The following is a 144,179-nucleotide window of genomic DNA, read 5'->3' as shown; positions in this document are numbered from 1 at the left end:
CTAAGAAGCCAGAGGGCACTGGCAAGCGAACTAAGTATCTTTCTCCTACTCAACTTCAAACTTTCAGAGAGGAAGGAAGATGCTTCTACTGTGGCGAGAAAGGACATATAAAACCGGATTGCCCGCTAAAGCAGCAACGGCAAGAACAAGCCTCTACGAGGCAAGAGAAAGCAAGGAAGGAACCCTCACCGCCAAGCTCGAACTCAATTCCAGATGTTCACGTAAACACTTCTTGATAAACTCCCTCCGGTACGCCCGGAAGATCACCGCATAGATCTCATACCGGGTAGCTCGCCTCCCAATCAACCCCCTTATCGGGTAAGTCTTGCTCAGCAAGAGGAAATTTTGAAGCAAGCCAACGAGCTTCTAGAGAAAGGGTTAGTACGGCCCAGTGCTTCACCCTACTGCTCTCCAGTTCTACTGGTGCATAAGAAAGATGGCACGTTTCGAATGTGCATAGACTACAGGTCTTTAAACAAGATCACGATCAAGAATCGCTTTCCGATCCCTCGGATTGATGATATACTTGATAAGTTGCAGGGTGCAAGTGTCTTTAGCCGCATAGACTTAAAGAGTTGGTATCATCAGATACGGATCGCCCCTGAGGATGTCCATAAGACTGCTTTCCGCACAACCTTTGGACTATATGAATTTTTGGTAATGCCTTTCAGCTTGACCAATGCTCCTGCGACATTCAATCGCATGATGGACCGCATTTTCAGGCCGTATCGAGCTTTTACGGGAGTATTCTTTGACGACATACTCATCTTCTCTAAGTCAGAAGAGGAACATCGGAAGCACTTGGACTTAGTGTTTCAAGAATTGCGAAAGCATGAGTTGCATGTGAATGCAAAGAAGAGCGAGTTCTTTCTCTCAGAGATACACTATCTCGGCCATATAGTCTCTCACAATCGAGTGAGTATGGATCCTGCCAAGATCCGAGTGATCGAAGATTGGCCTATTCCCACTACGGTACATGATGTACGTAGCTTCCTGGGATTATGTTCGTATTATCAAAGGTTTGTCCGAGGATTTGCTCATGTAGCAGGACCACTTCATGATTTGACAAAGAAGAAGATTCCTTTCAGATGGGGATCGAGACAACAAGGAGCTTTTGATCGGCTCAAGTACTTGCTAAGCCATGGACCTATTTTGATAGTGCCTGACTTAAGGAAACCATTTGAGGTTCACTGCGATGCTTCAGGCGATTGCATCGGAGCAATGTTAAACCAAGAAGGCCATGCAGTGGCCTACGAAAGCAGACGGCTTAAGGATGCAGAGTTGCATGCATCAATCTACAAAAAGGAACTCACGGCTGTGATTCACACCTTATCCAAGTGGAAGCACTATCTTCTAGGAGCGGATTTTGTGATCATGACTGATCACCAAAGTTTGCGGTATTTTCTTACGCAAAGGAAACTATCTGAGAAGCAGATGAGATGGGCAAACTTTTTGTCTATGTTTCACTTCCAGTTCCTTCACACGGCTGGGAGTAAGAATGTGGTCGCAGACGCAGTGTCTAGGCGGCTGTCACGAGGACGTGGCAGTTATTAACCATGTCACAGAGATGTGGCAACTGCTAACCTTGGTTGTTGGTTTCTTTCCAATGGGGTTTATTTTATTTGTTTAAGACCCTCTTCTTGAAGTAGCAAACGGTCGGACATTGTATGGCCAATGTGAACGGTAGATTCACCCGCAGACGGGAAGTGGTCGGCACTGGAATTCGTATGGTAAGAGGATGTCTAGGCTCAGAGCAAGATCATATAGGTCCCCCCGTCGCACTTAGCAAGTTGGTGGATACTAGGAAGTGAACTCAATTAAGGCGTAAAGTCAAGGTGGGACTTCCAACAAAAAGTATCCGACAGTTGGGCCACATTGCATTTTTGGATGCGGTCCCAATGAGGATAGATGGTCAGAAGACCAGTGGGAGCCCAACGGAAGCATCTCCTAAAATTTAGGGAACTGCTATTTTGGGCCACGAAATGTGTTCGCGTCATTACCTTCGGTATGACTAGGGGAACACTTTACAACTCTGCCGCGAAGTCAACTGACGCACCAGTTGAGATACTTTTAGCAGGGAAAGCCCAAACTCGGAAACTGGGCGACGTGTCAGCTTGTGAGCGATTCTGCCACTCTGGGAGGCAAAAACAAGCTGCATATCATCAAAGGGGGCGCCATTTTCAGCCACAGGCGGATTGTAACAGGTACAGAAGCTATGGAATGCTTACCTTGCCCTCTATGCACAGTATGGTGACGGGAGTGATGCCCCGCACGCTACATACTGCTCTCTTTCTCCCCTACGTGCAGTTATGTGATGCCCCACAAGAGGGCTACTCATTTGACTGATGTACAGTTGTGTGGGTTCATGCTTTTGTGCTGAGGCAAGAGCCTCCTTGAACAGGAACAGGGGTAGCTAACTGCTGCTCCAAAGCAGGCACTGGTGAGGGTCATAACCTCACCGTACAGGTGCAAAATCAGCGCTGTGTATGCGCTGTAATTTGACTGTTTTTCAGCCATACGGACGCCAGGATCATTGGGAATCGTGCCCCACTGGCAAAGGACAGTTAGGGGACTGTTTGGGGCTGAAAACATGGCAAAAACCAGTAAATACAGCGTGCTGAATTTACTGTTTTTGGACAAGAATCAGAGGGTATACGACAGTGCAAGCGAGTTCCAGCAGGGGAATTGGTTTCGCGCAAGTTTTGGGGCTGTTATGCTGCCGAAATTTGGCCAAATCAAATGGTATCTAGGTGGATACATGTGAAGGATTCCCAGGACCTTACCTTGTAATTTACCCTCCTAAAGAATAAAGAAATACCGAAAGGGGCGCCAATTTTGGGGCCTACAGGTTGTCGGCGTCTGCTCGGAGCATTCTAGCTTCCGAGCCGTGTGTGTGATGAAGTGTTAATTCTCGTTACAGGTCTCCTTTGCAAAGTGCTCTGTGTGTGTGTTTAAGTAAAGATTTTCGGGTGAAAGCCAACGCCTACCGCCCTACGGGCCGGTTTCATGGTTCCATTGCCGGGATATCAATCACTTTTTCCTCAAAGAGTGAGCCTGGATTGTTCAGGGTAAAGACACACAGTGCAAGGACACGGGGATTACACTATGGCCGACAAGGGGAAGGGAATTATGGAAGAGGGTTCCTCTCCAAAGGACAGGCAGGAGATTCCTATGGTTTTTGAGATTGGCGAGAGCTCACAGCCACGTCAGTCTGTACCTCCTGTCAACGTGAATGTCCCTCCAGTAGTACAGGGCTTTATGACAGGTCAACTCGAGGATGATGCGTTTAAGACTCAGTTAGTTGCCGCGGTGAATGTCTTTTCGCAGCTGGTGCAGAATCCGAGGTTTATGGAATTCTTGCAAGCGCCACCAGTGCAACATCAAAATAGGCAACCTACGCCGCGTACGGAGCTTGTTGAAGCTCAAGCCCAGGTACTTCATGAGGCGCAGGAGGAAAGGGAACATGTTGCGGAGTCGGGGGCTCCAAAGCAGATTCCTCCCGTGCTTGAACAGGTGGCTAGAACGCCTATTCCACAGGTTATGCCAGTTCAGCCCGCCACCTTTCAGAGCCAGCATGCTGTCTTGAATGGACAGGGAGCTGGATACCAGGCTATGCACTCAGTTTTTCCACCACCCACGGTACATCCTGGGTATTTCGGGGGTGGATCAGTGTTCCAAAGTATGGCTGGTTATGCGTCTGGAAGTCAGCCGTACCTGCCAGGAACAGTGTTCGGGGGTATGCAAGGCATCATACCAAACCCCATGTATGGTAATATCGGCATGCAGCAAGGTTTCCTCGGCAACCAGGGCCAGTTTGGGGTGCCACAGGGTCATTTTGGCATGGCTGGTTTTTCTGGACAGCAGCCAGATATCGCACCTCTGACGCAAAATGTGAATGGCCAACACGTACCGATCATGCCTAGTACAGTGTCCATGTTGCAGACCATCCCGTATGACAACTTGGGGGCACTAGAGAAGCCGAAGGCTTACAAAGAGGGTGGTGCAGCAGTAAAGTTCAGTACCTTCAGTGGTTTCGAGGACAAGACAAAGGCACTCACTTTCCTCCAGCAGTTTGATACAGCTTATGTGGGAGGGAATTTTACAGAGGCCTCGAAGGTCAGGAAAGCTGCCACTTTCTTAAAGGACAATGCGCTTACATGGTGGACGACATTGTTAATGCAAGGACAGGCACCCGCCACTTGGGTTTACTTCAAGCAAATGTTTGCATCTGCTTGGCTATCAAATGAATTTGAAGCCGATGTCTTGACAGATTGGCACCAGCTTACAGCAGCTTCGTGCAAGAGCTTGCTGGAGTACAATAGGAGGTTTTGTAAAGCGTTACTCTCAGTGACCTCCTACAGATTTGTGCCACTGACAGAGCAGATAGAGAAGTATTGTTGTGGGTTGCCTAAAGGGCTTCGCGATTACTGTACAAAGAACAGAGTGGCTACCCTTACTCAGCTTATGGAAGTTGCGAACACTGGTCTTGCCCTGTTGAAAGGAGAGGACAGTGGATTTCCGAGCAGTGATAAAGGAGGGCAGCAAAAGAAAAATTCAGCGAAGAAGCCCTTTGTGAAGACGGCTCCTGATGCGTCACAGGGGTCAGAAAAGGCCACCAAGGACAAGGATTCAGCTGGAACTTCTGGAGCGCAGGCAAAGAAACAGAACAGGAAGCCTTTTGTGCGCAAGTCGCTCGAGGAAAAGAAGGTCCTAATGGCTGAGAACAAATGCTTTATATGCGAGCAGCCTGGTCATATTTCTATCCATTGTCCACAAAGGAAAAGGCCAGCTGACTCAGAGGATAAAGAAGACCAGAAAGGCAAGAAGCCTAAACCCACGGCAGGTTTAGTGCCAGACATGGTGGGTGACAGGCCCAGCACAGATGCCAGTGAGTTATGCAGGGCATGGGGTAAAGTTAGGGATCAGACGGCACTCATCTTCTTTGATCCAGGTGCCAAAGCCAACTTTATCTCACCAGAGTTAGCTATGAAGCTCGGCATCAAAGCTGAAGAGATGGGGTACACAGTAGAGGCAGGGTTGGCATGTCCTGGCCACTCAGAGTGTGTTACTCCTATCATTGGAAAACTGCGTCTGCATATTCAGTCGTATGTGGACACTGAAGAGTTTTACATCATGCTGCTGGAAGGTTGTGACGCCTTGTTGGGGATCCCGTGGATGTTCCGAGTGCATGGAGTCTTGGATGCCTACAACAAAAAGATCATCGTACAGCATAGGGGCAAAACTCACATCTTGGATGTAAAGCTTAAAGGAGAGTCAGTCCCTATTGTATCTACTTCTGCTATCACTTCTGTAATAAAGAATCATCTTTCTGTGTACTTGATTTTTGCACGTGATGTCTAAGATAGGGATCAGTCAAATTTATCTGTGTTAGATAAAGAAAGGTCAACATTTTTGCAAAAGTTTAGTGACTGTTTTTCTGATTCATTACCGTCGCAATTACCGCCAGAGAGACCTGAGGACCATCAGATAGATTTGGTGCCAGGGTGTAGCCCACCAAATAGACCTCCCTACAGGGTTAGTGCGGCACAGCAGAAAGAGATTATGGACCAGGTGGAGGAGTTATTAGAGAAGGGGCTGATTCAGCCTAGTTCTTCACCCTTTTGCTCCCCAGTGCTCCTAGTGTAGAAGAAGGATGGCTCATGGCGCATGTGTATTGATTACCGTGCGTTGAATAAGAATACCATCAAGAATAGGTTTCCTAATCCTCGCATTGATGATATTCTCGATCGTTTAGAGGGTGCTACAATTTTCAGCAGGATAGACCTGAAGAGTGGGTACCATCAGATTCGTATAAGCCCAGAGGATGTGCACAAGACTGCGTTTAGAACGACATTTGGTCTTTATGAGTTTCTAGTGATGCCGTTTGGGCTAACAAATGCTCCAGCCACGTTCAACAGAATGATGGACCGGATTTTCCGCTCGCATCAACAGTTTGTTGGAACATTCTTCGATGACATGATTGTGTATTCGAAGAATGAAGAGGAGCATAGGCGTCACTTGACCATTGTGTTCGAAGAGCTGCGCAGTCACAAGTTACTTGTCAATCCTAAGAAAAGTGAATTCTTCCTTGAAGAGATCCACTTTCTGGGCCACATAGTCTCAAAGGATGGTGTTAGAATGGATCCCGCAAAGGTCGAAGCTATCAAGACATGGCCAGACTTGAAGACTGTGCACGATGTCAGAAGCTTCTTGGGATTGTGTTCCTACTATAGAAGGTTTATCAGAAATTTTGCAGAGATAGCATCGCCTCTTCACGCATTGCAAAAGAAAGAGGTCACTTTCAGATGGACCCAAAAAGAGATTTCAGCTTTTAGTCTCTTAAAGGAAAAGTTGACTTCAGATCCAGTTATTGTTTTGCCAGATCTCAGGAAGTCATTTGTGGTCCAGTGTGACGCGTGTGGCAGTAGCATCGGAGCAGTGCTAATGCAAGATGAACGGGTAGTAGCCTATGAAAGCCGAATTTTGCAAGGGCCAGAGAGGACTATGCAAGTCTATGAGAAAGAGCTCTTGGCCGTTATTCATGCGCTTTCTAACTGGAAGCACTACCTTTTAGGTGCTGATTTTGTTGTCCAAACAGATCATCAGACCTTGCGATACTTCTTGACACAGTCAAAGTTATCCGAAAAGCATATGCGATGGGCAAACATTCTTTCCATGTTCCACTTCCAGATTATGCATGTGGAAGGCAAGAAGAATGTTGTGGCTGATGCGTTATCAAGAAAGCCACAAATTTCAGCTGTGTCAATTCCTTACCATCATGAGTTAGATGACATGAAGGAACAGTATACTGCTGATGAAGATTTTGCAAGGATCTTTGAACAGTTACAAGAGGGGCAACATCACGAGCACTACCTCCTCAGAGACGGTTTTATGATGATGCATGGCAGACTTTGTGTCACTAGGCCACTGCGACATAAGGTCATGGAAGAGAGTCATGTCCCACCGTATGCAGGGCATCGTGGCATTGATGCAACAGTTAAAGCGGTAGAGACGTTCTTCTATTGGCCTACCTTGAGGAGAGATGTGGATGCCTTTGTGCGAGCATGCATAGTTTGCCAAAAGGTCAAGTTTGACAGGCAAAAGGCACCAGGGTTGTTACAACCACTGCCGATTCCGGATAAGCCATGGGAAAGCATTGCTATGGACTTTATCTTTGATCTTCCAAGGACGCCAACAGGGAATGATGGTATATGGACCATTATCTGCAGATTCAGCAAGCAAGCCCATTTTATCCCTGTCAGGAAGAAGATAAAATCTGATCAGATGGCACGCTTGTTCATGTACAATGTGTTTAAGTACCATGGTATGCCACAATCGATTATCAGTGATCGTGATCCTCGCATGACCAGTTTGTTCTGGAGAGGATTGTTTGAGAACATGGGTACTACGCTCAAGTTCTCGTCTTCGTTTCATCCACAAACTGATGGACAGTCAGAAGAGGCCAATTCTACTGTCTTAGATCTGCTGAAATGCTATGTGTCAGATAATAAGGGCAAGTGGGAATAGTATTTGCCTATGCTTGAGTATGCGTACAATAATACAGTGCATTCGTCTACTGGCAAAGCACCTTTTGAAATTGTTGAAGGCGGCAAAAAGGTTCCTCCCATTTTGCATACAAAGGACAAGATCTTTGAGGCAGATCGATATGTTGAGAACTTGGATGAGATGTATAAGAAGATTAAAGTTGCCTTGGAGAAGACTCAGGCAAAACAGAAAAAGGCTGCTGATCGTCACCGTCGTGAATTGCTACTATCACCTGGTGATTGGGTTCTTTTAAGGTTCGAAAAGGCAAGGTTAAAGAAGATGAAGGGTAAGGAACGACTGTTTCCTAAGCTCAGCATGCGTTACTATGGGCCTTTTCAAGTGCTTGACAAGATCAGCGATGTGGCTTACAGGCTGAAATTGCCTGATGCGTGGAAGATTCATAATGCATTTCACGTGAGTCTTCTAAGACCCTTCGTGGGTGATGTGCCAGAAGATATGCCAGTTGAGGATCAGCCAGAAGTTGAGGAACTTGATGAGATTGTGGTACCTGAGCAAGTTTTGGCACATAAGGACAGAAAAGTTAAAGGACAAGTTGCAAGACGCTATTTGGTGAAGTTCAAGAACTATCCGCCTATGGATGCAAAGTGGATGGAAGAGCATGAACTGTCAGAGTCACCAAATGTATTGCAGCTTTACCTTGAAGCCTTTGGGTTACAGCCTACTTATGCCCCAACCCAACGTGTGCAAAGGAGGGGTAATGATAGAGCTAGTACATCAAATGTACATATGAATTCAGTGCCATAGATGGAAATGGCAAAAGTATGAAGGCCTCATTAAGTCATTTGTATCTATGTATGTTACGACCTTTCTTGCGGATACATGCAATGATAAAAGAGTGTTAATAGCACAAGATCATCAGTGGCGTGTATTTATGGTATGCAATCGAGGACGTTTGCGATTTCAAGAGGGGGGTATGTCACGAGGACGTGGCAGTTATTAACCATGTCACAGAGATGTGGCAACTGCTAACCTTGGTTGTTGGTTTCTTTCCAATGGGGTTTATTTTATTTGTTTAAGACCCTCTTCTTGAAGTAGCAAACGGTCGGACATTGTATGGCCAATGTGAACGGTAGATTCACCCGCAGACGGGAAGTGGTCGGCACTGGAATTCGTATGGTAAGAGGATGTCTAGGCTCAGAGCAAGATCATATAGGTCCCCCCGTCGCACTTAGCAAGTTGGTGGATACTAGGAAGTGAACTCAATTAAGGCGTAAAGTCAAGGTGGGACTTCCAACAAAAAGTATCCGACAGTTGGGCCACATTGCATTTTTGGATGCGGTCCCAATGAGGATAGATGGTCAGAAGACCAGTGGGAGCCCAACGGAAGCATCTCCTAAAATTTAGGGAACTACTATTTTGGGCCACGAAATGTGTTCGCGTCATTACCTTCGGTATGACTAGGGGAACACTTTACAACTCTGCCGCGAAGTCAACTGACGCACCAGTTGAGATATTTTTAGCAGGGAAAGCCCAAACTCGGAAATTGGGCGACGTGTCAGCTTGTGAGCGATTCTGCCACTCTGGGAGGCAAAAACGAGCTGCATATCATCAAAGGGGGCGCCATTTTCAGCCACAGGCGGATTGTAACAGGTACAGAAGCTATGGAATGCTTACCTTGCCCTCTATGCACAGTATGGTGACGGGAGTGATGCCCCGCACGCTACATACTGCTCTCTTTCTCCCCTACGTGCAGTTATGTGATGCCCCACAAGAGGGCTACTCATTTGACTGATGTACAGTTGTGTGGGTTCATGCTTTTGTGCTGAGGCAAGAGCCTCCTTGAACAGGAACAGGGGTAGCTAACTGCTGCTCCAAAGCAGGCACTGGTGAGGGTCATAACCTCACCGTACAGGTGCAAAATCAGCGCTGTGTATGCGCTGTAATTTGACTGTTTTTCAGCCATACGGACGCCAGGATCATTGGGAATCGTGCCCCACTGGCAAAGGACAGTTAGGGGACTGTTTGGGGCTGAAAACAGGGCAAAAACCAGTAAATACAGCGTGCTGAATTTACTGTTTTTGGACAAGAATCAGAGGGTATACGACAGTGCAAGCGAGTTCCAGCAGGGGAATTGGTTTCGCGCAAGTTTTGGGGCTGTTATGCTGCCGAAATTTGGCCAAATCAAATGGTATCTAGGTGGATACACGTGAAGGATTCCCAGGACCTTACCTTGTAATTTACCCTCCTAAAGAATAAAGAAATACCGAAAGGGGCGCCAATTTTGGGGCCTACAGGTTGTCGGCGTCTGCTCAGAGCATTCTAGCTTCCGAGCCGTGTGTGTGATGAAGTGTTAATTCTCGTTATAGGTCTCCTTTGCAAAGTGCTCTGTGTGTGTGTTTAAGTAAAGATTTTCGGGTGAAAGCCAACGCCTACCGCCCTACGGGCCGGTTTCAGCGGCCAAGGGTGAACGCTATCACTTCGGTGTATCACCAAGAATTAGAAGCACTACCGGATTTGTATCCGAATGATACAGACTTCTCCACCATTTGGGGAAAGCTACATCGTGGAGAGAATGAATTTCCCTATTCCATTCGGGACGGTTATCTCTACCACCATCAGGCCATATGTGTGGCGGAACCATTAAGAAAGAAGATCATGGATGAAGCACACGCTTCGCCTTATGCGGGTCATCGGGGTATTCTCTCTACCACCTTAGCAATGGAAAGATATTTCTTTTGGCCTAGCCTTAAAGCAGACATTGATAAGTATGTCAGGGAATGCTTGGTTTGCCAAAAAGTGAAGTATGATCGGCATAAGACGCCTGGGTTGCTATTACCATTGCCTGTGCCTAATGAACCCGAGGAAAGTATTGCCATGGACTTCATCATGGACCTCCCTAGAACTCAGACTGGAAATGACGCGATCTGGACCATTGTGGACAGGTTTAGGAAGCAAGCACACTTCATACCAGCCAAGAAAACGATCAAAGCAGATCATATGGCTAGGGTCTTCCTGGCACAGATCTTTAAGCATCATGGAATGCCTAAGTCAATTGTGAGTGATCGAGATCCTTGCATGATAGGAAATTTTTGGCGTGCCTTGATGGATAATCTTGGTACAAAGCTGAATTTTTCATCTGCCTACCATCCTCAAACGGACGGGCAAAGTGAGATAGCCAATTCCACAGTATTGGATATGCTAAAAGCTTATGTGTCAGACCGGCAATCTGACTGGGAGAAATATTTGCCTCTTGTCAAGTATGCGTATAACAATACCATACACTCATCGACGGGGAAAGCACCTTTTGAGATTCTCTATGGTAAGCCTTTGCTTCCACCCATCCTTTTAACTAAGGATAAGATCTTTGCAGCAGATGAATTTGTCCGGGATTTGGACACCGCCTACGGGCAAGTTAGGAGAGCTATTCTACGCTCTCAGGAAAAGCATAAGAAAGTTGCAGACAAGCACAGAAGGAATCTCGACTTAACAGTCGGACAGTTAGTCTTACTCAAGTTTGAGAAGGCAAGACTTAAGAAACAAGCGTCTCATAAGGGGAAGGTGGTAAAACTTTCTACCCGTTATTATGAGCCGTTTAAGATCACTGAGCAAGTGAATGATGTTACATTCCGATTAGAGCTACCGCCTAATTGGAGGATCCACAATGCTTTCCATGTCAGTTTACTCCGGCCGTATGTGGGACCGCCTCCAAGTCAGCCAAGTGCTGAGGAACCTCCTGAGGTTGAGGAAACAAAAGAAATACTCCAACCGGAACAGATTGTAAGTCATCAAGAGCGGCCCCTTAAGTCCGGAAAGATAACACGGAAGTATTTGGTTAAGTTCAAGAATTATTCGAACTTAGATACTCAATGGATGACTCAAGAGGAATTAGCAGCTTATCCCGAGATATTGGAGGTATATGTCCAAGCACTACAGTTGAGGTCAACTGTTTAGAAGCGAGAGGGATGTTGCTAATTGGACTATTTCTTATTTTTAATGATTAATTTCTTTTTATGAAATTAGGATATTTTAATGTGTACACTAAGAACTGTTAAAAGATTGTAGCTACAGGAAATGCCATCAGGAACGGACAACTCTGATGTGTCATTTGATGGGTGACGGTAAACATCGCGAAGGAGTTTCCGTAAGTTCGGTGGAAAGGGCCGGGTTACGGGTGCCCCTGATGCGTCACATGATGGGTGACGGGTGCATCAGAAAGGGGGCATTCCGTAGGCTAAGGAGGAAATCCGAACTGAGTAAGAAAATACGCGTAAGAACACAAGCACAAGAATAAAGATGGGTTCAATGAAGCTTTTTACGAAAAGCAGGAACAATCGCGGAAAGGCAGACGCTTTCCCGCGAGGAATCTATGTTTGCATTGCATTCGTGCATGTGGTTGCATCCAGGGACGCCTGGGAAGTGTTGTGAAATGCATTGGTTTTGACTTATAAGGTTTTATTGAGTTTTTGGGCAGGTTCAGACCAATTTTAAAATATGCCGACCGCCCACTTAATAAGTGGGCAGCCACTTAGAAGATAAAGCAACAAAACCAGCCAGCGAATTCTCTCTCCCTATTTCGGGTAGAACAGCGGGAAATTATTATTATTATTATAAAAAATTAATATAAAAAAAAACGGCCGTGATCTCTACGCGAGCAATTATTCGTGCCGTGGGCCAGGAAGCTATAAAAGCACCACATGCCCTCACTCACGGGGAGTACCAACGTCAGCAAGAGAAGACTCTGCTGCCGCAAGAGATCGCGAGACTACGAAGCACGGAAGTCGCTTTTTCCCGCGCAAGAGCGACAGGTATCTATTGTGGATTCGCCATACGAATTGTTGTCACGTGTTTGTGTGGTTTGTTTTGCAGGAATCTCCCGTCTTACGGGAAGACCCTTAACGGGAAGTACGGCTTCACGCCTAAGTCCCTTACGGGAAAGTACAGCTTCACGCCTAAGTCCCTTACGGGAAGGTACAGCTTCGCGCCTAAGTCCCTTACGGGAAGGTACGGCTTCGCGCCTAAGTCCCTTGCTGGAAAGTACGGCTTCGCGCCTAAGTCCCTCACGGGAAGAAACGGCCTTGTGCCCAAGCCCTTTACGGGAAAGCACGACCTTCGGGTCTAAGACTACAGAACGGAGGGGTTTCCTCGGGTTCTCGTGCTTGTATAAGAATTCTCCCTGAATAAAAGAATACTCTTAACGGGAGGGGGGGACCAACCCATCTTCTGGTCCCAAATACTACTGTGTCGATCTTCTCCCTTCTCTCATGTTTTCAAAGAATTATAATTTTCAGATTTTCTAAGTGCTCGTGCACGCTCCCGTTTTGTGACACTCTAAGTTCTTTCACTTCTTCGTCCACATTGCCTTTGTCTTTAAGACCGCAAATTCTCACATGTAAAGCGCGCATTGGTCTCTTTTGTTCCTCCTCTAGTGTTTGATTAATGATAGTAGGTGTGGACGTGGGCGTTATCTCCTTGCCTTTTCCTTTCTTGGCCACCTTGATCCATTTCTCAGCTTCATCCACCTTCTGTTGAGTTTTGGTAAGAACGTCCACCCAGGAAGTCGTCATTTCTTTGTGTTGTTCTTCTCCCTCTTTGATGGCCCGTACTTGCTCCTTGATTGCGTTGATTTCTTCGATTACCGAGGGTTGCAGTTCGCCCTCTTCTAGTGTGTTTCTTGATCGGGCTTCGGCGAGATCTTTCTTGAGCGACGCAATCTTTGCCTCTTGAGTCGTCACTCGGTCTTCCAACGTACTTATCTTGCTCTCTTGGATCAACACACGTCCTTCGAGCATGTTTATTGTGCCCCGAGCTTGCGGTTCATCTTAGTAGTGACCTCCGTCATTTCCTCTTTGCACTTTTATATGGCATCCTCTAGGGGGTCGGCTTTATCTTTCAACTTCCTCATGCTTGTTCGCCGTCTGCCAAGGGGTCCCTAAGCGTACGTGTGCACCCACACTAGCAACAAGTGCGGTAGCTGGGCGAGTGGGGTAGCGTGGAGCTGCGAGAGAGTGCAGACGAGAGATAGAGAGAGGGGGGAGGGGGGGTATCAAAAAGAAATAAGATAAAATAAAATGATATGATATATTAGAGTGCAGACGAGAGATAGAGAGAGGGAGGGGGGGTATCAAAAATGAAATGAAATGATATATTAACGCCTTCAAAAGCCCAAATTGACCTATGAGAGCAAGCTTATACAACAATGGGAAACTGATACCGTATCCCCAAAAAAAAAAAACGACTTCCTACGCGTAGAAGAAGGGGGGAGACATGCTACGCATTAAAAAAAGGGGGGGGGGGGGGGGGGGGGGGGGGGGGTAACTTTACGCGGGGGGCGAGGGAGCAGGGGAGCAACGCATGGCGAGGCTGCAGGCGGAGCGGGGGGGGGGGGGGGCGGGGCTGCAAATGTAGCGCGAGGGGAGGTGCGGCAGAGGAAAGGGGGGCAGGGCGCGGCAGCGTGCAAAGGGCAGGACAGGGCAGACGGGGGGGGGGGCTGCAAATGTAGCACGAGGGGAGGCGAGGTAGAGGAAAGGGGGGCAGGGCGCGGCAACGTGCAGAGGGTAGGACAAGGCAGACGGGGGGGGGGGGGGGGGGGGGGCAGGTCGCGGGAGGGGAGCAAGGAGGGCAGGTCGCGGGAGAGGACAGGGCGCGGCAACGTGCAGAGGGCAGACGAGAGAGAGAGAGAGAGAGAGAGAGAGAGAGAGAGAGAGAGAGAGAGAGATGAAATGTTATATTAACGTCTTCAAAAGGCCAAAGTGACCTATGAGACCAGAAAGTTACAATGTGGTGGATCCGATACAAAGTCAAAGTAACAAAAAATGACACTATGGAATCCTAAATTGCTAGGTGTGAGCTAAGCAGCTAGGTGGGATAGCTCAATCACAAAAGATCCAGCATCGGTCGCTGGCGGATCTCATCAATCTCCTAGAGAGAGAGAAAGAGAAAGAGAGAGAGAGAGAGAGAGAGAGAGAGAGAGAGAGAGAGAGAGCGGGGGGGGGGGGAAAGGAGACATACAACAGATCATATACGTCATCATATCCCCCAGTCTACCTATAGGACGAATCATATACATCATCATCAATAAACTCCACTTAGGGATGCCATGAACAGCATAGAAATGAAATGAAATAAAATGTATATTAACGCCTGCAAAAGGTCTAAAAAAAAAATGAGACCATGAGAGGTTACATCATCATGATCATAAATTATCCATATCCCGGCATGAGAAATACTAAACAAAACAGCAAACAACCTACACAACAATGACATTGCATGAAGTCTCTCATAGGCCTATGCCTCATGGCCTCAAATCTCCTCCGCTGTGAAGAGCCGAGCCTAGTAGGAGCCACTTTATGCCTCTCAGCGATAGCGTGGATCTGAAAATATATAGTTGAGACTCGAGAGGCATAAAGCGGCTCCTACTAGGTTCTTCACAGAGAGAGAGAGAGAGAGAGAGAGAGAGAGAGAGAGAGAGAGAGAGAGAGTAATCAAGTTGATTTACTGCAACACATGGAACTAGGAGGTCACAACTCCTAAATATCATCTCTTAGATGAACAGAGCAGCTTACCCTAATGGTGTGGCCACTCACCTGAACTCCATATGAAGAGAGAAAGAGAGACTATATTAATGTCAACAAGCACAAGCATACTACCCATCTGTGTTGGTATCCTTAAACTCATCTTCCTTGCTGGAATCTTCAGATGGTTTTGTAGCATTATGTCTAGCTCCAAGCTTTGCATATGCTGCATCTAATGCTTTACGCACGGAAACTTTTGGCCTCTCAGAGACAGGTGAATTGAGGACCTGCTCAGCTCCTGACTGCTCTCCAGTGGCATGCTGCTGAGTATGCTGTCCATCAGAGCAGCTCTCATTGTCCTCTTTGCTTGATGACACCAACCCGAAGCTACTTCGCCGAGCTTGCTTCGAAGTTCTTCGGAATGGCTCATGAAAGGCGTCATATAGACGCTTAACCTGCTCAAAAAATCATGTAGTTTGTGTTTGCATGCAGTATTATCTCTAATGGCAATGAGTAAAATCTAGTATGTTTAAGAGAGAGAAAGTCTGACCTTTTCATAGTTATGAAAAAATATCATTTTTGTCTAGCAATTTTGAATTAAAAAAGTGGAAACCTTTCTTGTTCAGTATTGTACTCTAGTGTTCAGAAAGGAGAGTTAAAAAACAAAGGGGGATTAAGAGCTAAATGCCAGATCAAAGCAAGCAGCCTCAGCATTGCAACCCAAGATGTTCCACATACAGGGTCAGAACAAAATATTATTGAGCAAAACTTGGTTAAAAGCACACCTTCCTTTCGCCAATTCCAGGGCAACGGGCTAATTCCTCCATAGATGCTCCCATTGTGGCAGCTAACGTCTAGATACACAAATCATACGATCGATTGACAATAGAAGTGGCAACAAATCGAGAAACACTAAAATAATATATAATCTGACCCCAAATGTGGACCCGAGTGTGAGCACATCCGTTTTGTTTATATGCCGGACTGATGTCAATGCACTGGTTAACTACAGAAAAAGCAACTACAATGGTTACAGCTAGAACTATGAAGCACAAAACAAACTTTTAACCAACTGGGAAAAGCCTAAGCTTACCCTTGACAAATAATCATTATCCGTTCGTTCTTGAATTGCATCCGCAGGTTTATTCTCATAAATCTTGATTGTTTCTAGATAGCGAGCACACTCTTCCAGACTGCAAATGAATACAGGTCCCCTAAGATTTTGATCTGGAAGCTTCAACAACAAGATCGTAGGCAAAAAACTGACCTCCACGCACAAAGCAGAGTACAGTCATGTAGCAATGCTGTCTTTGTGACCTCATGTAGAGGTTTAACAACATCTTCCTGCACCCAGAAAGCCTCTAAATTATAATCATTTAAAAACTAACGATAAACCAGACAAGCGTCACACACAAAGTCCTATCTGAAATCGAATGACATCAAGAGATCGCAAAATTACACATTGCTTATGTTACAAGAGCCAGGATACGGCCAAAAGTGTATATATATATTTATTTATTTATTTATTTATTTATTTATTTATAAGATCCGAAAACTCTGAACTTGCGAACTAAAGAGGCTAAAACACTTGCACAAAACACAAATCAAGACACACAAATAACAAAGACGATGGACAAACACTAATTAGATAATCATCAATATCTTCATAAACAACTTGCACAAAACACAAATCGAGACACACAAATAACAAAGACAATGAACAAACACTAATTTGATAATCATCAATATCTTCATAAACAAAACAAATAGAAAAAAACGGAACAATCGTTGATTACAATGACTTAAGAGAAAAGAGCTGGGAAAAATAGACTAGAGAAGCTTACTACAATGAAACTTTAAACGTAAGCTCAACTTGTAAGACGTTTTATTAGAGCAACATGTTGCGTGGCCCCAAAGACCAAGCTTTACTAAACCGCCTTTGAAGTCAAATATCGTTGTTTAGCACTTCTGTACTGCAGAGTTGCTCTGTGTGCCGAAGTGCCTATAAATATGTGGCCTCGAGTGAGCCATAGCACTCTGAAGGGTACACGTGGCCTCACACCGGCAGTTGTAATCAGAAAACTTTGAGCTAATAAAAAGTACCACAATCGGTGCCTGGTCTAGGGGCCAATGCATCTGAGTGGGGAATCCGGCCCACTGTGTCTCCTCTCATTTGTTCTCTTTCCTTTAAGTTTGTTGTTTTCAGTCTGTTTTGGGGTGGTGTGTTTTATTTTATCACCTTGTCAAGTGACTTGGCCACCTTTGTGGAATGTCCATGAAGTGAGGAGCTTCTTGGGCTCATGTTCCTATTATCAAAATTTTATCAGACAATTTGCAAAGATTTCTTCATCGTTGCATGCTCTTACTTTGAAATGTGTACCACTCACTAGGGGATCTACTCAGATTACGGCATTTGAATTTTGAGCTACTTAAGCATAAGTTGACCAGGGGACCTGTTTTGATACTTGCAGACTTGCAAAAGCCTTTTGAGGTGTACATTTTGCGGGCGATGATGATCTCACAAAAGTGATGACATGGGACACAACCCATCTGCTGAACAAGTCAAACAAGGATCGCAAACTATGATGATGTGGCTGCCTGTACAATGCTGACATGGCATTTCCATAATTTGCGCAATGGTTATTTATTCATGGCTCACGCAAGAATACGAACGAGACGTAATTACTGACTGGAACCATATTCGGATGGTCAAGACAAAATCTTTGGATTCTTACTGTGAAAGATGTTGGGAAACTTTTCTACCAGCTTCATCCTTTGAGAAGATCAGTTTTAAGGAGCAGATTGAGCGGTTATGTTGTGGACTTCCCAAAGAAATTCGAGACTACTGTCTTGAAAGGAAGTCCGAGTCCATACAATAGTTGATGGGACATGCGAAGTGGGGATTTGCTATACATCCGGGTAACTCGACTTTCCCATCAGATGAATCTTCAACAACTCATAGCAAAAACAAACAACAAAGGGACAGACAACCTCCACTCACAGAAGACCAAAGAGATGAATATTTCAAAGCAAGGAAGTGTTTTGAATGCGGAGAACAAGGACATATCGCTACACGGTGCCCCAAAAAGGCACAAGAATCAGGACGCCTGACAGATTTAAAGGGCAGCAGGACGAGGCGATACTCGTTCCAGTACAAATTTTAAATAGAAAATTATGGATAATCAGCGATATTTTGCTTTATGAATTTACGAAATAAGACTTTTTGAAAGATGATTTTACATTTTGAATAAAACTAATGTTTTATGAAATCTGTTAATTCTGGACAGAGAGCAAAATTAAGAATGAGACGATGATTTTGGAGCAATGACAGCTCCCGAATGAACTTGATAATTGAATCACGACCGATTCAATGGAACTGTAGTGCACGCATCAAGAGTTCCTACGGGATGAGATGGCCACACAGTTGGAATTGAATGATTGGACCACTCTGTTCAGTAATGAACTTAGTGATGGATTGGGATCCCCGGAAATGATTACTCGCACACGACGGTGCTTGAGGCGAGCGACTACTTGCACTTGAGTCGAAAAATATCTATAGACATGATCGCAATATGGGATTAGTTAATCCAACATCAGTGAGGTCCGAGATGGATCTAGATGCGGTTACTAAATACGTTGCTGACAGTCATGGTATTGGAATGAATTTTTTTGTGATTGATTTGTCATGTGATGTCATGTGCAATGATGTGACTATCGTCTTTGTACAAGTGCTGGATTTGTGTCGTCTAGTGCGTCAGTACTTACAATCAGTATCTACTAAATTCAGTTATGGCCTTTGTCTATTTCGCAGGCGTAATCGAGGGCGATTACAATTCTTTCAAGATGGGGGGTATGTCAAGTGATGATGTGGCATGGGGGATAGCCTACTGACGTGGACAAGCGGTACGGATGATGACATAGCAGACACTACAGATTTTCGGAATCTGCGTTGACATGCTAACGTGGTAGACAGTACGGATTTCCGCGTTTTGCACTGACAGGTGCTTCCGTGGCAACCTGTACAGATTTTCATAAATTGCGTTGAATGATTTTTGAGCCAGATTTTGGTGCCAAAAGCTTTTGGGACTTAATTGCTTTTAAGTTTGAAGCTTTTGGGACTATTTGTTTTTGAGTTTACAAGCTTTTGGGGCTCTGCATTTGGCATCCCTTGTAAGAATAAAAGAGCCCTAAGGGCCTCACTTCTCAGAGCATCTGGACGCAGAGTCTTGAGAGCAGAGGACCCCTCGGGAGTTGTCTTTGCTCGATTGTTAATATGAAAGAAATACCGAAAGGGACGCCAGCTTTTGGGGCCAATACCTCTCGGCACGGAACTACGCCGGGCCGTGTCGACTATTTATTTAAAGTGTGATAAAGTTGTGAAGTATTTGAAGTAATTCTCCCTCGTGTCGGGATAGATTCTAGACTTGGGGTGCCCAAGCTTGTGACATTTCCTTAAATTGTCCAGCCAGGGCCTCTAAGCCCCGTCTGAATCCGGACCTCCGTAGATGGTCCTCTTGTTCCAACACCATGAAAACAAGCTCCTCCCATGTCAAATCATTGGTCCATCCCGAAGTAATCAAGGCTGAATAGAAAGCAGTGCACTCGAAATTCAAAAGCGTCATCAAGATTATAGCCATACCTTTTGAAGAGACCATCTTCCGTACCTAAAGAATCACCTGTTGCATTCCGTGCATCTTCTCAATGAGATCCTTTATGGCCTTCGAGTGCCGAAGGTCCATAGTACGCAATTGTACCTCCAGGTGAGCTCCCTTTATAGGCGTCAATCCTATTGTGAACGTGCTCCAAGTGGTTCGAGATAGCTCGATACTCCGAACAACCTGCAATGTACAATTGAGGAAGATAAAAGACCGGATCCTTGCATTAAGCCAATCCCAAGGCTGTTGAAGCTCCGCAAGATTCTCCAAGCTCCTTGGAAGAAAGAGACCCATCTATAGGGGCCTTCAGCCGCTCAATCTCATCGCACACTATCAAGATAAGGTCGTAGGTCTCCAATACCGCCTCCATAAGCACCTTCAATCCTGGTAGTTGGTGGCACTTGGCTTTTGATCCTGTGGAAACATCAGCAACACAAGAATCTTCCTCTCAAGTAGCTCATGCAACTCTTCGCTATAAATAGAATTTCACAAACGCTCCAACTCATCATCCACGGTCTTCCTCTTCTTTAAGATCACCATCATGGTTTCCTGTGATAGCTCCAGTATTCCATGTTTTCTATTCCTCTTGGTATGCATACCAAGAAAGTGACTTGCATCTCATAAATCCTTCAAAGCAAATTGTGTGCTACGTGACTTCTTCAAGATGAAAATTTCATCTTTAGGGTATTGGGCACAAACCGTCACACTCGAATCACCTCAAATCTTCAAAATGCAACCCAAATCTCATCCAACTTATGTTGAAAATCAGCAACACTCCTCGGTCAAAAACTGGTTGAAAAACTGAGCACACAAGGGTTCTTCGCGATTAAAACTCTACAAAAACAGAATAGCCCCCTCTTGATGTAAAAACTGTTGGTCCAAGGGTGCTCTCCACAACGAAGACGCAACCAAATCTCGCCCTCCTCCTTGCTAAAAACTAGTCTTGCTTGACGGGCCTTTGACGCACATAATCTGATAGATTTTGGAGCGCATGTGGTTAGTTGGTTAGCTGGTTGTGATTGTTGTCACCTTGGATTTTGTTGTGGTGACTCGCGAAAATGAGTAGAACCAATTGATAGGCACCAATAATAGCTCAGCTTGGGACTTGATGAGCATTGGAAAGAAGTAAGTTGTGTCGCATAGTGATTCATATAGGACATCGGGCTACTAAAGAGGGTAATTGAATAGAGCAAAAGGGTTGCAAGTTAACCTAGTTTGGTAGTTGTTTGCAGATTGCACCATTCAATCTAGTAATATCGACCATTTAGTCTCTAAATCATGGAACCATCTTTGGGACACCCATCTTATCTCAATCAACCGTAGTCAATTTTCCTTTATTTCAATCTATAGGTTGAATTGCCAAACTATGCGAAAAGAAATGTATGTCTATTTGGTATATAGATACGATGATCGAAATTGAGCATGCACTCGTGAGGAAAACATATGACTAAACTGAAGCTTTGACAAACTCAAAAAATAAAAAAACCATAAATAGAGGATAAAAATCATGTACGAATGCCATCCAATTGTGCAAGCTGGAGGACAATGTTTGATTCAAGCCACAAAGCAGTGTGAATAGTTAAACATATCCTCTTGCAATGAAACATCACAAACTGAAACTGCAAAGTATACAGTGCACGTCATGCAGAGGTGCCATACCGACCTGATAATCATGTACGAATGCCATCCAGTTGTGCAAGCCGGAGGACAATGTTTGATTCAAGCTACAAAGCAATGTGAATAGTTAAACATATCCTCTTGCAATGAAACATCACAAACTGAAACTGCAAAGTATACAGTGCACGTCATGCAGAGGTGCCATACAAAAGTATGGTGGAGAGTTGGCACTGTGGTCTCTCCAAAAATTATAAGAAACGGAAGTCGTACCCTGCCCCGTAGCGTTTATGTGTTGCGCCAAGCAAACACATAGTCATGTGATGTTGGATACAGATAGCGAACCTTGTAGGGTTGTCAAGATGAATCGTGCTTGTGCAATTGAAACGTCCAGTGTTGTGAATATATGTCCTCCCTGCCAAACATAAAACACGCATTAAGAGATAAATACACACCCTCTTTTTTACACTAAAAATCCATTTTTGCCCCGTCCCCTGTCCCCACTCCTCGGGACGCGTCACTTGTGACTATGACCAAAGCACCACCAAGCATGACACCTATCTCCAACAGACCGGCTAGCAATCTCACTGTGAATTCTCTTACCAATGTCAATGCCTTGTGTAAGGCCGTAGTTACATTTGGAGAGAAGCCTTTCCTTTGCATTAGGTGTGCTTCCTTGCCAGAGCCATGTTGAGCATTTCATGCAATCAAGGCGTTCGAAGTAATGAAATTTTAGAAAGGAAGTCCATCAAGTACTTCTTGTACTTTCATGAGGGTACCACATTTGGCATAAGAACTCACCAATGTACTCCTTAAATATGTGAATAGTGGGCTCAATGTGTATCTTGCTGATTTTGTAGGAATCCTTCTTTTTAGCATGGACGTTTAGTCCAATCAAAAAATTATTATGCTTGTGTTGTGCAGCAAATGTTGCTTCTTTCTTGGATTCGACAATGGATTTGCCGTTGTTCTATGCACACCAAGATGCAAGCATAGGTGATTATATATGGAGAAATGCACTCGCATTGCATCTGATAAAAACAGCCCATAGCTTCCTATCCCTACCCTTATTGGGAATATGGTGAAATGCCCTCACTTTGCATTTGATGAAAACAGCCCATAGCTTCCTGTCCTTGCCCTTGTTGGGAGTCTTCCAAATTGCCACATGCGTTCAAGATGCAAGCGTAGGTGATTACATCTAGATATGACCTTAACCCATACCGCTTGATCTGTTTTCACAACATTTTAACCGACCTAATTTATCCCAAGCATGCACCACACTATCGACACTCCGAGCTTGCAACCTGACCTGCAACCATAGGACCCTACAGGCTGAGGGTTGATTTACGTTGGGATGAGAGCTGACGGCTAACCTACTTGAGCGATAAAGGAAAATCAGGTGGCAATTTACGTAGACCATCAACGATCAATGCCAAAAATAAGATTTTCATGGCGTTGCTTTTCGTTTCGTTTCGGTATTGCAGCATCGCTGGTTTTTTTTTTAAAAAATTAATCGTGCCACGTGGTGGTGTGTGCTTGCGGATAGGGCAAAGAGAGCCTTGGGCTCACCAAGTAAACATGGGGCATCTAACCCATACAGCTATACTAGGTATAATTAGTTATAGCCGGCACTGTTCCAACAAGGGTAGGGATCAACCAAGCATCACCTGTATATAATCAGTTTGTTGATCATGACGGCTCAGGATGAACCATCATCTAGTGTCAGGGCAATCGGGGATTAGTTATGCTGCATGCACAAGGCTCGTTAGTTACCTGCAGAAGCATGCTTAGCATCAAGTGTGATTGCATGCTATTGCACCTAAAAGTACACATGAAAGTAAATCAAAACTGCATATCAAAATGCAATCATGATGTCGTTAATAAAATAAACTAAAGATTTTATAGTGGTATAGCTATCTCAGCAGTGAGTCACTCAATTTATCTATCTGGTTTCCTGGAATGAGTGTAGTTAGTTGTGCTTTCACTAGACGTTCTCCCCTCGTCATCAAACGTGACCCGCTGTGACGCTTCCTACTTGCGCCACCGTCGCCTTGCTGAACGCCCTTGCCATAGCCTCTGTGCCCCTTGCTGATATTGTTGCGTGTTGCAAGGCACCCCGTTGGTTGTTTGACGTCGCTACTACCGCCTACTGCTACAAGCACCCGCCACCAAACTACCGCTTGTTGGCACTACCTGCCGCCGGCCCCAGATTCCAGTTTAGCTCCCGTTGTCGCCCATAGTCGGTGGCTCCACCAGGGTAACCATGCCATTAGCATTGTTTCCTGATCTACACCTTCTCACCACTCATCACCTGCCCGAGCATACAGTCATCTGCAGGTCGACTTAGAGGCTTTTGTTAACGGCGATGCGAGCACAAAAAGCGGGCGCTGTACTATATTTACGCATGATTGATTTAAAGCACTCGCCCCTGCGGTCCGATTTTGGGAGAGTTTAATGGCCTAGATCGTGCCAAGTGGCACCTTCCAGGCTTCAGGAAACAAAAGAGGGCATTAGGCTCACCAAGTAAACACAACCTAGACCCCTCCCCATGCTCCAGATCCACTAGGCGTTGTAAAGCCTAGGCTTTGATACCATGTGAAAGTAGCAGAAGGCATGGTGACAAGGGAACTGTAACAAACTGCTGATGTGCTGACCTACTGAAGAACGGAGCTACCAGCCGAGGGGCCTAAACCCTAGTAGAAGCAAAAGCAACAAAAGAAGCAGCAACAGATTTCCGAAAATTCCGCTGACTGCTGACGTGACAGAACTGTACGGATTTCCGCTTTTCACGCTAACAGTGCTGACGTGGCACAACTATACGGATTTTCGCTTTTTATGTTGGCAGTGTTGACGTGGTAGGATTGTACGAATTTCCGTGATTTACGTTGGCAGCTTTTTGGCATTGCTTTTGGATCAAAAGCTTTTGAGTTTTAAAGGCTTTTCACTGTAACTGCTTTTCAGGCCAAGGGCCTTTAATATATGAGGTTAGGGCTCATTCTCTAGCATGCTTCCTAGAGAAGGTGCAGAGTCTTGAGTTCCGGCTTGTATTGTGTTGATGCAATATAAAGAAATACCGAAAGGGGCACCAAGGTTTGGGGCCAATACTCTCTGGGGTGGAATTCCACCACTCCGTGTCGCGTGTCCTCTTGTGTGTCGTCTCTTTCAATTCAGTTGTTATTGAAGTGCTTAAAGTCTGTTCGGTCTGTTCTTTTCTATTGGCACGTGGTGCCCGTCTTGTGCCAAGAACACGCGAGACTGCAGCAAGAGAGTGAAAGGAAGAGGAGAGAGAAAAACGCTTGAGAGATAAGATCGAGAGAGAGCAAACAAGAGAATACATTATACGAGGCTCTGTACAATATAATGCCAAAATGAAGCACCCCCCCCCCATGTAGGGAAGTAATAAAAATGTCCAATCCACATCTCAATAACCCATGTCAAAAATGAAGGTCAAATTGGCGCCCAACAAAAAGGCCACAAGTGGCACACCAAACAAAATCTAGGTAAAATTCCCCATGATGCCTAGACTCTAGAAAAGCCAAACAAGGCCGGCACAACCACAAGCCCTCACAAGATCTAATGGGAAAACCCAGGAGATGACCTCCAAAACTACAATTCAGCTGCGGAAACTTTTTTTTTACAAGAGACGACTTATAGAGCCTCACGAGAGACAAGCAGAGTTGGGAATAGGTTGCCAGAGGCTGAGACCACCAAAAGAGAGGAAAAGAAGAGAAGATAGAGGCGGAAGCGGAAGTGGGAGCGACAAAGGCAAGAAGAGATACCTTCGGTTAGGCAGGTAAACACACACGGATCCTCCATACAATCTACCTCTTGAGGTTTGTCCTTCGCTAGAGATACCATATGTTTCTCTTGAGCCCAAGGGGGCTCCTAGGGACATTGTTGTATCATGTAGTTCTGATAAAAATGATATTCTTCTTGTTGTGCTTATGACACAGTATGAGGAGAGTTTTCCACTTCTTGGACATGATGCAAATGTATATGTTAGAATATCTAAGAGATTGAGAACCAAGAATGAGTTTTGGTATGTTGGTTTACTCTTGAGGACATTTTGGGATCATACCTCTCTGATGATTGGCATTGTATATTTATCTTCAGGTTGTACCTTGAAATGTATATTATAGAAGATTTTCTCTTGGTTTTGGGAAAAAAAAACGAATCGCACTACCAAATTGCACTTTCCAAGCAACTTCCACAAACTGTTTTTGACTTTCTGAGGTGGTCACGTATGTGTTTTGGGAATGGGCTTTAGCGTATGATCCTAACCTTCTTGGTGAACCTTTCCTTGTATGAAATGATTACCCCCATGAGAGAATTGGTCATGAAATAATTTCCATGAAATGAATACCCCATCTACTATGTGCATGAACCACCCATGTGATGCCAACTTCACACTGGCAGTTCCAGCCTTCTCGTCCACACAAATAGAAGAAGAGTGGAAAAGCTGACAGAGAATTCAACGCGACCAATCAATCGAAGAGCTTGCAAGCTATATGCTGTAAAACCATTTAGCTGTGGGCACCACAGAGTGAAGGAGTAAGCCTTCGATTCTCAGGGGGGAAGATCGCCCGAGCGTGTGATGAGTCCAGAAAGGAAAGTACACAGCTGCAGCCAATCTGTTCTAGCCACGACATACGCACATCCTCACACACACTCTTAATCATGAATGGCTTATTGTTATTTCGTCCTTAATCCAACAATATTTCCCCTCCCCCCACATGTCTCCACTTGGCTTATGGCTTCATCCTCTTTTGCAATTAGACATGCGCTGTCCACACTCAATGTTTAGTATCTTCTCTCCTCTTTGATGTAACCAAAGTATATTCTTGATGGAGAAAAGAAAATCCGAACCAGAGGTGGGACCTGAGTATATTACTTACTTAAAACTACTACATTAAACGTACACAAAGAACATAGAACAAAGGCAAGAGTAAAACTTCAAAACGAGAAACAAGAGAATTTTTTTACCACATCAACATAGCACAAAACAATCCTTAATCGAAAACTTTTGAGAAGCTCGCGGATTCTGAAGTAAAGGTAGTCTGGATGAAGCAAGTGGTACCTCAAACTGCACATACAGATGCCCTGACAAGTATCAACCACAAAGGTTTCTGATTCTCAATCTAATTGCAGACATCCACAGCAGAAGAATCTCCTGCCAAACAGTATGGACCATACCTGAGATACAATGCACATGAATTTTGTCCAAGAAGATAGTCAGGAACGATGTCTGCATATATCCATCGGACATTCTTTATGTGCTTCAACATAGGGTTACCTTGCTACCAATAGGATGACAAAATGTAAGACAAGACTGTTCTAAGTCCTTTTGCACGGCCAAGAAGCAGTATGGTGACACAAGTACCTGTCTTCGGCTTACAAGAATTGCATTACGAGCTTGTCCCGTATGAGCAGCACTGTGACCAAAACTGAAGAGCTTAACTTTAAGTGGAATTCCATTGTCACTTTAAGTATTCCAGATTCCAACTTTCATAATCAGGTACCCACATGATTTTGTGAGCTTGAAGTGGGAGCATAGAGTACATCGTTATGTGAGCTTGAATCCAAATTCCCAAGAAACGCCAAAAGGGAGATGTGTGTGTGTGTGTGTGTGTGTGTGTGTGTGTGTGAGAGAGAGAGAGAGAGACATGAAATAGAATCACATACTCTATCCTGGGTCCAGTAGAAGCCTCGCTTGCTGGTGCCAAAGGTGCAGCGCTGGTTGAAGGGGGCGGGTCAGGCGGTGCAGGGGGAGGCGAGTAGAACTCTGTCTTCTTCACAAACGAGAAGGCCTCAGTAAAGGTCTCCGGCGGATAAGGGGTAGCAAAGCTATGAGAGGGTGCAGGAGTTGATGTTGAGGTGGATGAGGAGGCCAAGGAGGATGCAGACGACGAGGAAGGTCGAAAAAGCGAAGGGGGGGCTTGTGGGCGAGACTGCTGTAGCACCTCCGCATGCGAGGGAATAAAAATAGGTACTCGATTCTTTGCTGCAGGTTGTGCAGAGGATGGATCTAGGGAGACTTGCCCCGCTTCCATAATGCGCGACAACGTCTGGCCAGTGAATGAGAGAGCCGATGGTCACATTGGCTCGCATGACGGCAAAGAATCAGAATTGGCTTGGCGGTCGCCAGAGATTAAGGCTGGGTAAGGGGGAGGGAAAAAGAAAGAAATAGTCTTGCTTGCTATAGCAGTATGTGTCCTCGATTTTAAAAAATACCTTCATTAAGGAGAATCTAAGTGACATCCTCTCTGCCAGCGACGAAATAAAACCTGAAAGGAGTGGGTTTTCGTGAGATAACTGACAAGGGCACCTAGTTGTCTGCGAAGAAGGAGGCCTCATGAGCACTGCAACACGAAGATCACGAACGCGGGATTGTGCAGCAAGAAGGAGATGATTATTTTCTTATATCATAACTTAAGCACCGTCGACAAGCTGGACCTGCGGCTTGTTCGTTACGCAAGCAGTGATGAGAGTTGTTCTTACGCTTGGATGAGTTCGATCTTTGCTTGAGTCCAATCTTCTGATGTCCTTTTACATAGTAAGCTCCTCATTAAGGGGAGCAGTATGTGGGAATCCGTCGAAAATGCTGTCGCTTTTGATGGGGTGAAGAAGAAACACCTATCTGCGGTGTTCTGCCAAGGTGATTAGAAAAGAAAGTGGGGGTGTGGTTGTTCCAGACATCGTAAGAACTCTCTCTCTCTCTCTCTCTCTCTCTCGTGTCGTTTTTTGACTTAGTAAACAGCAATTCACTCTTTTGATCATAACTTCTTTATTCGAACTCCGATTTGGGTAATCTATAGCTTCAATCGAGAGCACGACGCCCTCTACGCATTGATGTAAAGATAGAAAATTTCAGAGTTATGAAATGTGAATCTGTAGCTGTATTTTCAAGGTGAACAAGATCAAGAAAGTTGACTCTCATCTCTTATTTTACATACAATGTCATCCGGCACTCACAAAAGTTCTTCTTCTTCAACAAGGTCCACAACCATTGTAGATCATGATACAAAATCTCCTAACGACATCCAAAACCATGATCATGGCATACTTGGTATCGTTGCAAGAACCATAAACATACAAGGTCAAGACTTACGGGCACTTGCAATGGAGAATGGCACGCTAAGGATTCTTGTGGTTGAGAATGAGAGTCTCAAGGTGCTTGTCGTGCTTGTTGACTAAGGTGCTTAAGGTGTTTGAGGGAACCTTGCCCAAGCTTGAGCTGCTTCTCATGCTTAAATGACTAAGGTGCTTGAAGTGTTCAATTCAAGCATGATCTCTCAAGAGGCATAAACGAGTTTCATGATTAAATGACTAAAGTGCTTGAAATGTTCAATTCAAACATGATCTCTTAAGAAACATAAAAGACACATGTCAAGATCCTCCCTATTGGGCCCTCATGATGTGCTTGAATCCTATTCGATAAGCTTTAAAGGGGTCCAATAAGAATTTAGATGCATAAATATAAATAATTAAGTTCTTTCTCTCAAAAAGAAAAAAGAGGACACATGTGCAAATGATATAATTAAATAATACAAAAGAGAGAAAGAAAGAGAGAGGTCGACCAAGCATGAGAGGGGATATACTCTCCCACACACATACACACTATCTCTCTCATTGTGTGAAGTGCAAAGTGCAAGAGCTCCATCTTCTTCTTCAAGCTTCTTGAGAAGTTGAGAGCCTACACCAACACTCTTGGTGTCATAAAATATAATATCTAACTTTACCAAATGATTTTCTCATATTAAATTGAACACTTAATATGAGAAGATAAAAGGGGAACAAAAGTTAGGATATCTATATATGTGCTTCTAAACCTATCTCGGCAGGGGACCAAAAGGAGAAATGGTTGCATCTCAATAGTGGTCCAAAAGGAGACGGTCTACCAAAAATCAATGTGCAATAAGTGCTTCTAGATTTACCTCAACAAGGGATCAAGAGGAGAAATGGTCACATCTCAAAAGGGGTCCAAACGGAGGTAGTCTATCAAAGAGAAACGTGCATCTAATGGAGCTTAAAAGACCTTAGGGTTAACTTTATTAAAGACCTCCAAAAGTTAGTGTTAAAAAGTCATTTGACTTAATGCAAGCTAGGGCTAACCTCGAGGTGGGAATCATACCCAAGCATAAGGTGCTAAGATACTTAAAGTGGTTGTGGGAACCTTGCCCAAAGCTTGAGGTGATTTTTATGCTTAAATGACTAAGGTTTTTGAAATGTTAAATTTAAAGATAAATTCTCAAGAGGAATGAGCATCCATGCTTGATTGACTAAGGCTTGAAGTATTCAATTCAAAATAAATGAGTTAAGAAACATAAAAGACACATGCTTGCTTGATTGACTAAGTACTTGAAATGTTCAATTCAACCAAATGACTTAATAAACATAAAAGACACATGTTCAAGAGATCCTCCACATGTGGCCCTCATGATGTGCTTGAATGCTATTGGTTAGGTTTTAAAGGAGTCCAATGAGAATTTAGATACATACAAATAAATAATTAAGTTCTTTCTCTCAAAGAAGAAAAATAGGACGCATGTCCAAATGAAATAATAAAATAATACGAGAGAGAGAGAGAGAGGTGTGGACCAAGCATGAGAGGGGGGTATACACACACATTCTCTCATTGTGTGGAGTGCAAAGTGCAAGAGCTCTATCTCCTTCTCCAAGCTTGTAGAGAAGTGGAGAGCCTACACTAACACTCTTGGCTATGGAATGCAAATCCGACTAAGAGCCATGCTTCAATGCTTAAGCTTATCATCTTCTTCATCTTCATTACTATGTTATTATGCTATGCTAAGCAAGAAGAGTGATGATAAGTGAGGAACTATTTCTTTCTCCTATGGAATGTTTCTTCTTCCTCTTCCCTACCCTCATTCCCCGCTAGCTCTCTCCACCTTCGAAGGTGTTTGAGGCCTTGGGACTGAGGCTTGGGATAGTTAATGCTTTTTGCAAAGTTTATGTTAAGCTCGTGATGCATGAAGCTTTCCATCTTCATAGCATCACCAAGGTCACAAGAAACACAAAGATTGTATTGTAGCAAAGTCTCTCTTGAAGGAAGAATCTATAATACAAACGTCTTTTGGAGGGGGGATCGGCTCCAAGTAAATCCGGTCTTCAACTATTGTCATGTTCTCTAATGCTCTCTCTCTTGCAAAAGTATTGTTCATGCCAAGCTACTTAAGTACTATGTTTATGTTGCTACCATCGATTAAGTTCACCCTCTATGTTCTCAAAGTGATCTCACAAAAATGCTCACCTTAATTCTCTTAATTATTCTCAAAGTTCATAGGCCATTTCCATTACATTGGTATCAGAGCATTTGGTTTCTGTTTTCTTGCTTAAGAAGAAGGTCCTTAAGTAGCCTATTAATAGTTGATTTTGTTAATTATATTAGGGTAAGTGGGACTGGGATCTATTATCGGTTTTGTTGAGCGCACTATGTGGGATATGGTGCACACCTCGAGAGCTTTAGTCTTAATAATGGGGTCTTTTTAGACTTGCCTATGGCTTTATCATTATTGAGCCATAAGAAGTCGAAAAGGAGCTATCCCTCGATAATTCTGCTATGTTCGACCCACCCCACTACTCTCTATAATTAACCAATTTGAGTCGTGGGTGTAGATACTTAAGTGCTTATTTTCAAAGGCTAAGAGGAGTAGCAACTAAGGTTTTGAATTGCCAAAGAATACACTAAGTAAACACATAAGTATAATTAGCATGGCTGACAATAACCAAGAGAGTAGAATGAACATTGATAACTTTGGTTTTGCACATGAAGGTGCTAATGATGCTGCCCCCATGTTTATCAATTATCTTGTTACTAAGTTGCATCAAGCTATGGGCAACCCTACTTTGCAAGCCGAAGTTACCCAACAACTTCGTGCTTATGGGATTTCCCTTCCTCTCCAAGAGGAGAGAGAGTTTAGGAGGTCTCTTCATGAGACTCCCAAAAGAAGACTCTCTCCCATAAGAGAGGATGAATCCAAAGAACGAGAAAGAAATGAATCCCTAAGTTCCTCTAAAGATGTGGCTCCATGAAGACAGCGGTTTAGACTATCGCCAACTCCTCCCAAGAGGAAGCGGTCAACCCATAGTTCTTCTCCCTGTCATTCCGTAAAAAAGATAGGAAACAAAGGAAGAAAAAGGCAAGAAAGAGGTCACCCTCTTCTCCTCCTTCTTCACCTTCCTCCTCTTCCGACGAAAGCAATAGTTATTCTCTTAGAAAATACAAGAGGAGAGGACATTGCAAAACTTACCCTGCATGGCGAAGGTCCCAAAAGCTTAAGAAATTCAAAGGGAGAGGAAAGAGTATCTCTTTTCTCACCTAAGATGGCACCTTTGGTGCCACCAACAAAGTATTGGCCTTCATCCAACAATTTGATGAGACCTTTGGAGACAAGGGCTTCACGGAGTCCTCCAAGTTACGCCATGTAGCTATGTACTCTCAGAAATCTACTCGTCAATGATGGGCTAGACATGGAAAACTCTACGAGTTTTCATCGTAAAGTAATTTCTTACAGGAGATGCAAAGGACAAAGTGCTCATCAAATGGAAAATTTTGAAGCTTCTCTCACACGAGTCTATTCACAAATATGTGGACAGTTTTGGGATTTACATCTCAAGGCTACTGTCTTCCAAAAAAGATAGACTTCGTCGAGCAAAAGCAACAATATTACGAAATGGTCGAGTATGTCAACTCCCAATAGTCTGGTTCTATCACCGAAGTAATCCACCACACCATGGTTGCTTCCCGCATCAATTTCCAACAAGGGGCTAGACGGAATGTCAAACCCATGGAAAACAAAGACAAAAATGATGCAAGGGAAAAAACAATGCCCAAAATTCTTCCCAACGCACTTCCTACAACAACAACAATAGGTCCAAGGAGAAGGGAGTTTACAAAGGTAAAAACAAACTCTCTCATGAAGAGCTCGAAGCTTTTCACAAGGACCATAAGTGTTTTAAGTGTGGGGAGCAAGGACATGGCTATCGTTCTTGCCCCAAGAAAAATACTCGCAATGAGGCTCCTAGGGCTTCCACCATTGAAGCTCCAAAAGAGGATGCTCATTGTTGCAAAGGATCATCTCTCTCCTATGCTTGGCTAAAAGTAAGGGAGCATGATGCCTTCATCTTGTTTGACCCTGGCTCTACTCACAACTTCATATCAACGGAGTTGGCCACCAAGTTGGGCATTCAAGCTTTTCAGATGGGGATATTGTAACTGCTGACACAACTTTCAAGGGATAGCAAGCCTCTGTTACTCCCTTGATTGGGAAGTTGAGGCTTCATGTCCAAAGCTATGTCGACAAAGAAGACTTTTTTTTAATCTCTCCTCTCCAACATGAGGATGTTATCCTAGGGGCACCATGGTTCAATTGCATGGATGCCAACATGAAGCTCCCTGAAAGGAGAATCTACTTCACCTACAGGAAAAAGAGCATGTACATAGATGCTAACGAGTCGGGGAAAACCATATCCCTGGTAAATACGCTTGCTTTTGATAAGTCAATGAAAAGCTCTAAATATATGATTTTTGTTAGAGAATTTGTAAATGATTCTAATGTTTTCACAAGTAACAATAAAGGGAATCAAGAGGAATTAGAGTTGTCTAGTTTCCTAAATGGATTCCAAGATGTTTTCAATGATGAGTTCCCTAGTAAGCTACCTCCAAAACGAGGGGATGATGAGACCATGCAATAGAGCTTCTACTAGAAAGCTCGCCTCATAATAAACCTCCTTATTGAGTTTCACAAGCTCAACAAAAGGAGACCATGAGGCAATTGCATAAATTGGTGGAAAAAGGACCTCTCTCTCTCTCTCTCTCTCTCTCACACACACACACACACACACACACACACACACACACACACACCTTGCTCTCTCTCAACCCTAGCCTCTTTTGGTAATCCTCTAAATCTGGCAGCCTCAATCTCTAATTGATGTGATGATGTGCGCATCTGTCCAATAACACATCGTAATCCATGGGATGGATGAGTGTTCATGTAGACAGGTTTGGTTACAAAACCATCCTCTGTAAGCTTAAGGAGATGCTCTCTGTAGAAAACCATCTTCGTTCCAAGCACAACCATAGGCTATATCCATGTCCTCCTAGTGTCTAACTGAATCAAATCCTCTCTGATGAGCTAAGTGATCTTGGTCCCTATGAGAGACAAGGAGGGTGCATTCAATGAATACTTAAAAGGGGTAATTTATCCATGTCACACACACACACACACACACACACACAGAAGATATGGAGGGAGGGAAAGAAGAAGAAGAAGAAGAAGAGGATTTTAACGTCATAGGAAACTATCCTAAGAGACCTATAATTCAAGAGGGAAATGGCATAACCAATCTACCACACTTGGGTGATAGAAAGGTTATACCGTTTTCCTCTTTTTATTAGCACACTCCCACACACATGCACCCGAGAAAAAGAGGATTTTAACGTCGTAGGAAACTATCCCAAGAGACCTTAAAGATATGGTAGTTGAACTCAAGACATGATATTCAAGAGGGAAATGGAATAACCAATCTACCACACTTGGGTGATAGAAAGGTTATACCGTTTTTCTCTTTTTATTAACCCACACACCCACACCCACACACACAACTGAGAGAGAGAGAGAGGGAGGGGGGGGGGGGGGGGGGGGGGGGGGGCAATAGAGGGGATGGGTTAGAGGGATCATGAGAGGGAGAGAGGGGGAGGGGGAGAGAGAGAAGGGAAGGGGCCAACAGATAGAGAGAGATAGAGATAGAGATAGAGAGAGAGAGAGGCGAGGAAGGGGAGAAAGAAGGGGGGGGAGAGGGTAGGGGCTCTCTCTCACACACACACACACACAAAACGAGGAGGAGGTTCTTGGCTACTTTACCGGAGGGAGGGGCGGCAATGGGCTATGTTTGTAGGATTAGGGTCGGCACATGGTGGTAGTAAGCTAGCACCACTAACCACCATTGGTGGGCCAAGCTGATGGTGGCAATGGGAGGTAGTGGTGGTGGGATAGAAAAAAAAAAGCTCGCTCCGTTGTGCTCGCTCCATAACTGTCCCCGCTTGAGGACATCAAGCTTAGAGTACCTATTGCAAGGAAGGGGATCAGGTTGTTTAAAAAGGAAGATGGAAAGTTGATCTTTAATGATAAAAGCTCAAAATAGTTTCTAGAGGATGATGATATGTATGCGTTAGAGGATGCTTTTGACGATGCCTTTGATGATGAAAATTAATAAAGATTGAAGACAGTTGGTAGATGCCAGAGGATGTTGCAAGTTCAAAGGGAGTCAACGTCATGTTGCTCCACTTCCATGATGGGAAAAAGCATAAAGAGATACAGTTTGTGTTTGCAGAGCTTGAAGTGTAGGTATTATTTGTATTGTGATGGGACACATATTATGTAGGCATGTATAGATAAGTATGTATGCCAAATGTGATTGTTGGGATCATAAAATGAGGTTTTAATGCTTTGTGAGTCAGTCTACTTAGAACTTTTCAAGTGCACGTTTATGGGCTAATTATATAGTGGTCAAAGTGCTTTCAAAGCTTGTCTTTACGGCTCGTTGATTGGAGTCCACACGGGAGAGTTACAAGCATGTAAAGGTTTTGCGAGAGCCAGACCTGCAATCTTTGCATCAACTTTGGAATGGTGCCTAGGTGCTTGGTTTTAGTTTGTGAGGGTTTTGGCGAATAGCCTCTGATATGATCTTCAAGATGTGCTCTACGGTGTGACTCCATTTGGCCAAGTTATGCTTGTTACAGTCACAATTGAATGGTATTGAGATTTTTGAGCTTCGTTGGACGTGGGAAATGCAAGGATGGGGAAATTTGATGATTTAATGATCAATTAGATGCTTGGATGTGGGCGACAAGGTCGAGGCTCGGTTGGCTTTTATAGGGTTCAATTTGAGATTAATTTGGCTGTGTTATGAGCATTTTATCATCTTTTTGGGCAAGTTGGTGGTTTATGTGTGGAGCTTTTAGGTTCTCGGGGGCGGAATGACCAAAGTGCCATGTGGCAAAAGATAATCACATAAGTGAAGTTGGAAACCCATATGGTGGGGTATATAGGTTGGAGAGTGTGCTTTCTTAAGGTATCATTTGGGAGAGAGGCTCCCCTTGGGGGAGCTCTCCCCTCCCAAGCCATGGTGTCCTTTTATGCATGGCATCTTGCATGTGTGCATGCGATGGTAGCACTGCTGGGCTGTCAGTCGGTGGTACTGGCGTTAGGTGGTGGCACCCTTTGGTGCCTTTCCCACACATGGGGACCAAAAGCCCTACCCCTTATGTAAGAGAGAGGGCATGCTGCTATAAGTAGGAATTGCATGGGGCTAAAGATTAAAAATCGTTTACTATTTTTGGGAAAATCAAGCCAAGGCACGGAAAACGATCAAGAAACTTACACAAATTTTTGTGATGCACATAGGTTTTGGAGATGAAGCATCAAGAAACAAAGAGCTTTTGGTGTAATTTTAGAGTACGGACAAGGGAAAAAGAGCTTCGAGAAAAGCAAGGAGGACAATAGAGAGGACTCTCTCTCTCTCTCTCTCTCTCTCTCTCTCTCTCTCTCTCTCTCTCTCTCTATGTGCAAGGCTTGACATACATACAAGAAGGATGAATTGAGGGGATTTCTCTCTTGCTCTCTCTCAATCTCTTTTTCTCTCTTGGCAAAGAAGAAGACGATGAAGACAAAGAAGATCAACTTCAAGGATTTTGTATCGACTTGCTCCTCCCCTCTCGTGTACTCCGCTTGTTGCAAGTTGTGTCGAGGGTGATTAAACTCTGGTGTTTGCCGCCCGTACCAAGTATACACAGGGCCCTGTTTGTGACAATTTCCTATAATCGATTTCAAAACTCAATTGGCAATTCAATGCTTGGTTTTAGTTTGCAACTTGTGTAGCGTCTCTTGTGTTTTGGTTCTCGCGAATCATTGTCTCATAGCTAGAGGCCCGATGCTTTCCCAATTCCTTTCTCCAGCCGCTTAATCCCTGATAACGTTCATGAAAGGGCAAGCACCAAGAGCGGATAACTTCAATGTATTGTTCTATGCATTCAACTTGTTGGGCAGGGACTTGTCTATGAGCTATTGCAAGTCATCGCAAGATCAAGTGGTGAGAGACCGCAATAACCTCAATCTACCTATGCACATAAGCATGAGCCCTAGCTGCGGTGAGGTAGGCAACAACATATATAGTGGGGGCATGGGCGAGGGGTGTGTTGCTATATTTTTTATATTGCAAATATCGAGGCCACTTATACCGATAGGTTGGCCATCTTTTGTTTGCTCATGTTGCAACCTGATGCCGCATTACTTGACTATATTCACTCATGGGACCTCTTCACTTGCATGCATACCGCTCTAGCCTAAAGTGACTCTCTCGCACTGTCTTTTGCTTCTATCGAAGTCATCGATGTTGTTTGCCCTTGGGCATCATTGGAAGCGGCCCTTTAGTGCCCTACCTCAAGCTGTCATTTCAAGTCACGTGTACAGGTATATGCTACATTATCTCACATGAATTCATGCTATATTTCAATAATGTCATGATACATACATGTCATTTCCTCTACAATCACATTTTTTGCTCCAAAAATTATAAATCCATATATTTTGGCCTGCCCCAAAGTGGTAAGGCCTTAGTGACGCCTCCTCTGAAAAAGCAGAGGTTATTTTTTTACAAAATGCAAAGTTTTTGATTGGTTGGAAGAGATAACAAAGAGATGAGAAAATTTTAGAAATATTTGATTGGTTGTAAGAGATAGTGAAGCATTTCGTGATAAGATATATCATGATGGGAATGGAAGGGTGAATGAAAATTATTGATATTCCCTGAAATCTAGGAACCTAGGAATTTAAAACACTATCACCATCATCCCCATCGTCTTTGTAGAGCGGCACTGAATCGCCATCACCATCCCTTGCTCCCCTTCCCTCATGAGATCTCGACATATCTACCAGTCCTCACCGTGCATAGACCTGATCTCCTTTCGCTTCAACAACATTTCTTCCCTCCCAATCCTGCACTCGTCTCTACAAGCTCACGAGCTGAACTGGCTACTCTTGACGTCTCTTCCTGCATGAGAAATAGGTTCCCATGTGCGTTGCACTTGCAACCCTCCCCGAGCAACGCTCCATGTAGCACCCACCTTCGCTTCACTCATACGTCGGCTAGGCGTAACTGAATGCAACAATGATATGGAGGACAACCAAAGAAACAAAGATCTCTTCCTCTATCCTACCTCATGTTTCCATCAAACCACCCCAAAATATCTAGGCCTCTGGTCGTCGTAGTCCTTGACGCATGGATCTCTCCCCTCCATGTGTGTGTGTGTGTGTGTTGCTCCTGGATTCGCCAGTAGCTGTGTATCACTCACGAGACTAAGGCCATCGCCCTCCAAACCCCCCCACCCCCTCTCAATCCCAGCATTCCATTGTTGTGTGCTGGATTCCCTCGTACATGTGTTGTTTTCTTTGTGCGAAGGAGAGCATAAAAAAACGATTGTCTCCCTCCCACCACACACTGCTCTATTGCAACGACGATACATGGTGAAAAAAATCTTCGTCTCTATCCCCTGCTGCTCCTACCTCATGGCCTCCCTCCTCTCTACTTCATGCGCAACTGGCATTTCTATGTGTGCCTCGCGTCAGCTTCTCTCTCTCTCTCTCTCTCTCTCTCTTTTCATCTCTGTCTCTCCTTCATGTGCCATTTACATCCCTTTTTCCCCTCAAAGCCATAGCATGATCTACACAGATTGATCCACTTAATGCATCCCCACAGAATATTAAACGAGACCTACTCATTCAACCTTAGGCATGTAATAATTCCCTTAAGTAAAACTCCAACCATGCACGAGTCTTTAATTTGCAAAGGCCCCTTCCATGGCTCTTCAAATTAAAGTCTCTCACAAGGACCCTTTGCCTTGCATTTCTTCATTTCCTAGCTAGCTGAGCGACTTCCATCCTTGCTAAAGTGCTATTTCTCATTGACATCTCTTGCCTTGAACCTCCTATCCTGTGCTAATCTATGCCAACTATGAACTACACACATTTTCGTAGGAAGTCCACGAACTACATGCTCATCAAGCTTGGTCTTAGTCCTAATTCTTCTCTTCGGTTGGAGCAAAAAGTAGCAACACATTTCAATGGCAACGGATTAGGGCTTTAAATTCTTGTTGTATGGTTGTGTTTCTCAAGGAAATTTTCCATGTCCTTCTACAACTTTAGGAAAAAACTCCATGGCCGACTTGATGATATTTTTGCGCTGGAGTGAAAGGGACACCTCCTAAATATATTTCAGCATCAAAATACACTCCATTTGTCTTTTGATAGTTCTCCTCCTCGAAGAATACAATGAGAACTCACGGTAGAATTTGATCGAGTGTGGGACAATTTGACACCGACACCACCCATGCCTTCACTTTCGTGCCTCCCCTTGCATGGGTGGTGCATCGAGCAAGGCCTTGAAGGGTCTGTCAAGGCATTTTGCGTACTCTCGTCAGTTGCCATTGACAAGCAATGCTTGTGAATGCCAAACGGAGGGCTTGGAATGGTAACATACTACATTTCACCAGCCTCAAGCTTGAATGTGATATAGCCGTGCAACAAGTAGAGGTGGTTATGGGGTAGACTAGAGCCTTGAAGATTATATTGCATCACAAATTCACAGAGAAGGGGTGTTGAAGGCATTCTAAAAGCAACATTCATATCGATGATCGTAGGATTAACGATGAAATTTAAGTAGTAGAATGACACTGATTCAAGCAGCCGCCATGACACCGTATGGAAGTAAGCTTGAGGGAGATTACTGCTGACAAACTTGACAAATGGGAGCAACGCCAAGAAGAGCATGATTGAATAGAGTGCCAAGGGTCAGATAATGGCGAGAGCTTTTGGTTGTAGATTATTTCTTCTTTGATTGATTACTTTCATAACAAGGGTAGACCTCCTGATTTCATCACTTGTTCATATTAAACCTACCAACTTAAAACTAACTCACTACTTTCTCATTATCTCTATCTACTGAGAATGATGCATAAGAAGAATTGGTCTAGCCCCCTTAACAAGATATGGACAAAACAATGGCCGGAGGAAAGGTGGGAGCAAGTAATGGAGAACATCTGAAAGCCAAAGGTTCCGCAGCACATGAAGGTATTTTTATGGAAGGTAATTTGGGGTGCAGCTCTATCGACGAGGGTGAAGACTCAGGAGAGAGGGATTGGATCAGATCGATGCTTGGGGTGCAGGGGTGGCTAGTGAAGATCTGGCCCATCTCTTCATGGATTGCCCAACTATCAAAGGCCTTGTAGGGAAAATATGCAGCTGGGTCCAAAGAACATGGAGAATTGGTTTTTTCAAGATTGATCTATTCTTCGGAGGGAAGAATTCAGATAGTCCTGCCCTCCTCATCAACACCCAAATCGTCAGGTACTTCTTCTTACATAATGTCTGGCAGACAAGGAACTGCCGCGTGTTTGAAGGAGGTTTTGAGGTGGCAAGCTTCACAGAAATTATACAAGAAAGCAAAGTGCTAATATGGACGCTCGAACGTAAGCAACACTCGGAGGATTGGTCTAGGACTACTTGTGACTTGTTGTCAGCAGATGGCATACCTAAGATGGGTGAAAATCTTGGCCATCGATAATTAAAAGATATCAGAAGAACATGATAATGGACCTTGTGTATCAAGAATAAGAGGGCGGGTTGGAAGGAGTGGTTGCCCTGATAGCTGATGTAATTTTGGTCCCTGGATGGTGTCATGGCTCAACACGAGCATGACAAGACCTTGTAATTTTTTCGGTTGATCAATATAATTCACTCACAATTGTGAGTTTTGCCAAGAAAAAAAAAAAAAAACTAACTCACTACTTTCACTCACGAACCCACCACCTCCACTCATAAACTTTTGTACTTTTGAACAAAAAAAAGAGAAAAACATTTCTATGGCCTTTGCCCTTTGGATAATTCAAATAAGCAAGTGAACTACTTAAATTTGATATAAGACTAGAGTTAACCGGATGACTCTGGTTTTACTTAGATGGATCCCTATGAGCTTGTGGATGCCTTGGCTAGGGTTGTGAGGAGGGCTTACCTTGTATAACTTCACTCACTTTGGCGAGTTGTTCTGATAAATAAATAAATTAATATAAGACAAAAATATAATCCCTTTTCTATTAGCACAAAAGTTAGTGACCTCTCAAGCCTTAGCCTTTTGGAAAGAGCAAAAAGGTTTGCCTTCATTAACTTGCCATCCATTGCCTTTATCCAATGGTCCACGATTGCTACCTGGAGCCTTATGTAGGCTGAAAAAGGTCACATTTGCTACCTTGGTTTCGGTTTCGTGGGGTCTCTAAACTGAGTCTAAAGCAAGCTTCTTCTTCTTCTCTTGGCGAGTGCAGTTTTGCAGCAGCACTTAAGTGTTCCGCGCGCTTCTCCTCACCTCGCTGTCAATCAGAATGCAGTTGACAAGTCTCACTTTCGACGTCTCTGCTAAACCCTAACCTCCAACTCGCGCAAAGAACATGGTGTCTGACGAGCAAATAGTGAAGAGAATTGCCGAAATTCTTGAAAGCGCCGATCTCACCACCACAACCACCTCTGCAATTCGCCGACAACTGGAGCAAGAGCTTGATATCGACCTCAGTGGCAGGAAAGCCTTCGTCCGAGAGCAGGTAGACATCTTTTTGCAATCTCATCCACAAAACCAGCCTGAGGAGGAGGAGGCACAAGAAGGAGAAGATGGGGAACCTGTACAAGAGAATAATGGGGAAGTAGATGACGGGGAGGAAGAAGATGAGGAGGAAGAAGAAGAGGTTAAGCAGAAGCCTGAGCAGGATACTAAGCGCTTACAGGCCAAGATTGACCGAGCAAAGAGAGAGAGGTTGGAAACGTCAAATATTTTCCTATACGTTTCCTGTTGTTTCTCTTAATGCAGCTCTTGCCATGAGTAATCCAAATAATACAAGAGTTTGTAACGAATGAGTGGGAGTGTTTGAGTGGCATTGATTAGAGAGAATGTCTTTGTGAGTGTTTATACGAGGGTTTTAATCAGAGTATGAAGGTAGGTACTAGACTTTTCTTAATGAAAAAATTGGGCCAAACACACAGCACAATCTAAAACTAACGTATTTTGAGAAAAACTTTATAATGTTAGTTTGCGCTTGATATGTATATTTTTGATTTTAAGTTAATAGGCTAAATATGTTGTGGTGCCTCCACTTTGCATCTCAAATTAATAGAATCGACTATTTAATGGCCATATTTCAAGTTTAGACTTTTTCCTTTTCAAGTCCAAAAGTCGCTTTGCCATACCGAAGTGGAAGAGAGGATGATGGCCACGCTAGAGCTGGATCTGAAGGAGGACAGTCTCTTATCTCGGTGACACGGGATTCCCGGCGGAATTCATCGTGTGATTCATGGGACTGCTAAAGTGGACGTACGGCCGCGTGTTGTCGTGACAATACAAACACAAGTCGATGAGGTTGTGTGGATGTGGGGATCGCTTTTCGGCCAATTATGAAAGCGTTGATTTTGTAGAGCTTTTGATAGCTGTTCCTTTTGGGGCCAAGTGCCTTTAAATTGAGTGCCTTGAAAGCACTTTGATTTTAGTGCATGGCTGGAGATTGCATTTCAGTGCATGATTGGAGATTGCTAAGTGACTCCTTGGCAATTGTACCTCTTCAAAGTTCAACAATAAAGAAGTATTGCAAGGGGCACTTACCCTTGGGGCCATCGTAGTTGAGTGGGGAATGCCGCCCCATTGTGTCTTGGTCATCGTCTTTCAATTTTCTTTCAGGTCAAGTACTTGTTGTTTGAGTTTAGTTTGTGGTGTGTTTGTTTGATTCACTGTCTCGTCAATGATTACCGGTTCAATGGCATCAAAGACCCAACGACTTTTCTACAGAGTCCGATTTCGTTTTCTATAACTGCCATGGAAGCAGCAATTCCTCATGATTCTTAGGAAGAGTAAGAGTATGTGGAAGAGGAAGTTGAAGTCAAGGAAAAAGAGGATGTTGAGGAAGAAGAATTGGCTAAAGAGGAACAAGTCACTAGTGAGTGAGGGTGTGTGTGTATCACAGTGATGATGTGGCATGACCCGATGGACCAAAAGAGAGGTAGAGTTGAACTTGATGTGGGCTTGACAAAGCCTACCAAAAGAGCTTGCAGCCTGCGCAATTTGCGGTGAAAAGCGCGGGTCGCATGGGTGTTGACATAGCAGCTGGGACGTTTGAGCTTTTCAACCAGCTACTAGCTACTGATAGTGTTGACTTTCAGAGCTTTTTGAAGCGGCACTTTGTTATGGCAATTGAATTTGTTACTTTTGCTTTTAAAAGCGTGTCATACTGTACGAATTGCTGAAATGACAATGCAATCTTTTTGGAGGTCAAATGCTTTTATAGTTAATGCTTTTCATGTATTGTTTTTAGGGAGGCCAAGGGCCTTTAAAAAGATGGGCTGGGCTCTGCCTATGGCATTCAACCAGGAAGGTGAAGCAGGGCAGAGGCCTAGAGTCTCGCAAAGTTGTACTAAGCTCAAGCAATATAAAGAAATACCAAAAGGGGCGCCAAGGTTTGGGGCAAGTACTCTCTTGGGGTGGAACTCTGCCACTCTCGGTTTCGTGTGTCGTGCACTCTCTTTTAGTTCAATTGTTTTGTAGTGTTTAAATTTGTCTCGTCTATTCTTTTCTGTCGCCACGTGGTGCCCAACCCTTACAGTGGTATCAAAGCTCTAGTTGTGTGCTTTTCTGAAAGCATACAGGTCCTACCAAAGAACAGATAGAGCATCATGACGTTCATGGATTCGGTGGAATACGTGCAGTTTCTCCTCGACAAGCTTCGCGATATTCTTTCACGGCATCCGCAATTGAATCTTCCGATGCTGCAAGGGTTTCAACAGTTTTTGAACTACATGTTACCCCCTCTAATGCGCGAGGTGGTACCTCCTCCGACACTAGAAAGTGCGAGAGCGTCCAATTGGCAACCTTCCCAGCCATTTGTTCCGGTCGGGGGAGTCTTCAGGAACATGGTGTTGTTGATGCACCTAGATCACTGTGCAACCACTCATGAGTCACAACAACATCTAGTCATCTAATCGAGATAGACATCTTGAGGCACTAGAATCTCATTTAGTTCACATTCACTAAGGCATCACATCTAGATCTCACCGATCTCTACAGATGTCTGTATGCACTAAGTTCAAATCACATTCCTTCTTCATTCACTTAGCTATCACATCCATCTTATTGGTCTCTGACGGATGTCTAAATGCACTAAGTTCGAATCATTCATCATGCAAAATGCTGTAGATATTTCATCTTTCTCTTCATGTTTCTAACAATACACATGAAAGAGCACATGTTTTCAACTGAATCAAGAAAATTTCCTATTCAATGCACATAGTTCATAAAATCATTCCGCAAAATAGTGTCAACCTGCCAACACCCTAGAATCTCATAGAGAATCTAGTGACTTTATTCAATCTAGGCAATTTGTGACAAAGGAGTGGAGTGGTTCCCCTCTTGTGCAATCCGCACCGCACAAGATTCAACTTGCTAGTTTATCGGTAACATTTGACATAGACACTGCTAATGACCCAAAAGCTTCAAGGTATAACTCTCTTTGAAGAGAATTTGCAAGGTTCTCTTCCTCCATCCACTTTGCATCGAGGGGCAAAAAGTACCCTTGACCAAATTATCCGGTGGACCTAGCTTACCTTGCTGTGCTTTTCTCGTGCTGTGGGACCTATTGGTAGCCCTGCTGCCCTCCCTATCCTTGACACATTCTATGATCTACTAGCTGATTCCCCTTTCCTTTCTTTCCTTGTGCTCTGGGACGTGGGTAGCCTCGCTAGCCTCCCCTGTCCATTGACATGTCAGTCTCAATCATTGGAACCCTGAGACACATTATCTGATTCCTGTTCTTCTTCAAAATCCTCTAATGAACTTGCATCTGGTTATGTCGCAGGTGCTTCTCTGCGTAACAACATAGTAGACCACCATGTCTGTGCATTTCCTTTCAAGTAAGATGTCGCCCTTCGCACCTTGGAGTGTTTCGTGAACCGACCTCCTGAGAAGGCGACATCAAACTGTTGTATAAACTTAAGGGCTCAACAGGTGTCCTCGTAGCTTGAAAATGTCTCAAACCTAATGGCCCTACCCCCTTCCGTGAACTCCTTGGTCTTCTTGCTCATCTGTTCACTGTCAGAGGTGTTCACTGTTAGAGGAGGACGAGCTCTCCTCCTCTGAACTGCTTGACGACCTCCCATACCTTCTAGAATTTTTCAAAAATCAGATTTTCTTGCTTTTGTTGCTTTTTCTCCGCTTCTTCCGCCTTTTCTCATCCTCGCTAGAACTAGAGGACGATGAACTGTCGGAACTCTCTAAAGACGAAGAAAAATCTAGGTCAATTTTGCAAATCAAGAGAATCCACTGATTTCCTCTTCTTTCGAGAGTGCTTCAAGCCTTTGATTATTTGGTTCATCTTCTTGTTAAGAGTTGTGTCTAGCTCTTTCTGTGAGTACACTTTTTGCTTTTCTGCACTCGTGTGTCCTTTCAGCTTTCTTCTTGACCCGAGAGGAGAATCAATGGCCTCTCGCCATCTTGCGTGAATCTCATCCATCAGATAAGTCTTCAGATGCTTCACATATCAATCTTTTCACATGTGTCAACCTGCAATTGACGTTTGTACAACTTCCCCGCCGAAAATTTACTCAATACTTCATTCTTTTCTTCAGTTCTTGCGCCGTATTTCAACTTTTCCTCGCCTCCCTACTCAGAGGTGTTCTCTATCAGATTTCTTCGGGAGAACTGATGTGTGCTCTTCCGCTCTTTATGGCATATGCTCCTTAAGATAGAGCGATGAAGACGGGAGCGCGCTCGATGCGCGATGGACTAAGGGTAGGAGTGGCTAATAAGTCTAGGACAAACAAAATCTTGACTGATTTGTGAGATTCTCCTCGAGAACCTTTGAGTGGTGCAGAAGGGATTGGATCCTCCGTGGAAGAAGAATCTTTTTGAACTCTGACACCACTGTTATAGGCTTGGACTCAAGCGAGAAATCAATAGCAACACATGAACAAAAACTGCAAAATCACTGAGCTTAGATAGAGAGAGAGAGAGAGAGAGAGAGAGAGAGAGAGAGAGAGAGAGAGAGTGCACGGCGGAGTTCCGTGCCTAGATGCACTGGCCCCAAAGGCCGGTGCCCCTTTCAATATTTCTTTATTATTGCTCACGACAAAGTAGAACTCCCGAGGATCCTGTGCTCTCAGACTCTGCGTCTAGATGCTCTGTAGAGTGAGACCCCAAGGGTCCTTTTAAACTTACAAGGGATGCCCAAAAGCAGAGCCCCAAAAGCATCAGATTCAAAAGCACTTAATTCCCAAAAGCATCTCCTGCCAAAAGCTGCCAGCAATGTGAATCGCGGAAATATGTACAGCCTGCCACGTCATCACAATAGTGCAAATCGCAGGATTCTGTACAACTGTCACGTCAGCATGACCAAGGCAAATCGTGGGATTCCGTACAACTGCTGTAAGGTGCAGCGGATGTGAATGTTGAACTTTGCTCAAGATGAGTGCTCCGAACTATGCTCAAGGTTCCTTTTACTTACGGAAGGCTCCTTCCGTTCCTTTAGTGAGAGAGTGCAAATGATCACAAACAAGCGGGAAACACTGTGAATGAAGGTGCTGAGACTGAGAGATAGAGAGAGAAGAATTCAACACTAGAATGTTGTCAAACGCTCCTCCGAAGGCCCCACTCTCTATGGCGAGAGCGGTCTACTATTGATTGCACTAATCTCTACAATGCTATGGACTTGCCGACGATGTCGGGCTGAAATCTGAAAACACTGTGAATGAAGGTGTTGAGACTGAGAGATAGAGAGAGAAGAATTCAACACTAGAATGTTGTCAAACGCTCCTCCGAAGGCCCCACTCTCTATGGCGAGAGCGGTCTACTATTGATTGCACTAATCTCTACAATGCTATGGACTTGCCGACGATGTCGGGCTGAAATCTGAAAACGCGAATGGCTGAAATCTGCAAATCTTTATCTGCTGAATTCTGACTCTATGTCGATGACGACGATGCGAAGACGATGGGTTGAAAACACAGATGCTGGAATCTGCGTTTTCGGGGCTGAATCTGCAAATGGTGGCTGATCTAACCGTGCGGCGAGGATCTGATGCGGGAAGGTGAGATTTGCGAGATTTGGGGCTTCTACTGCGGGATCTGACTGCTACAAACTGAAAATGCTGATGCTAATGATGGTCTTGTCGCGAAGAATCTGCAAAACGCTGTGAGGCTCTGCTTATTCAAAAACGCTAGAGGGTCTGTTGTCTTGCTGTCGCCAGGTTGGCCTGCAAATGCAAAACGGTAGGGCTGATCTGCAATGGAAGGAAAACGCTGGCTGATTCTTGTTGATGGCTGAAAACGCTGAGTCTTCTTGCCGAGCGGCCTTGCTGAGAAGGTGCACTGCCGGACGTCTGGTCCCTGCTGCCTCTTGCCCAAAAGTGCTAGCGCTAGGTTTTCTTATATACTTGCATGGCTAAATTGCCCTACCCAGTTCCCAATAAAAGTGACTTAAAAATAATAAGTGAAAATTGGCTAAAATAGGGAAAATAGGTCTATGCACTGTAAAAATGATCTTGATGGGTTGTGATGGAAATCTGATGATCATGCTGTGTGCAACCAAAGGATATGCAACTACTTTAAGTGCTTGGACATGCACGGTCTGCGAATAGATTCACAAAAGTGCCAGAACACTTCCTAATCTAACTGAACTGAACCCATGTCATGAAGTAGCTTGTCCACGTACACATAGGGTTAGATGTGCACGTGACAACTGCCACGTCAGCATTGCGAGCACCTTTAAAAAAAAATTGGCCCCATAGTTTAAGCTTTTTGTGTTTTAGGTTTTAGGCCCCTTGGTCGGTGCTCTGTAATTTCTTCAAGTTGGTCAGTTCAATTTCTCTTGTCCACTCGGCTAATTCTCTTCCAGGTGGTCATGCCACGTCGTCACTTTGTGACAACCAATGCGAGTGATACACCATTGGGCTGTCATCACGGTTACAAGAGTATTGTTTGTCCAAGCAAGCCTCAACCATGCAAGAGCTTATGGACATGCAGCAGTGGGCTATAAGCTTATGAGAGGAAAGCTTGACTTTACCACTGAACAAACTACTGCAACAAACCAAAATCCTCAATCACAACGAACCAAATTCTCATGAAAGTCAAATCTCAAAGGCGTCGTTTGACGCCTCAACATCGAGATACCTTCGTATAAGAATGATGCTTTGAATGCTTTCAAACAAGGCATAACTATTTTGCTTGTCCCCTTCGCACTGACAGACCCACTGAGCCGACGCCCGCGCCGACGTGCGACAGAACCCCGAGACTACCTCTAGCCAAACGAGCTAAATTTTCCATTGGCCTTTGCCATTGGCCTTGTACTTGACATTTATGGCATAAACCTTGAGAGTACTAATGAATTACATCAATATGCAAAAGTAAATGGCTTGAAAGTTGAAAGCCCTGATTTTCTTCGACCCACGAGCTACCGAAAACTTCATCCATCCAGAGTTCTTGAAGTAGACGGACTTTGATTATGATGCAGACAGTGGAGAACTTGAAGCTGGGCTAGCCACAAGGCAAACTCAGAAAGTGGTACCGCTCATTGGTGCTTTTACAGTGACTATCCAAGGATACCATGGAAAAGCCGATTTCCTCATTATGAAGTTTGGGCAATTGCGATGTTCTCTTGGGCATGCCTTGGCACGACAAGAATGATGCAACACTCTAGATTCAGAACTGTACCATTACCATTGCTAAATGGACTATTTTCTTATTTTTTAGAGTAATGTTTTTAATTGAAATTATGATATTTAAATGTGTGCACTTGAACTGTAAGGTTAGGAAGTGTAGATCTACGGGAATTATTAGATGTGTCATATGATGGGTGACATTAAGCATCGCGAAGGGGTTGTACCGTTAGCTTGGTAGGAGAGACCGAGAAATGGATATTCTTGATGCGTCACGTGATGGGTGACGGGAGCATCGAAAAGGGAATATTTTGTTGGTTTGGCAGGAAGCTCAAATCGGAAAAAGGTTTGTGTAAAGACGCAAGCACAATAATAAAGATGGGTTTTGAGAAGCTTTTTCTAAAAAGCGGAATATTTTTAAGCGTTTTTCGGGAATGGGAGATGCTCTCACGCGAGGAATCTGTGTTTGCATTACATCTGTGCCTGAGAACTGCATGTGGGGACGCCTAGAATGTGATTGCATAGCATCAATTTGCAGCTCACTGAGTTTTATGGAGTTTTGTCTAGGTTCACATTTTTTTTAATAAAATTGACGTTGCCCACTTAAATTAAAGCAAGGACTCTTAAAAAAATAGCGAGTGCATCCTCTTACGGCTGAATACAACCAGCGCAAATTCTCTCCTCAATCTACAGGCTACCGCAAGCTCTCTCTCTCTCTCTCTCTCTCTCCCCCCCCCCCCCCCCCCCGCTTTTGTGGCGCCCCTCCACTCACGGCTATTGTTGCTGGATAGCCACCGGCTATTCCTGCCGGTCCCCAGCACCAATATAAACAGCCAGCGATTTCTTCTCACACACGGATTGCTAGCGCAAGCAAGAGGAGGTTCTGCCGCCAAAGGATTGTAGGTGATTGCGTGACCTTGGAGTACGGACTTCGTTTTCCCGCACTCAGAGCAACAGGTACCGATTCTGAATGCGCGATACGAGTTGTTGTTTCGTGTTTATGCTTTTGTAGCTACTCCATCATGGAGAAGGAGCAACAAGGCCTCGGCGTATGCTTAGTGTCACGTGACACATCCAACCCTATGTGTCCGTGGACAAGCTACTGCATGATCAGGGTTCAGTCAGTCCAGTCAGTCTAGATTAGAAGTGATCTGGCACTTTTGTGATTCTATTCGTAGACCGTGCATGCCCGGTCACTTAGTATAGATGCATATCCTCTGGTTGCACACAGCATGATCATCAGTATTCCCATCAGAATCCATTAGAATCAGTTAGGGGATTTTTCTAGTGCATTTAGCCTATTTCCCTATTTTGACATTCTTTACTTATTAATTTAAGTGACTTCCCAACAAAAGTAGGTAGGGCAATTTTGCTAAGAAAATATATAAGCAAACCAAAGCTATCATTCTTTGGCAGATGAGCAAGGAGCACAATAGGCCCCCAGGCAGCAGGTACTCCCTCTCTCTCAGCAAGAACCTCTACACCCCTTGGCGTTTTTGGTCATACCTCATCGCCCACATTCAGCCTTGGCGTTTTGTCACCACCCACAGTCCCCTAGCCTGGCGTTTCCAGTCCCCCCTCATCGCCAACATCCTCTAGCCTAGCGTTTTCACTAATGCCAGCCAGGCTGCAATCCTCTAGCGTTTTCAGCCTTCAGTCACACCAGACAGAGCAGCGTTTTCAACACCGATTACTGCAGCCAATTCAGCACCATAAAATCATCAGCCTCAGCGTTTTTGTCAACGATTTCAGCCTCAAGAAATCGCAGCCAAGATCAGCGTTTTTCAGCCCTAAAGCTTGCGTTCAGCCCCAGATTCAACAGATTTTCAGCCTTTAGAAGGTCGCAGATTTCAGCCCTTATGTCGCCGTCGTCGTCACCGACATAGTTACAAGTTGCATCAGTTTTCCATGCATCATCATTGTACCACTTCGTGCAATCAATCGTAGACCACTCTCGCCAACGAGAGTGGGGTCTTCGGAGGAGGGTTTTACAACATCTCTGGTGTTGTATCTCTCTTCTCTCTTTCTCTCAGTCTCATACACTTGCACGCACAATATCCACTCACTTTGTTCGTGATCATAGCACTCTCCATAAAGAACGGAAGGCTCTCCCTTCCATAAGAACTAAAAGGAACCTTGAGCAAATATGGATCACTAATCTTGAGAAAATACAACATTCATTTCGCTGCACCTTACACTTAGAGATTTCGAGAACGGAATCGGGAACGGTCTGTAGAGCTTCACGCTCTGGGAACAGATGGAATTTGAATTGAGAGTCCGTCTCTCGAGAATTTCTCGCAAGGGAAGGAATTGACCATTGAGTTGGAAGAGTTAGAACGGAGGGGTCACTCCGGTTGTTGTGCTTGTAAAAAGATTCTCTCTAAGATCTCTTGAAGTGGGGGGGGACCAACCCATCTTCTGGTCCCAAATACTGTGTCGATCTTCTCTCTTGACTCTTTTAGTTAAAAGTCTATTTATTATCAGCTTGTTGATTATTCGTGTGCGCTCTTGTTTGTGACAGTGGTATCAAAGCTCGGATTCCTCTCATTCTCTGCAAAGGAGGACAATTCCGGGAAGGAACGGGAAGAACCATGATGAGCCACGGAAGAACTGCTAAAGATGAACTTTAGCAAGTGCGAGTTCCGTTGCGGAATGTCCAAAAGGTTTGGACGGAATCAAGAAGCCACAAGGAACAGATGTCGAAATCCTGCTGGTGAAAGCAACCCCAAGGAGGATGGTGCGGAAAGAGGTGGCGAAGCGCACAAGGGATTTCCGGATCAAGACAAACGGCCTTCCAAGAGCAAGGGCCAGGAAAAAGAACTTTCTCTGCTTAACGAAAGCAAGGATGTCTCTATCTCTTCTCCATCATACTCTCCTGACTAAACTACTACATCTACTTCTCATACAGTAACTAAATCTTCTCCAAAGAAGAAAATTCCTACTACTACTTTATGTAATACTAAAGAAAAGCCCTAGTTCAAGAAGGATAACCGTAGGTGTCACTGCAAGATGCGGGTTTTCAAATCCGATGACAAGGATGTGAAGTTTGACAACTACACAGGATGGAGAGAGATCTCCAAGGCACCGTCTTTCATCAGGTAGTTTGAAGTTGCTTTTGCCAACGAGAACTTCATCGAAAAATCCAAGTTGCGTCATGTTGGGATGCATCTCAAGGAGACAACAAGCAACTGGTGGGTAGCCAAAATTTTGGGAGGTACACAAGCGAGAACGTGGGCTCAATTCAAAGCTGAATTTTATGAATAATTTCTTCCGCCTAAGGACATTCGGAAGAAAAGGGACTGGCTCGCCTAGAAGGAACATGAGAAAGTCACGGTGTATGTTGACAAGTTTTGGTCGGTTTGAAACCGGCCCGTGGTGGGGCGGTAGGCGTTGGCTTTCACCCGAAATTCTTTACTTTAGACACACAAACAGAGCACTTTGCAAAGGGAACTTGCGACGGGAATTAACACTTAAGCGCACACACGGCTCGGAAGCTAGAATGCCCCGAGCAGACGCCGACAACTTGTAGGCCCCAAAATTAGCGCCCCTTTCGGTATTTCTTTATACTTTAGGAGGGTAAATTACAAAGAAGAGTCATGGGAATCCTTTATCTGTATCAAGCTAGATATCACTTGATTTGTCCAAATTTCGGTAGCATAACAGCCCCAAAACTTGCGGGAAACCAATTCCCCTACTGGAACTCTCTTCCATTGGCATAAACCCTCTGATTCCTGCCCAAAAACAGTAAATTCAGCACGCTGTATTTACTGGTTTTTGCACTGTTTTCAGCCCCAAACAGTCCCCTAACTGTCCTCTGCCAGTGGGACACTATTCCCAATGGTTCTGGCATTTGTATGGCTGAAAAACAGTCAATTTACAGCGCATACATAGCGCTGAAAACGGACCTGTACGGTGAGGTTATGACCCTCACCGGTGCCTGCTTTGGAGTAGCAGTAGCTACCCCTGTTCCTGCTCAAGGAGGCTCAAACCACACAGTTGTACATCAGTCAAATGAAGAGCCCTCTTGTGGGGCATCACATAACTGCACGTAGGGGAGAGAGAGAGCAGTGTGTAGTGTGCAGGGCATCACTCCTAGCACCACACTGTACATGGTAGGGTAAGAAAGCGCTCTATAGCTCTTAACCTGTGACAGGTTCTCAATGAAGCATCCCCCCAGTATAAATCGAGCGCCCCCTCTTCTTCCCTTAACCTGTAATGCATCTGTGAACAAATAGATGCAAAAAGGGGAAGATTTCCATGGCTGCCAAAACCTGCGTATCGCTGAAAACGTAGCAAAACAGCCATGCAAACACGCATCTGACGCCTTCCAATGCTGAAAATGAGCTTCTTGGTCCAAGGTAAAGTCATGGGAAGCTCAAAAATGGAGAGAAATGGTTGAAAGTCACAGTTAGCAGCCTCCAAAACTGCTCCAAATAGTCAATTTCGAGTTCTGTTCTCCCAAACTTGGTAAATTGACCAAAAAGTGCCACTTCGTACTCATACATGCAATTTTCCCGCATTGGGCTTCTTGCTTAAAAATCTCTCAACTGGTGCATCAGTTGACTTTGCAGCAGAGTGATAAAATGTTCCCTTGGTCATACCGAAGGTAATGACGCGAACACATTTCACGGCCCAAAATAGCAGTTCCCTAATTTTTAGGAGATGTTTCCGTTGGGCTCCCATTGGTCGTCTGACCATCTATCCTCATTGGGACCGCATCCAAAAGTGCAATGTGGCCCAACTGTCGGATACTTTCTGTTGGTGATCCCACCTTGGACTTTATGCCTTTATTGAGTTCACTTCCTAGTATCCACCAACTTGCTAAGTGCGACGGGGGATACCTACATGATCTTGAACTGAGCCTAGACATCCTTTTACTTTACGAGTTCCAGTGCCGACCAACTTCCCGTCTGCGGATGAAACTACCGTTCACATTGGCCATACAATGTCCGACCATTTGCAACTTCAAAAAGAGGGTCTCAAATATTAAACAAAAATCATTGGAAAGAAACCAACAACTAAGGTTAGCAGTTGCCACGTCCTCGTTACCCTCTGGCTTCTTAGGCTAAACCGGGTCCTCTTGGATTCGCTTTTTTCGCATCTTTTCCTCGTCGAAAATCTTCATGAAAGACGTAACTTTCAAGTATCTCACACCGAATTAAGTACGAATTAAGTACAGACCTTCAAAGAGCAAGGAAGGTGCTTCTACTGTGGTGAGAAAGGATACATGAAGCCCGACTGCCCTTTTCGGTAGTAATGACAGGAACAAGCATCTATGAAGAAGGAACAATCAAAGAAGAAACCCGCTTTACCGAGCTTGAATTCCATTCTTGATGTGCAAGGGAATTTAGAAACGGAAAAAGAAAAGCGTCAGCTCCTTAAAAGCTGGGGATCAATGAATAACCAGTGGGTGTTGACTTTTTACGACCCTGGATCGAGGGGCAACGTCATGTCACTAGAAACTGCACAACGCTCGGGCCTCGCACCGGCTCAGCTTGGAACTCCGGTCACTTCCGGATCGGCATTCGAGGGGTTGACCACCAATGCAACTCCCGTGTAAGGATAGCTCAATCTTCGGATTGGCGAGTACAAGGACTGTGAATCATTTTTGATGGCACCCATCGAGAGATGTGATATCATCTTGGGTATGCCATGGCACTACCATATGCAACCGGTTCCAGATTATGTAGAAAAGACCCTCGCTTATGAGCATGAGGGCAAGAACATTAAGATTTTTGCTGATGCAGGGGATAGGCTATTCCCTATTGTAAGCCATATCTCCATTAAAAAGGAAATAAAGAAGTGTGTTTTTACTTACTTGATTTTCACATGAGAAAGAGATAAAACTAATGAGGGTTCGCTATCTAGTTTGGAAGTTAAACGCTTTCAATTTCTTAAAAGGTATAAAGATTGTTTTACCGACACTCTGCCAGACAGGCTACCTCCGGAACGTCCACAAGATCATCGCATTGATTTCGTATTGGGTAGCTCTCCCCCAAACCAACCCTCCTTACCGGGTTAGTCTTGCTCAGCAAGAGGAAATTTTGAAGCAAGTCAACGAGCTTTTGGAAAAAGGTCTAGTACGACCAAGTACTTCGCCTTCCTGCTCTCGAGTTCTACTGGTGCAGAAGAAAGAACGTTTTGAATGTGCATAGATTATCGATCTCTAAACAAGATCACTATCAAGAATTGCTTTCTGATTCCTCGGATTGATGATATTCTTGATAAGTTGCAGAGTGCAAGCATCTTTAGTCCCATTGACTTAAGAGATTGGGTATCATCAGATACGCATAGCCCCTGAGGATGTCCATAAGAGTGCCTTTCGCACAACCTTTGGACTTTATGAATTTTTGGTAATGCCATTCGGCTTGACCAATGCTCCTGCCACATTCAATCGAATGATGGATCACCTTTTCAGCCCACACGGAGCTTTTACAGGAGTGTTCTTTGATGACATGTCTTTTTGACGACTGAGGAGGAACATCGGAAGCACTTTGGCAGAGTTTTTGAGGAATTGCGAAAGCATGAGTTGCATGTGAATGCAAAGAAGAGTGAGTTCTTTCTCACTAAGATACACTATCTCGGCCATATAGTCTCACACAACCAAGTGAGTATGGATCCCGCAAAGATCCAGGTCTTACAAGATTGGCCAACTCCCACTAACGTACATGATGTACGACGTACGTAGCTTTTGGGATTGTGTTCCTACTAACGGTGGTTTATCCGAGGCTTTGCTCAAGTAGCAGGACCACTCCATGACCTAACAAGGAAGAAGATCCCTTTCAAATGGGGATCAAGACAACAAGGTGCCTTTGATAGGCTAAAGTACCTATTAATCCATGGACCTATTTTGATAGTGCCATACTTAAAGAAACCATTCGAAGTTCACTGCGATGCTTCAGGTGATTGCATCGGTGTAGTGCTTAACCAAGAAGCCCACGCGGTGGCTTACGAAAGTAGATGGCTTAAGGATGTAGAATTGCATACCTCATTACGAGAAGGAGCTTATGGTTGTGATTCACGCCTTGTCTACCTGAAAGCACTACCTTTCAGGAGCGGAGTTTGTGATCAAAACAGATCATTAGAGTTTACGGTATTTCCTTACGCAACGGAAATTGTCAGAGAAGCAAATGAGATGGGCCAACTTTTTGTGCAGGTTTCACTTCCAGATCCTTCATACGGCTGGGAGTAAAAATGTGGCTGCAGACGCATTGTCTAGACGGCCTAGGGTGAATGCAGTTACTTCTGTGTATCATCAAGAATCGGAATCACTTTCAGAGTTGTATCCAAACGACCTGCACTTCTCCTCCATTTGGAGTGAGTTACAAAACGGAGAGAATGAATATCCCTATTCTATTCGGGATGGTTACCTCTCTCACCACTAAGCAATTTGCGTGGCGGAACCATTGAGAAAGGAAATCATACATGCGTCATTGGGGAATTCTCCCTACGACTTTAGCATTGGAAAGGTATTTCTTTTGGCCAAGCCTTAAAGCAGACATTGATGAATATGTCTGGGAATGCTTAGTCTGCCAAAAGGTAAAGTACGATCAGCATAAGACGCCTGGGTTACTCCAACCTTTGCTTGTGCCTCATCAACCTTGGGAGAGTATTGCCATGGATTTTATATGGACCTTCCAAAGACTCAGACTGGAAATGATGGGATCTGTGGACCATTGTTGAGAGATTTAGCAAACAAGCTTACTTTATTCCAATCAAGAAAACGATCAAAGCGGACCATATGGCTAGGATTTTTTTTAGCACAGATCTTTAAGCATCATGGAATGCCCAAGTCTATTGTAAGCGATCGAGATCCTGGCATGACATGAAACTTTTGGCGTGCCTTGTTTGTTAACCTTGGCACGAAGTTGAATTTTTTCTTCTGCATATCATCCTCAAACGGATAGGCTGAGTGAGATCATTAATTCCACAGTATTGGATATGCTGAAATCTTATGTGCCAGAAAGACAGTTTGATTGGGAGAAGTATTTGCCCCTTGCCGAGTACGCGTATACGAATAACGTACATTCGTCTATGGGGAAAGCACTTTTTGAGATTCTTTATGGTAAGCCTTTGCTTCCACCGATCCTTGTTACTAAGGATAAGATTTTTGCAGCAGATGAGTTTGTCTGCGTTTTGGACACGGCCTACGGGCAAGTTAAGAGAGCAATTTTGCGCTCTCAAGAAAAACATAAGAAAGCTGCGGACAAGGACATAAGGAATATGGACTTAACAGTCAGTCAATTAGTCTTTGTAACCGGCCTATTCAATCCAAAAAGGGCGGTAGACTTTACTTTAAACCTTGATTTAGCTTTCACCCATTATTAGTCGTCTATTTTACCTGTACTTTCAAGACACAACAAAGGGGAGAGGGATACAGGCTGCTAGATTGCACCTGTATGAGTAGACGGACACCAGATTGGCCCCTAACTTAGGCGCCCCTTTCGGTATTTCTTTATTGTTCAAAAGAGGGAATAAACGCTGTGGTTCCCTACAAGCTGCCCCGCACAAACTCGGCTGAATTTCCACTGTTCCAGCCTGATTTCGGCAGCATAACTGTACTAGAACCCTTCACAGTCAGTATTCCCACGCATTGGCTGACTTTCCCGACGCCTACGGGCACTTTGCAAAACCTGGCGAGAATCTGCAGCACGCTGAATTCTCTGTTTTCAGCCCTGAAAATGCGCCAGATCACCTGTACAGCGGTCCCCTTGCGTCCCCGAACCTCCTGGGGGTATTAGGGTCCGTTTAGGGCCAAAACCCTAAACCTGCAAAAATACACAGCAGGCTGTAATTCACTGTTTCGGGCTCCGTTCTGCGTGCCGGTCGCATCCCTAGCAAGTCCTCGAGCTCCCGCACCTGTAGGGCTACTTGCCCTTTGAATCGGACGAGATTTCTGGCGTGAAACCTCTCCGAATTCACCTGTACCTGCGGGGGGATTAGCCGCTAGCTAATCCAGTACCTGTGCAAGAGGCTCTTGCCTCGGCAATCGCGCATGAACCCACACAACTGTACATTGGTCAAATGAAAAGCCCACTAGAGGGGCATAACATACTGCCAAAGGGGAGAGAGAGGGCAGTGCGTAGCGTGCAGGGCATCACTCCTGGCACCGCACTGTGCATAAGAGGGAAAGCAAGCACTCCATAGCTCTTAACCTGTGACAGACACTTGCAAAATGAGCCTCCCAGCTATAAATCACGTTTTTGCCTTCTCTATAAGTAGTAAACTGGCCTCAGAGTGCCAAGTGTCACTCATTTGTGCATTTTCCCGCTTTAGACCCTCGGGTCTAAAAATATCTCACCTGCAGCCTCTGTTGACTTGGCCACAGAGTAACAAAATGATCCCCATGTCAAACTGCACGTAATGACGCGAAGACATTTTCAGGTCCCAAAATAGCAGTTCCCTAAATTTTAGGAGATGCTGCCATTATATCTTTCTAGGTCATCCGACCCTCTTTGTACACTGCGGCCACATCCAGAACTGAAATGTAGCCTCTGTAGCAAAGGATTCCACTTTGGCTAGTCAATGACCCCACTTGGCTAACCATAGTCCTTGTCCAACCTTAGTGCTCTCTTGCCCTCAGGCCCGGACTCCCTCTGGACAGTTCCACACTAGCTATGCAATGCAGGGCAGTTAGATTTCCCGAGGGGTGTTTCCAAAAAGTGAAAGTAAATAGATAATAAGAAAGAAATCAACAAAAAGGATAGATAGTAGTCACACGATGGTGACATACCCCCCTCTTGAAATCTCAAACGTCCTCGTTTGCATCTATGTCGTACATGCTTACTGTCAACACTGATGTATTCAACACCTGTCGACACATATACGACACATACATGCTCATTGTCAACCCTGGTGTATTCAACACCTCGTCGACTCATGTATTGCCTGCGTGTGAACCCTGTCCCAATGACATAGTGGTAGCTTCGCACTCTGCCATTGCTTTGAGTCACTAACTTTCCAATGACAAAATGGTAGCTGCACATTTTGCCACTGTCTTATAGTACACGTTGGATCCCGTAACACTTTCGAGCATACCCAAACCGACAGTTTAAGAATGCAGTTACACATGTACTCCTGAATAAAAGCAATCATTGTATCCTTGACAAACTGACAAGAAATACTCACTTCTATAGCACTAACCAAACTTTTGGACATTCCATAAGAGCAATTGCCAAACTGACAATCTGTACAGCTCTAACATTCATGTAACAGGTATTTGATTTGAGCTCACTTTAAATACCATGTACATCATTTGTTTCAGAAGCCATTGTCACACTGACAATCCATATAGCTTTGAAACTCAAGGGGTCAAGGTAGGTTGCAAATCGAAGGCTTCGAGGTAAAGTGATAACACAGTTGGTGACTCTGCAAGTTCACCTTCTTCCATCCACTTAGCATCCATTGGTGGATAGTTTCTGAACTTTACCAAGTAACGCCTAGCAACCTTGCCTTTCACTTTCCTTTCTTTGTGTGCCAAAATCTGTTCAGGGAGCAAGATCTCGTCAAGTTCCTCGACTTCCGGCTGATCTTCAGCTGACATATCTTCTGGCACATCACCCACATAGGGTCTGAGAAGACTCACATGAAACGCATTGTGAATCTTCCAACTGTCAGGCAATTTCAGCCTATATGCAACATCACTGATTATGTCGCACACTTGAAAAGGCCCATAGTAACGCATGCTGAGCTTTGGAAACAGTCTTTCCTTGCCCTTCATCTTCTTTAACCTTGCCTTTTCAAAGCGTAAAAGCACCCAATCACCAAGTGAATATACCACTTCACGACGGTGACGATCAGCTGCTTTCTTTTGCTTTGCCTGAGTCCTTTCTAAGGCCACTTTGACCTTCTTGTACATTTCATCCATGTCTTGAACATACTTATCTGCTTCAAATATCTTGTCCTTTGTATGCAGTATGGGAGGAACTTTCTTGCCACCTTCAACTATCTCAAAAGGTGCCTTGCCAGTTGATGAATGCACTGTATTATTGTATGCATACTCCACCAATGGCAAATACTGCTCCCACTTTCCTTTATGCTCTGACACATAGCACTTGAGCAGATCTAGGACAGTAGAATTTGCCTCTTCTGACTGCCCATCTGTTTGAGGATGAAATGACGAAGAGAATTTGAGCGTGGTGCCCATATTCTCAAACAAACCTCTCCAGAACAAACTTGTCATGCGTGGATCACGGTCGCTAACAATCGACTGTGGCATGCCATGATACTTGAAAATATTGCTCATAAACAAGCGTGCCATCTGATCTGGCTTTATCTTCTTCCTGACAGGAATAAAATGAGCCTGTTTGCTGAATCTGCAAATAATGGTCCAAATACCATCATTTCCTGTCTGCGTTCTTGGAAGATCAAAGATAAAATCCATAGCAATACTTTCCCATGGTTTATCTGGAATAGGTAGTGGTTGCAATAACCCTGGTGCCTTTTGCCTGTCAAACTTGACCTTTTGGCATATTAGGCATTCTCGCACAAAGGCATCCACATCCCTTCTCAATGTAGGCCAATAGAAGAATGTCTCAACCGCTTTAACTGTAGCATCAATACCACGATGCCCTGCATACGGTGGGACATGACTCTCTTCCATAACTTTGCGTCGCAATGGCTTTGTGACACACAATCTGCCATGCATCATCATGAACCCCTCTTTGAGAAGATAGTGTTCATGACGTTGTCCATCCATTAGCTGCTCGAAGACCTTTGCAAAATCTTCATCATTTGCATACTGTTCTCTCATATCATCAAGTTCATGATGATAAGGAATCGACACAGCTGAAATTTGTGGCTTCCTTGACAAGGCATCAGCCACAACGTTCTTCTTGCCTTCCACATGCACAATCTGAAAATGGAACATGGACAAGATATTTGCCCATCGCATATGCTTCTCAGATAACTTTGTCTGTGTCAAGAAGTATCGCAAGGTCTGATGGTCCGTTTGGACAACGAAATCTGCACCTAGCAGGTAGTGTTTCCAACTTAAGAGCGCATGAATCACAGCCAGTAACTCTTTCTCATAGACCTGCATGGTCATCTCTGGCCCTTGCAAAATTCTGCTCTCATAGGCTACTACCCTGCCATCTTGCATTAGCACAGCACCAATGCTACTACCGCAGGCATCACATTGGACCACAAATGACTTCCTAAGATCTGGCAACACAATGACCGGATCCGAAGTCATCTTTTCCTTTAAGAGATTAAAAGCTGAAATCTCTTTTTGTGTCCATCTAAAGGTGACTGCCTTCTTTTGAAGAGCATGTAAAGGTGAAGCAATCTCAGCGAAATTTCGGATAAACCTTCTGTAATAGGAGCATAGTCCCAAAAAGCTTCGGACATCATGCACCGTCTTCAAATTTGGCCATGACTTGATCGCTTCGACTTTTGCAGGATCCATTCTGACACCGTCCTTTGAGACAATGTGTCCCAGAAAGTGAATCTCTTCCAGAAAAAACTCACTTTTCTTTGCATTGATGAGCAACCTATGACTGCGTAGCTCTTTGAACACAATGGCCAAGTGATGCCTATGCTCCTCTTCATTCTTTGAGTAGACTATCATGTCATCAAAGAATGTACCAACAAACTGCTGGTGTGGACGGAAAATTCTGTCCATCATCCTATTGAACGTAGCAGGAGCATTTGTGAGACCAAAGGGCATCACTAAAAATTCGTAAAGGCCAAACGTTGTTCTAAAAGCAGTCTTGTGCACATCCTCTGATCTAATGCGGATCTGATGATACCCACTCTTTAGATCTATCCTGCTAAACATAGCTGCTCCTTCTAATTTGTCCATAATATCATCAATTCTAGGTATAGGGAACCTATTCTTGATGGTATTCTTGTTCAGTGCACGGTAGTCGATGCACATACGCCATGAGCCATCCTTTTTCTGCACCAACAACACTGGAGAACAGAATGGAGATGAACTGGGCTGAATCAGCCCTTTTTCTAACAACTCCTGTACTTGGCCCATTATCTCTTTCTGCTGAGCCGCACTAACCCTGTACGGAGGCTTATTTGGTGGGCTACTGCCTGGCACCAAATCTATCGCATGGTCCTCGGGTCTCTCTGGCGGTAATTGAGACGGTAATGAATCGGAAAAACAGTCACTATACTGTTGTAAAAACATTGACCTTTCTTTATCTAGCACAGATAAATTTGATTCATCACAATCTGACACTTCACGTGCAAAAACCAAGTACGCAGAAAGATGCTTTTTCATTACAGAAGTAATAGCAGAAGCTGATACAGTAGGAATAGACTCCCCTTTAAGCTTTACATCCAGAATGTGAGTCTTTCCCCTGCTCTGTACAGTGATCTTTTTGTTGTAGGCATCCATGATTCCCTGTACACGAAATAACCAAGGAATACCTAACAACACATCACATCCGTCCAGTGGCATGATGTAAAATTCTTCAGCATCTACATAGGACTGGATATGTAGACGCAACTTTCCGATGATGGGTGTCACAGCCTCTGTATGGCCAGGACATGCCAAACCTGCCTCTGCTGTATACCCCATCTCTTCAGGTCTGATTCCCAACTTTGAAGCCAATTCTGGGGAAATAAAGTTGGCTTTGGCACCTGGATCAAAGAAGATAAGCACTGTTTGATCCCTAACCTTTCCCCATGCTCTGCAAAGCTCACTTGCATCTGAATTTGGCTTGTCGCCCACCATATCTGGCACTAGACCAGCCATGGGCTTCTTTCCTTTCTTGTCTTCCTTGTCTTCAGAATCAGCTGGCCTTTTCTTTGTAGGACAGTTGTAAGCGATGTGGCCAGGCTGCTCACATATAAAACATTTGTTCTCTGTCCTCAGGACCTTCTTTTGCTCTTCTGACTTGCGAGGAAAACGTCTTTTCCATTTCTTTGCTGGTCCTTTTTCTGATTCAGCCGTAGCTTTGTCTTTCCCTGCGTTGGCTGACTCCTGAGTCCCTTTAGGAGCCTCATTGGGAACGTGCTTCTTGGCTGAATTTTTCTTGCCTGATCCTGCCTTGACGCCAGTGTTAAATTCACAATCTTCTCCCTTGAGCAAACCATTGCCAGTGTTTGCTACCTCGATGAGCTGCGTCAAAGTAGTGACTTTTGTCTTCGTGCAGTATTTTCTCAATCCTTTGGGTAGGCCACAACAGTATTTTTCTATCTGTTCTGTCAATGGCACAAACCTATAGGAAGTTACTGGAAGTAGAGCTTTCCAAAACTTCCGATTGTAATCATCCAGATTTCTGCAAGTGGCAGCATTAAGCTGGTGCCATTCTGTCATGACATCTGCTTCGAAATCATCAGATAACCATGCTGCTGCAAAAATCTGCTTGAAGTAAATCCATGTGGACGGAGCTTGCCCTTGAAGCAATAAAGTTGTCCACCATTGTCCCGCATTCCCTGTCAAGAAAGTGGCTGCCTTGCGGACCTTTGAAGCCTCTGTAAAGTTTCCCCCTGCATAGGCCTTGTCAAACTGCTGGAGGAATGAAAGAGCCTTCTTCCTGTCATCAAACCCTGTAAAGGTCGTGAATGACACACCTTTGCCACCTTCTTTGTACGGAGTTGGCCTCTCCAGCGGCGTTAAATTGTCATATGGAAGTGACTGAAACATGGGAACACTATTAGGGTTCATCTGTGTTCCTTGGCCGCTATTAACTTGACCTGGAAATGCCATATTTGGCTGCTGATTTGTAATTCCAGCCATGCCAAAATTTGCTTGTGGCATCCCAAATTGTCCCTGAGTGCTTTGAAACCCTGGTTGCATACCCATGACACTGTACATGGGGTTAGGCATCATCGTTTGAGCACCCGCAAACACTGTTCCTGGCGTATAAAACTGATTTCCAGGTGCATGACCAGCCATGCTCTGAAATACCGATCCACCTCCAAAATAGCCAGGGTGTACTGAAGGTGGTGGGAAGACTTGTTGCATAGCCTGTAAGTTGCTTCCCTGCCCATTAGAACCAGCTATAGGCTGCTGAAAGGTGGCGGGCTGAATTGGTACAGCTTGAAAAACTGGCATCTCAGCCACCTGTTCTTGCACCTTAGGCATACGTTGTGGAGACTGCATGTTCTCCGTCAAGTGTACAGGTGTTTCCATTGACTGTGCGGTATGAATCACCTGTGCTCGAGCCTTAACAGGCTTTTGAATATGATCCAGTGACCCAACTTGCTGAGACGGAACAGGAGGTTGCAGAAAGGCTAAAAACCTTGGGTTCTGCATTACTTGTGTGAACATAGCCACAGCAGTAGCCAACTGGGTCCTGAATATATCATCATCAGTCTGTGGTGGTCTTGAGGACTCACCCACTTCATGTGTCTGTTGACCCTGTGAAGAGGAAACCTCTTCAGTCACATCATCTGGTCTGTCAGCCATAATTACAATTCCCTGTGTCTCGTCTATGATCCCCTGTGTCTTCAAGCCGAAAACTGCCCAAGGCTCACTTCTATGGGAAAAAGTGATTTAATCCCGTCGATGGAACCATGTAACCGGCCTATTCAATCCAAAAAGGGCGGTAGACTTTACTTTAAACCTTGATTTAGCTTTCACCCATTATTAGTCGTCTATTTTACCTGTACTTTCAAGACACAACAAAGGGGAGAGGGATACAGGCTGCTAGATTGCACCTGTATGAGTAGACGGACACCAGATTGGCCCCTAACTTAGGCGCCCCTTTCGGTATTTCTTTATTGTTCAAAAGAGGGAATAAACGCTGTGGTTCCCTACAAGCTGCCCCGCACAAACTCGGCTGAATTTCCACTGTTCCAGCCTGATTTCGGCAGCATAACTGTACTAGAACCCTTCACAGTCAGTATTCCCACGCATTGGCTGACTTTCCCGACGCCTACGGGCACTTTGCAAAACCTGGCGAGAATCTGCAGCACGCTGAATTCTCTGTTTTCAGCCCTGAAAATGCGCCAGATCACCTGTACAGCGGTCCCCTTGCGTCCCCGAACCTCCTGGGGGTATTAGGGTCCGTTTAGGGCCAAAACCCTAAACCTGCAAAAATACACAGCAGGCTGTAATTCACTGTTTCGGGCTCCGTTCTGCGTGCCGGTCGCATCCCTAGCAAGTCCTCGAGCTCCCGCACCTGTAGGGCTACTTGCCCTTTGAATCGGACGAGATTTCTGGCGTGAAACCTCTCCGAATTCACCTGTACCTGCGGGGGGATTAGCCGCTAGCTAATCCAGTACCTGTGCAAGAGGCTCTTGCCTCGGCAATCGCGCATGAACCCACACAACTGTACATTGGTCAAATGAAAAGCCCACTAGAGGGGCATAACATACTGCCAAAGGGGAGAGAGAGGGCAGTGCGTAGCGTGCAGGGCATCACTCCTGGCACCGCACTGTGCATAAGAGGGAAAGCAAGCACTCCATAGCTCTTAACCTGTGACAGACACTTGCAAAATGAGCCTCCCAGCTATAAATCACGTTTTTGCCTTCTCTATAAGTAGTAAACTGGCCTCAGAGTGCCAAGTGTCACTCATTTGTGCATTTTCCCGCTTTAGACCCTCGGGTCTAAAAATATCTCACCTGCAGCCTCTGTTGACTTGGCCACAGAGTAACAAAATGATCCCCATGTCAAACTGCACGTAATGACGCGAAGACATTTTCAGGTCCCAAAATAGCAGTTCCCTAAATTTTAGGAGATGCTGCCATTATATCTTTCTAGGTCATCCGACCCTCTTTGTACACTGCGGCCACATCCAGAACTGAAATGTAGCCTCTGTAGCAAAGGATTCCACTTTGGCTAGTCAATGACCCCACTTGGCTAACCATAGTCCTTGTCCAACCTTAGTGCTCTCTTGCCCTCAGGCCCGGACTCCCTCTGGACAGTTCCACACTAGCTATGCAATGCAGGGCAGTTAGATTTCCCGAGGGGTGTTTCCAAAAAGTGAAAGTAAATAGATAATAAGAAAGAAATCAACAAAAAGGATAGATAGTAGTCACACGATGGTGACAGTCTTACTCAAGTTTGAGAAGGCAAGACTAAAGAAACAAGCTACTCATAAAGGGAAAGTGGTAAAACTTTTCAATCGTTATTATGGGCCGTTTAAGATAATTGACCAAGTGAAGGATGTCACGTTTCGATTAGGTTTACCATCTAATGGAAGATCCACAATGCTTTCCATGTTAGTTTACTCTGGCCATATGTGGGGCCGCCTCCAAGTCAGCCTATTGTCGAGGAACCTCCTGAGGCTCAAGAAATGGAAGAAATACTCCAAGGCTCGTCGTCAGTTTTGCAGATCCAAGTCAATTGTGGCAAGCATTTCAGGATGCCCCACTCTGCCGAAATTTGCACTCACAAGGAAGATGTCAAATGCCATGTAACTTTGGGTAAAAATTTTCTTGAAAGCTTGCCAAGTCCTTGGAGTGTGCGGCTTGGTAGCTCATGACATCCACCACTGCATGACACTGCCTCTGAGAAAATTGGTGACTTGAGAGATCCCGAGTAGTTCCTCATGGCAAAGGTGTCGTCAAATTGTTGCAGAAACTATAAATCTTTCCTTGGATCTTTCTTTCCCAAAAAGGGATTTTATTTTCTTTGAAATCTAGAAACGCCATTTTGCTCTGTCTACTCTATGAAGGACTGGTATGCTTTCAGAAAAACACACGATTGGACTCTGGTACCATTGTAACGGGAGGGCACCACGTGTAATAGAAAAGAACAGACTGAACAGACTTTAGACGCTTCAAAAGAACATAATTGAAAGAGAAACACGACACACAATACACGGAGTGGTGGAGTCCCACCCCAAGCGAGCACTGGCCCCAAACCTTGGCGCCGCTTTTGGTATTTCATTATATTGCTTCAACTGAGTACAACACATGTGGCTCTGCTCTGCACTCGCACGTAGTAGAATGAGAGAGAGAGAGAGAGAGAGAGAGAGAGAGAGAGAGAGAGGGCCCACAATTTATATTTAGAGGGCCCAGGTAATCTAAAAGCAGCATACATGAAAAGCATCTGGTCCAAAAGCTTGCGCCCAAAAGCTGCCAGCGCAATTCGTGGAAGTAAGCCTACCACGTCATTAGCCAGCGCAAAACGCGGACGTCCGTAAATTTTTAGGCCCCATCGGATGGGGTCCCATAAGTTAACTTGGTGTCAGGTGCAACGGAAGTGTTTAAGGATTTAGCTCAGATCTAGTATTCCGCACAAACACAAGGGTTACTGCACTTCACTTGAAACTAGAAATTGAACTCTGGACTGAACACAATGAAGGAGAGAGACGCATAGAGAGAGAGAAGAGAGTCGATACGGGATGCCTGGTCCCAACCACCCCCTTGCTCTGTTGCCAGAGCAAGTACTTGCTTTATTACTTGCACAAATGCTGATACGGTGGCTAAATGCTGGAATGCTGAGATGCTAATGGGTACTTGATGCAGATGCTTGGTACTGCTAGGATGCTGAGGGTACTGCGGTAGGTGCTTGGTACTTGAGAGGCTAAGTGCTGGGTACTGCAGGTATTTGGGTGTTGAGGACACGGAGGTCCTGATGATTCCTACATTGAGCTAGGCAGGAGCCACGCCAAAACGCAAGGGGTGCTAGATGTTGGGGTATTGCGTTGACGACGACGGCGCCGAGGGGTACTTGTACTGCGGTGCTGCTGAGGTACTGTTGGAGATACTTGGTATTGCAATGAGGATGACGACGACGACGACGATGACAACGACAACGAGGCTGTGGGCTGATCTCTATCGCCGGAGACGGCAATAAGCTGAAAACTGAAATCGCTGAAGAGGCTATGGGCTAAAAACCTGATAACGCTGAGTTTACTGCGACGAGGACTGCAATCGCGATGAGGTTATGGGCTGGATACTGAAAACGCTGATGGCTGATGGGAAAAACGGTGGCCTTGTTGGTGCCAAAACGCTGGTCCTGCTGGTGCTTTTGGAGAGGCTCTGTCACTGTGCCTTTGCCTTCTACTGGTGCCCAAGGGCATGCTCTTATAGGTGCAAAAAGCTGGGCCAGGCAGCCCTCTGGCTGAACCCCACGATTTGGAATATGAAAGGTCATTTATTAATAATGCAATGCGAAGAGGCGGTTCACACGCTGTAAATGCCTATATGCTGAAATGTTGTACTGTGTAAGAGAGGGTATGCAACTATGACCGGCTTGGACATGCACGTCTTGCTAGAGGCTCACAAAGGTGTTAGGCTAAGCCCTAGCTAAGACCGACACTAGATTGTAGCAGAAGCTTGTCCACGTGGCACAAGTGCAGTGCGCACGCGACACTTGGATTATTCATCCTAACCCAACTTGTTATATAGGCCACTCGGTGAGGATCTGTAAGTTTGTAAAGACTTCTTCTTCTGCTTCTGCTAGGGTTTAGGCCCCTTGGTCGGGATCTGCAGGTTGGCTAGGGTTAGGCTCGGGGAGCCCTAACCCATTAGGTCTTCAGTGGCTTGACACGTCAGCAGTTTGTGACATTAGTCTTCTCTCTCTCTCTCTCTCTCTATCACTCACAGAACCTTCACTCACACTATCATTCTCTCTTCTCTCTCTAGTCTTTGCACATCTCTCATGAATTAAAAGGAACTTGAGTACGCACTGAGCACTCATCCTGAGCATTCACCATCAATCACTTCTGTTGCACATTCCACCAACCTTGGATTTATGGAATAAAGAAATACCGCGAGGGGCGCCTAGTTGAGGTGCCAGTGCTTCTGGGAGTGGAACTTGACCACTCCATGTCTCTTGTTTGTCTACTGTGTGAAGTTCTCTCTTTCAAGTTCAAGTTTTTGCTGTTTTGGTTTAGTGTGGTATTGTTGCAATGTTTCTACGGCCTCACCTATGAATATATATATATATATATATTTGCATATATGTATGTACAGATATACCCATCCATCCATCCATACATTAAATATGTGTGTCTGCATATGTCCCTATGTGTGTGTTGTTAAAGTTATGTGCGCACACACACACACACACAAAAAGAGAGAGAGAGAGAGAGAGAGAGAGAGAGAGAGAGAGAGAGAGAGAGAGAGAGGAAATGTTATATTAAACGTCTTCAAAAGGCTAAAATGACTTATGAGACCAAACTGATACAATCTTGGTGGATCTAATGCAATGTCTAGGTACAAAATAAAAATGAAGTAAAGTGAAAAACTAAAATCGTCATCATCAATGCCTGAGGATGCCCATCATTGGGCATTGTTCGAGAAAGTACTGTCCGTTGCTAAAGGGCATCGTCAATTTCCGCCTCTGTAAATAGTCGTGCTGGACGTCTCTAATGTCGTGCTAGAATTGTCCCGATCCTTTGATGGAGCCTCCGTTGATGTCGTGGTCGCCCTCATAGACGTGGGCGTTTAGCTCAGAGTTACCCGAAACGCGGAACTGGAACGACGACGGGATCACCGCAGAACGGGGGAATGGGAGGCATAAAAAACACCCAAATAATGTAATTTTTAGCTTTGTGTGATTGAAAACAAGTTGTATTAGAGTCCTTCGACTCTAATACTCACAAAAACCTTGATTTGGAGACCATTCAACATTACTATGGCAAACATGACACGTGTATCGTTTAGACTCGAGAGCTTGAGAGGGAGAGGGGGAGAGAGACAGAGGGAGGGAGCTCGAGAGGGATAGGGAGAGAGCTTGTACTATGTAATAGATCAGGTGAGTGGTCCCAGAAACAGTTGTACTTCTCTCTTTCATCCATTAAATAAAGAAATACTGCCAAGGGCGCTTGATTTGAGAGCGCTTGGCAGGGGAACTACACCTCTTCCACGTCAACTAAGTGTATTGTCCAGTGATTGTTGTTCTTTTGCAGTTATTTTCCAGTTGTATAATTGTTATTCCCGTCGGCATGTGGTGCTGCTCAGTTACAGCACCTATTAGTTAGTCGGAATGTTGGGTACCGCTCCTTGGCATGTTCAAATAAGGGCATCGTTAAATTTGTAGTGTGAGAACATATTCTTGCTCCAGGCAGACCCTGGGACAATTATGATATTGAAAGCTTGAGTTCAGAGTGTCTGACAAAAAGCCTGTTTAATGAATGAAATGTCCTTATGTCAAGGCAATGTCTACATTGACGTGATTTTTGTGCTTGCCTTGTCTACATTGACGTGATTTTTGTGCTTTTTTTGGGGCACCTGCAGCAACTTTCTGAGGCTTACAGAAAGAGTCAGTTTGTGAACTCAAAGCCACTTTTGTTTTTTGATGGCACATGCTTAGGCATTTGTACATGAAAAGATTGCTGCTTGATATGAAAACTCTGTTTAATTGCAGCCTGCAGAAAGAAAAAAAGAAGCGATCAGGTGGAGGAGGGTTCTGTAAATTATGTCGACTTTCTCCAGAGCTTGAGGCAGTGATGGGAGAAAAGGAAATGGGAAGGACCCAGGTACATAGATGATGGTAGCCATGAGATATGTGACATCTCTCTCTCCTCTGTGGTTTTGGAATCCCTTACACCTTTTCTCTTGTATTTTGTCAGCAATTTCTTTCTTCTATTTGGCTGAAAGGAAAGTAATATTAACTGCAGCACGATGAGCACTTACATCAGATCTACGTACGTGCAGGTTGTTAAGTCTCTCTGGGTGTACATTCGAGCCCATAGCTTACAAGATCCAGGAAACAAGCGCAAGATTCTCTGTGATGATCGTCTGGAGGCAGTTTTTGGGACCAAATCAATTGACATGTTCAAGATGAACAAACTACTTACCAAGCACATCTGGCCTCTTGACAGTTTAGGAGGTAGGGGCACAACGTTTTTTGGCTTTATTTGTCTTGATGATGTACAGGTACAAACGTGATGTTTTGCCAATTGTAGGCGAAGAAGAGCCTAAAAGAAAAAAGATAAAGATGGAGCCAGAAGGTACAACAGAGCTTTCTTGCATTCGATTGGGGTATTTGAGTAAACACTTATGTGTCATCAATGTTGCAGATGACGGTGAATCGAAAACAAAAAGACCAAAGTCAGAAAAGAAAGATGCTCCAGATAAGGAGAGAAAAGCTGGTGGGTTTACAGCTCCTCTGCCACTGTCAGAGGCTCTGATAGAGTTTCTTGGTACAGGTGAAAGTGAATTACCACGATCGGAGGTGGTCAAACGCATGTGGGCTTACATCAAGGAAAACAACTTGCAGGTTCGTGTTACAGCTTAATTGCGAATTTTTCTTCTCAAATGAACGTGCCACCAGTTTATCTTTGCCTGTGAGCTTATCTCTGGTCCAGTTCAAAAACTGTGTCAACTGTCAATACGCACGAGAGGATCTCAACGAGAATGCAGTGTTAACTATATTTTCAAGGGATGTCTCGAATAGCTTCAAACAAAATAGCTTGTTACAACATAAGGTTAGGAGCAGTTTTAGATGAATTAATCAAACAGCATGCCTTGGCGTAGCATCTGAATGGAACTTCAGGCTCATGCTAGAGGCAAGCATCTTGCTAAAAAATGCCAGCAAAAAAAAGCTAGGACAGCATGCTTGGGAGTAGCATCATTTTTTTGATGGACCTAAGTGCTCGTGCTCATTCTAAAGAACAGCTTGATGCGTGAATGTGATCATCAAGATTATTATTGGCCTTGTATGGTATGTTAGTAAGGGCTTTTAACGGCTTGCATTCTCATTGAGAGAAACCTACATGAAAGCTCGCATCTCACCGGGCCTAGTGGTATGAGATTTGTCGCGTCGTCTCTGCACTTGAAGACATCTCTACAACTGTCTGCAGTCCGCATCATGCCATGCGTTCTATGACATAGTCACAATACTTGTCGAAGATGCCTTTACAACTGTCTGCTCTCCTCATCATCATTCATGCCACTTGCTCTACGCCATAGGCACAATAATAGTAGATTCTAGTGTATAAGTGATGTGGGAATATGTACTCGAATCTGAGTTGGTGCAATATTTGCCTATGTATCATCCAGGTACCGAGTGAAGGAGGCAAAGTGCTCGGTCGCCTAAAGCCAACCACATTGGCACTGGCGGCGAGGAGGAAATCTGAATGTGCATCTTTTGAGGGAAGGTGAAACAGACACAGGGAGTGGATCTCCCGGCTACACGGACCGCCTACAGACATGCGTAAGACGAACCACCTGACGATAGCCACCATCCGGCAGCTCCCCCATGCTGGGGCCAGCGTCCGAGGACGTAGACGTGCACCTGTAAGACCGAGCGTCCCATACCACCCGGCCTCACCTCCTCGAGATGACCTCGCACACTCCTAGCCTCGCGGGCTAACCACTGGCACTCTGCCAGTGGGGGTTGATAAATGAAAATGAGGCCTTGGCCTCCCTTTTATAATAATGGCCGGCCACACTGGCCGTGTTCACACTACGTCCGCCCGGACACTAGACGTCCATCCCAACGGCGTCTTGGCTAGATCCCCTCTCCTAAGAGCGGGACATAACATACTTCCCCCCTTAAGAACCATTTATGTCCTCATCAATGAAGTGGGGATACTGAGCTTTCAGAGCTCTAACTGGTTCTCAAGTAGCAAACCTTTCAGATTGACCCTTCCATTTAATTAAGTACTCGTCATAAGCCTTTTGGTGTGAATGATGGGTACAATGATCTAAAACTGTCTCCGGTTCTCGAGGAATATACTCAGTTTGCATATCTTGCCATACGTTTTCCTCGATAGGCACAACAACGTCGGCTTCGCCCAATCTTACTTTAAGGCGGCTGACATGAAACACTGGATGTACACTAACATCCGAAGGAAGAGCCAGTTTATAGGCAACTTGGCCAATCTTCTTTGTGATCAAGAATGGACCACAATATCTAGCTGAAAGCTTATAATGCTTCCCCCTTGCGCTATCTCTGAGATCACCCTGATCACAGACATAGCGCAAGGAGTGATGATCTGTCCATGCAACAAACGTAGAGTCATACAAGTAGTGTCGCCATTTCCTCAAGGCGTGGACTACGACATAAAGCTCCTTCTCATACGTTGGATAACGCATCTCAGCATCAGAAAGTTTCTTATTTTCAAACGCACCAATGGCATAATCACTAGTATCCGTTTCAACCACAAACGGTTTGCTAGGATTCACAATGTGCAATATTGGTGCAGTAGTCACCAAGTGCTTTAGTGTCCGAAAGCTCTCGCCGAGACGCTCATTCCAGACAACGGGGAGGTTACCTTTACAGTGAGGACCCGAAGTCTTCGGCCCTTTCACCCCTCCTTTTAAAAGTTGCGTAAGCAGAGCAACAATGTTAAAGTAATCCTTGATAAACTTGCGAAAGAATCCAGTAAAGCCTAAAAAGGACTTTACTTGGCGCACATTCTTCAGAATGGGCCAATTTTGTACTTTATCCAACTTTTCAAGGTCAACGCCAATTCCATTGTGAGTAATGATGTGACCCAAGTACAGAAGCTCTTTCCTAAAGAATTCACACTTAGAAGCCTTAGCGTAAAGTTTCTCAGTTCTCAGTACTTCGAGAAGAGTGCGTGTATGCGCTAAATGCTCATACAAACTTCGGTTGTAGATCAAGATGTCATCGAGAAATACAACAACGAAGTTGCCTAGAAACGATCTCAACAGATCATTCATCATCTGCTGAAACGTAGCTTGAGCATTGGTCAAACCAAAAGGCAAGACCAAAAACTCGTAGTGACCATAATGCGTATGGAAACCTGTCTTAGGAATATCTTCTTGCTTGATCCGTATAGCCTGATCGTAGGTCTACTTTGTAAAATACAACGCTCCATGGAGCTGATCTATCAGATCGTCCATGCGTGGGAGCGGATACTTATTCTTGACAGTGAGCTTATTCAACCCCTTGTAATCCACGCAGAAGCGCATAGTGTTATCTTGGCTTTGAGAAAGTAACACTGGCGCTCCCCACGGGGATTTACTTGGTCGAACAAAACCCCTATCGAGATAATCTTTCAGTTGCCGTTGAATCTCGTCCTCCTCGGTTTTACTAAACCGATAGGGTTGCTTTGAGAAGGGCTGACTACCAGCCACCAACTCAATGCCATGATCTACTCCTCTCGAAGGCGGTAAGCCAGGAGGTAGATCATCATGAAAAACATCCTTGAAATCAGTCATGATTTCTCAGTAAGGTTGGATTCGTCGGAATCCCCAAGTTCAACAGAAGAACATGAAACATTTTTACGAAATTCAGTGACAGAAGTACCAAGCACTAATGAATCAAACCAAGTAGATGGTACACATTGATAAAAGCCAACATCAAAAGACTTTGTATCTTTATACATCTCCAAAGCAGTAACAACTGGTATTGTAAAACCATTATTTACAGAAATCTGATTACAAAGCGAAACAGATACATGAGGCATGTCCTGCTGAACAAAAACAAGAGTGATGTACATAGTCTATTAACAATGAGTCTTATTTATCATAAATCCATGGAATTCCTAAAATAACATCTGCTCTGTCGAGGCGCATGATGTGGAAATCCAGGTTCTCTTTGTAATCAGCTAGCTCGAGCGACAAATCTGGAACCATCCGATTCCATACATCCGTATCCTCGGCACAAGCCATCTTCACGCGATACTCATGGTCATTGTCCCGCGTCCCCAGGCTCAGTTTCTGCACCAATTTTGCATCCACAAAATTGTGTGAGCTTCCATTATCAAGGAGTACGGTCACGTCGTGACCATTGATCTTCTTGGGGAAACGGAGAAGATCATGCTTATCAAACACTTTGGTGCTAAAAGTACAGTTAGTGCATGAACTGTGCGCTAAATGTTGGATTTCAACTTGAATGACATCAGAGTTACTTGAGATCTCGTGAATCTGAATCGAAGGACGACCTTGCGATTTCTTTGTCTTCTTCTTTGGGCAATCCTTGATTTGGTGACCCGTCTGGTCACAACCGAAGCAAGCCCCCTTCTTCACTGCATCAGCAACTGAAGCATTTTTGGCTTTTTTCTTCTCCTGAGAAGATCTCGGCGATGATTTGGACTTTTGTTGGAATCGGGGTCGCTTTCTCGAAGTGCCCTCACCGGATTGATGGTCTGAAGTTCTTTTCTTCTCATAGTTCGCTCCATTTATCAAATGGAACGTCCTGGCCTTTGCCACTGCATCCTCGACGTCGGTTGGGGCTTTGTCCTTGATTAAGGCCCAACGGTAATCTTCATGTAATCCCAGCAGGTACATGTGCACAGCGTGCGTGCCATCTTGTAGAAGGTGAGTGCTTCTTTGAAAGTTGTCGTATACTTATCAAAAGACATAGTTTTCATCGAAAGACTCTACAATTTGGTGTAAGCTTTCAAAGGATCCATTTTGGCGAAATCCCTCTTGAATTTTACACAGAAGTCAGCCCATGTGTAGGCTTCTTTGTCATGTCACGCCACCAGGTAAGCGCCTTACTGCACAGATAGAGAGAAATCGTCTAAATCCTTCGTTCATCATGCTCCCCATGGATGGCAAAATACGTGGTCCACTGGTGCAGCCAGTTATTTACGGCCAATTCCGTACATTCCTTCTTCTCCCCTGAGAAATTTGTAGTTTTGTACGGAATTGTGGCAGTTGGACCACCTTGTGAACGCCCAAAAGCAGCGACCTGCGTCCGCAGTTGTTGGAGATGGGTTTCGCCCTCGGAAATACGCGCAGTTGTCGACTGAGCCGTATTTTCCAGAGCAGTAAGCCGGGAATTAAACCTCTGCATGGCCCCTTCGAGAGAGGCCAAGCGAATGTTCGTCTGAACTGGTTGAAGCTCTGGAAAGTAGTTGTAATCCATGTGTATAGAGCATGCGTGAAGGGAATTTGAACATTACTCGGTGCGTCGTCACGCTGCGCATCCGAGCTGGAGCAATCCATGGTGAAATCCGTGAAAAGCTGAAGGTTTCACGCGAAACTGAGGCCTTTTCTGCACTTTTCGATCGTGAAAAGTTATACTGTGAAGAGCTCTGTGCATCGTCGTGAGCACGTGAAGGCGAGCAGGTGATGGCGGGAGCGCGAGCGGGTAAGAGAGAGGAGCGGCGGGAGAGAAGCAGAGGGCTGAAAACTGAGTTCTTTTAGCAAAAACTCACTCTCTGTAAGAGTTTTGTAATAGCTTGCAGGTTTCATACTTCTCTTTAAAAATTTACCAAGTCTGGGAGAACAGAACTCGTAACTGACTTTTTGGAGCAGTTTTGGAGGCAGATAACTGTGATTTTCAATCATTTCTCTGCATTTTTGAGCTTCCCATGACTTTTCCTAGAACCAAGGAGCTCATTTTCAGCATTGGAAGGCATCAGATGCATATTTACAGGGCTGCTTTGTTGCGTTTTCAGTGATACGCAGGTTTTGGCAGCTCTTTACCTTTTGCATCTATTTGTTCACAGATGCATTACAAGGGTCAAGCGCAGAAGAGGGGGCACTCGATTTATGCTGGGGGGATGCTTCATTGAGAACTTGTCACAAGTTAAGAGCTATTTCCCCTCTCATGTACAGTGTAGTGCAAGAAGTGATGTTCTGCGCACTTCACACTGCTCTCTCTCTCCCCTACGTGCAGTTACGTGATGCCTCACAAGAGGGCTCTTCATTTGACCTATGTACAATTGTGTGATCTTATGCTTCTGTGCCGAGGCAAGAGCCTCTTTGAGCAGGAATAGGAGTAGCGAACTGCTACTCCAAAAGTAGGCACCGGTGAGGGTGATAACCTCACCTTACAGGTGCATTTTCAGCGTTGGTTATGCGCTGTTTTTGGACTGTTTTGCAGCCGTATGGATGCTAGAAGCATTGAGAACAGTGCCCCATTGTTAGAGGACAGTTTCGGGACTGTTTAGGGCTGAAAACATGGTAAAAACCAGTAAATACAGCAAGCTGTAATTGCTGTTTTTGGGCGGAAAACAGAGGGTTTAAGTCCTTGGAAGTGAGTTCCAGTCATAGTTTTTCCATACGTCAATCACACGTCGGACGCACACGGGTATGGAAGTACGGATCAGACCACCCGAAATTCCACGGCAGTCTTAGGATGCTACATAGTAATTGTAGAAATACTTAATGCACCACCATGTTTAAAAATTAAAACTTTATAAGTTTATGGACAGACAAAAGTTAAAACTTAAAACCATAGAAACTTTAGAAATTAAAAGTGGACTCTGGAGACTGGAGAGAATCAAGGTGGTGCCTCAGACCTCTAAGTAATGATTCATAAAGTAACCTCCAAACAGAAAGGAGTCAAGAGTCAGGACAATAGAAGCAAGCCAAAAACATTTAGGAGTGTAGTCTCCTGAAGGTTGAATCCAAAACATAAGTAGAGAGGCGAGACTAGAGGCTAGAATCTAAACTGTAGACTCTAGAGTCAACAGTGAACAGAACACCATACGGGTAACGGCATAAGTAAATGTCAAAAACCATGGTCCAGACTCCATAAGCAGGCGGCCAGGCACAGTGAGCTCTAACTCTCACCATAGCTCACATCCTCATCGTCATAAGCAGCCTCATCCTCGTCCTCATCCTCATCCTCATCCTCATCCTCATCACCACCAACTGAGCATGATGCTCGAATATGACTGGTCCCAGCAATGGGAATAGGCTCTATCGCATCTGTAGTACTCTCTGTAATGGCCTCGTGAATCTCTTGCAAGGCAAGCAAGCGGTCCTCATCTTTTTCCTTATTGAGCATTTCCAATGTGACCTCCATTCTCTCATAGTCGCGCTCTTTGATTTTGGATATGAGCCTCAAGTTTGTGTGTATGTACACAAGCTTCTCTGTATGAGATGGGAGTAGCCTATTTCTTCTCTTGGTATGAATGAGAGAGAAGGTGCTCCAATTTCTCTCACATGGAGAGGCACATGTCCCTTGCGAAAGCACTCTCAAAGCAAGAGCTTGCAAAGCGGGCGTGCAAGCCCCAAAAGTTTCCCACCATTTCACTCCCTCTTGCATCCTCAATGCATCTTTTGCAATTGGATGAGCAAATGACTTGCTTTCAGCTTTATAAATGTCAAACTCATCAATTAGGGTGCCTTGCAAGGTCAAATCACCCTTGGTGTACCTGTCCAAGAATGTCATCGATCCTTCATGCACCTCGCCATCACTTTCTTGCCCTCTTCCTCGCCATATGGGATGCAACATGTATCCAACATCATGTAACGGTGTGTGCAACATATTCCATCTTTCAATGCATAGATCCCTAATCTCTCTCATTCTTGCAGCATCAATGCCTTGCATGTTTTCAATTTGCTTTACCATGCGATCCGTAAGCTTGTACATAAGCCCCATGGTGGCTCCTTCCCTATCAGCCAAACGGAGAATTTTCAAAATTGGAGCACACATTTTCAAAATCAGCCTTGCCTCTTGCCAAAAGGATGCATTAAACACAATGTTCGAGACCTCAGTAGCCTTTTGAGTCTTGGATCTCTTAATCTTAACAAATTTGTCATCAATCATAAGCTTGCACATACCTTGCATGCATCTCTCATCCACAAGATTGGCCAACATAATAAAGTAGTACGCAAATCGAGTGGCTGACGGCTTGACCAAGTCCTTCTTGCTAAGTTGCCGAAACAATGCCAACACAGTAGATTTTCTTGTCACAAATGTGACAATCTTTGTTGCATCCTCAAGCACTTTTCCAACCCAACCAATCTGTCCAATGTCCTCAAACGAAAGGTCCAAGCAATAGCAAGCACATCTGGTAAAAAAAATGTGTTTCCACTCTCTTTCAATCATCTCCCCAACACCAACACAATTGGTTGCATTGTCCATGCATACCTGCACAACATTTGCTGGGCCAATCTCTCTGATAACCTGTTTGAGATGCTCAAAAATAAATTCCGATGTCTTTGTCCCAGATGTATCTACAACTTTCAAAAACACTGACCTATGAATAGAGCATGCAAGAAAGTTAATGATAGGCCTGCGCCTAGTGTCAAACCATCCATCACACACAATAGAGCATCCATATCTTTTCCATTTCTTGCGTACACCCATCATCTCAGTCTTTACGCATTTAACCTCCTCATTCAATTCTGTGGTGCGCAAAGCATGATAAGAGGGGGGAACATACGAAGGACTTGCTTGCCCAATAGCTTTCACCATTTGCAAAAAGTAAGGGCTCCTTACTTTCCATGTAGGAACATCCTCAGCATAAAAAAACCTGTGCAAGGCTTGGTCTGCTTGCTTCCGTGTTTGCAAGCCAAATGCACTCGCCAAACCCCCTTGAGAAACCTTCCTCTTTTTGTTTGAGGACCCCACATTGGACTTGAAAGAGCCACTTATATTAGTTGTTCCCTTAGCATGCGTACTCATTGAAGCACCTCCTTGAGCTTGAGAGGCATCTCCTTCCAAATCATTGACCAGTGCATCTACAAAAGCAGCTCTGTCTTCTCCCTCTGGCCTTGCATCTGCATGCAATCTTGTGACAATCTCTACAACATCTGCTAGGGCCTCATCACATGGGCCTCCCACACCATGGCCAGCAATGCCCAAAATATGTGCACGGATACACAAAGGACCACCGTCCCATGAATGCCCACAAAAATTACATTTACATGTCCATTTTCCTTTTGTAAGACACTTTACTTGCTGCACATACTGCCACTCGGGACGCTTGGTTCGGCCCATCTGCAAACTTGCAAAGAATTCGGCTTGGAAGTTGGAACTTGGAAGATGGTGCAACAAGCTTGAGCCTTGGAGTACTGAGCTGGCTGCTGCGCCGTGTGTTGGCGGGAGAGGTTGGAGGCAAGAGAGAGTGCGACCTGAGGGCGGAGACTCGAGAGGATGGGCGGGATGATGTCCAAATCTCACTTCATACACGCTCTGTGACAGTGTCTGAGTCTCTGCAATCTGTGTATATTCTATGCAGACACATTCGCCTACAGACTATACGAGCGCGCGGCCAAAAAGTGCAGCCGAAACCTTTGTGCCCCAAATTTTTTGCCACGCTGGCTGCAGGTACGAAATCCCCATCCGTACTCCATCTGTACCCGTACCCGTACGGCAGTATGGCAGGCCATCCGAACGCGAACGAAAAAAACTATGGTTCCAGTAGGGGGATTTGTAACAAACTGCTGACGTGTCGACCTACTGAAGAACGGAGCTACCGGCCGATGGGCCTAAACCCTACAAGAAGCAAAAGCAGCAACAGATTTTCGAAAATTGCGTAGTTACTGATGACGTGGCAGATTTTTGAAAATTGCACTGGCATGATGACGTGGCAAGCTGTATGGATTTCCGTAAATTACGCTGACAGCTTTTGGCGTTGCTTTTTGGACCAGAAGCGTTTGAGTTTTGAAGGCTTTTCACTGTAAGTGCTTTTCAAGCCAAGGGCCTTTAAATATGAGGTTAGGGCTCATTTTTTGGCATGCTTCCTGGAGAAGGTGCAGAGTCTGGAGTACCGGCTTGTACTATTGATGCAATATAAAGAAATACCGAAAGAGGCGCCAAGGTTTGGGGCCAATACTCTCAGGGGTGGAATTCCGCCACTCCGTGTCGCGTGCCGTCTCTCTCTCTTTCAGTTCAGTTGTTATTGAAGTGCTAAAAGTCTGTTTAGTCTATTCTTTTCTATTGGCACGTGGTGCCCATCTTGTGACAATGGTATCAGAGCATCAGGCGTGTGCTTTTCTGAAAGCATACCGGTCCCACCAAAGAGCAGACAAAGCAAGATCGCACGTCCAAAGTTCATTGGAAATTTTAGCTTCGTGCTTTGACCTCGAACTTATTAGCCACTCCCACCCTTACTTCATCACATATCGGGCGCGCTCCTGTCTTCACCGCTCATGTCTTATAGGGCATAAGCCATTAACATCACTTGCAAGAGAAGGATCCAAGATTTATTTCGAGCTGCTGTTTTTCTCAAAGACAGTACCATGCATATATTGATAGCTACCAAGCAGCATACTCCCAAGTACTTGGGAAGCTTTCAAGAAAAATTTTGCTCGAAGTTATATGGTTTCTGACATCTTCCTTCGGAGTGCAACTTCTGGCAGAGTGGGTAATCCTGAAATGCTTGCCATGGAAACCCTAGCAGATTATAACTTGAGATTTCTCGACATCTCTCAGTAGATATCTCTTCACGAGCAGATGCCCTTGGAGGTCCAGTGTGATTGCTATGACTTGAGACTACCATCGCGCCATAGGAACATTGTCTGTCCAAGAGCTGATGGACCATGCTGTGCTCGGCTACGACCTTATAGAAGGAATCTAACCCTAATTTTTGGTGCAGATTTAAGGATGGAAAGTCAATCGACTTTTCGAGCTCGGCTGATGTCGAGATTGCTTTTTAAGTTTGAATTTTGTTTGAGTTCTATTTGAGAACTTGTTTGGTGATCCTGTTTGAACTTTATTTGAAATGGATGGTATCTGTTTTGAACCTGTTTTGGTGCCAATTTGAAATGTTTGACTCTGGTTTTAAGACTGGTTTCATTGGTTGATGATTTTACTCCCGGGTGGAGAAGTAAGAAATACTGTTTTGTACTGTTTGAACCTCAGAACGACGCAGGCCGATGCTTGGGGAGCGTTTTGTTGTATGCTAGAACGACGCAGGCCGATGCCTGGGGAGCGTTTGGTTGTATGCTTGAACCTCCAAGCGACGCAGACTGCGGTATGGGGAGCATTTGGTTGTACAGTCCTCTGAGCTCATGGCCCGGACCTTTTTAGGTTATTTGCGGGGGGAGGGACGAGGTAGTCATTGAGTAGCTTCATATCGGAGACCGTTTGTCTCGGGGGAGTGCTCTGCGGCGCTGTTTGTTGCGTCTTGTAACATGGATATGTAAGCATTTGTGTTGCATTGTGATGTGCCTTCCTAATTGGATGAGATTGCTTGGGTATGTAATTTTAGTGCATCAAGACACGCGTGGAAGATCAATACGGTCTGGGTGTGATGGCTAATTTTACTACGCCGGAATATCAAGAGTTCCGATCTGGACGAAAGGAGAAGCTAACTCCTTGATCAAAAGAGCCGAAAGGAGAAAGGACCCTAGCGGGCCTTGCTACTAGCCTTGGTCATTCCATCCATTGCCATTCGTTAGGAGAAGAATCCTTGTTGGGAGTGTGAGAGTGCGCCTGAGAGAGAGAGAGAGAGAGAGAGAGAGAGAGAGAGAGAGAGAGAGAGAGAGAGAGAGAGAGAGAGAGAGAGAGAGTAGACCACAAACGCAAGATATGGTGAAGAGGGGGCGATCAGCCCCCCATGACTTCCATGAGTAGAAGACCCTCGTTACAATCAGTATATGATGGAAGTGGGTACCCCCTTGGCTCTATAAATAGGTGCCCCAGGGGAGGTAGGGCAAGGTCTGATAAAAATCCCCACGACCCAATAGAAAAATGATATATGGAAATACATGAGGGTGCTCGGACAAAAGTGGGCGGTCGGCCCCAAACTCGGGTGGAAGAACCAGGTACTATCTAGACTATAGGTGGCCAGCCCGGAGACACACTAGCCATACAAGTATGCCCTAGACCTGTGAAGTAGCAGAGTGGTATAAATCTAACACCCCCTCTCAGCACCTAATGTTGGACAAACTGCATGAAGCCGATGTGAGGCAAATGATGAAGATGTATGTTGCGATGTCCATTGAAGGACAATAGTCCGGCGTACTCCGTGAGTGTAGCAGCAGTCTGGGATGTCACGACCCGCAAGAAATCTTCGTGGAAAGATGCCGTCACGAGCAGTGTAGTGAAATGCTATACTTCGCCAATACAGGGTGAAGATACTGCGTGAAGGTCCCGAACTGAGTGTGATAACAACTCCTCGTCGTAAAAGAAGTGCCAATAGAAGTGCAAGTGTCCCGCTTAATAGGATCTGTGGTGTCTGTAGTCAAAACGTTTAGAGAAAATGAGGAAGCCCAGGAACCGTCATGAGAATGACCGGAAGCGTGTGAATACATGAACTTGTAACCTTGTGTGGCCAAGTGGCTAAGCTGTGAAAAACTCCAGGATAGCCAGATGTAGCAATCTGCGCCGTAAAGGTCCTCCGAAACAAGGAAAGCCAGACTAACAGTCTGCACTGTAGAAGCTACTGTAAGCTGCAGTAGTCACTGAGAGACTGCACGGACCACCACCGGATGGTGTCCTGTTAGTAGGTAGGGTAATTTAAGATGAGGGGAAAGCCAGACTCAACAGTCTGCGCTGTGAAGGGCCTCCAAGAAGAGGTGTGGTCAGACCAAGCTGTCTGCATCGTGATCCAGAGTTACCCGGAATGGGGACGGCAACGGCGACGGGCCTCCCTTTGGAACGGGGGAACGAGAATGGGTCTGGGATGGGAACGGTGCGGAACGGGAGACTAAAAAAACACCCAAATATTGTTTTTTTAGCGTCATGTGTTTGAATACAAGTAGTACTAGAGTCCTTTGACTCTAATACCCACAAAAAACACGATTTGAAAACCATTTAACCTTATTATGACTTGATTGGGATGTGCGGCGCCCAGCGTACATAGCACATACACAACATTGAACAAACACAATGCCCAAGTACAATTGTCAATAACATATGTAATTACAGATTAGAGCTCTCAAATAATTGCAAGAGTAGAAGTCAGAGATAACACTTTTCGCTTAATTATGGCTAACAAGGCCCGCCAAGGCGCTAGAAAAAAACCAAAGGTGATATATCATAATGAGAGTCGAGACTACAAGGGGGCCAAACCAGTGACCACAATACCAAAAGACTGAAGGTGACAAATATCATAAAGATGCTAGTAGCTACAAATGTCAAAGAGGGCAATGCTCAAGTAGCCATACCAAAAGGTAAGGATAATGGAAGTCCTAAAGTCGCAACTCTCGAGCCTCAAGACTCAAGACTCAAGAGCTACTAGCCTGAGAGACGTCCCAATTCGTAGTAGTCGGCTGTAAATCATGTACATCCTCCCATTCCTCATCATCGAGCTCTAGGCCCGGCTCGATCTCAGCCACGGATGAAGTACCTGGTGTTGGTGTATGTGCATCTTCACTTGCCTGAGGAGCCTCTTGCTCCATCTCCCACTGTGTAAAAGGATCTGTCTGTTTGTCTGTACTCTTGCAAAGCATTTTCAAATTTGCGCTGACAAAGACAAGATCATTAGCCTTCTCCACTCCAAGCCGATTCCTCTTCTTGGAAGCAATGTGGCTAAAGGTACTCCACAATTTCTCCAAGCATGAGGTACTAACTGACTGGCTGAGAATACGGATCGCCAATCTCTGAAGCTCAGGGCCATCATAGCCATAGTCCTCCCACCATAGCACAGAACCTATCTTCCTACGCGATCAATCTGAGCATCTGGACTGCCAAATGACCCCCGCATCTCTCTGTACTGTCTCAACTGATCTCTGACAATGCGTCGCCCATCTCTGTCTAGAACCATCTTGTTTAAGATCTCTGTAAATTGGCTCATGAATTCTCTATCTGTCTCTTGCCCTGCACCTTGGAACTTTGGATCCACCATGTACGCTGCCCCGTGTACAAGAGAAGCATATGAATTCCACCTCGAGCTGCAGAGCGCATGGATGTCCTCATATCGCTCTACTTTTGGCTCAAGCTATGCAAGCTGCTCAATCATGCGGTCCATTGTCTCATAAATCTTGCCAACGCAAGGATCCATGCCATCCAGAACTCGAAGCAAATGAACCACCGGTTTTACTTGTGCGTCTAGACTCTTGAGCTCCTTCCAGAACTCAAGATCCTCTGCCTTATTTTTTGCACAAAATTCCTGCAACTGTCTTTGCATAGGGGGAGGTGGTGAACTCATCACTGATGAAGACTTGTCGGACGCATTTTGACATTCAGACAGCCTGCGCACAAGAAGAAAGTTGAATGCGAAGCAGGTGTCTGAATACTTTAGAAGCACTTTGCTGCCCTACCTCTTGAGGTACTCACTCCGAACCAAGTTGTGATTGTTGATGAAAGTAACAATCTTCACTGCATCAACAATGACCGGAGCGATCCAGTCTAGCTTGCCAATGTCTTTTAGATTGTTGTTCAAGCAGTGTGCCATGCAAAAGCACACTGTCACATGCGGATAGTGACCCTCTATAATAGCTGCTGTTGCCCTGTTTGATGCCTCCCCATCTATGACAAAGGCCACCACGTGTTGCTCACCGATCGGCTCTATGGCCGTTGTCCACTTTGCAGAGAGGACATCGGCGGACTTGCCACTCTCGGTGGCATCATGAGAGTGCACAAAGTATATCTCTCCACTCGAGTATGCGACGAGACCATGGATATATCTCTTCCTTGTATTGCTCCACCCATCGGCAATGAGGGAAACGCCATGTTTGGCCCAAAGACGTTGAATATTGAGTGTTGCTTGCTCCACGATAGCCTTCTCTCGATCGAGCAAAGTGGTTCAGAGAGCCTCTGAAGATGGCGGCACATAGCCGGTGCCATACTCTCCTATCCGTTGCACCATAACTTTCCAATACTTTGACCTATTTTGATCAAACATAGAAGAGGTTAGTATCAAAAAGGCGGAAACGACGATAACGGAAGAAATGAGAGAGAAGATTGATAAATCATAAAACAAACCTAACCGCGACAAATGGAATATAGTTGTGATAGAAGAATCGGGCCACGGCCGCATCCACCTCTTCCTTCTTCTTTGGGTCCCAAGAGGTGGCAAGGGTCCTTTGGCGACGAATTGGACCTATGAAGATCCACCGGCACCTAAGGCGGGTAGAGAGGAAGAAGGGAAAATGAGGGTCTTTGGATTGATACCTTTGCGTGCGGGCTTGGCTTTATGGTTGAATTGCCGATCCTTTTCCTCGAGCTCCTTCCTCTTCTCGATGGTTACGTTGGTGCAAAATTTCACCTCATGTGCCGACACTCCAAGAAAGTGTGCCCTCACTTTGTCATGCCCCCCTTTCTGCGTGTAAGAGCATAGCTTGCATGCCCATGCACGAGAACCTCCCGCCGCCGACAAGGTGCCCTCCGAGATCACTTCATCCCACCACGACCATTCCTTTGCCGTTTGAGTGTTGCTCGCATGAACGGAGGGGGTTGTACGAGAAGAAGAGTATCCGTGAAAGAGAGAGCTTGATCTTTGAGGGTTTGAGAGAGAGAGAGAGAGAGAGCTTGATTCCGTGAGAGCTTGAGCAATGAGAAGTTGAGATAGAGAGCTTGAGAGAGAGGCTTTACCTCTTGAAAGTTGAGACCGAGAGAAAGAGAGCTTGAGCCTTGAGCCTTGAGGGTTAGCCCAAGAGAGAGAGAGAGAGGTTGAAAGCTTGAGCCTTGAGGCCCTATGGCTTGAGGATTGAGAGCAAGGGAGAGAGGGCCTTCAACCTTGACCTTGATGCATTTGTGAAGAATGGGGAAGAGGAGAGGAATTATATAAGCTCTTGCTGGCTGTAAATGGCGGTTGGCTGCCCCAAATAGCCGTTTTTTAAACTTCAAAAACTGCCCGTTTTTTGCCGTTGGGAACGTTCCGGCCATTCCTGTCACAGCATGCCCGCCTGAACGCCTGTCGTTCTGGGGCGTTTCAAAAACTTCGGACCGGTGGGAACGCTGTTCTGGTGTTCCAAGGCCCCAAAACACCGTTCCCCGGTAACTCTGTCGTGATCATCCTGTAGAAGTAGGGAAGCCAGACTGAGAAGTCTGCGCTGTGAAGATCCTCTGAGAAGAGGAAAGGCGAGACCAATCTTTCTGCGCCGTCTTGCCTGTATCTCGTGCCTCCAATCCTCTAGTGTCAAGAAAAACAAAATCCGCGCCAACAAGGCCACCAAACTGCAACTCGGTGTGGTTCTCAATCTGAATGAGCTGGGAGTGGCCTACTGCCCAGGTCAGGGGATAAGTCTGCTGTAAGGTTACCGAGGGTGAGTGTAAGCAACTCTGAAGGTAGCAATCCAAATGATTAGGAGTGTAGAAGAGCAATTGCACTACCATCCAAGCCAAGCTCCGGGTGACTCCAGATGTAGTCGCGTAATGATGCCTGATCTCCCGCATCTTGTAGGTAAACTCTCCCAAGAGAGTCTAAAGCACTGAAGTCCCACTCTAGTCTGTAGATCCAAGAAACGAACTTGTCCAAGAAGAGATTCAAGATCCTCTCCCAAAGTCCATGTAAATGCTCAAGTAATGTGACGTGTCGAGGTCAAGTGGTAAGCGTCTGTCCACCAAAGATGGTGGTGTCTTCTCTGGGAATGTCGTAATCCCATATGCCATGAGCATGGCCATATCTCGTGTGAACTCCTTTGATGAGTGCATAGGTGTGTCCATAGCAAACCACAAGCCACCACCCCTCTGGAGTGGCGCAACCGCCGAATGATGGCTGGAATGAATGGATCTCCCAAGGACCATATGCCCGTAGATGATCAAGCCGATGTCGAAGATATTATGTACTGCAGCAGTCACTGAGAGACCTCATGGACCACCACCGGATGGTGTCCTGGCAGGAGGTAACTTCATCCTCTGTGAAAAACACAAGCCAAGGGGCTGCTGTCCACCCAAAAACGCAACTGCGAGGTGATGAAAACGCTGCTGTCCAGCAATTTTCAGCGTGCTCGTATGCTCCCGGCATGGTCCGGAGCGGTGCAGAGGGTCTTGGGAGGGTAGGGATTCAATGTCACAACCCCAAGTGGGCTGAAAACAGAGAAAACAGCAGTGGTATATGGCTGAAATCTAGTGGAAATGCAAAGGATTTTCGACGTCAACGCACCGGATGCGAAGCCGTGTGGGAAAGCAAGATCCAGCTTGGCCCCCCTTTGCTGAAAAACGTTGCTAATTGCCAAAAACGCAAGCCAACCAAAAACGCTAGGTCTGCTGGCCAAAAATGCTGATGGTAGGGGGCAATTCCGGCGAGGAAAAGCCCTCCTGTTGCTAGCGCTAGGTGTGGGAAGGGCAGATCTGCAATTCTCCAGCAAAAACGCAAGGTGAGAGTTGAGGTCTTTGCGACGGATGGCCTTGTACTGATGTCGCCCCCCCCTACGTGTAAAAACGCTGGTTGATCTGATTTGTTTCTTGGGAGAAGAACCTGATGCGAAGATGGTGCGCCCTCAAACTCTGGCGACTGATACCATGTGAGCGTGAACGTGTGCGGAAGCGTGAGAGGGGGGAGAGAGAGACAATAGACCACAAACGCAAGATATGGTGAAGATCGCCCCCCATGACTACCATGAGCAGAAGACCCTCTTCCCCATCTACCTTGTTTGTCTCTCTCTCTCTCTCTCTCTCTCTCTCACACACACACACACACACACACACACACACACACACACACACACACACACACACACACACGTGCACTCTCAAAGGGAGAGCATAGGGTTTCGAATCAAAACCCGGATGGAATCTCGGCGGCTAAGGTGGCTACAAAAGCAGAGTTCCTTGGGGACTCAATATAAGAACCGGTGATGTAAGGTGCAGCGGAAGTGAATGTTGAACTCTGCTCAAGATGAGTGCTCCAAACTATGCTCAAGGGTTCCTTTTACTTACGGAAGGGAGAGCCTTCCGTTCCTTTAGTGAGAGAGTGCAATGGACACAAACAAAGTGGTGAACATTGTGAATGAAGGTGCTGAGACTGAGAGATAGAGAGAGAAGAATACGACACGAGGGATGTTGTAAAACCCTCCTTCGAAGGCCCCACTCTCTATGGCGAGAGCGGTCTACTATTGATTGCACAAATTTCTACAATGCTTTGGACTTGCCGACGATGTCGACAACGACGAGACGGGCTGAAATCTGAGAATGCTAAGGGCTGAAATCTGCAAATCTTTATCTGCTGAATTCTGACTCTATGTTGGTGACGATGTCGGTGGCGACGATGGGACGACGATGCGCTGAAAACGCTGATGCTGAAATCTGCGTTTTCCGGGCTGAATCTGCAAACTTCGTGGGATCTGATCATGCGGCAAGGATCTGTTGTGGGAAGGTGAGATCTGCGAGGTTCGGGGGTTCTATTGTGGAAACTGACTGCTGAAAACTGTAAACGCTAATGTTCTTGATGTCCTTGTCGCGAAGGTCTGCAAAAACGCTGCGGTTAATCTGCAAACCAAAAATGCTAGGGACTGAAATCTGTCCTTGCTGATGGAACTGCTAAGGCTAGGGCTGATCTGCTGTTTCGGGGAAATCTGCTAACGTTAGGGCTGATCTACTGTCTACTGTCGCCGGGAATCTGCAAGTGCAAAAATGCTGGCTGATCTGGTGCAAAAACGCTAGGCCTTTTGGTGAGAGGAAACGCTAGAGTTGTCGCGGGGGTTGGTCTTGTTGAGAAGTTGCCTGTTGAGCAAGGTGCTCCTGCCGCCTCTTCTGCCAGAAAGTGCTAGCGCTAGGTTTCTATTTATACAACTTAGCAAAATTGCCCTACCTACTTTCCAACAAAAGTCACTTAAAAATAATAAGTGAAAAATGTCAAAAATAGGGAAAAATGTCAACCTCCTCAAGAGAATAAAAGGACTCCTTTTTGCCGACGACCTGGTTCTACTTGTTGACTCTCCTGAAAGCCTACAAACGAGCCTTGACAAGGTAAGTGAATGGGCAAAGACCTGGGGCATGACCTTTGGAATTGACAAATGCATGGTCACGGTGTTCCACGGAGACTTGCAAGATCTCTCTATGAGGATCTTTACTTTGGGTGGTGAGATGGTTGAAGTAGGTGAGATGTACAGATACCTTGGCATCGACGTTGACTCGACCTTTTCCATTGAACGTATCGTTAAAGAGCGAGCGGACAAGGGGAGGAAAAGTCTCTTCGCATGTCAACACCTACTAGCGAACCGAGCCATCCCTATCTGGTCTCGACTGACTGTTTTTAAGGCGTGCGTGTATCCAGTGATTTGTTATGGCGCGGAAATTATGGGGGCCCACGACCAACGTGTCCTTCACTCTCTGCAGCGCCTCGTCGCCACCGGGATGCGAATGTTACTCGGAAAGGGAGCAAGGTCAACCTCTGTAGGGATGGCAACTCTCCATCACGAGTTCAACATATCACCCGTACCTGCCTTTTGTGGGGGACAACGAGCACGTGCCTTTGACAAGTACCGCTCGGTTTCATCTACTTGGATAGGCTCCTTGGTAAACAAGAAGCCTAAGAACCAACCGTTCAAGAAGTGAGCTTGGACGACAAGAACCGAGAATTGGATGAATAAATATATCCCAGCGGCTGACTTCAGCTCAGTACGCTACCACGCATGGGACAAGTGGGACGAGAGGCATTCGTGCTTGGCGTTGGAGCCCTATAAGGAGGCCGGCTATGAACAAACACGTGGATACGTGCTGCAGCTCAATAGGAGCACAGTAGTTACTAGGAAGGAGGAGAGAATGCTGGCTCTCGCGAGAGTAGGTGGGCTCAAACTGGCTGATAGTTATATGCGCGGACACAGCATTTGCCCGTTGTGCTCCCAGTTAGAGGGTCGTTCGCTTTCGCATTTGCTGGTGAGGTGTCTGGCGGTAGATGATTCTAGGGGGAGATGGCTAGACGATTTCAACTCCGCCTTCAACGATCTCGACCCTTCGTTGGACCCTGAAGAAAGGACCGTTATCCTCCTTGGTGGGGAGGCTCGCGGGAAGCGGCTGCCCTTCTGGGTACGCCGTGATCCGCACTTGAGGGACGGGACTGCAGGGCACGTGCCTGTGGCGAAGTTCCTCGGTGAAGTTGTACCCCGGTATTTAGGTGCTCTGCATAGGCGGATGGGGAGATAATGCTCCCCTTCCTATGCCGTTATTTTGAATCCGATCCCTTCCGGGGGAAATGACGTAATTCTCCCCAAGCGAAGCTAGATGAGCTACGAGAGCACCTAAGTGCCATTCCCCCCCGGGGGGGTCAACTTCACCTAAAAGGGGTTGGGAATTGCATAATGGGAGACATTACCAGCCTCAGCGGACGCCACCTGTGAGCCGACGCCCTTCCAAGCGGGTATGGCATTTCCTAGGGGAAAACCGTCGGGTTTCAAAGGCAGTTTAGTGAGGTGAGCGATAAGTTACCTGGAGGAGGCAACTCCAAAGGGAAGATCGAAGCAAGTCCCGCAGTACCTGGGCCTCTGAACAGAGGTACTTGGTCGCTGTCACGCCCACCGAAATGGGTCTCTCAAGGGAAAAGTCATCGCCCTAAGAGTGTAGATAATTCTGGCCTTCCGAGTCCAGAGGAAACTAGTGACAAAAGCGTCTGCCTTCGGTTTCTCGGGGCATAGTCCTGGTCGTTCTTCTTGTTCACTTTTATGGTGGATAAGGGAGCGACCGGGCTTGCCCCGCCCGACTCCGAAAACAAAACAAAACAAAAATCAACTGTGGCAAATCATAATGGAAATGCTCATGCTTGATTCTCATACTTTCTTGTGCTCTTTCTACGAATGTGTCATGCCAAGGAAGAGACATGGAATGTGACTTCCTTGAATGCAAACATTTCATCCTTTCATGAGAAATCCGCATACATCCGTGCTCATCCATGAGTGAATTGTGCTCAACGTACAATATGTCATGCCTATGAAAAGGGATCACATAAGGACGGTGGCGAAAATATAGGAAAGCATCACGAATTCTCTTCATTAGAGAAAGTATCTACCAAACCATTATCCTTGTGAACAATCACATCATCATGTTAGTGAGAAATAATATCTTGATCATGCAAATCATCATGCTTGTCATTGTCATTCAAATCATCATGCTTATCATTGGCATTCAAATCATCATGCTCATCATTATCATTCAAATCATCATGCGCATAATCATGCAAATCATGTGTGTCATGCTTTGGAGAAGAAGAGTGTGAGAGAGTCTTCTTTTCCCGAATCTCTTGCATCTGTGCTTGAATTTGAGAAAAGAGTCGCAACATCTCTTTCATTCTTGCTTTGTTCTCGCGATCAAATCTTACTTCTCTTTCTTTGTTCTCGCGATCAAATTTTACTTCTCTTTATTCGCGCTGATGCGCTATGGATGCCATTCTGTCTTCGTATTTAGGCTCAATTTCTTCTTTTCTTGCTTCGCGTTCTAACTTCCTTGCTTCGCGGTCTAACTTGTTGTCGATAAACATCTGCTCCAACTCCTCCATAGGAGTTAGTGCAATCCTTGGCGTAGATGAGGAAGGGGGAAGGTCGGAAAAACCTCCTGGTGGGGAAAATTCTTTTTCGCCTCTCTCATGCTGATTACCTCTAAGCGAAGTATCCATTCCGCTTCGAGTGATGACCATCTACTGAAGTCGTGGGTTCTTGTGGTCTTGGGTTCTTATGTTCACGAGGAACTTGGATTCTTGAGGGTCTTGGTTCTTGAGTTCTTGAGGGTCTTGAGTCTTGAGGTTCTTGGGGTTCTTGAGGTTCTTCTTTCGCTTGCAATCTCTGTTAAGAGAAGGATCTTCTCTTCACCCGAGTTCTTCTCTTTCCTGCGGGCGCACCCCTTGCGGCCTTGCACTCACACCAAGGTTGCTTTTTCTTACCTCACGTTGATTGGTCAACTGCTAAGTGCACGGTTCGCTCTCAATGAGTGAAAAGAGGCACAAGGGGAGGTTGGACAAGCCCTTCTTTCTTGGGTTTCCTGTCACTCTTCAAAAACACGATTGGGAATCGACACGCCCAAGAAATCTTGGGTTACGTGTGACCGCAACAAGCAAAAAAAGAAAACTTCTGTGCTTCTTGTGGTTCTTTCCTTGAGTGATACAGAACACTGCCAAAGCTCTGATACCAATGTAAGGTGCAGCGGAAGTGAATGTTGAACTTTGCTCAAGATGAGTGCTCCGAACCGTGCTCAAGGGTTTCTTTTACTTATGGAATGGAGAGCCTTCCGTTCGTTTAGTGAGAGTGCAATGGACAAAAACAAAGTGGTGAACACTGTGAATGAAGGTGCTGAGATTGAGAGATAGAGAGAAGAATACAACACGAGGGATGTTGTAACACCCTCCTCCGAAGGCCCCACTCTCTATGGCGAGAATGGTCTACTATTGATTGCATAAATTTCTACAATGCTTTGGACTTGCCGACGATGTTGATGACGATGACGACGAGACGAGACGAGACGGGCTGAAATTTGAGAATGCTAAGGGCTGAAATCTGCAAATCTTTATCTGCTGAATTGTGACTCTTATGTCGGTGACAATGTCGGTGGCGACGACGACGCGCTGTAAACGCAGATGCTGAAATCTGCGTTTTCCGGACTGAATCTGCAAACTTCGCGGGCTCTGACCGTGTGATGAGGATCTGCTGCGGGAAGGTGAGATCTGCGAGGTTCGGGGGTTCTACTGCAGAAACTGACTGCTGAAAACTGAAAACGTTGGTGTTCTTGATGTCTTTGTCGCGAAGGTCTGCAAAAACGCTGTGGTTGATCTGCAAACCAAAAACGCTAGGGGCTGAAATCTGTCCTTGCTGATGGAACGGCTAACGCTAGGGCCGATCTACTGTTTCGGGGAAATCTGCTAACACTAGGGCTGATCTGCTGTCCACTGTCGTTGGGAATCTGCAAGTGCAAAACGTTGGCTGATTTGGTGCAAAAACGCTAGGCCTTCTGGTGAGTAAAAACGCTAGAGTTGTCGCGGGGGTTGGTCTTGCTGAGAAGTTGCCTGTTGAGCAAGGTGCTCCTGCTGCCTCTTCTGCCAGAAAGTGCTAGCGCTAGGTTTCTATTTATACAACTTAGCAAAATTGCCCTACCTACTTTCCAACAAAAGTCACTTAAGAATAATAAGTGAAAAATGTCAAAAATAGGGAAAATAGGTTTAATGCACTGGAAAATTCCCCTAATGGATTCTGATGGGAATGCTGATGATCATGCTGTGTGCAACCAGAGGATATGCATCTATTCTAAGTGTCTGGACATGCACGGTCTGCGAACAGACTCACAAAAGTGCCAGATCACTTCCTATTCTAGACTGACTTGACTGAATTGAACCCTGGTCATGCTTTAGCTTGTCCACGGACACATAGGGTTGGATGTGTCACGTGACAGGTGAGATCCCTCGATTGAAAATTCAAGAAGCAAGGGGAGGTACTCGTGGCACAGCCAGGGAAATAGACTGAAATAGGGAAGTCTGCCTCCTTGGCAGTTACATCAATTGTAGGGTCACCATTGTGGAAAATGCCACATTGTTGTAGGGTCTGGCTGAGGCCATTGGGCTCTTTTCGAGTACTTTGGCCACCATATTTGGCCCATCAAAATGAATTTGATAGTATCCTCGGCAATGTATCTGCACTTCGATGATCTTACCTCATAGTTACTGGGGAACGCGTTCCCTAGGCCCTGGAACGTCGGAACGCCGTTCCCTCCCCCCTTGCAAGGCAGGAACGTCCCAGAACGTTTTGTCGTTCCGGGTGACCACTTGATATCGGAACGGTCGGTTGGAACGGCTCGGAACGGCTTGGTATTGCCAACTCTCAAAATGGGGAGAAATGGGCAGTTTTTTGCAAATTTGTAGTGAACGTTAGGTGTTTTTTAAAGTGTGCAAGGACTCAAAATGCACCTCCTCGCACCCATTCCCTTCTCAAGCAAATCCACATGCCCTCAAGGTCTAAGGCTTAAGCCTTAAGCTCTCTCGACTCTCGAGTCTCAAGCTCTCCCCCTCTCACTCTATCAAGCTCTCTCTCTCTCTCTCTCTCTCTCTCTCTCTCTCTCTCTCTCTCTCTCTCTCTCAAGCTCTCTCCCTCTCCCTCCCTCTCGAGTCTCTCCCTCTCCCTCTCCCTCTCGCATCATCCATGGCCAATCCCCCAGGGGTCTTCAAATTGAGTTTTTTTTGTGAGTATTAGAGTCAAAGGACTCTAATACTACTTGTATTCAAATTTCAAACATGTAGAGCTGAAAATTGCATTATTTGGGTGTTTTTTATGCCTTTCGTTCTGCGCCGTTCCTGTTCCGGACCCCTGGCCGTTCCCTCGTTCCGTGCGGGTCCCGACGCCGTTCTCGTTCCACGTTCCGGGTAACTATGTCTAAGACTTACCTACCTCTTCCAGCGGGTGGGCCTGCATCCCCGCTGCTAGGCCATGTACCGACAATCTTGCAAATGATCGAGATGGTCGACCTCAACTGCTAGGCTCATTTTCTCCGCTGGCATCAAAGGGAGCGGAACGATGGGGTCAACAAGGGTGGCCAAGATGTGCATCGGTGTATTTGAGTCCCTAGGAGGTAGAGAGGCTTAGTCCTCCATTCGGGTCCGTAGCTCCTCTCTTGAGGACTATGAACATGAGTGAAAGAACAGGGGGGAGGGATTATACGGACGAGTGCAGGTGTGGATGTGCGAGAGAAAGAAAATGAGTTTCGGAATTCATGAGCGTGAATGAAATGTGATAGTGCGCATGTGTGGAAGCCCACATAAGCATGAAAGAGAGGCAGAGAGTCAAGAAATACTAGAGACCGAGAATGAGCAAACTTTGCTAATTCAAAACCACAAGTGATAGCCTACCCACCCTAGGCACATGTAATCACTCACGGCGACGGATTGGACGGAAACACAGAAATAGCTGCAATCTTCACACTTGGCAACACCTTTAGGCTTTAGTACCTCAAAACACTTGAATAACTGGGAAAGAAAGAGAGAGTAGATGACACGACTCAATGGAGTTCCGAGCCAAGAGGCACTGGCCCCAAAAAGATTGTCGCCCCTTTTGGTATTGTGTCTAGATGCCCCGAGGAGTCGTCCCTGACTTATAAACAGTACAAGGGATGCCAAAAGCAGAGCATCAAAAGCTTTGGTCCTAAAAGCTTGAAATCAAAAGCATTTGCTCTCAAAGGCTAGCGATAAAAACTGTCCAGGGTTGCTAGCGCAAAAAGCGGAATTTCAGTACAGCAGTGCCACATCAGCATGTCAGCTTATCTTGCGGAATTTTCGTACCACAGTGTTACATTAGCATGTCAATGCAATTTTCGGGTGTCCGTAGAACTGCCACGCCATGAGTCTTTTACGTAGTCGTGTGTGTGCGCCTCTTATTATTTTAGGCTTCTTGGTAGACTTCATAAGTTGGTTTTCCCCTTGTTTCTTTTTCTTTACCAAGACTGATCTGCTTGATGCAATTTTTGGTTCTTCTGATTCCTTGACATTTTCTTTGTTCTCCTGTTCACGTCTAAGTTGTTCCTTTGTCTGGTTTAGTTCAGTCTCCAGGGCCGTCTTTTCCCTTAGCCTATTCGCTTTCATCTGTCCCGTTTTGCTTTCCACGATTTCCGTTGACTCGTGATGGATCCACTATTAAATTCAGTTTATTCTGGAAGTTTCAACTCGTTGCGACTGGCTGATTTTTGCCTGCTTGCTGAGCTTGAGCTCTGGTCACCACTTTGACTGGAAGTGTCTGCTCTGACTCGGATCCGCTTGAACAAGGCAAAACTTCAATGACATTCAAAGTCGCTTTGCCCATGTTGTTTGGATTTTTCACCCCCTCATAGAATCCAAAGATTTTCGTTTGTTGCTTGTGCGGACAACCTCCCGCCCAGTGGTTAACTAGATTTTAGGCCCCCTCGGCCGGTTCCTGCAAACTTAGTCAAGTTAATTCAAGACCCGAAGGTCACTCAGATGTCCCAACACCATGCAGATGACATAAGATGCAAATACCATCTAGAGAGAATTCATCACGGCACAGAGGATTCCGGCTTTGACCAAGAGATTTTGGCATGGACCACCTTCCTAGGGAGAGTGAGTCTGGGGTGGGTCAAACGAATGCATTGGACCAATGCGTCTATGACCTCGACACAAAAACTCAAACCTTAAAATCTCCCACAACACATATGAAGTGAAGTAGGTGTAGGTAGGGCAATCACCTTGTCACAAAATTATGACGTGGCATGACCAAATGAGAGGACCTAAAGTTATAAGTTGTTTCAACTTATAGGGTCCCATTTGATGGGGCCTTAGGGACAACTAGAGAGAGAGAGAGAGAGAGAGAGAGAGAGAGAGAGAGAGAGAGAGAGAGAGAGAGAGAGAGAGAGAGAGAGAGAGAGAGAGAGAGAGAGAGAGAGATTTGCGCAAAACACGCTGATGTGGCTAGTGTACGGACCTTCCACAAATTGCGTTGGCTGGCTGAGGTGGAAGACCGTACGGATGCTCCGCGTTTTATGGCAGGCCTGTACGGAATTTCCGCAAATAGCGCTGACAGCTTTTGGGTACCACTGCTTTTGAGTTTTAAGCTTTTCATGTAACTGCTTTTGAGAGCCCTCGGGGCCCCTGGGCCACTCATGAAGTTCCTTTGTGTCGTAAAGTTGTAAAATAGTAAAGAATTTCGGGTGAAAGCCAAAGCTAAAGCCAAAGCCCACCGCCCTACAGGCCAGTTTCATGGTTTCATTGCCGGGATTTGAATTACTTTTTCCTCAAGAAGTGATCCTTGGTTGGTTATGTGAAGACACAGAGTATAGGAACTTGGAATTACACTATGGCTACGGATGACACCAGCGAAGAGGGTTCCTCTTCACAGGACAGACAGGAAATTCCGCATGTTCCCCCTGCCAAAAAGTGGTCAAATTAGGGCTGATTTTCTGCTGCGTTTTTAGGGTTTGCAAGTATGAACCAAGATGAGATAGGGAGAGGTCTCACGGTGGTAGATTGGCCACTAGATCTCCTGCGGGAGTGATGTGGGTCTGCCAGGTGACACGCTGCTTGCCAATTCTCTGAGGCGATTGCTTGGATTCTATGACGCATTGGTAAATCATCTTGAAATTTGAGCTTACTTGGTCGTGGGTAGTACACTACAGGTTGTGGAATTATGCTCGTTTGCAGAGGCAAGAGCCTTTTGCACACGTAAAAGTTAAGGGACAGTTTACAAGATGCTATTTGGTGAAGTTCAAGATGAAACCGGCCTGTTCAATCCAAAAAGGGCGGTAGACTTTACTTTAAACCTTGATTTAGTTTTCACCCATTATTAGTCGTCTATTTTACCTGTACTTTCAAGACACATCAAAGGGGAGAGGGATACAGGCTGCTAGATTGCACCTGTATGAGTAGACGGACACCAGATTGGCCCCTAACTTAGGCGCCCCTTTCGGTATTTCTTTATTGTTCAAAAGAGGGAATAAACGCTGTGGTTCCTACAAGCTGCCCCGCACAAACTCGGCTGAATTTCCACTGTTCCAGCCCGATTTCGGCAGCATAACTGTACTAGAACCCTTCACGGTCAGTATTCCCACGCATTGACTGACTTTCCCGACGCATACGGGCACTTTGCAAAACCTGGCGAGAATCTGCAGCACGCTGAATTCTCTGTTTTCAGCCCTGAAAATGCGCCAGATCGCCTGTACAGCGGTCCCCTTGCGTCCCCGAACCTCTTGGGGGTATTAGGGTCCGTTTAGGGCCAAAACCCTAAACCTGCAAAAATACACAGCAGGCTGTAATTCACTGTTTCGGGCTCCGTTTCGCGTGCCGGTCGCATCCTTAGCAAGTCCTCGAGCTCCCGCACCTGTAGGGCTACTTGCCCTCTGAATCGGACGAGATTTCTGGCGTGAAACCTCTCCAAATTCACCTGTACCTGTGGGGGGATTAGCCGCTAGCTAATCCAATACCTGTGCAAGAGGCTCTTGCCTCGGCAATCGCGCATGAACCCACACAACTGTACATTGGTCAAATGAAGAGCCCACTAGAGGGGCATAACATATTGCCAAAGGGGAGAGAGAGGGCAGTGCGTAGCGTGCAGGGCATCACTCCTGGCACCGCACTGTGCATAAGAGGGAAAGCAAGCACTCCATAGCTCTTAACCTGTGACAGAGAGTTGCAAAATGAGCCTCCCAGCTATAAATCACGTTTTTGCCTTCTCTATAAGTAGTAAACTGGCCTCAGAGTGCCAAGTGTCACTCATTTGTGCATTTTCCCGCTTTAGACCCTCGGGTCTAAAAATATCTCACCTGCAGCCTCTGTTGACTTGGCCACAGAGTAACAAAATGATCCCCATGTCAAACTGCACGTAATGACGCGAAGACATTTTCAGGTCCCAAAATAGCAGTTCCCTAAATTTTAGGAGATGCTGCCATTGTATCTTTCTAGGTCATCCGACCCTCTTTGTACACTGCGGCCACATCCAAAACTGAAATGTAGCCTCTGTAGCAAAGGATTCCACTTTGGCTAGTCAATGATCCCACTTGGCTAACCATAGTCCTTGTCCAACCTTAGTGCTCTCTTGCCCTCAGGCCTGGACTCCCTCTGGACAGTTCCACACTAGCTATGCAATGCAGGGCAGTTAGATTTCCCGAGGGGTGTTTCCAAAAAGTGAAAGTAATAGATAATAAGAAAGAAATCAACAAAAAGGATAGATAGTAGTCACACGCTGGTGACATACCCCCCTCTTGAAATCTCAAACGTCCTCGTTTGCATCTATGTCGTACATGCTTACTGTCAACACTGATGTATTCAACACCTGTCGACACATATACGACACATACATGCTCATTGTCAACCCTGGTGTATTCAACACCTCGTCGACTCATGTATTGCCTGCGTGTGAACCCTGTCCCAATGACATAGTGGTAGCTGCACACTCTGCCATTGCTTTGAGTCACTAACTTTCCAATGACAAAATGGTAGCTGCACATTTTGCCACTGTCTTATAGTACACGTTGGATCCCGTAACACTTTCGAGCATACCCAAACCGACAGTTTAAGAATGCAGTTACACATGTACTCCTGAATAGAAGCAATCATTGTATCCTTGACAAACTGACAAGAAATACTCACTTCTATAGCACTAACCAAACTTTTGGACATTCCATAAGAGCAATTGCCAAACTGACAATCTGTACAGCTCTAACATTCATGTAACAGGTATTTGATTTGAGCTCACTTTAAATACCATGTACATCATTTGTTTCAGAAGCCATTGTCACACTGACAATCCATATAGCTTTGAAACTCAAGGGGTCAAGGTAGGTTGCAAATCGAAGGCTTCCAGGTAAAGTGATAACACAGTTGGTGACTCTGCAAGTTCACCTTCTTCCATCCACTTAGCATCCATTGGTGGATAGTTTCTGAACTTTACCAAGTAACGCCTAGCAACCTTGCCTTTCACTTTCCTTTCTTTGTGTGCCAAAATCTGTTCAGGGAGCAAGATCTCGTCAAGCTCCTCGACTTCCGGCTGATCTTCAGCTGGAATAGCTTCTGGCACATCACCCACATAGGGTCTGAGAAGACTCACATGAAACGCATTGTGAATCTTCCAACTGTCAGGCAATTTCAGCCTATATGCAACATCACTGATTATGTCGCACACTTGAAAAGGCCCATAGTAACGCATGCTGAGCTTTGGAAACAGTCTTTCCTTGCCCTTCATCTTCTTTAACCTTGCCTTTTCAAACCGTAGAAGCACCCAATCACCAAGTGAATATACCACTTCACGACGGTGACGATCAGCTGCTTTCTTTTGCTTTGCCTGAGTCCTTTCTAAGGCCACTTTGACCTTCTTGTACATTTCATCCATGTCTTGAACATACTTATCTGCTTCAAATATCTTGTCCTTTGTATGCAGTATGGGAGGAACTTTCTTGCCACCTTCAACTATCTCAAAAGGTGCCTTGCCAGTTGATGAATGCACTGTATTATTGTATGCATACTCCACCAATGGCAAATACTGCTCCCACTTTCCTTTATGCTCTGACACATAGCACTTCAGCAGATCTAGGACAGTAGAATTTGCCTCTTCTGACTGCCCATCTGTTTGAGGATGAAATGACGAAGAGAATTTGAGCGTGGTACCCATATTCTCAAACAAGCCTTTCCAGAACAAACTAGTCATGCGTGGATCACGGTCGCTAATAATCGACTGTGGCATGCCATGATACTTGAAAATATTGCTCATAAACAAGCGTGCCATCTGATCTGGCTTTATCTTCTTCCTGACAGGAATAAAATGAGCCTGTTTGCTGAATCTGCAAATAATGGTCCAAATACCATCATTTCCTGTCTGCGTTCTCGGAAGATCAAAGATAAAATCCATAGCAATACTTTCCCATGGTTTATCTGGAATAGGTAGTGGTTGCAATAACCCTGGTGCCTTTTGCCTGTCAAACTTGACCTTTTGGCATATTAGGCATTCTCGCACAAAGGCATCCACATCCCTTCTCAATGTAGGCCAATAGAAGAATGTCTCTACCGCTTTAACTGTAGCATCGATACCACGATGCCCTGCATACGGTGGGACATGACTCTCTTCCATAACTTTGCGTCGCAATGGCTTTGTGACACACAATCTGCCATGCATCATCATGAACCCATCTTTGAGAAGATAGTGTTCATGACGTTGTCCATCCATTAGCTGCTCGAAGACCCTTGCAAAATCTTCATCATTTGCATACTGTTCTCTCATATCATCAAGTTCATGATGATAAGGAATCGACACAGCTGAAATTTGTGGCTTCCTTGACAAGGCATCAGCCACAACGTTCTTCTTGCCTTCCACATGCACAATCTGAAAATGGAACATGGACAAGATATTTGCCCATCGCATATGCTTTTCAGATAACTTTGTCTGTGTCAAGAAGTATCGCAAGGTCTGATGGTCCGTTTGGACAACAAAGTCTGCACCTAGCAGGTAGTGTTTCCAACTTAAGAGCGCATGAATCACAGCCAGTAACTCTTTCTCATAGACCTGCATGGTCATCTCTGGCCCTTGCAAAATTCTGCTCTCATAGGCTACTACCCTGCCATCTTGCATTAGCACTGCACCAATGCTACTACCGCAGGCATCACACTGGACCACAAATGACTTCCTAAGATCTGGCAACACAATGACTGGATCCGAAGTCATCTTTTCCTTTAAGAGATTAAAAGCTAAAATCTCTTTTTGTGTCCATCTAAAGGTGACTGCCTTCTTTTGAAGAGCATGTAAAGGTGAAGCAATCTCAGCGAAATTTCGGATAAACCTTCTGTAATAGGAGCATAGTCCCAAGAAGCTTCGGACATCATGCACCGTCTTCAAATTTGGCCATGACTTGATCGCTTCAACTTTTGCAGGATCCATTCTGACACCGTCCTTTGAGACAATGTGTCCCAGAAAGTGAATCTCTTCCAGAAAAAACTCACTTTTCTTTGCATTGATGAGCAACCTATGACTGCGTAGCTCTTTGAACACAATGGCCAAGTGATGCCTATGCTCCTCTTCATTCTTTGAGTAGACTATCATGTCATCAAAGAATGTACCAACAAACTGCTGGTGTGGACGGAAAATTCTGTCCATCATCCTATTGAACGTAGCAGGAGCATTTGTGAGACCAAAGGGCATCACTAAAAATTCGTAAAGGCCAAACGTCGTTCTAAAAGCAGTCTTGTGCACATCCTCTGATCTAATGCGGATCTGATGATACCCACTCTTTAGATCTATCCTGCTAAACATAGCTGCTCCTTCTAATTTGTCCATAATATCATCAATTCTAGGTATAGGAAACCTATTCTTGATGGTATTCTTGTTCAGTGCACGGTAGTCGATGCACATACGCCATGAGCCATCCTTTTTCTGCACCAACAACACTGGAGAACAGAATGGAGATGAACTGGGCTGAATCAGCCCCTTTTCTAACAGCTCCTGTACTTGGCCCATTATCTCTTTCTGCTGAGCCGCACTAACCCTGTACGGAGGCTTGTTTGGTGGGCTAGAGCCTGGCACCAAATCTATCGCATGGTCCTCGGGTCTCTCTGGCGGTAATTGAGACGGTAATGAATCGGAAAAACAGTCACTATACTGTTGTAAAAACATTGACCTTTCTTTATCTAGCACAGATAAATTTGATTCATCACAATCTGACACTTCACGTGCAAAAATCAAGTACGCAGAAAGATGCTTTTTCATTACAGAAGTAATAGCAGAAGCTGATACAGTAGGAATAGACTCCCCTTTAAGCTTTACATCCAGAATGTGAGTCTTTCCCCTGCTCTGTACAGTGATCTTTTTGTTGTAGGCATCCATGATTCCCTGTACACGAAACAACCAAGGAATACCTAACAACACATCACATCCGTCCAGTGGCATGATGTAAAATTCTTCAGCATCTACATAGGACTGGATATGTAGACGCAACTTTCCAATGATGGGTGTCACAGCCTATGTATGGCCAGGACATGCCAAACCTGCCTCTGCTGTATACCCCATCTCTTCAGGTCTGATTCCCAACTTTGAAGCCAATTCTGGGGAAATAAAGTTGGCTTTGGCACCTGGATCAAAGAAGATAAGCACTGTTTGATCCCTAACCTTTCCCCATGCTCTGCAAAGCTCACTTGCATCTGAATTTGGCTTGTCGCCCACCATATCTGGCACTAGACCAGCCATGGGCTTCTTTCCTTTCCTGTCTTCCTTGTCATCAGAATCAGCTGGCCTTTTCTTTGTAGGACAGTTGTAAGCAATGTGGCCAGGCTGCTCACATATAAAGCATTTGTTCTCTGTCCTCAGGACCTTCTTTTGCTCTTCTGACTTGCGAGGAAAACGTCTTTTCCATTTCTTTGCTGGTCCTTTTTCTGATTCAGCCGTAGCTTTGTCTTTCCCTGCGTTGGCCGACTCCTGAGTCCCTTTAGGAGCCTCATTGGGAACGTGCTTCTTGGCTGAATTTTTCTTTCCTGATCCTGCCTTGACGCCAGTGTTAAATTCACAATCTTCTCCCTTGAGCAAACCATTGCCAGTGTTTGCTACCTCGATGAGCTGCGTCAAAGTAGTGACTTTTGTCTTCGTACAGTACTTTCTCAATCCTTTAGGTAGGCCACAACAGTATTTTTCAATCTGTTCTGTCAATGGCACAAACCTATAGGAAGTTACTGGAAGTAGAGCTTTCCAAAACTTCCGATTGTAATCATCCAGATTTCTGCAAGTGGCAGCATTAAGCTGGTGCCATTCTGTCATGACATCTGCTTCGAAATCATCAGATAACCATGCTGCTGCAAAAATCTGCTTGAAGTAAATCCATGTGGACGGAGCTTGCCCTTGAAGCAATAAAGTTGTCCACCATTGTCCCGCATTCCCTGTCAAGAAAGTGGCTGCCTTGCGGACCTTTGAAGCCTCTGTAAAGTTTCCCCCTGCATAGGCCTTGTCAAACTGCTGGAGGAATGAAAGAGCCTTCTTCCTGTCATCAAACCCTGTAAAGGTCGTGAATGACACACCTTTGCCACCTTCTTTGTACGGAGTTGGCCTCTCCAGCGGCGTTAAATTGTCATATGGAAGTGACTGAAACATGGGAACACTATTAGGGTTCATCTGTGTTCCTTGGCCGCTATTAACTTGACCTGGAAATGCCATATTTGGCTGCTGATTTGTAATTCCAGCCATACCAAAATTTGCTTGTGGCATCCCAAATTGTCCCTGAGTGCTTTGAAACCCTGGTTGCATACCCATGACACTGTACATGGGGTTAGGCATCATCGTTTGAGCACCCGCAAACACTGTTCCTGGCGTATAAAACTGATTTCCAGGTGCATGACCAGCCATGCTTTGGAATACGGATCCACCTCCAAAATAGCCAGGGTGTACTGAAGGTGGTGGGAAGACCTGTTGCAGCCTGTAAGTTGCTTCCCTGCCCATTAGAACCAGCTATAGGCTGCTGAAAGGTGGCGGGCTGAATTGGTACAGCTTGAAAAACTGGCATCTCAGCCACCTGTTCTTGCACCTTAGGCATACGTTGTGGAGACTGCATGTTCTCCGTCAAGTGTACAGGTGTTTCCATTGACTGTACGGTATGAATCACCTGTGCTCGAGCCTTAACAGGCTTTTGAATATGATCCAGTGACCCAACTTGCTGAGACGGAACAGGAGGTTGCAGAAAGGCTAAAAACCTCGGATTCTGCATTACTTGTGTGAACATAGCCACAGCAGTAACCAACTGGGTCCTGAATATATCATCATCAGTCTGTGGTGGTCTTGAGGACTCACCCACTTCATGTGTCTGTTGACCCTGTGAAGAGGAAACCTCTTCAGTCACATCATCTGGTCTGTCAGCCATAATTACAATTCCCTGTGTCTCGTCTATGATCCCCTGTGTCTTCAAGCCCAAAACTGACCAAGGCTCACTTCTATGGAAAAAAGTGATTTAATCCCGTCGATGGAACCATGAAACCGGCCTGTTCAATCCAAAAAGGGCGGTAGACTTTACTTTAAACCTTGATTTAGTTTTCACCCATTATTAGTCGTCTATTTTACCTGTACTTTCAAGACACATCAAAGGGGAGAGGGATACAGGCTGCTAGATTGCACCTGTATGAGTAGACGGACACCAGATTGGCCCCTAACTTAGGCGCCCCTTTCGGTATTTCTTTATTGTTCAAAAGAGGGAATAAACGCTGTGGTTCCTACAAGCTGCCCCGCACAAACTCGGCTGAATTTCCACTGTTCCAGCCCGATTTCGGCAGCATAACTGTACTAGAACCCTTCACGGTCAGTATTCCCACGCATTGACTGACTTTCCCGACGCATACGGGCACTTTGCAAAACCTGGCGAGAATCTGCAGCACGCTGAATTCTCTGTTTTCAGCCCTGAAAATGCGCCAGATCGCCTGTACAGCGGTCCCCTTGCGTCCCCGAACCTCTTGGGGGTATTAGGGTCCGTTTAGGGCCAAAACCCTAAACCTGCAAAAATACACAGCAGGCTGTAATTCACTGTTTCGGGCTCCGTTTCGCGTGCCGGTCGCATCCTTAGCAAGTCCTCGAGCTCCCGCACCTGTAGGGCTACTTGCCCTCTGAATCGGACGAGATTTCTGGCGTGAAACCTCTCCAAATTCACCTGTACCTGTGGGGGGATTAGCCGCTAGCTAATCCAATACCTGTGCAAGAGGCTCTTGCCTCGGCAATCGCGCATGAACCCACACAACTGTACATTGGTCAAATGAAGAGCCCACTAGAGGGGCATAACATATTGCCAAAGGGGAGAGAGAGGGCAGTGCGTAGCGTGCAGGGCATCACTCCTGGCACCGCACTGTGCATAAGAGGGAAAGCAAGCACTCCATAGCTCTTAACCTGTGACAGAGAGTTGCAAAATGAGCCTCCCAGCTATAAATCACGTTTTTGCCTTCTCTATAAGTAGTAAACTGGCCTCAGAGTGCCAAGTGTCACTCATTTGTGCATTTTCCCGCTTTAGACCCTCGGGTCTAAAAATATCTCACCTGCAGCCTCTGTTGACTTGGCCACAGAGTAACAAAATGATCCCCATGTCAAACTGCACGTAATGACGCGAAGACATTTTCAGGTCCCAAAATAGCAGTTCCCTAAATTTTAGGAGATGCTGCCATTGTATCTTTCTAGGTCATCCGACCCTCTTTGTACACTGCGGCCACATCCAAAACTGAAATGTAGCCTCTGTAGCAAAGGATTCCACTTTGGCTAGTCAATGACCCCACTTGGCTAACCATAGTCCTTGTCCAACCTTAGTGCTCTCTTGCCCTCAGGCCTGGACTCCCTCTGGACAGTTCCACACTAGCTATGCAATGCAGGGCAGTTAGATTTCCCGAGGGGTGTTTCCAAAAAGTGAAAGTAAATAGATAATAAGAAAGAAATCAACAAAAAGGATAGATAGTAGTCACACGCTGGTGACACAAGAACTATCCACGTATGGATGCAAAGTGGATGGAAGAGCATGAACTGTCAAAGACACCAAATGTATTGCAGCTTTACCTTGAGGCCTTTGGGTTACATCCTACGTATGCCCCAACCCAACGTCTGCAAAGGAGGGGTAATGATAGACCTAGCACATCAAATGTACTCATGGATTCAGTGCAATAGCAGTGTACATTGTTTGACAAAAGTATGTAGGTCTCATTAAGTCATTTGTACACATGTTTTGACAATCTTTCTTGCGGATACATGCGATGATACAAGCAGTTCTTATCCTCATTCCTACAGACAGATGGGCAATCTGAAATAGCTAATTCAGTGGTTTTGGATTTATTGAAGTCTTACATTTTGGATGAAAAGCATTAATGGGAAAAGTACTTGCCTTTGGTGGAATTTTCCTACAACAACACAGTTCCCTCTTGACGGGGAAAGCGCCATTTGAGGTAATTAAAGGTGCTAAGAATGTCCCTCCATTTCTAAGCACCAAAGACAAGATTTTTGAAGCTGAGCAGTACACGAGGGATTTGACATTGCTTTCATCAAGGTTCGCGAGGCTCTAGAGAAGTCTCAAGCACGGCATAAGAAGGCAACAGATAAACTTAGACGCAACTTGAAGTTGAAGGAAAATGACTGGGTGTGGGTGCTCTTGCACTTTGAGAAGCCACGCCTAAGGAAACAGAAGGGAAAAGAGCGCCTTTTTCCAAAGCTCAGCATGAGCTATTATGGCCCTTTCCAAATTCAAGAAAAGATAAATGATGTATCCTTCAGACTCAAGTTGCCAGACACTTGGAAGATTCACAATGCTTTTCATGTGAGTCTCTTGAAACCTTTTAAGGGTGACGGTTGACAGGGAGCCTGATGAGCAACATGAGGTGGAAGAGAACGAGCAGATACTTGTTCCAGAACAGATACTGGCTCACAAAGAAAAGAAAGTGAAAGGTAAAGTGATTCTGCGGTTCTTAGTGAACTATCCGGTGTCACAAACTGCGGATGTGTCAAGTCACTGAAGAAGGGAGCCAACTTGTAGATCCCGGCCGAGGGGCCTAAATCCTAAGAAGCAGGAGTAGCAGAAGATGACGTGGCAACTGTACGGAACTCCAGATTTTGCGCTGGCTTGTTGACGTGGTAGACTGTACGGAATGACACGTTTCATGCTGACTATTGACGTGGTAGACTATACGGAATCCTGCGTTTCATGCTGACTGTTGATGTGGAAGACTGTATGGATTTCCGTGATATGCGTTGACAGGTGCTGACGTGGCACTGTACGGATTTCCGTAATTTGCGCTGGCAGTTTTTGAACAAGATGCTTTTATACCAGATGCTTTTGATTTTTTAAGGCTTTTCATGTAAACTGCTTTTGGGCCTGGGGCCTTTAAATATGAGGCCATGGGCTCATTCTTGGATATGCTTTTGGACGAAGGTGCAGAGGATGGAGTACCGGCTTGTACTCTGTTGTTGAAAATATAAATAAATACCGAAAGGGGCGCCAAGATTTGGGGCCAATACTCTATGGGGTGGAATTCCGCCACTCCATGTCGTGTGTCATCTCTCTCTTTCAGTTCAGTTGTTATTGAAGTGCTAAAAGTCTGTTCAGTCTGTTCTTTTCTATTTGCACGTGGTGCCCGTCTTGTGACAGTGGTATCAGAGCATCAGGCGTGTGCTTTTTCTGAAAGCATACCGGTCCTACAAAAGAGCAAACAGAGCAAACCGACGCTTGCAAAGTCTATTGGAATCTTATTTGGAGTAGCTTCGTGCTCCGACCCCGGGCTTACTAGCCACTCCCACCCTTACTTCATCACGCATCGGGCGCGCTCCTGTCTTTACCACTCATGTCTTACAGGGCATAAGCCATAAAGATCACTTGCAAGAGAAGGGTCCAAGATCTGTTTCGAGTTGCTGTTGTTCTCAAAGGCAGTGCCATGCAATGGTGGAAGTCTATAGCTACCAAGCCGCACACTCCAATGACTTGGCAGGCTTTCAATATTTTTTTTTTTGCCCGAAGTTATATGGTTTCTAACATCTTCCTTCGGAGTGCAACTTCTGGTAGAGTAGGGTATCCTGAAATGCTTCTCATGGAAACCCTAGCAGATTATAACTTGAAATTTCTCGACATCTCTTAGTAGGTGTCTCTTTTCGAGTTGAAAACCTTGGAGGTCCAGTATGATCGTTATGTCTTAGGACTATGTCACAAACTGATGATATGGCATGTCCAACTTATGGACTTTTGCCGAGGGGCCTAGGTGCCATTAATAAGAAGCGAAGAGCATGTTGACGTGGCAAAACTGTACGGAATTCTGCAATTTCTTCGATTTCCATGATTTCTTCCATTTCCGCGATTTTCACTGGTTGCTTTTGGAAGCGCTAGCTTTTGGGAGACATTGCTTTTGAAGTTTAATGCTTTTGGGGCTCTGCTTTTAGCAACCCTTGTAAAACCTTTACACTTCTCAGAGCATTTGGATGCTAAGTTCCGAGCGAGCACCCGCGGGCATGTTGTACTTTGCTCAAAGATTAATATAAAAAGAAATATCGAAAGGGGCCGTAGTCTTGGGGCCAATATCTCTTCGTACGGAACTACGCCGGGCCGTGTCGTCTCTCTTTTGTTCAGTCAGTTAATTTGAAGTGAATCTCTGCTGTGTCGGGGCAGAATCTTGACTTGGGGTGTCCAAGTTTGTTACAGTGGTATCAGAGCACGGCCGATTTCTCTTCTACAGGGAAATCGGATCTCTATTTCGCGACACTTATGGATTCCGAAAAGAATCATTCGACTTCTTCTGCATCTGTTGATGCGGGAGGAGATCACGTAGAAGATTTAAACAACTTAACAGAGGAAGAGTACGGGCCACCTCGGCCTACTCAGTACGGACTATAAGAGATGGAACGTCGACAGCAGGTTGACGAGTACACAAAGCAGATGATTAAATTTGCGAAAGACCCTCAATTTGCAAATTTTTTGTCTCAGCAATCCATCGTTGAAGGCTCACTCAGTGGCAGAAAGCAACCGACCCACCATCAAACTGGCACTCAAGAAACCTCCTTCTCCGAGGATGTTTACAAAACAAGAACTTCAAGTGGTGGTTCAGACTCAGATCAATCAGCTTTTGGACATGAAAAATCATTCGAAAACGCAAGAGAAAAAGCGCAAGAAGGGGACTGACTACTCTGGTTATTTGGGTCGTCAATCTTTTTTTGCTTCTGCAAGGAAGCAGAAGAGGCGTGTACGTGTTGAAGGACTACCCAGTTCTTCTTCTTCTTCTTCTTCTGACAGTTCTTCTAGCTCTTTTGACTCGAGCGAGGAGGACAGAAAGGGAAAAAAGCGAAGCAAAAAGCAAAGCTTCGAGAAGAGCAAAAAAAAGGCAAAGAAATCCAGATTCGGCCCAGGTTTTGATAGCTCTACAGAGGAGTCATCCTTTAACAGTTCAGACTCTGATGACCATATGTTTTTTGCAAAGAAGAAGCACTTCTACAGAGCTAACCAATATGAATTCCTCAAAGACGAGCAAGAAAGCAAAAGAATTGAAAGAAGGTGGACAATCGATAAAATTTGAATCCTTTTCTTGATTCCGAGATGCTCCAAGGTCTTTGAAGTTTGGCCTTCATCCAGCAATTTGACATAGCCTTCTCTGAAGCGCACTACTCAGACCACTCCAAGATTAGGAGGGCTGCATCTTTTCTTAAAAGAAATGCTTGAACATGGTGGTCCTTTCTTCTTCTAAGGAAAGAAGCTCTTGTCAAGTGGTTGAAAGTTAAAAGGCTCTTTATTTCTTCTTGGCTGACCAGGAGTACGAATGGGATTTACGAACCGCTTGGAACCATCTTTGGATGACCAAAGGAGATTCTTTGGACGCTTTCGAGAGGTTTTGGGACTTAACCTCTTCATTTAAGAAGGTCTCTTTTAAGGAACAGATTGAGTGGTTTTGCTGCGGACTCCGTACAAAGATCCGAGACTACTGCCTTGAAGAAAAGTTGAATTCTATCCAAGAATTAATGGGTGGGTCATGCGAAACGGGGATTCTCCATACACTCGGGGAATTTGACTTACCTCATTGATGATATCTTGACTCAAAGGATCAGACAGACCTCCAACAATGAAAGTAGAAAGAAAAAGAGTTTGGTTGCGGGGAACAAGGGCACATCTCCGCAAAGTGCCCCAAATAGGCTTAGCAAGGACAAACTGAAGCAGGCCGCAGAGTTCGAGAGCAGAAGAGGAATGTGGTAGAAAAGGCAAGATAAAAGCATGACTAGTACCAGATTGCATGGGTACTGACCCAAGCCAGATAGATGAAAGTACATAACTTTGCCGAGCTTGAGGCAAAGTGAAAGATTAAGAAGCCCTTATTTTGTTCGATGGAGGAGCCAAGGCCAACTTTATTTCACCTGAATTGGCGGCGCGGCTCGAGATTACACCCGACAGGATGGGACCACCAACAGAGACAATTCTAGCGGTGCTCGAACGGACATAGCGATTACGCCTGTCATTGGAAAACTTCGTTTGCATTGTCAGGGGTATTTAGGGCACGATGACTTTTACATCATGCCTTTGGAAGGCTGTGACGTCCTCCTAGGAGTCCCTTGGTACCATAAGAACAACGCCGTCCGGGCAAAGAAAGCAACTTTGACGAATGAAAAGGGTCGAATAAGTGTACTTATGTAAAACTGAAGGGCGAGTCGGTCCCATTTGTATCGGCTTTGGCCGTTTCCAAATTAATGAAATCCAGTCTCTTTGTTTACTCCATCCACTTGAAAGAGTTAAATGATGAACACAGAACGAACATGTTTGAGCTTTACAAAGAATGCCAAGATTTTCTCCACACACATGCTGATTGTTTCTCTCAGGGCCTGCCAAGCGAGTTACCCCCATCTCGTCCTGAGGATCACACTATTGATATGATTCCTAGAAGCACATCACTGGACCGGCCACCTTACCGTGTTAGCCGAGCCCAGAATGAAGAGACCATGAACCAAGTGAAAGGCTTTCAGGAAAAGAGTCTTATCCAGCTAAGTACTTCATCCTACTGCTCTTCGGTGTTGTTGGTAGTAAAGAAAGACGGATCTCGGAGAATGTGCATTGATTACAGAGATCTCAATAAAATCATTATCAAAAACAAATTTTCGATTCCGATGATATTCTTGACCAACTTCAGGGCTCCTGTTGTTTCAGCAGGATTGATTTGAGAAGCGGATATCATCAGATCAGAATCGCTCCGGGAGATGTCTACAAGACAGCCTTTCGGATATATATGAAGTTTTGGTGATCCTTTAAGCTTTAACAATGCGCCAACGACTTTCAGCCGAATGATGGATATGATTTTTCGAGAGTACAGATCATTTGTCGGCACTTTCTTTGATGACATTATAGCCTTCTTCAAGGATGAAGCAGAACATCGACACCATCTGCTACAGGTCTTAAAGGCATTGCGTGATCACTGTGCGCTTTTACCGCACGTTTCGGAGGCTGGGAACTTGCCAAACACTGTGTGCGAGCCACGAATGGATGCAAGCACACGACTACACTGTCCTAGTAAGTTCAAAGGGGCAATGGTTTGTGTAGTTGACCTCTAGTGCCTCTCGAGCATTAAATTAGCGACCCTAGACTTGTTTATTTTTTGACCTTTACAAGTGCTTATGCGTTTGATTATATTACCGTTTAATGTTTACCGCTGAAAAATTGTTTAATATTCTGTTATCAATCAATCTGTGTGCCTATTCATTGCATACGCTTTTTAATTCTAAATGTTCTATGCGAATGCAATTACTGTGTCATTTTTGGTTGATTTTGCAGTGTTTGGAGAAAGCTAAAGACTACAAACTCAGATGGTCTTCCACCTCGACGAATGGGCTTCACTTCACTAGCTTTCGAGGACGGAATCTACATTAGGAAGGGGGGCATGTTAACCACTTACCGATACCCATCACCTTGCCTTATCACTTATTTGAGTCATGGACCCGGCTTGTCGGTCCTATAGGTGCGTAGGTGATCGCTGATAAGAGGCGCACTACTTACCTTATTTTTACAGTATTTTTGCAAAGACCGGTCATTGTGGACGTCCATGTGTGAATGGGTTAGATTCTTATAAAAGGTCCATTTTGACCTAAAATGGTCAAAATGCTCATTCTTTGAGGTGCATGCTAAAGAAGTGCTCTTGCTCTACCTCTATTTTCTTTTGCTTCGTGTGCTCACGGGTGTGTGTGTATGTTTGAGAGAGAGAAAGAGAGAGAGTGTGTGTGATCGAGCATTGCGGCGGCATCTGCGCGGCAAGGCAGTTGAGCGCGGGGACGACGGCGGCTCCTTCTTTCCGGCACAAGATTTTTTACGATAGAAAGCATTGAGCGGCGAGTGACACACAATCGCCCCTTTGAGCTTGCTAGGACAGTTTAGCTGTGTGCTTATAGCCATTCCTGGCTCGCACACAGTGTTTGGTAAGTTCCCAGCCTCCGACACGTACAGTAAAAGCGCACATTTTTGGAGGCAGTGAATAAGCACACAAATTGATTGGTAACAGAATATTAAACAATTTTTCAGCAGTAAACATTAAACTGTAATATAATCAAACGCATAAGCAGTTGTAAAGATAAAAAAACAAAACAAGTTTAGGGTCGCTAATTTAACGGTCGAGAGGCACTAGAGGTCAACTATTAATACCATGGGTAAGCTTCTGAATTCTCTCTAGTCAATTAAAGTGTTTAACCGCGAGAGCAAAGTATTTCATGTCCGAGGGTTGAGTAGAGGCTATACCTAGAAGACCTTGTAGTTAAGCTACGATAAAAGGAATTGCATATGAAATCATCGCATGAATTATTCTCTTTTCTTTGACCCCTTCAAGTATTTTTTACATTGATTCAATTTTTGACGTGTATGCATATTTTGTATGCCTTGGGCTTTTTGCTTCTCAAGGAAAAGCGTTCACACTGGGAACCTCTAGGGCTCTAGTATCATAAGCAGTACATGTAAGTGAAGTACCAAATTAAGATTTTACATTCTTGGCACTTATGTTTTCATGTTTGTTTTTTATCGCATTTTAATTTTGTAACTTTGGGGGTCATATTTACACTGTTATCCACCTCAGGCTCATCACACATTAAACCCCCTTTATAATACTTAAACTAAAGGTCAAGAAGGATTAAGCCCACTAGAAAGCACTAGTACATTGCACATAATGCTTCAGAGTGTAACAAACAGTGTGCGCTGGAAAAAGGATCGGATCCTCCGTAGAAGAAGAATCTTTCTGTGCTCTGATACCACTGTAATAAACTTGGACACCCCAAGTCAAGATTCTACTGCGACACAGCAGAGATTCATTATAAAACAGTTCACAAAAGTGACACGGCCCGGCGTAGTTCCGTGCCTAGAGGTATTGGCTGTGACAGACTTGGATACTCCCAAGTCAAGAATCTACCACGACAACACCAAATAACCACTTCAAAACAGTTCACAGTTCACAATTGATCCAACACTGGCCCGACGGAGTTCCGTGCCTAGAGATATTGGCCCCAAAGACGAGCGTCCCTTTCGGTATTTCTTTTTGTATTAATCTGAGTTCAAAGTACAAGAGTGCGGGCAAGCGCTCACACTCAGACTCTGCGTCCAGATGCTCTGAGTTGTGAGTGGCCTACCCACTTATTTAAAGAGTACAAGGGATGCCAAAAGCAGAGCCCCAAAAGCTGAAAATCAAAAGCCCAAAGGTTGTCTGCTTTCTACAAGCTCTCTCTCTTGAGCCAGCAGGACAAAAATAAAGCAAAAGATTCTCTCTCTCTCTCTCTCTCTCGCTTAATCAAATAAAGCAAAAGGGCTTTCTATATTCAAATAAAGCGCTCTCTCTTTGCTTTTATTCAGCGTAGAATAAAGCAAAAGCCAAAGCTGCTTTTTCCGTGAAACGCGGGGATCCGTACAGTTTTGCCACGTGTTAGTGCGATTTGTGGAAACTGCCATTTCAGCAAATTCTGCGCAGTCTCGGGAATTTCAGCCATGTAAGCATTTCTCTTGGCTCGTGCACCCACCTGGGCAGCCACGTCATCACTTACATACCCCCCTCTTGAAAGCATTGTAATCGCCCTCGATTACGACTGCAAAACAGACTGAAACCAAAAACTGCCTTAGCAGACACTGATTGTTAGTACCTACGTACTAGGAACACATATCTAGCACATGTATCAATCGATAGTCACATCATACGACATCACAGGACATCACTAGACATCACAGGACATCACATGACATTCAACATTCATTCGGATCTTAGACCATGATTTATCGGCAATGTAGCTAGCAATCACATCTAGATCCAGTCGGGACCTCATAGATGGCCGATTGACTAACCCCTATTGCAACCATGTCTATTCGAGATCAATTAGACCAAAATGCTGCAGTCATTTCGTCTATCAGTTCCTGCATTTACAAACAAGTCACGAAGAAATCAGTTGCATATTCAGGAATTCTATTTCATAAAGTCATACAGCAGAATACTGTCAGTTCTCAGTATCCCTAAAGCTCAAAGAGACATCAGTGACTCTAGTATACAAAAAATCGAGGCATCTCTTGACAAAGGAGTGGAGTAACTCCCCTCTTGTGCATCCCACTCCACTAGATCTCCGGCCAAGCTGAATTCTGGGTTCCATTTAGAATAGACTATGCTAAACCAAAAGCTTCGAGGTAAAGTTTCACAATCTGAGGAGTATCTGCTAGGTCCTCCTTCTCCATCCACAGGATCACATACTAAGCTTTGGAAAAAGCCTCTACTTTCCTGTTTTCTTTCTCAGGCGTGCCTTCTCAAAGCGTAAGAGCGCCCAATCATCCTCCAATTTCAAATCGCGACGATGGCGATTCGCTGCCTTTTTCTGTCGTTCTTGAGATTTCTGCAAAGCCTCGTGGACCTTGGCAAAAGCCGTATCTAAGTCGCGCATATACTCATTAGCTTCAAAAATCTTATCACCAAAAACTCAAATAACCCAAACGTTGTCCAAAATGCTGTCTTGTAGACGTCTCCCGGCACGATTCTGATATGATGATATCCACTTTTCAAATCAATCTTGCTAAAGCACGAGGATGCTTGTAATCTGTCGAGTAAATCTTTGATCCTAGGAATTGGAAATTTATTCTTGATGGTGATTTTGTTGAGAGCTCTATAATCGATGCACATTCTTCAAGATCCGTCTTTCTTCAAAACCAACAACACTGGAGAGCAATACGGTGAAGTACTAGGCTGGACAATACCCTTTTCCAAGAGGTCTTTCACTTGGTTCATAATCTCTTCATTTTGTGCTCGGCTCACACGGTAAGGTGGCCGGTTCGGTGGTGTGCTTCCAGGTATCAGATCAATGGTATGATCTTCAAGAAGAGTAGGTGGTAACTCGCCCGGTAGGCCCTCTAAGAAGCAATCGGCGTGAGAGTGGAGAAAATCTTGGCGTTCTTTATCAAGTTTAGACATATTTATCCTATCCTCATCACTCAACTCTTGCATAAAGATCGAGTAAACAAATAGACTGGATTTCATTAATTTAGAAATGACCGAAGCCGATAATAAGGACAGACTCGCCCTTCAGTTTAATGTCAAGTACAATGGTTCTGCCCTTCTCTGAAGTCAATGTTGCTTTCCTCGCCCGATAGTCGACCACGGTGTTGTTCTTGTGGTACTAGGAAATTCCCAAGAGAACATCACAACCTTCCAAAGGCATTATGTAAAAGTCCTCATGCACCAAATACTCTTGACAATGCAACCGAAGTTTGCCAATGACCGGTGTAATGGCTACGTTTGTGTCGGGTGTCGCTAGAACAACCTCCGCAAGTGGTCCCATCCGATTGGGAGTGATCTCGAACTGCGCCGCCAATTCCGGTGAAATGAAATTGGCCTTGGCTCCTCCATCAAAGAAGATGAGGGCTTCTTGGTCTTTCACTTTGCCCCAAGCTCGACAAAGTTCTGTACTCTCGTCCATTGTGTTGGGATCGGTATCCACACAATCTGGAACCAGTCCTGTTTTTATCTTGCCTTTTCTTCCACGTTCCTCATTTGCTCTCGAACTCTCAGGCCTTTCGTCGTCCTTGTCATTCTGTTCTTTCTGTGCCTTTTTAGGGCACTTCGCGGAGATATGTCCAGGTTCCCCGCATCCGAAGCACTTCCCCTCCCTGATGAAGCAAGCTCTCTCCTGAGGAGTAAGCTTGGGTCGTGCATCCTTCTTTTCTGGGTTTCTCTTTCTACTTTCATTGGCTGAAGTCTGTTTGGCTCGTTGTGTCATGACCTCATCGGTGGGGTAGGTCAGACTGCCAGAGTGAATGGCAAAACCCCGTTTCGCATGACTCATCAAGTCCTGAATAGAAGCTGACTTCTGTTCCATGCAGTGATCTCGGATCTCTGTAGGTAGACCCAAGGTAAACCGCTCAATCTGTTCTTTGAACGAGATCTTCTTGAATGAAGAGGCGAGTAGAAAAGAGCTCCAAAATCTCTCGCAATAAGCGTCCACTTTATCTTTCTTGGTCATCCGAAGATGGTTCCAAGTAGCTCGTATATCGCGTTCATACTCTTGAGTCAGCCAAGAAGAAATTAGAAGCTTCTTAAATTTCAGCCATTTAACTGGTGCAGTCTTGTTTAAAAGAAGCGAAGACCACCAAGTTCGAGCATTCCCCTTAAAGTAAGAGGCAGCTCTCCGAATCTTAGAGTGCTTTGCGTAGCGTCCTCTCGCGAAAGCGATGTCAAACTGCTGTACAAAAGACAAAGCCTTCGAAGCATCTCTATATTTCGAAAATGTGTCAAATATAATTGACTGTCCACCTTCCTTAAACTCTCGGACCTTCTTGCTTTTATCTTCCAGAAAGTCAGATTGGTTGGCTTTATAAAAATTCTTCTTCTTTGCAAAAAAGTTGTTGTCGTCAGAATCTGAAGTGTCTGTAGACGAGTCCTCTGTAGAACTGTCACTCACTGGGCGAGATTTAGACTTCTTTGCCTTTTTTTTGCCCTTTCCGAAGCGTTGTTTCTTGCTTCGCTTTTTGCCTTTGCGGTCTTCTTCGCTCGAGTCAAATGAGCTAGAAGAACTGTCAGAAGAAGAAGAAGAACTGGGCACTTCTTCAAATCGAACACGCTTCTTCTGTTTCTTTGCCTTTTCAAATGTCGACTGACGATCCAAATAACCCGCGAAGTCAGTGCCTTCCTTTTGCTTTTTGCCGTACTTTTTAACTTTGTTTTGCGCCTCGAAAAGCTGAGCAATCCGTGCATCAACCACCTCTTCTAATTCCTTCTCTGAATGTCTTGTGAGCAGAATGTTTCTTGAGACCGGGTTTTGAGGGTAGTGTTGTGGTTTTCTGCCAGTGCGCATACACTTCCTGAAAAGAAGTCTTGCTCATATATTTTGCAAATTTTGGGTCCTTCGCAAAATTGAGCATCATCTTTGTTGCATCGCCGATAAATTGACGACGCTCCATCTCTCGACGCTTCGCCTGAGTAGGCCGAGGCGGGCCATACTCCTTGCCGGAATCTTCGTTGTGATCCGTTGCGACATCTCCGGATGCAGAGGGAGTCGGCTGATCCTTGCATGAAGCCATAAGTGCCGCGGAAAAAAATTTGGGATCCGATTTCCTGTAGAAGATAAATCGGCCGTGCTCTGATACCACTGAAATAGACTTGGACACTCCAAGTCAAGAATCTACCACGACAGCACCAAATAACCACTTCAAAACAGTTTACAGTTCACAATTGATTCAATACTGGTCTAGCGGAGTCCCGTGCCTAGAGATATTGGTCCCAAAGATTGGCGCCTCTTTCGGTATTTCTTTTTGTATTAATCTGAGTTCAAAGTACAAGAGTGCGGGCAGACGCTCACACTCAGACTGTGCGTCTAGATGCTCTGAGTTGTGAGTGGCCTACCCACTTATTTAAAGAGTACAAGGGATGCCAAAAGCAGAGCCCCAAAAGCTGAAAATCAAAAGCCCACAGGCTACTTGCTTTCCACAAGCTCTCTCTCTTGAGCCAATAGGACAAAAGTAAAGCAAAAGATTCTCTCTCTCTCTCTCTCTTGCTTAATCAAATAAAGCAAAAGGGCTTTTTATATTCAAATAAAGCGCTCTCTCTCTCTCTCTCTGCTTTTATTCAGCGTAGAATAAAGCAAAAGCCCAAGCTGCTTTTTCCGTGAAATGTGGGGATCTGTACAGTTCTGCCACGTGTCAGCGCGATTTGCGGAAACTGCCACGTCAGCAAAATCTGCGCACTCTCTAGAATTTTAGCCACGTAAGCATGTCTCTTGGCTCGTGCACCCACGTGGGCAGCCACGTCATCACTTTGAAACATTGGCCCCAAAGACTGGTGCCCCTTTCGGTATTTGTTTTTGTAATCTGTGTTCAAAGTACAAGAGAGCGGGTAGGTGCTCACTCTCAGATCTGCGTCTAGATGCTCTGAGAAGTGAGGCCTTGCCCACTTATTTAAAGGTACAAGGGATGCCCAAAAGCAGAGCCGAAAATCTTAAACTTAAAAGCTCTTTAACTCAAAAGCTGCCAGCAAAATTAGCGTGTGTAATTTTTGAAAATCCGTACACTGGCACGTCAACGGACATTGCAGAGATCCGTACACCCTACCACATCAGCATGTCAGCGTGTTTTCCGGCGCTTCTCTCGCTGGCCAGCTGCCACGTCAACCTTTTCGTCGCATTTCAGTGGTTGTGCGTGTGTGTTCGAGGTTAGCCACGTCACTAGTTTGTGACATACCCGCCTCTTGAAAGAATTGTAATCGCCGTCGATTATGCCTGCAAAACAGACAGAGGCCATAAACTGTCTTAGTAGACATTGACTGTTAGTACCGACGCACTAGGCACAACACATCTAGCACATGTACCAATCGACAGTCACATCACTGGACATCACATGACAAATCACATTCAAATTTATTTTAGATCTTAGACCATGATTAATCGGCAACGTATTTAGCAATCGCATCTAGATCTTGATTAACTAATCCATATTGCAATCATGTCTATAGAGATTTATGAGACCGAAATGCTGCAGTCATTTCGTCTTTCAGTTCCTGCACTCAAATTAGTCAATTACAAATCAATCAGTATCATTTTTATTTTAGGGAATTCCAGTTTATAAAGTCATACAACAGAATACTGTCAGCCCAGTAGTATCCCTGAAGCCCAAAGAGACATCAATGACTCTATATAACAAATCGGGGTAATCTGTTGACAAAGGAGCAGAGTGACTCACCTCTTGTGCAAGCCCGCTACACTTGATTCACCCATGCTGAAATCGGGGTTCTATCGGAGTAGACTATGCTAAAGCGAATGCTTCAAGGTAAAGTTCCACAATCTGAAGAGTATCTGCTAGGTCCTTCTTCTCCATCCACATTGCATCCAATGCAGGATAGTTCTTGAATTTAACCAAGAACTGCCTAATCACTGTACCTTAATCTTTCTATCTTTATGTGCCAATATCTGTTCTGGAACGAGTATCTCTTCTCTTTCCTCCATTTCATGTTACTCATCTGGCTCCCCATCATCGGGCCGGAATCTCTGAGCATAGGCCGAGGCCTCCTTGCTTCTTCTCCGTGATGGAGTACCTGCCAAAAGCACAAACACGAAACAACTCCTCGTATCGCTAATTCACAATCGGTACCTGTCGCTCTGAGTATAGTAAAGCAAACTCTGTGTACTGACTTCTCTCGATCACTTGTAGATTCCTGGCGGAAATGGTGTATCTGTGAAGTTGAGAGCGAGAGGGTTGCTTTTATAGGCTCCCGCACCTGACAAGAATAGGATGTGGTAGACATGCCGCAATCGGGGGAAGAGATAGCGCTAGAAAGGGGGATTGGCTGGCGGCAAAATTGGTGCGCAAGAGAGGGACCGTTGGCACTTTTTTATTTTCAGCTGTAAGTCTAGCGCTGGTCTTTTTTTATGGGAGCCTTAGTTTATTTTAAGTGGGCTGTAATAAGTGGGCAGCCAGTCACTTTTTAAAAAAAAAAGTGTGAACCTGGACAAATTTCAATAAAACTAAGTGAGCTGAAAATTGACGCTACACAATCACATTCTAGGTGTCCCCGGATGCAGTTCGCAGGCACAGATGCAATAATTCCTCGCGGGAAAGCATCTGCTCTTCTCGGAAAACACCTTAATATATATATTTTTTTAGAAAAGCTTCTCAGAACCTAGCTTGTGTCTTTACGCGTATTCCTTTTTCCAGTTTGGATTTAGTGCCAGACCAATGGAATATTCCCTTTTCGATACTCTTGTCACCCATCACGTGACGCATCAAAAATATCCGTTTTCCTGTCTCTCCTACCAAACTAACGGTACAGCCCCTTCGCGATGCTTAATGCCACCCATCATACGACACATTAGAGTTGATGGCTTTCAATAATTCCATTAGATCTACAGCTCCTAACCTTACGATGCAAGTGCACATATTTTAAATATCCTAATTTCAATAAATAGAAATTACTCAAAAAAAAAAGAAAATAGTTCATTTAGCAACCATTGGCCAGCTTCTGCAGAAGATTGACTTGGTTAACCGTAGTTTTGTTCTCATAAGTGGCCTCAAGTTTTTCCTATATGGCTGAAGCTACGGTAAGACCCTTTAACACTATTAGTACATCGTCTGACACGACCATTTGAATGTAAGTAATGGCGTTCTTGTTGAGCCTGGCCCAATCCTTATCAAACGTATCCTCAGGCTTGCCTCCTGTTAGCGGTTGTTCGCATTTGTTCAAGAAAAAAATGCGTTCGATGTGCTCCTTCCACAAATCGAAGCCACTGCCATCAGATTTCTTCAATTCGAGCTCAGATAATGAAGCCATGTTTGCCGTAATTTTTTGATTTTCAGGGCTAAAATCAGATGTTGGACTGTTTTGAAGCTCTCAGGTTGCAAAATGAAGTAGGGTTTAATTTGCTACTTATATTCCTTCCATTGAAGCACTCTACTGCTGAAAAACTTGAAAACTTACACCTGTAAGTTGAAACTTTAGAAATTTCAGCAAATTCGTTGTGAAGATTGCTCCTTTAGAAACTCCCACTGCTGAAATTTCAGCTACAGCAGTGATTTTGGGGCTGATTTAAGGCCCTCAATTGATTGTGCTCGGGCGGAGAAGCTCACACTTGCCTCTCGAAGGCTCTGATACCGGTTGTTGGTGACAAAAAGTGCTGGTAGGAGCGCAACAACTAGAGCAAGTAGAGGGGAATGTAGTGCAGTGAGTAGAGGAGAGAATGTGCTAGAGGGTGTGTGCAAGTGATGGCACCACTGTGTGCAGGTGGAGGTCACACACACACACACACACACACACACACACACACACACACACACACAGAAGATACGTTCGTTTCAGGAAGGCTCACGTTTCTGTGTGCAACCCCTTCTTTTTGTTTTAGGTTTTATTAAAGTTTGACCTTTTCACATGGTTGGACGTTCAGCCAATTGTAAAAAATATTGAATGGCTCATTTTGAGTAGTATAATGAGTTTGTACACACTACAAGTGGTGAAAGGACTTTACCCCAATACTTTTCATCAACTGGTTTGTCTTCTTTCCAAGAGCTTTGTCGAACTCTTTTTGCAAGTACAATTTCTGGCTTTCTCATTCGGCTTTGCTTTTTCTCCATCACCAACTTGAGAGGAGAATCGACGGCCTCTTGCCATCTAGAGTGAATGTCGTCAAGCGGGTAATTCTTCAAATGATTCACATATTTCGGGTCCTTGGAGTACTTGATCAATCTTTTCATGCACGTGTTACTCCACTTCGTCGAGATTCCATGCCGAAAATTTGCCAAAATCTCCAGATTTCTTGGAAAAAGGATTATTTTGGTTGGAATCTTTGTTGATTTCATGTGTTCCCTTGCTGGGATTTCACTTTTCTTCGTCTCGCCACAGACCAAGAGTCGGAGGGGTGTTGTCTCTATCGGATTCTCCGCGAGAACCCACGTGCGTTGCATAAAGGATTGGATCCTCCATAGAAGAAGAATCGTCTGAGCTTTGATACCATTGTTACAAGCTTGGACACTCCAAGCGATAAATCAATAGCAACACACACACACACACACAGAGAGAGAGAGAGAGAGAGAGAGAGAGAGAGAGAGAGAGAGAGAGAGAGAGAGAGAGAGAGAGAGAGTTGTGATCTCCCAACGATTGGCACCCCTTTCGATATTTCTTTTTAGCGCGTACAACTCCCCAAGGGTCCACTTCTCTCAGAGACTTGTCAAGACTGACCGTGAGGACACTTATAAATAGTACAAGGGATGCCCAAAAGCAGAGCCCCAAAAGCACTTGATCCAAAAGCTTTTGTTGCCAAAAGCAGCGGCTCCCCAAGAGCTAGCGCCAATTGGCAGAATTCTGTACAGCTTGCCACGTGTCATGTTAGTGCAATTTATAGAAGTTGGGACAACCCTTACACTTTATTGAAAATTAGGGTTTAGGCCCCTCAATCTGTGTTCGTCAAGGTGGCAGGAGCTAGGTTAAACCCTAGCCCCTTAGGCCCCATGGCCATATCTTCAAATTCTTCTGGGTTAGAGTTTTAAACTCTTAACCCTTTGTCTTCTTGGCCAATCTTTCATGTTAATCATGCCACGTCACAAACTTGTGACAGCTCTTGATAGGAATGCAACTTTGATGGTGGCACAATAGAAGTGTGGTAGCCCGCAAATAATCTCCAAAGCCATAGGCCTTCACAAGCAACAAAACAAGGTGCTCTATTTTCTGCGCTCATCCATGAAAGCACAACGGTCGTTTGCCACTTGCTCCTCCAAAATAGGTCCCGACTTGGTTAAGAAAGGAACTTACAACTGAAATTGAGTAGGCAATGTCTTTGCGAGATTACGTCAATCTTATAAGGCAACCCACAACATTCCAATATAGTGATTGACCAACCAAGGGTAAGGGATCATCGTTCATGTAAAGATACATTCTCCCTGGACTCAAGACTCAAGAGGAGTGTGGATAGATCTGCAAATCTTTATCTTGAACCTATCAAGGATGTCTCTAGCTTACTTTCGCTGAGAGACGAAAATGTCCCATGAGACACATATCATGAGTGTCACGAGGACGTGGCAACTGCTAACCTTAGTTGTTGGTTTCTGTCCGATGATTTTTACTTAATTTTTGGGACCTTCTTTTTGAAGTCACAAATGGTTGGACATTGTGTGGCTAGTGTGAAACAGGTGACGACTGAGAGTTTGACCCGCAGTCGGAAAGGGTACGTCGCCACGAGATGGTTGGGCCAATCAGCACTGGAAACCAAGCAGCAAAAGGGTGTCTAGGCCCAATTCAAAGTCATTTAGGCCCCTCTCTACACTTATAAGCTGGCTCACAAGAGGCAAACTAGACACTTGGCGGCTCCAGGTGCATTTGCCAAGCTCATCCCAGCTCGGGGGGCCCATTTTAAGAGAGGGGACTGATTTTTGCTCCACAATGTGCTATGGTGTGTATGTGAATAGTGGGTGGCGGTGATCACAGCTTTAATGGAAAGCTTGCCTACTCCCTTTCTCTATGTAGCGCGATGATTTGCTCTCACGCATCTCTCTCCCCCCTTTACACAGGTCCGGGGGGTTTATGCACGTTTGCCAAGACAAGAGCGTTCTTACAGGAGCCGGATTAGCTAATTGCTAATCCCCTTGAGGTACGCACAATTCCATCGCAAAGGAATGCGAAAACGGAGAGTTCTCTCGTGTGAAAACTCGTCCTATTTACAGGGGAACTGTCCCATTGCGTGCGGGAGCGTCTGACACACACATAGACGTGTTCGCTCTGCCCGAAACGATTCAAAACAGAAATTACAGCCTGCTGTGTTTTTCTGCAGGTTTAGGGTTTTGCACCTAAACTGCAGGACATCGTCAGGGGAGCCTCAGGAAAGTTGTGCTATGCTTAAACAGGGTTTTGGGCACTTGACAGTCACAAAACAGGGAGTTAAAGCATGCTGAAGTTAACGTGCAGCTCATTGGAAAGCTTCCATACCGCAAGGGAAAGTGTCCTTGATGTGTACTTTTGACCTACAGGGGTTTTGGCGCCGTTATGTTGGCGAAATTGGGTCAAAAACCTGCAATTACAGTCATGGACAGGTTTGGACAGCTTGGTGAGGGTTAGGTGAAAGCGTTTGGATCGTTTATTTGCCACGGGAGCCTCGGGAAAGTATTGGGTGCTTGTACAAGACAATTTATAGAGATTTCCCTTGAGGATTCTCGTCTAATTCAAGGGGCAAGTGACCTTAGAGCTGTGAGAGCTCGAGGGCTATCCATGTAAGTGATCGACACGTGAATCAGAGCGCAAAACAGAGAATTCAGCGTGTTGAAATTTCTCGCCAGGTTTTGTAAAGTGCCTGGCAAGTCATTGTGTACTTGGGATTTTGTCTCTGGAGACTTTTACTGTGGTTATGTTACCGAAATCGGGTTAGAGTAGAGGAATTTCAGCCCGATAAACGTGGGACAGCTTTTAGAGGTTTACAGGTTTTTCTCAAGTTTAATAAGAATAAAGAAATATCGAAAGGGACGCCAGTCTTTGGGGCCTACAGGGTGTCGCTGTCTGCTTGGTAGCGCTCTAGCTACCAAGTCGTGAAATGCCTTGAAGTGTTAAATTTCAATCACAGGTTTAGTCGTGAAGTTCCTGTGTCCTAAAGTCTAAAGTGAAGTTTCGGATGAAAGCCAAAGTCCATCGCCCTACGGGCGGGTTTCATGGTTCCGTCACCAGGATAGAATCACCTTTTCCTTGAGAAGTGAGCCTTGGTTGGTTTACGGCGAAGACACAAAGCAGAGGAACTTGGAATTACACTGTGGCTGACAGGACAAATGACGCCAGGGAAGGGTTCCTTTCACAGGATAGACAGGCTATTCCGTGAGTGTTCGAGGTTGGCGAGAGTTCACGACCACCCGTGTATGTACCTTTTGTTGATTTGAATGCTCCACAAGTCAAGGGTTTATGACTGGGCAACTAGACGAGGATGCGTTCAGGACACAATTGGTTGCTGTTGTGAATGTTTTCTCTTGGTTGGTGCAGAATCCTAGGTTTATGAAATATTTGCAAGCACCGCCAGTGCCACAGCAGACGAGGAAACCGTCACATGCATTAGAGCCTGTTGAGTCTCAAGCCCAGGTCCCTTTGCATCCCAGCAGGGCGGAGAGCACTCACATGTGGCATCAGGTTTTTCCACCACCCACGGTACATCCTGGGTATTTTGGGGGTGGATCTGTGTTCCAAAGTATGGTTGGTTATGCGCCTGCAAACCAGCAATATATGGCAGGAACAGTCTTTGGGGGTATGCCAAACCCCATGTATGGTAATATCGGCATGCAGCAAGGCTTTCAGAGCAATCATGGCCAGTTTGGGGTGCCACATGGTAGTTTTAATATGGCTGGTTTTTTGGGACAGCAGCCAGATATGGGACTTACGACGCAAAATGTCAATGGCCAAGGAATGCCGATGATCCCTATTACATTGCCCATATTGCAGACAATTCCCTATGACAATTTGGGGGCATTGGAAAAGTCAAAAGCTTACAAAAAAGGTGGTGCAACTGTAAAGTTTAGTACTTTCAGCGGCTTTGAGGATAAGGCAAAGGCTCTTACTTTCCTTGAGCAATGCGCTTACATGGTGGATGACACTATTGTTGCAAGGATAGGCACCCTCCACATGGGTATTTGAAGCCAATGTCATGACGGATTGGCACCAACTTCTTGCAGCTACTTGCAAGAGCTTAGAGGAGTATAATCGGAAGTTCTGTAAAGTGTTGCTCTCAGTAACCTCCTAGAGGTTTATGCCACTGACAGAGCAGATTGAGAAGTATTGTTGTGGGCTGCCTAAAGGGCTCAGAAATTACTGTATAAAGAACAAAGTGGCTACCGTTACTCAGCTTATGGAAGTTGCCAACACTGGTCATACCTTGTTGTAGGGAGAAGACAATGGGTTTCAGGGCAATGCGAAAGGGGGTACGTCAAAGAAAAGACCAGCAAAGAGGTCCTTTGCAAAAGCGGCTCGTGCAGCTTCCAAGGAGTCTGAAAGAGAAGAGAAAGCTGAAGATGCAGCCGAGTCTTCTGGAGCACATGCCAAAAGAAAGTAAAATTGAAGGAAAAGTTGCAAGACGGTATTGGTGAAGTTCAAGAACTATCCACGTATGGATGCAAAATGGATGAAAGAGTGTGAATTGTCAGAGTCACCAAACGTATTGCAGCTTTACCTTGAGGCCTTTGGGTTACAGCCTAAGTATGCCCCAACCCAACATGTGCAAAGGAGGGGTAATGATGGACCTAGCACATCAAATGTACATACGGATTAAGTGCAATAGAAGTGTGCATCGCTCTTCAAGTGTTAAAAGGTATAATGTTCACTTCTATAATAGATGGAAATGACAAAAGTATGAAGGCCTCATTAAGTCATTTGTATCTATGTGTTATGACCTTTCTTGCGGGTACATGCGATGATAAAAGAGTGCTAACAACACAAAATCATCAATGGCATGTATATATGGCATGCAATCGAAGATGTTTGCGATTTCAAGAGGGGGGTATGTCACGAGAACGTGGCAAGTGCTAACCTTAGTTGTTGGTTTCTTTCCGATGATTTTTATTTAATTTTTTGGACGCTCTTTTGAAGTCACAAATGACCGGACATTGTGTGACCAGTGTGAAACGATCGACGGCCAAGAGTTTCACCCGCAGTCGGGAAGGGCAGGTCACCACGAGATGGTCGGGCCAGTCGGCACTGGAATCCGAGCAGTTAAAGGGTGTCTAGGCTTAGTTCAAAGTCATTTTGCCCCTCCCTACACTTATGAGTTGGTGGGTACTAAGAAATTAACTCAAAAGAGCTTGGTGAGGGTTAGGTTAAAGCGTTCGGATCGTTTATTTGCCAGGGGAGCCTTGGGAAAGCATTGGGTGCTTGTACATGGCAATTTAGAGAGATTTCCCGCGAGGAATCTGGTCTAATTCAAGGGGCAAGTGACCCTACAGATGCGATAGCTCAAGGGCTATCCACAGAAGTGATCGGCACGTGAATTGGAGTGCAAAACAGAGAATTCAGTGTGTTGTAATTTCTCACCAGGTTTTGTAAAGTGCTCTAAAGTGCCTGGAAAGTCATCGTGTACTTGGGATTTTGTCTTTGGAGACTTCTACTGGACTTCTACTGTGGTTATGTTGCCGAAATGGGGTTAGAGTAGAGGAATTTCAGCTTGATAAAAGTGGGACAGCTTGTAAAGGCTTACAGGTTTTTCCCAAGTTTAATAAGAATAAAGAAATACCGAAAGGGGCGCCAGTCTTTGGGGCTTACAGGGTGTCGCTGCTTGCTTGGTAGAGCTCTAGCTACCAAGTCGTGAAATTTCTTGAAGTGTTAAATTCCAATCACAGGTTTATTCGTGAAGTTCCTCCGTGTTCTAAAGTAAAGTTGCGGGTGAAAGCCAATGTCTAGTGCCCTACGGGCCGGTTTCAATGAGTCTACCACAGGATCATACCAATTAGGTCTCCAAGTCTCCAATACACCTATAGGATGGTACCCATTGGCAGGGCGGCGGTCGCTGGTGAGGTCATTAGATTGACAGTGGGTAGAGGATGAGCTACACGAAATTACAACATCCCCGGTTGTAAACGATCATTCAATTCCGCCGGAGAAATGCTCTCTCTCTCTCTCTCTCTCTCTCTCTCTCTCTCTCTCTCTCTCTCTCTCTCGCTGTGATAGTCCAAGAAAGCATTACCAACCAGTTTATGTAGGGGACAATTCCCACAAGAGAAGGAAGTGTAGTAAGCAAGGGGCAGGTCACACTAAGGATTTCCCTTTTTTAAAGCTGCAAGAAAACCTCTTATCTTCAAGTCAATAAAAGGTGCCATTATCAGAATAACAAGGAAACAGCAAGGGAAAGATCCCAAGAGACCAAGCACCCCTACTAAGGGGCACGTTTTCTATACAATATATAGCAGAAGGAGAAGATTAAGAAGAATGTTGAGTGCCACTATTGCAAGAAGAAGGGGCACTAGGTAGCTGAATGTTGAACAAAGAAGAAGGATGACGAAGGCAAGGAGAAGCAATTGGCTTCTGTTGCAGATACGAAGGCCCTTGAGGATGTCTCCTTGCTCACCGCAATAGAGAGGCTCTCGCTTCACCTCACTCATGAGCCTTGATTGTGGACAGGGGTGCACCGTATGGTGTCTTGTCAGTAGGTAGTCCACAAAGGGCCTGATGTTTGCTCTAAAAACCACTTGCGAGGGGCTGCAAATGCTGTTTTGCAGCGAACTCAGCATGCTTTCACATAGAGGCTAGGTGCCAGTACATTGTAGGAGGTGTGCGTAGATCTCTCGGTTCTCAACCCTTGCAAGGCTGAAGTGAGAGAATAAACAGCAGCTTAGTACCACAAAGGAAGTGCCAGAAATGGATCCCTTGTTCTGTGAAAACACTAAACGCCGAACCGTACTGGGGGGGAACTAGATCGGCATGATCAGCGCAGTGGAACTCTCTCAAGGGGCCAATAGTGCTCCTCTGGCGAAAAATGCAGCCACAAGCAAAAGCGCTAGTGGCAGCTAAGAACCAAAAAAACCACAAGAGAGGGCGGGGGATAAAAGAGGTTTTCCAGCAATGAAACCATCAGAAATTACAGTGCTGGGCTTGGAGAGAGAGCTCGTAGCTGCCAACAACCAAAACGCAGGAGGGGAAGATAGTTGTTCCGACAAGACCTCCCAAAAACTCTCCTTCGCTGAAAAGCGCTGCCAATGTGGTCCCAGGGCGATGGCGGAAGTGAAAACACTAGGCCTCTGCTTGAATGTCTGATTTTTTGACATGCATATATGTTGGGGGGGGAGTTTTAGGCCAAAAATAAGTGATTTTTTTTTTTTTTTTGTTGAAAAAAGTTACTTCTTGACCCTTAGTTATGCATGTTTTTGATGATGAGAAAAAGAAAGGAGGGAGTAGTTAATGTCACACTTCTTTTGTCTCCTTCACTTTCACAAGGCTAGTGAGAGAAAGGGACCTCCTAACCTACCGCATCCTATATGGACATAAAACAAGGGCTAGAAAAGCCTATTAAAAACTAGCTTCATGAATGTCCTTGTCCCCTTAACCCTCCACATCATTAGCTTGAATCTCTTAAAATTAGGGATTCTTATAGAGACCATACAAAGTCCATATTTTTCCTAATGTGAGAGTGCGACTGGCGGAATCATTAGAGAGAGAAGCGAGAGAGAGTCAGAAAAGGCTGGAGACAGAGAATGATCAACCTCTGCTAACTCAAACCACAAGTGAGAGCCAGGCACATGTAATGTGGAGTAGGTGTAATCACTTCAACAAAAAATACAGATGTGGAAAAAATCTAAACCACCATCGGAAATAGGTAAAAATGGGAAATTCGACCACCTGTCTGAAAATGACTGGATGAAACCGCTTAGAAGGTTCCGGCCATGTAATCTCCAAGCAATGCAGTGGGTAGCCATACAAGAATGCCAAAAATCCATGAAGCAGCGGGGGATGAAACTTCATAGCAGCATGCATGCGAGTCGGGCTAAGCAGCACGCGAGGAGAGGGGGTGTGTCAGGGAAGCAGCACGCAAGGTGGAGGCGGGGGTGCCAAGTGTGGCAGGAAAGAGGTGGGGCTGAGTGCAAGGGGAGAGGATGGGGAAGTAGCAGCAGCAGCAGCAGCAGCAAGCACCCTTAGCCTTTTCCACAGGGAGATCAACAGGAATTCATGGCAACACCTCAAACATATGGGGCATTTGCCTAATCACTAACTGTGCCCTACTTGGCCAAGCCTACGAATGCCATGGTTGGGATAAGACACCATACCGATATTTACTCGGCTTTAAGTTTTTGCATGCTCCTGAAAGATTCATCATTCATGGTTACACCTAAAACTATAGGGCATTTTCCTAACTACAGACTCTGCCTACTTTGCCAAGCCTACGAATGCCATGGTTTGGATTAATCATTAGAAACCATAGGGATGGTAGCTCAGCATTATGTTTTGCATTCTCCTGAAAGGAATTGCAATGATGCTCAGAATTGCCCCTTCTTGTTTCTAGTGGTTGGTCAACTTTTTATCCTATCTTCTTTGCCAAACAAAGCTCTCTTCAGAGGGTAAGAAATATAAATGTAGTGCCTTGCATGTTGACTGACGTACATTATAGTATATACAAGATATAAAATTAGTGCCTTGCATATTGACTGAGGGACATTGCACCCGTTGACAGCTCGTTGGGATACACACTCTTCCCAAAAGCTGATTAAGGATGCCCTCGTGGTAAAATCTGTTATCAACCTATGAAGAATGCTCTCACTGGTGATGAAATCTATTTTCAAGAGTTTGTCTCTTTAATATGCTTGATTCACAGGTGACCCTGTGTTGTCTTTCTTAGTTTAAAGTAGAGATTTGTAATCTTCATTTTTCATTGTAGGTTTCCTTGAAGTCTGAAGGTTGCTATTCTACAGATCTGTTCATTGTCCCCCTTTTTGTAGAGAATGTCAGCTACTGATATATTTGTCTCTCCTCCTCTAATGACAGGACCCTTCGGACAAAAGGCAGGTGCTATGCGATACCAATTTCAAGCAACTGTTTGGTTGCGATACCTTTGTTGGTTTTACAATTGCAAAGCATTTAACGCCCCATTTTTTGAAAAGTTAAATGTCGATCAAGAAGCTCAGGAAACCTGGACTGTAGATAATCAATGGAAACTTCAAGGGTTGTAAATTTCTCCTTCTCAAGAACACATTATGAACTCTCTCTCTTTCTCTGGTTCTCTTTGGCTCAAGGTGGTCAATGAGCTACAGGGGACCTGCAAGAAACGTGTTCAGAGTGCAGACAATACTCTGGAATGGTCTTCCAAGCTGCTGCTTACGTTCGATGGATGCGTGTTGATAGTTATGCAGTTTCTTGTACGGGCCTTTCATGCTGTTGTGCTTTTCCTGAAGATGAGGAAAGTTAGTCAACGAGGCAGGTAGTGACTATCTTCAAGGCTTCTTTATGCACAAATTTGTCAAAGAGCATTTTTGAGAGACGTTACTACTTCATGCTCCTGCTACCACTTGTATTTGCCTCTTGAACCAAATGAGTAAGTTTAGGTTGGTGCCTGGTATTGTTTGCTAGAATGGGGCAAAGTTCTGAGAATGGTGAACCGGAAGGTTATGTCAGGGGCGGCTTTTGCAAAGTGACTTTAAATCAAACTTTAAAATGACAAGTTGCTCTATGCTTTTCTAGTCAAGGATCAAATCTATCAGTAATTAGCATCATCATTCAAATATTTGCTTAGGATTAATGCTAACTTTGGCTTGGAGCAACCGATGAGGAAGTTTTGCTTGTTTTTTATTGAGAAGCAAGGGTGGTTTATGGTATCCCACCCAACAGCTGGCCAGTTCGAGCATGGACTGGATGCATGGTTTTTGAAGTGGGTTATCAAGACATCAATGTTTGTTTTCAGTTCAGGCATCCTAAGTTATTATGCGTGTGGTGTTTGATGACTGGTTGTCCAGCCAGAAATATGCCAAGCTTTCTGAATTGACCTTGTACGCAATTTTTCTGAATATTTGAGACTTCTGTTTGCGTACGTGGATGTCAACATCGCATGGACAGGACGGGGCTGTGAGATGGATGGGTGTGTCCTTTTCCGGACTTTGAAGTCTCACAAGGGTCACTGTGAGATCATGAGTAGAGCTGGAGTCCATGATCATGGAAATTTGGGGGCTGTACATGTTATCCATCAAAGTGGGTCAAAGGTGGCGATTGCAGTGTCTTGAATGTTTCAACTCTTACATTGGGTTTTTATGCCCCATTCTATATGCTATGCCAGACAGCCCACATTCATCTGCACAAATCTCACATATAATGTGCAAGATATGCTGTCTCAAAACCACTGCGGTTATTGTACACACTACAAGAAAGGGATGTTTGCGATTTGCAGCTGACATGACTTTATACTGGAATCCCTGCTTTGGCCAATTTGGTGGATCTACCACATGTTTCTATTCGCCCTTCTGGCTTTCCCTTTTTCAGGAGGTGAGATGAAAATCAGCAATAAAAATGGACTAATGCTGAAAATCAGCTGCTAAAGTCATTGAAGTACTGGCTATGATTGAAATTTTACCTTGCCATTGTTATGCAATGGTCGGGTTTTGCAAGCTTGAGATTTGTGTAGGTTTCTATCTTTAGTGGTGCATATGCTTCTTTATGGTCAACTCTACGCTCCATCTTTCAAGTTATGGTAAAAACTCAGCACGTAGATCTCTGTATTGATGGAACTAGTACCTAGTTCCTAGTTCTGCACCCACTATTAACATTATTGGGGATGTCAAAGAATTTAGTCAATACATTTCATGATGCGGCCGATTCTATTTTTCTTACATGTGACTAGCATAAATCTGTACCTTGCACTTTCCTTTACAAGTGATATTGACACAGTAACATGCAGGCTTTTTGCAATTGAAAATTGCTAGAGATGTCCAAAACGAGTCTAGTTCCAAGGGGTATAATGCTTTATACAACTGGCCAATGCTTGAGCAATGAAAGAGGCAATGGAAACTGGAGTGATTACTGGAGCATGTCGAAGGGTAGACTATTGAGAGGTGGGTTCGAATTTGAAACCTTCTTTTGTAAGGGTACTGAACTGTTGACAGGAAAGAAAGGGAGTCGCTGGCCTCAAATAATACATAAATTTTCTCACTTCCTAGAATGGCCAACCTTGTAATGCATGCCAACCTTGTAATGCATGTACAAGGGAACCAACAACACGTTGATAGAGAGTGATATTGAAGTACTCTCTAGTATCATGAAGACTAAGTTTTAGACCTATCCATATAAGAGTAGCATTAGCCTTGTACTCCTTAACAAGTCAATGTAGTAATGCCTTAATAAACTTTGCCTAGCAAATAGAAATACCTCCATCATAGTATTTAAATTGAATGCTAGATAATGGTGCGAGTCCCGAGTTCAATGTTTAGAATGAATTATACAAACCCTTCTTGCAAACAATCTTCTACAATGGATCTTAAATGGCTTTAACAGATTTAGAAGCAATGATATATGTTGAGATGTTGGCCTCTATTTAAGTGTCGGAGATTCTAGTAATTTCTTACAAACACATTGGAATTGAGTTATAAAAGGGGAGTTTTCCTTTTACATTAGTTCTGTCCTTTAAGGATTTCTTTAGAGGAGACTTTAGATTTTGTTGGACCGATTTCTTTGCACGCAAGAACATCGATTGATTCATGCACATAACTTGAAGAGAGTCAGACAATTCAGATTGACAATTGCTATGGGCCAGATTTGCTTGGAGCTGATGCCCCCTCCAAAAGGTCTTTGTATTATAATTCTCTTAAAGAGATCCTTGATTACAATACTACTTTGCTTAAGAATGCTGCTTTTCATCTTCATCTACCTCTTGCCTCATTATCTTTTTGGTTCGAGGAAAGCTTCGCAAGAGCACAATCTTGTAGTAATTCTTATATGCTTACTCCATTGGCAATCTTTAAGCATATCTAGTATAATAAAGGAGAAGAGGATGAAGAAGATCTTTCATGCATTCACTTGCTTGGATTTGCATCCATAACGAAGTGCTTGAGCATAGGAATTCATTGTGAGATCCCATGTGAGAGGGAGAGAGAGTGCTCTTGCTTTGCCACCGTGAAAACTTGCAAAATGAGAGAAATAATGAGGAAGAATCTCCACAAGCCCTCCTTTTTGCTCTTTCCATACTTGCCAAAAGTTCCAAGTAGAAGGTTAGTTACATGAACCAATGATAAGTACAAACTTTAAAATGCAACTTAATGCATATGCTAACACTTGTACTCTCCCAAGCTCGCTCCTCTTGCACAACTCGTCCCCTCTTCCTTTTGACTTGAATTTGGTAAGGGTACACACACCAACCTCCACAAAGCAAGTGTGAGATTCTTTGGACATGTAGCTTAGCCAAACTTAGAAGAGGAAGACTAGAGTTAACTTTCTAATTAAGGAAGGGTTGATCTAACCTTAGACTTTAGCTTTCCCCTTTCATTAATGAAAAACCCTAGTCTTATCTTCAATTCTACTAGCTCATGTGCAAGACCTTTGCACTATTCTTAGGAGGCTCTATGAAGTTAACTCGGGCTACCTGCTAAATAGGAATAAACTATGGTGGAAGTTAAACTCACTCTTAGGCTTTAGAGCTTCACCTGCTGTGCAAAACCTTAGCACAATGCTTTGGAGGTACTACGAAGTTGGTCCGAAACCTGCTAAATTTAGATTATCTTTCGCAAGTTAAAAATTTACCATAAGGCTTTCCAAAGTTCATAGTTGGAGTTTAATATTTAATTACTTAAAATTTACACAAGTGGTTTTTATTTTTAGACTCCTATAATTGGTCTAATCATCCCCCTTTGTCTTGTACCTTGGATCAAGGTTACTCAGGATAGACTTATCTTTCCATGACATGTACCTTTGACTTGGGCTATTAAATAGAAATTATCCTTACTCTGTTATAGACTTCTTGCCTTTGGTCCCAAGCCTTTGATCGAGCTAGGTCTATGAGCATTTTAGTCAATTCCTCTTTGATTTCTTTTATTTTTTTTCCAAATTTAAGTGACTAATTTAAGATGAAAAATTCATATAGAAGGTCAGAAATTAATTTTTATCACATTACCTTTTCCTTGAAATCATAGTCCTCCTTGACTATAAAGCAGGAAAAATAAAGTCATAACTAGTTCTTTTACGTTGGGTAGAAGATTCCTTTTTATCCCTCGACATTCTTCCACAGTGGTGTTTTATTCCACTTGGTGCTTTCAAAGACTTAGCTGTCGCAGACATGTCTTTACTTAGCTCTTCTCATCTTCCGTATTAGATTCGCAAGGTCTACTAGGTGCTTGAGAGACTATGGTGCTGCAAGCATGATTCATCGTGTTAAGAACATTAAAAAGAAATCTTAGAGTCAAAACAAGACAAAATTCTTTATAAAACATGTTTGTTCATACCTAATTCTTACCTTTGACATGAGTCATTGTAAGGATTTACAAAGTTTACATTATCCTTTACTTGGATGTCTTGCATTCACCTTGCATCTTCAAAAGGATAGTATTTAAAATTGACAAGATATGGTCGGATAGTCTTACCACTTCTTCAAACCTTGTCTTCGTATCGTAGAATGCTTTCTCGATGCAAGATCTCTTTTTGACCTTCAAACTCAGGCAATTCTTCAATTACTGGCTCTTTGGGTGGCTCACCCTTGTAGGACTTCAAAAGGCTGACATGAAAAGCGTTATGAATGAGCCAAGTACTTAGTAACCTTAACTTACTTGGCTTGAGGATTTAGAATGGTTCATAATATCTTTTTGCTAGCTTAGCATAATATTTTCAATGACCCATTGGGCGTTTTTGTGTCCCTTGCTGTTGTATGGCTTAGGCGTGCTTGGGGAAACTTAAGCAATACCCAATCATCCTCTTTGAAGGTCAAGTCTCTTCTATGATTATCAAGAGAAACCTTTTGCTTCTCTTACGTGATGGATATAGCTTGCCAAATATTTTTAAAAGATTCATTAAGATCTCTACTATACTTATTAGCCCGCAAAGATCTTCTCAAGTGTCTTGACTAACAATGAGAGCTTGAGTCTTCCTTCAATAACTTCAAAGGGTGCCTTTCCTATAGAAGTATGGACAGTGTTATTGTACGCATACTCTAAATATAAGTACTTTTTTCATTGATCTATTTGTTCTACCTCCGTAACATAGGCTTTGTGTATATCAATAATGGTCAAGTTTACTATTTGACTTCAACTATCCGTTTGTAAATGATTGGCCAAAGAGAAATTTAGCTTAGTAGCCAAGTTCCCAAAGAGACCTTTTCAAAAATTAAATGATCGTTAATGAATCTTTGTTAAATAGAGTATTGCCATATGGTGTGCTTTAATAGTCTTGGATCTCGGCCGGCGGATACTATGGATGTGGGTAAGCCATGATACTTAAAGACCTCTGAGAAGAAGAAGGTTACCATTTGGTGTGCTTTAATAGTCTTTTTGATCAGTATAAAATACGCTTGCTTGCTACTATTGTCCATATATTGTATTCCCATGAATAGACTTTGGCAATACAAAGATGAAATCCATTGATATACTCTCCCATGGAGAATTGAATATGGGTAATGACTGAAGAAAGCACCAGGCTGCTTCCCTCTATCGTACTTTGTCTTTTGACATACAATGCATTTGACAACATAGTCTTGTATGTATGCCTGTTGGACATTAAAAGTACATTTCTACTCCCTTGAAGGTAGCTTGAATCTCTCTGTGTCCTGCATATGGGGGAGTATGAGATTTATACATAAATTTTTGACGCAAGCTTTTTGCAACACATAACATTTTGCCATAGAGAAATAACCATCTTGCACATTGTATAGTTCCTCTTTCTTTCCTAGTGCAATAGCTGACATTACATCTTTGAAGCGTGGATTTGAAGCATATTCATCTATCATAGAAGATAGATCATTGTGAGTAGCTATGGATACAATATTCCCTTTGGTCTATGTGAAAGAACATCGGCCACTTAGTTATGCTTACCAAGTATGTGAGCAATATGAAATCAAACCTTGAAAGAAAAATTTTCCACCTTATTTGCTTGTTAATTATGTTTGCATCATAAAGTACTTAAAACTTTGGTGATCTGTGCAAAAAATGAATGGTGTTTCTAAGAGATAATGCTTCCATGCATCTAAGGAGTGCAATATAACTAATAGCTATTTTTCATATATTCCTAGATTCTTTTCTTGTTCATTTAATCTCCTACTTTCAAATGATATGGCATGCCCTTCTTGAAACAACACAACCCCAAGGAAGTCTCCACAAGCATCACATTGGACTTCAAAAGGTTTGAGAGGTCTAGTGATAGTAATACAGGTTGAGAGATAATATTTGCTTTAAGATTTTAGAATAGTCATTCTCTTTCACATTCCATACATATAAAGCTTCTTAACTCATGAAGATTTTTTGGTATAGACCATCCTTTTATTATCTTCAACTTCTCAGGGTCCATTCAGATTCATGCTTGGGAGATAACATGACCTAGATATTGGATCTCTTAAAGAAAAATTCACTTATCTTTTGATCAATATAAAGCTTATTATCTCTCAAAACTTGAAATATTACCTTAAGATGTTGCGTATGTTCTTCCAAAAACTTGGAGTAGATGATAATGTCGTCAAAGAATTCTCTTGTGAATCTCAAATGAGGCTTGAAGAGCTTCTTCAATAAACAATTTACGGTGGCGAGTACATTAGTAAGCCCAAAAGACATTACTAAATATTCATATAGGTCATATGTTGTACGAAGCCCCATCTTATGAATATCTCAGACGCAATCCTTATATGATGATAAGCACTTATAGATCTATTCTACTAAAATAGTACACCCTTGTAGCTTGTGGAGTAGATCCTCTATTTTGGGAACATGAAACCTATTCTTTATGGTTATCTTATTGAGTACACGATAGTCCACACACATTCTATAAGTACCATCTTTCTTTTGTACTAATAGAAATGGTGAAGAAAATGGAGATGAGCTATGCTATACTGTCCCTTTTTCCACAACTTCGTTTACTTGTCTCATAATCTCCTCTTGCTGAGATTCTTAGACTCGATAAGGAGGCTTATTAGGAGGTGAACTACTTGGTAGAAAAATCTATGGTATGATCATCTTGCCCTCTTGCTGGAGGTAGCTCCCTTGGGATGTCATCCATAAACACATCTTGAAACTTGGTTAGGAAACATCCTTGTCTCTACGATCAAAGAGGACTTTTCTTTCAGAAAACTCCATAGTGGCAGCCATGCGATCAAACCATGGTGCCCCTAGGATAACATCTTTATCCAATATTTTCTAGATTTTGCCCACTTCTCGCCATATATGTGGTTGGATTTTCCAAAACTTTGAGAGAGTAATATTTACATTGTATAGGAGCAGACATCAATTCATATAGACTCTTACTATCCATCATCTTTTGTGTGGCTTTCCATTGAGATGGTATCACTCTAACCTCAAAATTTGTTTTGTGTTCTCCTATGAAAGACGGTAAAGTCTTCAATGTTTCAGGCTTACTCTCTCCAAATATTTACGTTCTTGCATCCCTATATAGAAATTGTATATCTCTTGGGTAAAACTCGTGATCCATGTTGAGTTTAGTGATAGGGACAGACTTGAAGTTTGCACTACCATCCTTCGCACTCCTAATCGCTTTCCGTAAGGCTTGTGGCAATGGATGCTCTACCTATGGGATAGGTGCCACAAATTGTTCTCTTGTATGATAAGTGGTGTTGGCCACTACCCTATTGTCCAATGGTGTTTGCGTCTCGGGCCTCATTTGATTATTTGTTTTGTTTATTTTGTGCTCAATCTCCCGTACATTAAAACATCATGCTTATGGATGTTTTGTTTCTCTGGCTCCATTAGAGCTTGAGCGGTCTCTATGAGCCATTTGCACATTTTAAGGATTTCTTTCTGGACTTCAAAAGGTGGATATGTTAGCCATCTCTTTCATGTTTGATTAAGTTTTAGTTTAGGCTCGTAAGCTTTCAGTAGAGATTCTAAAGATTCAAAAACTTTATCTACCAAGATTGGGCCTCTTGACGATATCTTGGATGATTTATCTTTCTCTGTTTGTCCTTTTTTTCCTTTTCTTGTTCCAATTGCTCTTTGGTTTGTTGTGGCTCAGTTTGTAGGGTGGTTTTCTCTTTCGGCCTTTTGGCTTTCATTTTGGCTTGTTTGGCTTTCCACGACTTTCTTTGAGTCCTCACTGATAAGCTCTCAATTTTTGTACGAATAGGCAGTTTGCTTTCCTTCTTGACGGGTGCGTTTTTGGTAGATTCTTTTGCTTAACCCCTAGTCACTGCATTTATAGGAACCGTCATGGGTTTTGCCTCCAATTAGGCTTGAAGAAGGTAACACTCCAACAAGGTTCATTGTTACTTTCCCCTTGTTTTTTTGGGTGTTTTGGACAATTAGGAATGAGGTGTGAAACACCACATTCTAGACAATATCCCCATTTCTCTATGTTCTTTTCCAGATGACAATTTCTTGCCCAATGGTTACCTCCACACTCATAGCATGGTCCTACTTGTACCATAGCTAGTGGTGCAATTGATGGTTGTTCTTTCCTAGTAAGAATGTTCTTTGATCCATACTCTTAATTGGCTATGAACATGAGTGTGTTTTCATCCATGAAATAATGTTGTGGCTATTTTACATTAGGGTTATGTTTGTAGCCTTGGTTTATTCTCCTTACCACTTCTTCGACCACTAGATCAATGCTTGGCATGGTAGGGTTTTGAACATCCTGCTTTGTTGTGGATTTTCTCGTCAACTAGTTGTGTTGTTTGCATCATCCTTCACCTTTCCGTAGGCCTTACAATTGTCAACTAGATATAGAGCTTCTATAGTGACTTGTTCAAACATCGTCTATCCTTTTAGGTGTAGAGCTCTTTTTAGAGTTTTATTTTTTAAGCCCTTTATAAAGAGAACTGATAGCCTCTCATCTTGTGTAACTCTCTCTCCATGTATTGTTCCTTCACCTCTCCGTAGGCCTTACAATTGTCAACTAGATATAGAGCTTCTCTAGTGACTTGTTCAAACATCGTGTATCCTTTTAGGTGTAGATCTCTTTTTAGAGTTTTATTTTTTAAGCCCTTTATAAAGAGAATTGATAGCCTCTCATCTTGTGTAACTCTCTCTCCATGTATTGTTTGAAGCGAAGCAAAGCTTTCTTCACCGTCTCGTTCTCTCTTGAAAGCGTAGATTTGTGACATCGTGTTTTTCTTGATCCCCCTTTTAGAGAACTCCTCTACAAATTCACTAATAAGTTACTCTATGTTTGGAAATTCATCTATGTGTTACTGGTTGGAACCGTATCAAGGCCGTTCCTTCCAAGGTCAACCTGATCCTTCGTACTGAGTGCGGAAATTTGCCACCCGTTCAGCTCTCAAAACTTGTTTGAAGAGTGAACCATGAGCATATGGATCCCCTGACCCATTGTACTTTGTCTTGATACATTTAGCCACTTGAGATGGGCTCATTTGTTGTGGTTCAGCCACCAATTTGACCAATTTGTGGTCTCTGCAAAGATGTCTGTCACTCTCTCTTCTTTTGGAGAAAATCCTGGTGGAATCCTCTTTGACATATGCTTTGGCATCGTCTTTGGAAATCTGATCACATGCACTCACACTCGACTGAAAGTGAGTAGGGATTGGAGTACCTTGTATGTTTATATATCTTTAGGTTAATTTGATAAAAAAGTTTGTACTCTCTTTCATACTTATCTCCCATCAAATCTTGTACTCCTTGGACATTTGTATACATAAACGCATAGATTTTCTTATGGTCCGCCACATTAGGAAGAGAATGGATTCTAGGAGGGCCTCTTTATTTGGCAGTTTAAGGGAGTCAAACCTCTAATATTAAGAAAGAAATCAAAGGGTGCTTTTTGAATTTAAACAGGCAAAACGACTAGTTTATTTAAATTCAAATTCCCCCCCCAATTTTTTTTTCAAAATATAGCGAGCAAAACCATATCATGTAGCATATCTATGGAAAGAGCTCGGCGTGTAGATTACAAATCTACAATCTTCGCTCAAATTTCGAGATCATATGTAGGAGTTATGGAAGGCCGAAAATTATAAAGTTGTCCACACCCCTTTTTGGGAAAAAAAGTGCATCCTTTGATCACTCTTACATCTCTCTGACACACCCACCATTCTTGCACACATGGCATGCATCTATTTGTCAAAATGTTAATCAGCTCCATAATCTCATGGCAAATAAAGAGGCCCTCCTAGACCCATCCTCTTCCTAATGAGCTCTCCAACATTGGATTCTACACACTTGTAGAAGGTATGTGGATCCCTGTTTATGAAACTAAACAAGTTCTCATGAGTGTAATTCATAAGCACTCTCAAGGATTTGTTGGTTTTGATGAATCTCGTGTTGGGTTTATTGATCAATGGATGCCTCTCATCTGGGTCTTCGTCGATTTTCACTCTTGAAGGTGTTGCAACATTTCTTATGGTTTGCATGTATCTGACTTGACTAGAAAACCCTAGTGGTGGATGATTTGTCATGGTAAAGGCCCATACAATACTCTCAAGGTAGTCTTTGACAATCCCACTTTGGTTAAATGCAACTTATCCCTTTTTGTCCATGGTCAAGTCTCTCAAAAGTCGAGACTTTGTGACCCTTTGGTCTTATGGAAACCGGTTTGGGTACCCTAAAATTTTGGAATTATGAAGTCTTTAAAAAATGGATTAAGAAAATGTGTCTTATTGATCGCAAGCTTTTATCCTCGCTTTATTTGACTCAGTTTCGAGCTATCTATCAAAAGTTAGAGCAATTTTGGTGAATTGCACTTGAAACATTACTAAAAGTACTTTGTGACCCTTTGGTCTTATGGAAACCGGTTTGGGTACCCTAAAATTTTTGAACTATGAAGTCTTTAAAAAATGGATTAAAAAAAGTTGGTGTGTCTTATTGATCGCAAGCTTTTATCCTTGCTTTATTTGACTCAGTTTCGAGCTATCTATCAAAAGTTAGAGCAATTTTGGTGAATTGCACTTGAAACATTACTAAAAGTAGTCTCAAGACTAGGACACGATAACTTTTTCTTGTATCTAGTCTCCATTGGGCAGTTTTAGCCCAAAATAAAGATTTGAGATAAACTCAAGTATATCTACAAGGTCATCAAGTCATATATCCCCACTTTGAAGAGATACATGGATCGCGATCCATGTTTCTCTATCAAAATTTGACTTCAAATTTTGATAGTACCTAGACAAGATAATGCACAGGCTTTGTACCAATTTTTACCAATTTCTAAGGTTGGGACATGTGATCTATGTTCCAACACATCTGGACTTGATTTTTGGGGAGCTTGTTACACTCTATGTCCACAAGCTATATCTCAAATCCTTTTGAATTTGGAGTTGTTTTGATAGGTCAAATGCCCAACTCTAGGTTTATTCTGCAGTTTTTAGTCACTATTTTGTTTTGATTTTGACCAGATTTGCTAATTTTTTTCCAAAATTGGTCTCAAGGATATGTTTCCTTGTATATGCACTATAGTCTAGGAAAGTTCCAGGTCAAGCTGTCACCATAGGTACATGGATTGTGATCCATGTTTGGAGGCCAAATTGACTTTTTTTGGTACCATTAGGATCATCATGATTACTAGATGCTATGGTATCGAGCTTTTTGGGTTTGGACCTCTGTATTGGAAATTAGGTCAATGTTTGCACTTGCTTAGAGTACTTGGACATTTTTGAGATTTTGACTTGGGTTTTCATGTCCAAATGAGATGAAACTTTTGGATAAGGCTAGAAATAGGTTTTGGCTCAAAAATTTGGAAAATGTACAAGGATCCATGTTTGGAGAGCTTTTGACCCAAATTTAAACCACTTATAGATGAAGGTATTTCTAAGCTATCCTCAAAATATTTTTGGATTTGCACAAGTTTTGGTCATTTGAAAGTTAAACCCTAGGTCTGCTTGGTGGTTTTTAGCTTGAGTGTGGGGAGATGAAGGAATCTTCTTTGTCTACATAGTTTTGCACACGAAGCGTTAGATTCCCAATCAACTGAGTGACTGAGGCCTCTTGCCCTTTGAAAGATCCATCTGCTTTCACCACATCCCCCATCAATTGTTTCTTTTGTTCTGCATAGTCTTTCTTCTTGTAGATAGTGCCTTTGAGATATAACTCCCAAAACTTTTCAACATATTTTTGAATACACTCTTAAGGTGCCATCTTCAAACTTTTCCATTTTGTGAGGACTTTATCTTTGGCGTCGCTTGCAAGGGATTGCTTCATAATAGCAATCCTCAAGGCCTTCCGTCTCTTTGGAGCTTCACCTTGGGCACATAGGCTTGCCCACCATTGATGAGCTGACTTTTAGAAATGCATGGAGACATTTTGAACATTTCGGAGATTTGAACATTCTAATAAATCTTCATCTTTAAAAATCGCATCAAATTGTTGGATAAAATCCAACACTTTATCAGTTGCTCCAAAGGTTCCATCATAGGTAAGGAAAGCTATGTTCTTTCATCCTTCCTTGAACTTTTTAAGCTTGTGTGACCTCTTCCATGCCGCATAGCTCCTCCTTTTACCTCTGCTCTTTGCTCTTTTGGGTGACGAGTCACTACTCTTCTTGTAGGAAGGCGGTGACGAAAGAGAAAGAAGAAGGCGAGGATGGCAACGACTTTCTCTGCTTCCTCCTTCTTTTGTTGCTTTCTCCCTTCTTAGAATTTGCATGAGAGGGAGTGCTTGAGGACTTCTTATTCTTCTTGGGAGGGTTGGGTGACTGCCGTGCTCGTCGTCTTCTTGGGGCCACATCACTTTTAGAGATAATGGGACTGCATCACTTTTAGAGGTAATGGGGGTATCACTTTTATACTTCTCTCTAGTTCTTGTGCACTTCTTTTTCTTGAACAGTTTTCCTTGGACGTCCTTCGAGTATCTCTTCTTCATTACCCAAAAAGACTCCTCCTTTGGACGTCTCACTAAGAGGTCTCGCATGAACTCTCTCTTGTTGGGTACTTGGGGAAACTTGAAGAACTTGTATTTGACTTTGAACCTCTACTTGCAAAGTAGGGTTTCCCATAGCTTCCTGTAGCTTGCAAACAAGGTGGCTAACAACTCTTTAACCATAATCAAATGTTACACCATGTGGTAGATCTAAATTGTTATCTTGATTTTGTGGTTCCATGATTAGTCCTTGAATGTGTATGCTAGCTCTTTCCTTGGAACTTCCAAAACCTTGGCTATTACTCCTCGTAACCCTTGACAATAAGCACTCAAGTAACTATAGCGTAGTTGAAGGAGTACGAGAGGAAGTGCGACGCGAGAGAGTGCGCGAGAAGAAGAGCACGACGATATGGTGAACTTGCTCTACTGTAATGTGTAGAGCATAGTGAGTTCTTATTAGGTTTTAACAAAAGAATATGTGTACATACCTGGCGGCCCGCCCACTTACCCGGGCGACCACATTGGGCTTTATACCCCAACAACCACCCACTTAAAGTCCAATGTGGTACTTTAAGTGTGAGAGAAGCTACTATACAAGCTAATATACAAGAGATGTAGAGAAGTGATGTACTACCCTACACCTAACTGCTTGCGAAAATGCGCAAAGCTCTCTGAGGGAAGTCCTTTTGTAAGTAGATCAGCAGGATTTTCTGTGGTGTGAACTTCGACAAGCTGAAGTTGCTTATCCTTGAGCATTTCCCTGATGAAATGATACTTCACATCCACATGCTTTGTCTTTGAGTGATAAACTGGATTGCGAGCCAATTGTATAGCACTTTGACTATCACAATATAACACAGGCATCTCTTCTTTGATTCCCAAATCTGTTACTAGTTGATTAAGCCAAATTGATTCTTTGCATGCCTCTGATGCTGCAACATATTCAGCCTCTGTAGTAGACTAAGTAACACAATCTTGTAATCTAGAACGCCATGATACTGCTCCACCAGCCAATGTAAAGACATACCCTGACGTAGACCTTCGGTTGTCTAAGTCACCTGCATAATCTGAGTCTGTAAAACCCTTTACACTTAGCTCCTGACTCCCATAGCATATTCGCATACTCTTTGTAGCTTTCAGGTATCTCAATATTCCTTTCACTGCCTCCCAATGTTTCTTGCCTGGGTTTGACATGTATCGACTTACTACTCCCACTGCAAATGCAATGTCTGGGCGAGTAGCAATCATTGCATACATCAAACTACCCACTGCAGACGCATATGGAATCTTATCCATTTCAGCCTGTTCTTCCTCAGACACAGGACAATCTTGTTTGCTAAGTTTCACATATGGTGGCAATGGAACACTCAGTGCCTTTCCCTTCTCCATATTGAAACGTTGCAAAACCTTGTCAATATACTCTGTTTGAGATAACCAAATCAACTTCTTTGATCTGTCTCTCTCAATGCACATACCAAGTATATGACTTGCCTCACCCATGTCTTTCATGTCAAACGATTTTGCCATCTTTGACTTCAAAGCTGAAATTTCTTCCAAGTGCTTGCCAGCAATCAACATGTCATCCACATACA

General features: G+C 44.4%; 3 protein-coding genes across 4 annotated transcripts; 1 reads left to right on the top strand and 2 right to left on the bottom strand.

The window, feature by feature from the left end:
- Positions 1-14,979: 14,979 nt before the first annotated feature.
- Positions 14,980-27,454, bottom strand: ERCC1 (nucleotide repair protein). Of its 2 annotated transcripts, none has more exons than XM_086499509.1 (9): positions 26,969-27,454; positions 26,667-26,730; positions 26,480-26,583; positions 26,270-26,369; positions 16,285-16,361; positions 16,111-16,210; positions 15,952-16,023; positions 15,803-15,871; positions 14,980-15,472 (listed from the first exon to the last, which is right to left on the bottom strand). In XM_086499509.1, exons 1-9 carry the CDS (start codon positions 27,334-27,336, stop codon positions 15,149-15,151), a joined length of 1,278 nt encoding a protein of 425 aa, XP_086355635.1. In that variant the 5' UTR covers positions 27,337-27,454; the 3' UTR covers positions 14,980-15,148. The 2 variants fall into 2 exon arrangements, with proteins under 2 accessions (XP_086355635.1, XP_086355636.1); XM_086499510.1 differs by having other exon boundaries at positions 26,667-26,718; positions 26,969-27,452.
- A 13,147-nt stretch (positions 27,455-40,601) lies between these two features.
- LOC147424463 (uncharacterized) lies at positions 40,602-130,337 on the top strand. Its single transcript, XM_086500373.1, has 6 exons — positions 40,602-41,161; positions 69,259-69,370; positions 69,549-69,723; positions 69,800-69,844; positions 69,914-70,113; positions 129,641-130,337. Exons 1-6 carry the CDS (start codon positions 40,803-40,805, stop codon positions 129,758-129,760), a joined length of 1,011 nt encoding a protein of 336 aa, XP_086356499.1. The 5' UTR covers positions 40,602-40,802; the 3' UTR covers positions 129,761-130,337.
- On the bottom strand, positions 76,144-78,943 carry LOC147424464 (uncharacterized). Its single transcript, XM_086499389.1, has 2 exons — positions 77,473-78,943; positions 76,144-77,412 (listed from the first exon to the last, which is right to left on the bottom strand). Exons 1-2 carry the CDS (start codon positions 78,490-78,492, stop codon positions 76,324-76,326), a joined length of 2,109 nt encoding a protein of 702 aa, XP_086355515.1. The 5' UTR covers positions 78,493-78,943; the 3' UTR covers positions 76,144-76,323.
- Positions 130,338-144,179: the final 13,842 nt, after the last annotated feature.

This window comes from Adiantum capillus-veneris, chromosome 25 (genome assembly GCF_014529385.1).
Source record: "Adiantum capillus-veneris isolate H3 chromosome 25, ASM1452938v2, whole genome shotgun sequence".
In the NCBI taxonomy this organism is placed as follows: Eukaryota; Viridiplantae; Streptophyta; class Polypodiopsida; order Polypodiales; family Pteridaceae; genus Adiantum; species Adiantum capillus-veneris.
Note: the sequence above shows the minus strand (reverse complement) of the source record. Positions and strands in the feature narration are given on the sequence as shown.

Bases quoted from the DNA above. Each gene is read 5' to 3' on its own strand.
- ERCC1 (XM_086499509.1), bottom strand. From the start codon at position 27,336: ATGGAAGCGGGGCAAGTCTCCCTAGATCCATCCTCTGCACAACCTGCA. The intron at 26,731-26,968 runs GTATGTGATTCT...TAAGCTCTTCAG, and splicing joins TCTACTGGACCCAGGATAGA to TTTTGGTCACAGTGCTGCTC. The intron at 26,370-26,479 runs GTATGGTCCATA...CTGTATGTGCAG, and splicing joins TCATGTGCATTGTATCTCAG to TTTGAGGTACCACTTGCTTC.
- LOC147424463 (XM_086500373.1), top strand. From the start codon at position 40,803: ATGGTGTCTGACGAGCAAATAGTGAAGAGAATTGCCGAAATTCTTGAA. The intron at 69,724-69,799 runs GTAGGGGCACAA...TGCCAATTGTAG, and splicing joins GCCTCTTGACAGTTTAGGAG to GCGAAGAAGAGCCTAAAAGA. The intron at 69,845-69,913 runs GTACAACAGAGC...TCAATGTTGCAG, and splicing joins GATAAAGATGGAGCCAGAAG to ATGACGGTGAATCGAAAACA.
- LOC147424464 (XM_086499389.1), bottom strand. From the start codon at position 78,492: ATGGGCCGAACCAAGCGTCCCGAGTGGCAGTATGTGCAGCAAGTAAAG. The intron at 77,413-77,472 runs GTCACATTTGTG...CTTAGCAAGAAG, and splicing joins TTGAGGATGCAACAAAGATT to GACTTGGTCAAGCCGTCAGC.